The sequence below is a fragment of the Periophthalmus magnuspinnatus genome, chromosome 15 (genome assembly GCF_009829125.3).
Source record: "Periophthalmus magnuspinnatus isolate fPerMag1 chromosome 15, fPerMag1.2.pri, whole genome shotgun sequence".
Classification (NCBI taxonomy): domain Eukaryota; kingdom Metazoa; phylum Chordata; class Actinopteri; order Gobiiformes; family Gobiidae; genus Periophthalmus; species Periophthalmus magnuspinnatus.
This window is the reverse complement of record NC_047140.1, coordinates 14,721,064-14,865,242: the sequence shown is the minus strand read 5'-3', so window position 1 is coordinate 14,865,242 and position 144,179 is coordinate 14,721,064. Positions and strand designations below refer to the sequence as shown.

The 144,179-nt window shown below is 39.8% G+C and overlaps 1 protein-coding gene across 1 annotated transcript; it reads right to left on the bottom strand.

The window, feature by feature from the left end:
• Positions 1-45,119: 45,119 nt before the first annotated feature.
• On the bottom strand, positions 45,120-142,746 carry vwc2 (von Willebrand factor C domain containing 2). Its single transcript, XM_033979916.2, has 3 exons — positions 142,183-142,746; positions 117,834-117,963; positions 45,120-45,271 (listed from the first exon to the last, which is right to left on the bottom strand). Exons 1-3 carry the CDS (start codon positions 142,744-142,746, stop codon positions 45,120-45,122), a joined length of 846 nt encoding a protein of 281 aa, XP_033835807.2.
• Between the last annotated feature and the right edge of the window lie 1,433 nt (positions 142,747-144,179).

Genomic DNA, 144,179 nt, shown 5'->3' with positions numbered 1-144,179 from the left:
TTTCAGACTGGAAGCTGTTAGGGTAGGGGACAGGCAGGCAATTTCCAAAAATAACGGCAGAGGCACCTGGACACAGAACAAAGCGAGTGTAGTACAAACCCGCTGAAAAAAAGTTAACTTGTCTTGTGGAGTCAAAAACATCTACTAACTAAAGTAGTACAAAAGATGAACTGGAGAGGACTGGATGGGAAACTAGGCATCCAGGTGTGCCAGCTGTCAGATCAGGTGAGCCGACGCCCATGTGGGAGGAAAAACAGACAACATGGAATAAGAGAGCGGGAGACAACAGGGAAAAAAAACAGAAGGGAGGATTCTGACAGCCCCTTTAAACATACAGTACTTACGCAATTTTAACTATTGATGACTAGAATCTGTATTCTATGGTGGAGTTTGCTGTTTAACTGTCAGATTGCAGATTTGCTGACCTGGTTTAGGGTTAATAATTGTAGTTATGTAATTACAGTGCTTATCCACATGAAACAAAAACTGGCACAAACATCTTCTCCGTCAGTATAAACAAACAAAAGTCAAATTATCTTTTTCACAACAGCTTCAGAAAGTGGTGCCATTACTCAACGCCAAAGAAGTGATTGTTGACCTAAGACTTAAGATTAATATGCCAAGTCTGTGGGGCCAATCTCAAACAAATAATGATAAAGTTCAACACAGGGACGCCCTTCAAAGAACTCGTCAGAGCCCACCTGGACCAACGCTAAGGGGGGGACACTATTAAGTTTATTTTTGCTGATTTAGTTTGCTTAGTTACTTTATTAATTCCTGTATAGTTATTATTTGCCTTACTGTTACTTTGCCTAAGTTGCAGTTTTAGTTTTAGTGTAGTACCTCCCTCTTGTATTTAATTGCACTTGTTCTTGTCTCTGGTTGGGTTAGTTTTGATTTTCTCATCTTCTGCATCCATCTGCACCGTTGTTAAGTTTCCTTTTTGGAAGTATTCAATTTAAACTCATTTCTACACCGTTGTCCCTGCCTTTCTATTTGGTCCACTACACCCAGCAATATTCATTTTAACAGTGTATGAGTTCTTCTCGCACATAGACTATATTACACATTTGAGTTCTATATCTTCTGAAAGAGTCCCACTTTGATCCCACCACTACAATCCCCAATGCATTATACAGCCTCTGATATGAACACTGTCAAATCATCACACTACGAGCAGAAGCTGTGAAGTCTGAATAATTAAACAAGTCTGGAGCAAGCAGACAGCAGACTAATATAACCTCCAGTTCACTAACTAGCACTGCCAAGATGCTAATGATGCTACACTACTAAAATATCCTCCAAAATGCAAAATCAAGAGTTCCCAGCGCCAGAAATAGATTAATTGAAGAGAAGGTAAAAAGGGAATATGCAATGATGTCTAAGGGGGGGGTTTAAAGGTCCTATATTACAACACAAAGTGGATTCTTGTGAGGTATAAGTCATGTTATAATGTTGTGTAATGTAGGTAGTCCATTACGTGGGCCCATCTTTGAGGCTAGCAGAAAGAAGAACAATACACAAAGAAGTTTAAAATGTTTTATTAAAGTGTTTCTGTATCAGCTAATTGTAATTGAATTGTTGGAAATTTCAGCTTACCATTACTTCATGTTGTCTGCCTTAGGTGTTTCAGCCAAATGTATCCCCAGAGAGCCGGAGCACCTTAAGAAGGCACCGGGGTAGACAACTATGTGCTAACAAGGAGGGGTGTCAAATATTTTAGCTTTTTGGTGTATTTAATTTATGGTCACGGTTAAAACAGATAAATTAAACCTACAGCTCCATTTTAACAACCAACTTGATTGAATACATTTTTATACTGTTTGGTTAGAGCTAACTTTTAACATTATTGGATGTGGGTAAACTTACCTGTAATACAGAGTGGGCTCAACCAATTAGAGAGGTGCTCTATAAAGGGAGCAAACCTCAGTCTGCGAAAGTGGAGGGTGCTGTGTGTATAGGAGGTACTGTCATGCTTATTTAGTTATTAATGATGTTTTTTATTTATTTAATCAATGTATTTAATTTAGTATTTATTTATTATTTAATTTATTTATTATTTTATTAATAATTTATTATTTTTACTTTTTCTGTTGTATATATTTTTGGTGTCAGAATAAATGCACTTGGGTCTGCTCTGTTCCTCACTGAACTGCTAAGGTTGCTATCCGAGCGATTACATGTTGTTACGTCATCAAAAACATACCCACACACATATACTTGAGTAACCATTTATTATTAGTCTGTCTACATCTCTAAAGCTTAAAATTCTCTGTTCCACCTTGTGATGTCATGTAGTGGCAGTTTTCAAGTTAACGTTAACCTAACCCTAACTACCTTTTACTTAGAGACTGGCATTTGTAGGGCTAAAATCATCCAAATGATTCTAGTGAAGGTGTATGGAGTTTAAAAACACAATAGAGCACTTTCTGTATTACCACATGACATCACAAGGTGGAAGAGAATGTTCTTTTTTGAGAGAACTCAGCCTAAATATGCAGGATTTGTGCGTTAAACGAAACAAAACACAGCTCCAGGTCTGTTTGTGATGAGGAAACGACATTATAACAGATCAGGAAATAGTATATAGGCTGTTTAATATAGAGGTCAAAATGGAGGACAGTATCAATAAATCATATGCTTCACTGAGCTTGAGTATAGTGAACGGACTATTGGTACAGCTCTAATAAAAGGAAGCAGACATTTTAATTACATGCAAATTTTGAATATATAAAGTTTGAAGATGGTTTAATATTATGCAGCTTGACTGGAATTCATCCATTATGGTCTTAAAGTTTTCCAAATGTAATTACACCTCGCTCTTGTTTACTCTTAAATTACCTTAATCTTTCGTTTTTCTTTTTTCAAACTCTTATACACATTTCTGCAACAAATTTCCCCGACTATACAGACAGAAAACAAAAACAAGACAAAATCATTTCACTAATTACAGACCGCAGTCAACTGTGAAATGTCACTTTTCTAAACGCATCATTTAGAACATTTATTTTAAACTTTACAAATCAGATGTTTTATATTTTTAAGATTATGTCTATCCTTTGTTAATGTAACCTTTAGTATGTGTATTTTAAAGGACGGTATTATGCTAAATCGACCTTTTGGAGATTTCTACCAAGTTATAACGATGTTCCCTCATCAAAACATGCCCGTAGCGGTTTTAGAAGTCATCCATGCATATTTGAGTATTTTAGCCATCTCTCCCGGGCCCTTTTTTGAACCCTCCTTATGGTTAGCAGCAAAATAATGTCCAGTCTAGTCTACTTAATACCCCATAGAAGTAAAACGCCCTAATCACACAGCTATATTGCAGAAGTTATGAGTCTGTTTAAGGGAAAATACTTAATTTAACCATCGTTTAGTTATTTAAAAGTACATTACTGGCAAGAGGGCACATTGAGACAAGGAAGTCAGCCTTATACTACTACTACTACTACTACTACTACTACTACTACTACTACTACTACTACTACTACTACTACTACTACTACTACTACTACTACTTGAAGTTAATCGGTGTGATGCTGTGCTCCTTCTCTCTCCCTATCTCCAGTTATGGGGACCCAGCTCCTCTCATAGTTATGATTACCAGGACATTACATCTTTAGTGACAGACAAACCAATATGACTCACATCCATGCATAACAAATGGGTCATTGTGTTTGTAGCATCATTCACATCTAAGGTCATTTATATACACCAACTGTCTATATAGATTTGCTTGGTCACGCTTGCTAACACACATGGGCAGAGCTAACAACAAGTATCACGCATCTATTGAGAGTATTATAAACTGCATATAGTCACAGAGCTATCCACAAAGACATGTCACAAGGACTCAGCTGGACGTGCCCTTGGTTCAGCGGTGCAATAGAAATTCACATTATCCATCATCTCAATCAACCGCTCAAGATGTTAAAGGTACTATTGGTAGCCTGGGTTAGCAGAGTTTTAACCTTATACAGGACGCAAACAGGTTTAGGTTAGGTTTAAACCAATTTCGCATTGAAACTGGCAACCCAAATAAGAGTCATGTGAGACTCATTCTGCTTTCTGATTGGATAATAATTATATCCATATACCATCATGTCCAGTGTTTTTTGTAAATAAGAACAAATAGGTCATGCTTATGGATTTTAAAACCAAACTCTTACATACACTTCCTTCAAAATGCCATCTAAACACTGTAGAGTCCATTTTTCCTCTATCAGTACATTTTTCAGTTCTTTTAAAAAGTCCAAAAGTTGAGTCTTCATCCCACAGAATAAAATGAAGCTGTCAGTTGTATATATTTTACAGAGATGAGACTTATAAAAGGTCTGGATCGATATGTCTGCTGTACTGTCATACACGGCCCACCTCTGAACTCTCCTCCTGTCTCTGGTCCGGCTCTGATGCAGTTTCAGGGACAAATCCAGGCCTTGACATGTCTCTGTGGTCTCATATAGTCCACATATACACAGACTATATAAACCAGAGGAAACAGGATGGACCAAAGCTTTCATTACAGGTTTAATGTATATTTTATAGTAGTGCAAATATGTAAAGTGTGTTATGACGCTGACTGGTAACTGCCTTTGAACTTCGTCTAAATTAATACAATATACTCTGAAAGGGGTGGCCTCTACACAGATCTGACCTGTAACTGCATTCTTGTCTCCATGGAGATAGATAAAATACATCTCATACTGTGTAACAATCCAGGCAAAACAACTGTATCTCAATGGAGACAAGAAAAAGCTACACAGTGCAAACAGTGAAACAATAGTCAAAACAGTTATCTGTGTAATCCCTCAGGTGTCCGGGAAGGTTCCATAGCAAAAGAAATTTAATTTGCTCAACTGCACAAAAGTTTTAGAGTGAAGATGTTTCTGGTGGGATATAAAGCAGGGACTCAACAGTCTCCAGTCAGAACTGAAGAAGCCACTTGAATGAGCGGCAAAACGTCTTCACTCTAAAACTTTTGTTCAGTTGATAGAATACAATGTCTTTTGCAATCAAACCAGTTAAGATTATTTTGCAAGTTTTAGCCTGGGATACATTGCATCAACTTTAAACGATTTTGGCATAAACTTGAAAAAGAAAGTTAATGTTGATGTAACTCCTCTTCTTTAAAGCAGCTCTGCTTGTGAACAAGTCTCTCCATGGACCAGCACCAAAGTACATCTCGAAATATAGTGCCATATGAACCATCTCACACTCTGAGGACTTCAGGGACCGGCCTCCTGCTGGTGCCCAGAGTCAGGGCTAAACATGAGGAGTCAGAGTTTCAGTTTTATGCGACTAAAACCTGGAACAGTCCTGAAGATGTGAGACAGGCCTCTAGTTTGACAATGTTTAGAAGCAGGCTCAAAACAATTTAGCTTTAAGTTATTATTCTGCACTCTTCTTTTTTAATGTTCATTTTATGATTATTATTTATGTTTTGATTTGTTTGTATTTTGATTTTAATGTCTTTCTTATTCTGAATTGTGCTATACAAATAAACTTGCCTTGCCATCTTCTGTTTATGTCTTTGTGTTACTTTCACAAAAGCTGCTGGTCGCCTGCAGACACAAGTCCCACTGCACCAGGCCCCATAGCTCAACATGGACACTGCAAAAGAGTAGCCTACATGAAATAGAATATTCAATGTATTTTTGTAGATCCCAAAAATACAACACTATTCACCATGCATGGCTTCACAAACTTGTTTATTTAACCAACAGAAAATTAGAAAATCAAACAGTGGATAAGTCAATGGTCAATAATAGACAAGCAGATTAATCAATGTTCACAGGAAACAGTCAAATGGATAATGATCTCCTTCTAGCCAAGAAAAACCATAGACTGTATCTATAAATGGACACAGCTAACCTGCTACGTCACGTTCCAAATAGAAAGTGAATATGGGTGTGCTTCCGGCTCCTTTGACTCTGGCTCCAATTCACTGTCGCCCTTCTCTCCATAACTGCTGCTGTCAGACTCATCATTTCAGTCTTAAAATTTCAGTCGGATTGATCTGCTCTACATGATCCTGATATTTTTATTTTGCTATTTTGCCTGTAAATCAAGATATTGATTAATAACAGAAAAATCAGGTTTGCGTGACAGCGTTCAAGCAAAACGAACATTCAGGGTCAGAATTTCAACTATGGAACGTGGGTCCAAATTCGCTCCTGTAGCCGTGAGCCTTGATCAGCTTCAATGTGAATGGAAACACTTTTGCATATCGCTAATATTTTCATACTTTACTTTTTAGATTTGCACAGATTTAAAATATATTTTTTTCTGACAGAAGTGACGCCGGGTGGACCACCAAAGCACAATCAATACAATCTCATTCAATCTGTAACATAGCAGCAAATGACTTATGGTGGGTTTCATATTACATTACAACGTTCTATAGGAAATCATACTATAAATTATTGTAAAATACCAGATTTTTTGGTCTAGTCACTAATAGAAATGATCAGGTTCAACATTTGGGAATTTACTTTTTAGATATTTCTTATTAAATTACAGTATTAATTATCCAATTCTATTTGTATTCTTGTTATGTGATTGATCAAATGTTTTATAATTAGATGCAGACAGGTGCTCGAGGGCTCATGGGAGTTTACCCAACCAGTCCACATGTGTTTTGTGGACCTGAAGAAGGCATTCGACCATGTCCCTCGTGGTGTCCTTTGGGGGGTGCTCTGGGAGTATGGGGTCCGGTGCCCTTTGCTAAGGGCTGTCCGGTCCCTGTATGACCAGAGCAGGAGCTGTGTTCACATTGCCGGCAGTAACTCAGACCTGCCCCTGTTGGACTGAGCCAGGGCTGCCCTTTGTCACTTGTTCTGTTCATTGTATTTATGGACAGAATTTCTAGATGCAGTCAGGGGCTGGAGGGGGTTCAGTTTGGGACCCACAGGATTTCAGCTCTGCTGTTTGCAGATGATGTTGTCCTGATGGCTTCATCGAGCCAGGACCTGCAGCAGGCACTGGGGCGGTTTACAGCCAAGTGTGAAGCGGCTGGGATGAGAATCAGCTCTTCCAAATCCGAGGCCATGGTTCTCGAGCGGAAAAAGGTGGCAGATGATTGACAGACGGATCGTTGCAGCGTCTGCAGTGATGCGGTCGCTGTATCGGTCCGTTGTGGTGAAGAAGGAGCTGTGTCGAAAGGCAAAGCTCTCGATTTACCGGTCAATCTACGTTCCTACGCTCACCTATGGTCATGAGCTCTGGGTAATGACCGAAAGGATCACGGATACAAGCGGCTGAAATGTGCTTCCTCTGCAGGGTGGATGGGCGCCCCTTTAGAGATAACGTGAGGAGCCACATCGAGAGGAGCCAGCTGAGGTGGCTTGGGCATCTGTTCAAGATGCCTCCTGGATGCCTCCCTAGGGAGGTGTTTTGGGCATGTCCCAGAAAGAAGCCCCAGGACACGCTGGAGGGACTATGTATCTCGGCTGGCCTGGGAACGTCTCACCAGAGGAGCTGGAGGACGTGTCTGGGGTGACGGAAGTCTGGGTGCCCCTGTTTAGACTGCTGCCCCCACGACCCGGCCCTGGATAAGCAGAAGAAAATGGATAGATGGACGGATGCAGACAGCACAGTGGTTGGATTTTACTTTTGCAACATAAGGGAATGCAAAATGGATAAATTAACAAGAAATAAATTGGGTATTTTTCCATCTATCAGTACAGTTAAATTAATGAAGTGCATATGACAGGTTTGCTGGGACCTGTACCTGTAGTAAATATGTCTGCAGTTTGAACCTTCATTCAACAGAATAAATATTTAACTTATTTGTATCAGTCTAATTATCTGATCTATTGTGCAGTTTAGACAAATTTAGCCCCGTTATGGTTGCCAGGAAACAGTTATAGAGTTAACTCTGTTACACATCTGTTGCCAATATCCAACCACAATTGTAAACTTTGAAAAAACAGATTTTTAAAAGAAAATATTAAATATAATTATGTTAATCAAATCAATAGTCAAACCTGTTATATGGATTTAAAATGATTTGATATAATTTAATACATATTTTAAAAATACACTGAATTACATATTGTGAATATTGGGAAATGGCCAAAACTACTCAAATCAAAACTGTAAGTCTTACTTAAAAAGTCACATTCACAGGACAGAAATAAACCTTTCCTGACAAGACCATACTGTGCACATATATGTCCACTATATCAAATCCATGCCTCTTAATTAGAGCAGACCCCATGTACAGTATGTCTTATGAAGTGATGAAAATGCACGTTAAAAATAACCCTCCCCTGGTCCTTTGCCCCCAGCCTTTTGTTCGTCCTGTTGTGAAAGACGAGGATTGATTTCTGCCCGCTGAGCACTGGGATACAGGGGGGCTTCTGACCAATGGATCATCAGGAGAGAACAGAGAGACAGCGGGGATTATTGTTTGGAACAATTTGTTACAGTATACTTTTCTTTATATTAATGCAGACTTAATGGTGCAGTGGCAGAGCAGTTAGCGTCTTCACCTCACAATCAGAAAGTGGTTGCATATTCACTAAAACACATTTTATTTTTAATTTTTTGCAACTTAACAGTGTACATGGGATTTAATAGCACTGTCTACTGTGTACCAAACTGGGTACATTTGCAGCTTTGTGTTTGAAAAGAGTCAAAACCTGATTGTATGTTGTCTACAATGGCCACTGCATTTTCAAATACTACATAAGAATAACATCTCCATGGAGACAAGCAGCTATAGGAGACCCTCCACCAGAACATAGTCCAACTTTAAGTGGACTTCCTTTTGTAATCAAAGTACAATTACCCTTCTGTAGGGTATTAGTTGGTCTTTTGTTGTTTTAAAAATATTTGCCTAAAACAGCATATTAAAGTGTGTAATTAGTTTTACTTTCGTTTTTGACCCCATTCAGAGCGCTATCATAGCACAATCAGCGTGCATGCATCCCACTAATGAAACTACTACACATAGCACCAGGTTTGTGGAGTTGTAGTGTATTGTTTTTGTATCCTGTATTTGTATATTCATGAAAACTGGCCGTGCAGGAACATTGGTTAGATATACTTGTAAGGAGGATTCAGTAGGGCCCAGGAGAGATCGCTAGATTATTAAATGTATGGATGATATATAGAACCACTTAAGGCATGTTCATGATGAGAGGACAACATTATAACATGATAGAAAGCATTTACTGTATTTCGTTTCAGTCATCTCCGCTCACAGTCTAGTCCTCCCCTCACTGTTCTTATGTCGTGAGGACCTGTGTACTTGCCTCTGTACCTGCCTGTTTAAAACGCAGTGTGGGACTGCTCCTCGCTCTCTCTTTCTCATCTCCCTGATCTACTCTTATCTCTGTTTTCTGCAAGAGAATAAACTCCACAAGACGAGTGACTGAAGACCTCTCACACAGTCTCACACACACTACAAATATTTACACACATTTTATCTCTTCTTTTCAAAATGTGGAACTTTGCAGTGTACAGACATAAAAACAAATACACCGTGAATTCCCTCAAAGGTTCTATATTACGCAGAATTTACTCATGTAAGTTTTTATCCATGTTAGAATACTGTAACCTCGTCAAAAACACACCCGGAGTTGTGTTTTGTTTCGTTCACACATGTTTCCTGCTGCATTATTTTTAAGCTTTTGATTTTATTTTTTTATATTTTAGTTTTACCTTTTGTTGAGTTAAAATTCTCACAGAAAGTCTCCAATATCCGTTGGTGCACCGAGGAGTGAAACAATAGCTGCTACTTCAAAGTAAGCCAAATCCATGGATCTAGTGAAGGTGTATGGACTTTGTATTACCGCATGACATCACAAGGTGGAACAGAGTGTTTTCAGTTTGAGGGGAAAGCCTAAATCTGCATGAGGATGACAAAAAAAACATTATAACATCGATCACAAATAGAATAATATAGGCTCTTTAACTACCATAGCTATTGTGTGTTCCTCCTGTTTCTGAATTCAGTGCTTGATTTGTGGAGTGCAGATTTGTAGTAGACGACAAGACAGTGTAGTTCTGAATACAAATAAAACATGGCTCTTTGTCACAGAGATGTACAGCCCTGTCTCTGCAGTGCCACCTTTTATGCTCACTTGTATTTTTTATATTTATAATCAAACACAAAAGACATAAGCCTGAGGATCTGACAGGAATTCAGCACATCACAAAGAACGCGTGTTTCCTCTTTCACCAAATGTAGCGCATACCATGTGTCACTGCTACTGCTGACAATGCACCTGTGCTATCGTTATATATGTGGCATCTTACCTGATATGCGGTGCTCTACCTGATTTTTACTGTGTTATTAACAGGAAAAACAGAACTACTCATTTTTGCAGTGGTCCAAAGTTATTCCTCACTTATCGTATACATTCTGAGCATTCTAATTATTCACCAATATGAGTTTATAAGCACTTTTCACAACTTTCAGAGACCAAAGTGGAGTTTTGCAGTGACAGTAAAGCTGCAACAACTAGCATGCTAATGTGCTCTTACTGATCATTGGACAACAACGCTTTATAATCAGATGCAAACTGTACACATTTTGATCTCAAGAGCTGCTTATACAACATATTTGTACTGGGGAAAGACACATTTTGTAGGTATGTAGTCTGTGCATGGCTTTAACTCTTTCAGTCCTTCTCAGTTAATCATTATATCAACAGCAACAATGTTTCATTTATAGCAACAAAACATGCTTATTATTATGACAATCCTTCAGTATTGACTTATCTCATGGGTTCCCAATGTCGTGGTCAAGACACACTACAGGGTGATATTTTATGCATGAAAATAGTTAATTTTCACATTGTTTTTATTTTACTTGGAACCAAAATGATTGTAATCAGTGTCCTTTAACACACAAAATTTGACTCTTGTTAGATGTAAGCCATGTTATAATGTTGTTACCTCATTAAAAACATATCCGGAGTTGTGTTTTGTTTCATTCATACATCTTTGAGTTAACCTTTATTATTATTCTGCCTATACAAAAACGCTCTATTCCACCTTCTGATGTCATGTAGTGGCAGTTTTCAAGAAGGACCTTTTGTTCAGCACAGATTGGCAATTCCAGGGCTGAAATCATCCAAATGATGCTAGTGAAGGTGGATGCACTTCCTGTATTACCATATGACATCACAAGGTGGAACAGAGGGTTTTCTGTTTGAGAGAAGAACACAGCCTAAATATGCAGAGCGTGTGAATGAAACAAAACACAACTCCAGGTAGGTTTGTGATGAGGAAACAACATTACGACATAAATCAGAAAATAGCGTAATGTTGGCCCTTTAAATATTTTGTTGGCAAGGATCTTATATAAATATCCCGACTTAAACCACATGTAGCCTGATTGTACCTATAGTTTAAGAACAGAATCTACTGAGGCTCTAGTTTGTATAACTTCTCCCAGACAGAGAGGTCGTTTATTGAAAAGAGCCTGCAGCAACAACATCTGCCAGACTCAAAACACAAGAAAACCCATTTGCATGAAAGAGAAAAAGTGAGTCGAGGATGCACTGTGGCAACACTTCAGAGTGAAAAGAAAACATACAGTTGATATACAGTAGTTTATACTTTGTTTTTAATCATTATGTCAGTAATAAGTAAACATATGTTTTACTAAATAATGCAATTCTCCCCTGATGTTCTCACCACAAGACCTTATACAAACTGTCTAATTCTTCCAGATTTATGGACTAAAGTACTAAACCAAGACTACTAAACCAGGACTAAACCAAGACTAAACCAGGACTAAACCAAGACTAAACCAGGACCAAACCAAGACTAAACCAGGACTATACCAGGACTAAACTAGGACTAAACCAGCACTAAACCAAGTCTAAATCAGGGCCAAATCAAGTTCAAACCAGGACTACTAAACCAGGATTAAACGAAGATTAAACAAGGACAAAACCAAGACTAAAGCAGGATTAGGACATAACTAAACAAAGACTAAACCAGGACTAAACCAAGACTAAAGCAAAACTAAACCAGGGCTAAAGCAAGACTAAAGCAAGACTAAACCAGGGCTAAATAAAGCAAGACTAAAGCAAGACTAAAGCAAGACTAAACCAAAACTAAATCGAGACTAAATCAAGACAAACCAAGACTAAACCAAGACTAAACCAATACTAAACCAGAACTAAACCAGGACTCTCAATCGGGCCTTATCAGTGATGCAGTTATTTAAGCCACTAGAGCCCTTCTTCCATGTTGATTCAAAAAGCAGTTCACTTAAATTTCCCAATTATCACATTGTTGAAAACTCTTGAATGTAATTTGTCTTACCTTTTAACCCAGAAAAACAAAATAAAATCACTGCTATGGTGTATTTTGCTTAAATTCAACAATGTGCCAGTGAATTTAAATGTTTTGAAAATGTTGATTGAATAAAAACAATATTCAAACTGCAAACTCTGACTGAGAGATGACTTTTGTAACAATATTTTGTATAAAGTAAAAGGAAGCCAGAAAAATAAGTTTTATACTTACTTTATAGCGTATTAAAAATTAACCTCAACTAACCTCCTACACCACCAGGCCAAGTTACAGCTCAGACCTGTGGAGAGGCGATGCTGCTCACAGTAAGAATGCATATTTTTCAAGACAGTAAAAATACCTAAATGCTAAATATGTTTAATGCCATACTGTGGAACATTGCAATCATTCTAAGGCAAATATCCCACCAGAAATGCTACAACGTGTACCTTTAAAGCAGTTTTAATATTAATTTGCCATAAATAGTAAAACACTTTTGCAGAAGTGAATAGTACTTTTCCTTGAGTAACTTTTAAAATAAATTGTACTTGTCAGAGTACTATTCCAGCAGCATACTTTTACTTCTACTTTAGTCACATTTTAATAAAGTAACAGTACTCTTACTTGAGTAAAAGTTTTGGTTCCTCTTCCTGCTATGAGTAAGTCTACAACTGACATGTTGACTAAATGAAATGATTTCAGCATTTGTGTTTCCTGCACTTCTCCTTCGGATGTGATCAAATTTGTCTAATTTCTGTGTCCATCCTTTGAAAATACCACCTTTTGTGCATTATTTAATGTTTTTTTCCTTCAAATTATAAAATTAGATGTTATGTCCTGACAGTTACTCTCCAAGTTACTCTTACTTGAGTTATACTTTTCCCAAATACTTTTTTTCTACTTTGTACCGTTACTTGAGTACAATTTTTGGCTACTCTGCACATTTCCAGCATTCTTTGCTATATTAAGGCACTATGTAATTATACATTTCTTATCCATGTGAACAGCTTTAATGGTAAAACGCTGTTCTCAATCTCCATATAAAGAGCCATAGGCATCCACTCTAAGTTTCTCGTGTCACTCTCGTTTAGCTCAGTGAAGTCATGATTCTGCTGTACATTTTTCATGAGAGAGAGAGAGAGAGGAGGGGGCTATGGTTATTATGGGATATTCTCTCACTCTCTTGTCCCCACGGCAGGGCAGAGCAGCGGCCATCTTGGAGTGGTAGTGTTTAATGTTAACTTTGCCCAGGGGAGAGTCAGCAGAACACCAGTCACTGAGCTGTGGATCAAAATGACATATAAGAGACAGAAAAGATGGAGGAAGGAAAAGTAGAACTGCTCCTTCTAAGAAACAAAACAATATTTTTTTTATGATAACATTTTATGATATGTTTAACTCTAAGGTTAGTTTATTCCCTGCAGTGTTGCGCCTCAGACATGCTCTTTTTTTCCTGGACATGTCCTCCTTTTGGGACCCAAAAAAGGAATTTCTAAATTACCCTGAAATGTCTGGGATTTTAAATCCCTACCCGTCGACAGCTTTGTGTGTGGCGCTTCTCTCAGCTTTAGTGACATCTTTCCTCATCAGATCAGATACAACCAGCGGCACTTCTCCGTTCTCCTGCAGTGTGGATTTAAACTCCGCCTCCCCCCTCCTCGCTCCTGTGCCCTCACATGTCTGACACAGTGAGGGGACAGACCATTTCTTTTAATCAGAAAATACACTTAAAATGAACCTACCTCTATTAGGAGAGAACCCCAGACCCCCTGATACACATATTACCACACATTCACTATAATCATGATTAAACTGCAACAGAAATCACCAGTTACAAAACCCAGACATTGTTTTTTTTTGCCCCCAATCGAGGGGTCCTCCTTTTTGATAACCCTTATCTGGTCATCCTACTCAGTACCCATTTCTTGTTAGCTTATTGTGCATGCTTTTGTTGAAGGACAAATCCATAAAAATGTCACCAACCATAAAGAGGGGGTATTACACGAGGTATTAACTGCTAACACATTACATATTTGCATCGCCATATTGCCTTTTATTGTTTTGAAAATGCTATATTTCCCCCCCCAAAAAAACATCAAATTAAAACGTTTAATAAGAAATTCCAGTTTCTTTTTTGATGCTCTGAGTCCCCGGGTTTACTCACACCCCACCTTCAGAGCGCTAGATAGATAGATGGATGGATGAATGGATAGATAGATAGCTAGATAGATAGGAAAAACAGACACTAGACCCAAGAAAATGTACTCTACTACAGACCTACTGTAATATCAGAGCATAAAGATACTGCATGTAAGGTACTGCATCAGCGTGCATCCTACTAATGAAATTATGGCACATCACGTCAGGTTTGTGAAGTTGTAACCTTGAGCTTTTGACAGAATCGCACTGTAAGGAGGGTTCGAATAGGGCCTGGGAGAGATTGGTACTTTACTCAAACATGCATGGATGACATCTAAAAACTGTTCAGGCATGTTTTTGAAGAGGGACCATGTTTTGGATTGATTGGGAGAAGAGTGTCCAGAAGAAACACACTTAGACACAGGGAGAACATACAAACGCTGCTCAGAAAGGTCTAATCAGAATCAAACCCAAAGCCTTGAGCTGTGAGGTGAGAAAGCCACAACACCTACTAGTACCTACACCTACTACTTCAGCTATAACTACTTCTAAAAATAATTGAACACAGCTGGTTGAAGTGACAGCACTACTCCGATTTTCAATTACAAATAACTCATTTTGTGAAGACATTGTGTTGTAATGGACTTTCTCTGCTTTAGTCTGAAATCTACTGATCCCCGGAGACATGCGTTTCCATTATTAAAGCAGCCCTCTCTGCCCACCTCTGCTTCTCTGTCGCACTGAAATTACCTGCTTTTGAGACCTAAATCTGTGCAGAGGGAGCAGAGCAAAAGGCCAGGTTTAGACAGGACAGAAAAACAACAGTGCCCACCCGGTTTGCATTAGGAAAGAGGAGATGGAAAAATAAACAAGAACGAATACAAGAAATTGAACCAGGGAACAAAACATTGATCAGAGATTTGGGAAACTTTTGCAGCGCAAGGTGGAATGTCACGGTTTGCAGTTTAATCCCAACATTGTTTTTGTGTATTTAGGTGAAATACATCCATTTTGTTTGTATGAATGTGTCAGGACATGCACAGCCACACTTCTCTAACGCTAAAGGCAAACACTGTGTGCACAACAATATACAGGAACAGCTCATGATTTAGCAAGAAAACATGGGGTCAAAAAACATTGGTGCATCTCTTTTTGAGCAACTAGAGAGATAAGAGGTTTAATATCTATGTTTTATTGTAAATCAGACAATAACCTGTTAATGTAATATTGTAAAGAGGGCTACCAGAGTGAAGAATTCCTACTTCTATGTAAAGGCAAAGTAACACAAGTTTATTGGTATAGAACAATTCATACACAAAGTAATTCAGAGTGCTTTACAGAATAAGAAAGATTAAAATCACAATACAAATCAATATAACTACAATAACAAATCAAAATATTAGTCAATCGTCATAAAATTAACATTAAAAGAGAAGAGTGCAGTCACAGTTAAACAGAACCATTTTGATAGCAAATAAATTGTTGGTGCACATGAACATTGAACATTTTGCACAAATCAACCTACTTTCTATCATATTTTAAAAGTGAAACTTGTCAAATTCTCAATTTGAATAAATGGAATTCCTGCTTAACCTGAAGAGCCTCCACAAAGAAAGTACTGTTTAGCATTTAGAGGCAAAAATGGGCAGAATAAGCTTAAAATTAAGGAATAATATAAAACTATGTTTTTAAACCTTTTTTGAGACATGGCACAATTTGTTGGTTAAAAAGATTTTCACAGCACATCACTCACTGAAATATTACCAAATAATTGTGCAAATATATTTCCATTGCTCCCGTATCTGGTTCTTTCTATTTGGTAATGACGATTTTTTTTTCTTTAGCAACTTTTTCAGAAGTTTGCTCAGGACACTCCAAAATAATAAATGATTAAATTAAATGTGATTTGACTTAACTGAAACGTGGATACAATGTTGTCCAAGGTACAGAGGGCCGGCCCTAACTTTCAGGGGGCCCTAAGCTGAATTTGTCTCTGGGGCCCCCGGTAGCGGATGCCTCCTGACTCAGCTATTGGTGATTCACATTATGACTCTGCTCTCATCACCTTGACTGAGTGTATTTGTATTTATATAATAAATATCAGATTGAAAACATCCAGAATGTACAACTAGAAACTACTATAGTCACAAGAACAGCAGACCAACATATAAGGGGCTTCAACATTTTTTAAATTCTAGACATTATTTCTTCATTTTTGGTGGATTTTAATGTGTTCCAGTAGCGACACTGGGCTTAAATGTACATTATAAGGTTTCCTTGCACCAGTGTAAACACATAGCTGCCCTCACCTCTGCCCGCCTCAAAACCAAATGTAGACAGCAATAAATATTTTGCTACTATAGATATAAAACAAATGTAACTGGTTTAGAGGGATACTTAAGCTGCTGTAAACACACAAGCACACAACACACAAGTGTCCAATAAAACTTGATATATTATATTATTTTCAGTATAAATCTTGGAGGCCCTCTGGTGGCCTCAGGGCCCTAAGCAGCTGCTTAGTCTGCTTATAGACTGGGCCGGCCCTGAAGGTACACCTTACAATACCTCAAGGCACACTAGAGTTCCCTGGCGCACTGGTTGAAAATCAATGATATAAAAGAAACAAAACAGACAGACACTCAGACATACACTCTAAGGAGGTTCTGGGTTCCATCCTCTTGTTATTCCTTATGAATAAAGTATTAACTAAACCTAAATAAATAAATAGAAAGGGAACATTTTTCTTTGCTAACATCAGTGGGCAGTGGGAGGGTAGTGTAGCTCAGATTACTCAGTGCTAGTCTAGTAACAATCCCCTAGCATGTTAGCTTAAACTGTGTATGTATTAGCATTCATTGTCCTTATGGCTATCTTATACAATATACCTTTGTGAAGCTACACCCACACATTATAAACAGGAACTAACTCACTCTCCACGACCATTAGTATGTATCAAGCTTTCAATGATGAATCACCATAGGCCTACACAGTATTAAAAAGCACATAGAAAGGACAGAATGGATGTGGCATTCACAAACAAGTACTTAGTATGCAGCGAGGTGGTAAAAAAAAGTGCTTCCTTTATGATAACCTCTCCCATCTCCTCTGACAGCGCATATGCAGATGGGCAGTACTAAAGCCTGCTGCTCAAATGTATTGCTCAGTATATCGTCTGTACGCAGGTCACGTTGCCCATAGCGACACTGTTTGTTTGTTTGTTGTCGTTTTAAACAGGGGAAGTGAGTCATAGCGTAATGCATTAAAACTGATAGAGGGTAACAGATTCATTCTAGAGACGTTTACTGGTTCAAGAAACAAATCTGAATATCGATCTATAACAGGGTGGTCAGAGTTATTGAAAGTCAGATACTAATCAATGCTCAAATTAATATCGATACTAGATACTAATTTGAAAAGTATTGATACTAAAAAAGTCACATTCACAGGACAGAGATGAACCTTTCCTGAATATTTGTAGAATGTTTTTGCGCTGTATCAGTATATGTGTATAAGACATATTTGCATACAAGTGCTGCTTATACAGAATATGTGTACTGGGACAAGACCAATTTTGTTCAGATACATGGGAAAAAAAAAATAAAAAATTGAGTACAGGGCCTTTAAGTGAGGATAGAGGATAAGTTCATTCTAGCAAAGTTTACTGGTTCAAGGAATGGTTCTGAATATCAATCTTTAGTATATAAATAGGTAATGAGATCATTAAAGGTGCAATTTGTACTGCCTTAAAGACTGAACAGCAGAACTAGTTCATTTTAAATTGCAAGTGGTACAAGCTTAGTCCCCACTCTCCTAATGCATTTCTAGCGTCCTAATTTTTCACAGTGGAATTTTGCCGTGACAAAAACGCTATCAACAACTAGCATGCTAAGAGCGCACCACTCTCACTTCCTGAATGGTTTATAATCCACTATATTTCTATTTATTTAGTACCCATGGGTTTCAGGCTGGCAAAAAATATAACGGTTGCCATGGTGATAAATCAAAATATATATTTGAATTGGAAAAAGTCTTCAAAAGGAATCGGAAACCAATGGAATACACAAGTTCTGTTTGGTCATGTATTCACCAAGTAGCTTTCATGAGTTGTCAAAAGTATCAAAAGACAGACTAATCGATGGTAAAAACTTGTACTGAAACTAGATACTCATTTATGCATCATTACTGAAAATAAAATCACATAACTGGATAAAATCTGATCTTGCGTGAACAGTTTCATTGCGTTTTATCAGAACTAGTGTGAGACAACATGACAAACTAAACAAATACTATTACTATGCGTTGAAAATTACAATAATGTCTAAAAAAAAAAAACGTTTGAATGTTCGAGTTTGAAATTTTAGTATCGTGACACAAGCACAACTCACAGGTGTGTACTTGAACCGCAGCATGAGTGTCTTGCTCGGTAGTCCTCAGCAGTCCTCGGGTCACATCGCTGTTAGCTGTTGTTTTTGTTACGGTTTGTTGCTTTGAATGTGAAGAGCTTAAAAACGGCTGTCCTCCACTGACTCCGGAAAAGAGGGGCAAAGCTCACCTGCTTTAGCCCCAGCGAGGAGTGATGGATGGGGCTAGATTAAACCAGCTACGGCCTCTCCATGGCTGTCACTGAGAAATAAGGCTTTGGGCGTCTTCCAGGGGTTCTGTAGTTGGGTCTTAATATGTAGCGACAGTAGTTTTACGTCAGTTTAGCTTGTAGAAAGTCCAGGTAACTTATTATGGGTGTCTTGTTGCTATGGCTGGGTTTCAGATGCACTGCACAACCTTCTATAGTCCAATAATATTTAATACAGGGGGCAGGTAAAATTGGTATTATTAACGGTGCTGCACCTGAGTTTTACAGTCTTATCAATGTGAAAAACAGAGCTACTCCATTTTAAAAAGTTTGCGGCGAGCCAAAGATATTCATCACTTAAGTTATGTGTTCAGAGTATCCTAATTTGCTCTTGGCGCAACATTCGGAGGCGAGAGGAGAGGTTTGCCATCATGGTAATGCAAAAGCAAAAACAACAACTAGCATGCTAACCACACACTTCTTGAATACATCTGTACTGGGGCAAGACACATAGAAATAAAATGAGCACAGGGCCTTTAAAATGTACTTTGAAAAACACCAATAAGATATAAAATTCCCATACACACAGCTTCTATAAGCAACATGAAAGGGCATCTGAGTTAAACCAGAAAAGTCCCATAGTGCACCTTTCATGTAATCGCACCAATGTCATAAAGACTGCACACACAATATAAGACAAGATTTTTTTTTAACACAAGATTTTTTCTGACCTTGGAAAGTTAAAACCTAAAATAACAAAGATGTGCTATTTTTAAGCAGTTGTCACCAATGACGTCCTAACGACTTGTATTGCAAACGTGGATTCCACTTCATGTTATTTGACAGGTGTAAAGTGTATCGAATCGAATGCCTTAAAGCAGCGCCGCATCTCGCCCCATTGGCCCGTCTTCTGATAAAGAGCCTGGGTCCATTTGGCACATGTCAAAGCCTCTGTGTGGTGCCTTCGCTGTCTGTCCGAACTGTCAGCGTCGTCCCAAAACTAAATCACCACGAAAACAACATCAACTCTGCAGGATCACGAGAAATGCCACAGTATCTGATATTACTGCGCAAAAGTCACCTCCAAAAAACTGGACTGAGCAGTTCTGCAAAAGATAAGATAAAAGAAACACTGAAAAAGAACACAGCATGGAGTTTAGTAACACATTTGTAAAGGCAAGTCATTTATTAGGAATATTTGTGAAAAGTAACATGCAGCTCCTAGGGTCAAAATGAGACCACTGTGTGATGTCTGCCTCTAACTATGAAGTGTTTTTATCAACCGCAGACCACTTTTCGCACACCTGTCTGGTTAAGTGGTTCGAATGGGAGCTAAAGTTGAAACATTGGTGCCGTTTTCCTTTGGTGTGAATCATGTTCTAGCCAAACCAGCTCAAATTAAATGAACCAAGAGAAACGAAAGAGAAACTGTATTCACCCATTGGCCGGAGGAAAGTCCCTATACCTGATCGGTCCTCAAAATGTCACCTAGAGATCTACATAACCACCAGATCTACATGACCACTTGGTATGACCTTCATTAGTATTTACTGTCATTAATATGTGGTCCATAAGCATCTCCATAGAGGCAATTTGGTGGCCTACGAGAAAAAGTAAAAAATGTACATCGAGTTCGAATAGGGCCTTGGAGAGCTCGCTAAAATACTGAAACATGCATGGATGACATCTAAAATCTCTTCAGACATATTTCTGATGAGGGAACAATGCTATAACATGGTAGAAAGCTCGAGAAAGTCCATTTTGCATAATACCCCCACTACAGCGTTTTCATATGACTCAAAAACTGCAGAGTAAAACAGTTTTCCCTGTGTTAGTCTCCATTCTCGGTACAATATCACGTCTTTACATCCCTGCAGCTCCAGATAATGACCCGGGATTTTGTTTTTGTGAGAACGTTTATCACCGGCTCTGAACCCAGGCGGAGGAGACATCAGAGAAGATGAATATTTAACGCCACATTTCGGATCGCTTATGGCCTTCGTTGTCTGTATAGCTCCAGATCTTTGAAACAGGTCCAGTTTGAATGAAAGCCGTCTGCTATCTGCTCCCTGCGTTAATATGTGCACCTTATCAGCAGCGCGCTTCATTAGCCAATTCACTGCAGCCTTTTGCATTGAGCTCTGGCCTCAAACCTCGCTCAGAGAATTCAAATCGACAAAAAGCTTTTCACTAGTGAGACCCCATCAGTCCGAAATTCCAGGCACGCAGATCTGAAATTTCATTCAACAGATGCTAAAATAGTTATACAAATTGCAGTTTTTAAAATTCTTTCTAGAAGAACTAAAGAGGAGGTGGGGAGGTTAAGGAGGCTGGTTATTCTGCTGCTGCTGTCTTTTGCTACTCTACCACGAAAAATTGAGAAGGTTGTTTTGATAATTAATAAAGATCGTCTATGTAAATTGTTATTGTAAATATTCATTGTTATTTTAATGCGTGTTATGTGCTGACGCCCCTTTGCCCGATTATCTTGCGTGCATTTTATATTTATGCCTTTTTTGGGACTGATCGGAATATAAATACGGCACCACACCACGGCTCTGACTGCTGCTCGGTACAGGCTACACCTTACCCGTTAGCTGAGGTTAGCCTTGTTGCGTTTGACCCGGTGGGATTGGCTGTCCTGTTTTCGCCTTTTGTTTGATAAGGTTAGTTTGGGGATGGTTTTGGTTTTAGGTTAGTGTTGTCGGCACCAGCTTTTACGACCTTGTACGGGGTTTGACCTGGTGCCACATCCTTTTGTTCTGCTTGGCCGGCTCATCGTTTTCTGTTGTTACTTTGTTTTGAACACGTAGCGGGTTTTGGGGATTTTCAAGTAAATTAAAATGAACTTAAAATAAACTATTTAACATTTTGTAACCCGTTTGACTCCTGTGTCCTCTTTAATAAGTTTGATCCAACAACAATGCGCTACACACTTAATTAGGGAAACTTCATTCTGTCTTGCATCCCATATTTCACTCACTTCTGTATATCCACTTAATGTTCCTTTCTCGCTTGTAAATATTGATATTGGCAAAAAAATTTGTTAAATGTTAATTCATTTAGGAATATTTGGTCTTGACTTTTTGTAATTTAATTTTGCATGTACATAATTAAAGTCTTCAGTTTCCAGTTTGCTAAATAAGGAAATCCAGGCGTGTTTGAGTCAGCCTTGTCCAGTATTTGAGCTGTGCGTGAGTGCTCAAAAAATATCTACATCTATCCCCTGGCCTTGTACTTAAAAATTGGCTCCAGATCATACGCTTGGTGCAAAAATATCCCATTAAAATACAAACCTGCTGCTTGCTACTAGTGATGGAAATAATGAAGCTTCATGAACCAAAATGAAGCATCAAAATACTGTCATCTACTGGTGACTGGACGATTATAACAATAACAAGGACAAAACGTTTTATGCTCACATACACACAGTATTTCTTGATTTTTTTTTTTTTTTACACAAAGTGACTTGTTACTGCACTACGGCTCATTTCGAGGTTTCATTTGGCATGCCCTCTTTAGCTCGAGCCACGCTTCAAAGCTTTACTTCATTTTGCCCATCACTACTTTCGACAGTGAATCGTCACTATGAAGAGGAGCTGTGTATATTATACTTTTGGCTTGAACATTCAGGAAGAAGTGTAACGTAATGTGATGTATTCATGAACAAAATGTAATATCATTATTGAAGCTAATTGCTGAATTAAAAAGAGCATTGTTACAGTATCGTGGCCCTTGATGTGTCTATACTTAGACTTATGGATCGCTTTCCAAATATGTTGCATTTATACTCAACCTTCCTCCTCCTCTTCATCACGGTTGGACACGCCTCCGCTTCAAACTCCTCTGCTCTCGGCTCTAATGTCACCGGACAGCCACTAAATGCCCTAAAAGGATTTACGGATTTCTATTTTCGCCTTTTAAATGGTTTTCTGAATGTGATATAGCCACATGTAGCTTTCTCGTGCAGTTACAGGGCCCCTTGATCAAAACGCGGTGGCCCCTCTTTCGTTTCTCTCCTCTCTCTCTCCTCTCGGTAAATTGTGCTTTATGGATCTGGAATATATTTGAAGCACATTTTCAATCTCACCTCAGACTCAGATGAAGGTGACAGGAGCACAGGTCTGATCTGTCAAAGAACAAGATGGTAGTGTTAGAGAATACAGACAAGGAGCAAGACTACAGGAGACACACGGAGGTTTCATATAGTGGAGGTAGTAGTATGATCAAAGTACTGACTTACAATATGTATCATTTAAAGATGCACAATGTAACTTTTCTCTGCATGGACTGGAATGTTCCAACATTTCCTGACCAGCCATGATCCAACCACAGCTGCTAATTTGTATCATGTGCCTTTTCAAATGCAGAAAACATCTCTTATCATTCAGAATAAATTATATCACTTCTTTTGCCAGAGATAATCAAGAGTTTGGTGTAGAAATGTTCTCTGTTTTTCAGTCCTTTGTGTTGGTTTTTTTGCCTCTTTTTTACTCGCCATGTTTGTTTTGATTCAAATGGACCATGCTTTTCTCTGATTGGTTAATCCGACTGTCAATCACGACCAACTCAAATAATACAGGTTTATTTTATGTTATTACAGGTGTTTTTGTTTTTTGTTTTTTGCTCAAAAAAACAAAAGTAAATCCCTTTTCATTTTTAACTCAAACTTTTCAACAACAAACATTATCACCAACTAACGAGCTCCCACTTTATTTCATTGGGTTTCTGAAACATTTTGTCAGATTAAAGTAAATTGAAGTTTAAAGACATCTTTGAACTGAAAATGATTGCCTTAAAACTAATTTCATTTTTCGAAAAGTCTATGTGGTAAAAATGAATGGAAATGTGACTTCCTCTATCTGATCCAATGTGAGGTCTGAGGATTGTTGAGCTCTATACGATTCAACTTCATTTTCACAGGGCTATAGCCTCTGGCCCGAGTGTGCAATGACGCGCCACCACTTTTAACACAATTTAGGGTGCACAAAATATCTGCATCTGTTTCACTATCTTCGATTTTGCATTGCTCTGCCAAATCCCACAATTAACCTAGTCAGGTCTAATCCAGGACTAAACCAGAACTAACCCAGTATTCAACCAGGTCTAGAAACAAGAGAAAATGGGCCGTCGTCTGGATTAAAACATTTGGAAAGCTTGATCTGGCACGGGGGACGCATATAGTATATGTCTGCTCTATAGTAAAGTGTCTACAAAAGTGTATACATCATCAAATATATCGTCAAATGCAACAGTTTTACCCAAGACTATTATTGTCGTGTTATTTTTCTGACTAGCACAAAAACCCCAGCTTTGTTCACTACATTTCAGGGCAGGGGACTTCTGGGCAGAGAGTGTGTATTGATTGAACCTGCTAAAAGCCACTGTTCCTAGTTCATTTTTAGTTTGTGTTTGAGCGACAGGTGAATGGACAGGTGCCTTTGGGTGACAGGTGAAAAGACAGATTTTGTCTTTTGGGAGGTTTGACATGAGGTGAAGGAAAGAATAAAAGGAGCATGACAGGGAAAAGGCTCAGACCGGATTGGAACATGGACCAGTGACACCAGACTAAAACAGCTGATGGGATTATGTCACTGCAGATTAAAGCAGTTAATATAGCAGCAAATGAGCCATGGAAATTATACTTCTCAAAACTAAGTCAACAGTCTTAAAATAATATGTCAGGGGCATGCCAACAAATTCTGAGGTTTCTTCCATGTTGCATTCAAACTCTTTGGAATGAACTTTGTTTTGTAAATGTCATAATGAAATTTAAAGTGGGACTAAACTCTAACACTAAACTCCCCCCATAACTATATTTCAAAAAGAGCTGCTAAAATGGGCAGTACCTGGAAAACTAAAGGGGAGAGTGAGGGGGAGGAGGGAGGAGATCTGGAGGTATAAGGAACAGTGAGATTGGTCTAACAGGTCTCCACACTTCAACCTCCAACCCTGCAGTCAGGTGTTTTGCAATCAGAAAGGCCTGGCTGTAATCAGAACAGTGCTGTGTGATGTCATGTAGTACTTAAAATTGCAGTGGCCACTGGAGGCAGCTCGGTTTTTGATATTTTTTGAACAAAAAGCGGCAAATTTACCTAGTTCAGACTAAAATTGCCCCAAAGGTTGGATAAGTGACAATTTGATCCAGAATACATTAATACTTTAAAAAGATGTAAGTCTGGTCACCGGTGAATTGCCCTGTTTTCAAATGACCGTGATTGACAGGTGGATTAGCTAATCGGGGACACACTTGGTCCAGCCATATAAAAAAAAAAGGATAAAAATGTCACAGGGGTCTGAAAACCATTGCATATTTCTACAGAATCAATGAGCGAAGCAGTAAACTCTGTTCATCTGAGGTGAGATAAATTTGATTTTATGTGTAAATGATCGATGTGACCAATGAGCTCCATGGTTTCACACGGCACAGAAAAACTGATCTGATTGCATGATTTGACTGGGCTTGAGGCGCAACAGAGGACGTGGTGCGCAGACTGATATCAATCTGTATAAAAAATACAGAGAGATATCAGTTTGGATTTGCCAGGGAAGTAGACAATATTATTATAACATCATATATACAGTTTAGTAGCAAAGAACAAATAACTTAAACAAAATTAATGTGTTTAGTTTTATGTTGAAATAACTTAACGATACAAAATGTGATTAGGTTTCCAAATGTTAACTATAAATTTGACATTTATAGTTCAGTTAGCGCATTTCCAAATGTGCATATTGTAAACAATACAGGGACATTTTTGTACATGTTACACTATTGAGGTCACTACGTGGGCAAGGAACAACACCTGGCATGAAAAGATGCAAAATCAGCATGTGATTACGTTGCTCAAAACTCAAAATGTATAAGCTGGGTCAAGCACTTGGTTGTCTCCAGGGGGATGGTTTTGTTGTGCCAGGAATGTTCTCTAGTATAGCATTAAACTTATCTATGTATGCATTTTATTGTGGGAAAAAAAATTAACTTAAACAAATGCATTCTTATTATGAGTGGGGTCCCTCTATCCACAGATCTGACCTGTAAGTCCGCTTTGTATTGTCACCTGCTTGTATTCATGGAGATAAGTTTAATGCCACTGTGGAACATTCTGGACACAGCAACAGCATCTGCATGGAGACAAAGAAGTAGCGAAATGAGAGCCGTCACTCCAGCAATTATTTTATTTGTTTTATTTATTGAATTTATTTATATTATTTCAGGGACAGTACATATTAATTCATTCATTATTAAGAAGGATATTTTTCATCTGTAGCGCTGTGACGGATGTTAATAACGCCGGCCTAACACCAAAAAAGGATCATTAATTTTGCACCTACCAAAAGTAATATCTAACACTAGCTTTAACTTTCCGGTTCCTCTTCCCAAACTTCCTCTGCATTAATATGAGAGGACAGAAGCGGCTGATTGCTATAAAAGTATAATGAGTTTCATCAGCTCATAATATCCACACTCTTATTTCACTGCATTGTCCAGAGATTGGTCTAATGTGTGAGGCTCCGGGGCAGAAGGACCAGCACATGTGTCCGATCACTGTGTATGTGAACCCAGGAAGGAGGAGCCATTCTGGGTGTGTCTCTGGGCATGTCTGCTCCTTTTGTCTCAGGATTATGCACTAGGGGATTATGCAAGATTGACTTTTTGGAGCTTTCTACCATGTAATAATGTTATTCCCTCATCAAAAACATGCTTGAAGAGGTTTTAGATGTCATCCATGCATGTCTGAGTCATTTTGCGATTTCTCCTGAGCCATATTCAAACCCTTCTCTTGATTAGATTCTGTCCAAAGCTCAGCCCACTATAAATATACAAAAGCATGATACAAAACAATACACTACAACTTCACAAGCCTGACGCGATGTGCAGTAGTTTCCTTAGAGAGTTGCATGCTGATTGTAATGTGATCGGACTCTGAAGGGGGAGTGGCTTAGCACGGAAAGCAAAGGGAAGGGGGACTCTAAAGCGTCAAAAACAGGATTAAAACTCATTGAACATTTAATATGTTTTTGGGGGGAATATAGCTTTTTCAAAAGAAGATCTAAATGTGTGGCAACAATTAATACCCCATGGAAGTATAATACTCCCTCTTTAATCATCCTACTATTACTGTTTTCTATATTGGTGAAAGATATTTGAACAAAGGACTGGTAAGAACTCCAAGCAACATGACAAAGTGGTTAACGCCCTCATTTAACAGCAAGAAGTCCTGTGTTTGACTTGTATAATAGTCCCATTTCAATATCTTTGAAGTTAATTAGAAGAGAAAAATCACTGTGCTATATCCTTGTTGGAACTCCATTCTATATAGTAATATTTGCATGGAGTAATCCCAGAAATTCTATTTTGGCTTCAAATATTTGCCGATATATCCAACATATTAAGTTGGTATATTTCAGTCCACCTAGGTAGTAAATTTTGCAGTGGTCCAAACTTATTCCCCACGTTCCAAACCCATTCCCAGCATCCAAATTATTTATGAGTAAGGATTAAATAACGAGGAGCACAAATCTTAGCTTTACACAGTTTGGATGCACTGAAGCGGAGTCTAGGACACCACAGCGTGCGACAGAATGACCTCTAACAGGACATCTACATCGTTAACAGCAATTTGAACAACAACACTCACCCAACCCTCCCCACTTCCTGCCTTTGTCCTTTTCCATTAACCCGTTTTGTGTGAGACACAGATATGTAAAGTATCCTCCAGAGTAACAGATACACATGACAGACAGCACTACTGACAGAAGCTCAGCCTCAGAACATGGCCCCACTGTTAAGATGATTGTAAAATGAGAGAATAAAGAAAACAGACATAGACCTGATTTATCTCCAGATGAAATCAGCTTTTCCATTGGGTTCAGTTTACAAAGACGCTGTCAGAAGTCTGTTATTATTTAATAATCCTACAACAGTTATAATGTCTCAGAACTGAAATATCTATTATGCTTGTCTAGATCTGAATGAGCATGTTCTAAACAGACAACAGGGGCTCAGCAACAGGGATTATATTTAGTCAAAGCCACCTTTACTGTCTTTAAAAAAACAACTATTTATTTATTTATTTATTTATTTATTTATTTATTTATTTATTTGGAGCCACAAAGTGACCACCAAATACATACGCGCCTTCCTGGGGTCCATTAAAAAGTATAAAATCACGATATAACAGGAAATTTCCAAGCAATTAAATAACAAATACAATTCATGCATATCCATAACAACATTAAAATCATTGCAATGACCCTCCATACAACTCATTCATACATTTTTAAAAGAACGTCTGCTCTTTATTTGTCGTGTACTCACAGACAGCTGATTTCACGCTAATGAGGATCTAAGTAATACTTTTTTCCTCATACAGAAGAGTTTGAAAAAGGAGCAATTAAATCACCAGAGCTGACCTGCCGACTGACACACTTGTGACAATATCCACTGTGCACCAATTTATCTAAAAAGATTTATCTATTTTTTTAATGTCAGTATGTAGCACAGAAGATGTGTTTAATTTATCCTGTACCTTTAACCACAATAGGATGGTGTGCGTCTCATTCACATTTGTCCTAAAACAACGGCTAATGGCTACTCTGGCAGCTCTTTTCTGAAAAAGCTGCAGTTTCTTCAAGTGTCCCTGAGCAGTACTGGACCAAATGACTGAGCAGCAGTCCAGGTGAAGATCAGAGACGAGACAACTGTTCTCATGAACAAAGGTGGACAATATGGTGCACATGTCCAGGGCAAAGCAATACCTGTGCTCTCCATCCTGGACACAATATGACTGATCTGATCAGTCCATGAGAGCTGACTGTGTAACTTGAGACACTTTGTCACCTGCTCTATCAGAGTTGTATCAATAATCACATTTAGGTCACAAAGTCCATCCATTTAACATATATTTAGTGCAAAAATAATAAATTTGGTTTTGGAAATATTTAGAGACAATTTATTCAACTTTACCAAATTGACAATTACACTGAGCTGTTTTCATAGGGTCAGAATCAAATTGGTGGAGATGCGCAGAGCAAAGCAAATCATCTGTATACAGCACAACATCTGCATAAATAACATCATCAGAGAAATCATTTACAAAACTGAAAATAAAAGTGAACCCAAACAGCTGCCCTAAGGAATACTGCATGATAAAGGTCTCAGAAAGACAACCATTAAATAATACCTGTGAGGTAACTTCTTATTAATGAGAGAGTTGTGAAAACCCATATCATTTAAGCTTCGAGAACAGGATGTCATGGTCAGTTACATCAACTGTAGCTGTAAAGTCTAGAAGTACAGCGCCGACATTTTTTTGTTATCATTCATATATGTTAGCCACTGGTCCACCATGTGCATTAAGGCAGTGTCAGTGGAATGGACTGACCTGTAAACACGCTGCAAATTTATAATAATTAATTTTGACATGAAATTGTAACATTTGATTAAGAAGTAACTTAAAAAACAGGGAGTAATTGATCTATAATTAGAGGAGAGTAACCAGTAAACCATGACTTTTCATCTTTTAATAAAGGTACAGCTTTAAACGTTCCCATATCTCAGGAAAAATCTGTTAAAGATATGATATATATAGGTTTGGTCAGAATATGTGCAACAATTTTGAAGATTTTGTCATCAAGATGATCAATACTGGGCGTTATCATCAGGGAGAGAGGGGAGCGAATTCTAAACATCACAGTATCAAAATCAGAATCAGATTTTCAACTTTCCTTATGAAGACATTATTAAAATGATTGGCAACATCATATAGTTTACTGATAATGCCCCCATCAGTCTCCACATATGTATTTGAACTCTTTGGCTTTTTGCACTTCAGTTCATGTATCACTTTCCACAATGACTTGCCATCATTTACCGAGATTCTTTTGTCCATAGTATGTTTTCTTTTTTCTTGGTATTTACTTTTGTCACTTTATTCCTCAACCTGCAACGTGCTCTATCTGTGTCACCTTTGGATATGAAAGCCTCTTCTTTGGCATTGTCCGTTTCCCTCATGAGAGTCTTTAGCTCCTCGTGTAACCATGGAGCACTGATGCTTTTTATAGACCTTTTTTTTCCCCAAGTGGAGCATGTTTGTAGACTACTTTTCCTAAGATGCCCAGAAAAATGTTCACAGAAGCATTTAAATGATCCTCCCACCGTTTTGTTCTCCTTGTTATAGCTATAAAATTATGATCACTATCGGTCTTCCTCAGAGTGGTCATGTGATGTAGACAAACTAAACCTTAGTCTGGGAAACGAATTTATCCAAAAAAATCAGGGACATTTGTCTATACATGCTGATTTATATGCACGTCCCAATGAAATTCTTAAGGCTTGTGTCCCAACTTGTCTGAAATTGCATGTATTAGCCATAGCAATCAACACTTTTCTTCAAAACCAATCTATATTAAGGTCGCCGAGAAGAAAGATGTCTTAATTTTGATCTGAAACCATGTCTACATTTTCACATATTTTTCGTAAATAGTCTACACTGGCGCTGGGAGGCTCTATAGCAGCCGCCAACCAAAATTGGCTTATTAAATGGAAGATTAATCTGTAACCATATAATTTCGACATCTCTGCACATTAATACATATTTTTGAGTTACAGCAATATTTTCCTTTATATAAAATGCAACTCCCACACCGTTTTGATTCCTGTCCCTTCTCTATAATTTGTGCCCATCGACGTTTAGCTGTGAGTTCTCAAAACTGCTGTGTGATAAGGTTAAAACATGAATATTGTCTGAGGAACAAATTCATTTTCTGAGAGTACATATGTCTAAATATAAATAACATCTGAATGAAAGCTGCTAAATTCATATACTCTGTCCATTTACAAGCCAAATAATGAGTTTTCATACCTTAAACTGGCTCCTTCTTCTTTCCCTCTGGCCGCCGTCAGCTTGCACAGCAGTTCCCTCCTCCTCTCCTGCACCACATCTGAAAAGTCCCCATTGATATAAATGTTTGTGCCCTTTAATTTTTTGGTAGAAGAAAGAATACGCTGACAGTCTTTAAATTCCACAAACTTCACAACTATTTTTCTGAGCTTTTCTGGGCCTTTTCTGTCTCTGTTTGGTGAAAAGTTAATCCTTATTTACCTTATACATCCTGAACATCCTAATTGTTCACCGTGATGAGTTTAGAAGTGACATGCTGACAACAACTAGCATGCTAACCACACGCTTCCTGATGCTCAGACAATAAAACACTGTATAATTAGATGCAGACAGTAAACGGCAGACGTATTTTGACCTCATGGAAATTTTACTCAAATACATAGGAAAACTGACTACAGAGCCTTTAACTACGGGGTTACGAGTTAGGGTTAAGTTATTAATTAAATTATTTTTAAGTTTGAATCGTTTTCTTAACTATTTGTTCATAATAAATTAAGTTTTTGTTCGTTAAGGCGACTATTGAGTTAAAAGTGTATTCTGACTGGTGTGGCTAACTTTGAAAAGAAAGAAAAATATGACACACTCAGCTTAAAGTGGGGGTATTTTTACCTCTATGGAGTATTAACTGCTCATACATGTTCACTTTTATTGTTTTGAAAATGCAAAATTTGCCGAAAACACTGTGTTACATGTCAAAAGTCAATCCTTTTTCAGCAGCACTACACATCACATTACAATCAGCATTAATTAAAACTAAAGCACATCACATCTACATCAGGTTTGTAAAGCTGTAGTGTATTGTTTTCTGTCATGTTTTTGTATATTTATAAGGAAATGTGTGGGAGCATGGGTGGCGTAGGCTTATGGGCCAAGCATTGGACAGAATCTTATGGCTAACCATTAGAAGGGTTCAAACAGGGCTCCGGAGAGATTGCTAAATACTCAAACAGGCATGGATGACATTTAAAACCTCTTCAGGCATGTTTTTAATGAGGGAACAATGTTATAACATGGTAGAAAGCTGCAAAAAGTCACACAATACTGCCTCTTTAGACTACAACTTGAAACACAACTCATGTCCGGTGAAACCACACAGAGGACTCAAATGATCATTGCTCACCTTTATGTAGGAGCACTGTTTTCCCCGTATGAGCCACGGTGCCACCCGGAGCGCCCCCTGCAGTCTGCACATGTACCTGCATTTCCCATGGTCCGTCTGTGCTCTGCGTGAGGTGCTTTAACGTTGCCCAGACGACGCTCCAGCTTCAAACAACACATTTCTGTTTTTTTTTCCTCCTCTTCTTTTTGTGGAGAGTCGGGCTGTTGCACAAGGTGACAGGAATAGAAAGAGGATCAGCTAATGGAGCAAACACGAGCACAGAGAGAAGAGATGATGGAGTTCACTCATTATAAACTCTATTTCAGAAGTAGGGCTGGGCCATATCGACAAAAATGAATATTTCAATATTTTTCTCAGCCGATTTTGACAGTGCATCATGAATGTGCTAAATGTGCCTAAGTGTTTTGGTTGAGGTTCAAGCATCACACAAAAAGTGAATGTTGCATAAAATGGTTCATTTTATGCAAAATTCACTTTTTGTACACACAAGTCCAGAAATATCATTTTATACATTTGTTTGTGAGATTACACTAGATGTTTTAGTCAATTTTTCTGGTTGTTTATTATCATTTTAATTATAAAAGCTATACTTGATATTTAAATTTTGTATATCTCCAAAACAAAATAGCATTTCACAACTTATCAACTACTGTAATACACTTAGGCTGTATGAGGAAGTGAAATAAGTGAGTGTGACTTCACCCATAGCGCTCCAGTCAAATGAAGCTCATCCAGGGACGACTTTGGAGCTGCTCCATATTTGGAAATCCGACTGTAAGTATCATAGAAACCAATGAGCCAATCCAATCCTCGTCTAGCAGCGAGCGGGTGTTAGTAATACTGTCAATCAAACTTGTTGTTAATACTAGTGGGAGCAACCTCGGGGGACAGCAGTCACCAGTTATTAATGTTCATATCTTGATTTATGGCCAAAATTGTGAAATAAAAACCCCAGGATCATGCAGAGAGTGTTAAAACAAACATTCTAAGACCAAAATGACGAGTCTGGCAGCGACAGTTACAGGAGGAGGGGCAATGCTATTTTCGTCGATGGAGTCCAATCACTTCCACGCTCACTTCCTGTTTGGATCATGGCGACACTTAGCGGGTTAGCTGTGTCCATTTATACATACAGTTTATGGTAATACGTTTTCTAAATTATTCAACTTGTTTTTTCATCGTGCTTCTATAAATATAATTAATTGAAAGAACAGTATGTAACTTTCTGAAGGTGGCACGTCATCTGCATAATTCCATGGAAATAGATTTATTATTTAGGTCTCAGTGTACGATATAAATAATTGTTTGACTAGTCGCCAACTAAAATAATTGTTCTGCAGCTCTAGTGCAAAAATGTGAGTCCAAACTATGTGATGGACACGTGCACACTCTTTCATCGCCTGGGTGCGGTACAATATCTCTATCTCTAATGCAGCTCAGAATGGTGAGTTTATGTCAGTGTAATGTGAAAGAAAAAAGGGAGAATGAGAGAGAGGAGGAGAGAAAGAGAGAGAAAAGAGGAGAGGGAGCGGGGACGTGGAGAGGAGAGACAGAGAGAGCAAGAGAGATTAGAGAAGAGAGTACAACACGGTAAGAGAAACAGGGGGAGTTGAAAGGAGCGAGGGGAGTTAGAGAGAGAAGAGGCAAAAGAGAGAGAGAGTAGAGGAACGAGAGGGGAAAGAGAGAGAAAAGATGAGAGGAGGCGGGGACATGGAGAGGAAAGACAGACGGTGAGAGAGAGATTAGAGAAGAGAGAGTAGAACAAGGTAGGAGAGAGAGCGGGAGTTGAGAGGAGTGAGGGGAGAGAAAGAGACAGAGAGAAAGAGAGAGAAGAGGCAAAAGAGAGAGAGCGTAGAGGAAGGAGAGGGGAGAGAGAGAGAAAAGAGGAGAGGGGGCATGGAGAGGAGAGACAGAGAGAGCGAGAGAAATTAGAGAAGAGAAAGTAGAGCAAGGTAGGAGAGAGGGGGAGAGTTGAGATTAGTGAGGGGAGAGAGAGAGAAAGAGAGAGAAGAGGCAAAAGAGAGAGAGAGAGTCGAGGAAGGAGAGGGGAGAGAGAGAGAAAAGAGGAGAGGGAGCGTGGAGAGGAGAGACAGAGAGAGCGAGAGAGATTAGAGAAGAGAGAGTAGAACAAGGTAGGAGAGAGGAGGAATTGAGAGGAGTGAGGAGAGAGAGACAGAGAGAAAGAGAGAGAAGAGTCAAAAGAGAGAAAGAGTAGAGGAAGAAGAGGAGAGAGGGAGAGAAAGAGGAGAGGAGATGAAAGAGAGTTGAGAGGAAAGAGACAATAGTGAGGGACAAAGAAATGAGGAGAAAGAGAGGGAGCGAGAGCGAGGGGAGAAAGTACAAGGAAGCAGAGCAAAAGAAAGAAAGAAGAGAAGAGAGAGTGGAGAGGAAAAGTAGGGAAGAAAGGTAAACAGGAGTAAAAGAGAGACAAAATGGAGAGAATGAAAGAGGAGTGATGGGGAGAGAGAGAAATAAGGAGAGAGAAAGAGTAGAGGAGATAGAGAGGGAGAGAAAAGAGGAGAGAAAAAAGAGAGGAAAGAGCAGAGGAGATAGAGTCTAAGGAGGCAGAAGAAAAGAAAGAAAGGAGAAAGGGAAACAGGAATAAGAGAGACAAAAGGAGAGTGTGAAAGAGGTAAATGGAGAGAGAGAGAAGAGAAAGCAGAGCTGCTAATGGACAGAAAAGGCACATAGAGTGATAAAGGTCCATTCATACATGTTCTGTACAGCTGGCTCTTTACAAAGGAGTAAGGTGGGTCTGGAAACACATCCTCAGTGCATCATGTGGAACTTTATAGGCCTGTCACTATAATTACTACTTTTCTTAGTACTAGTAGGGAACTTTTTCTTATTTTTCTGTACTGAAATAAGATTGGAGCTATAGGGAGATAAATAAATAACTGACTCTTAACTAATGTGTTTCATAGTGCTATTTAATTACTGAAGTTCATGTTTTTTAACCATATTGTACATATATAGTTTAGATTTTTTGGGGGTATAATCCAGCTCTAGGGTCATTGTGTCAGTGGCATATCTTAGCTTCAGCATTTGTTATTGTGACAGGTCCATGTGGAAGTACAGTAAAAACAGGACCACAAAGAGCCGTTAAACAGATGACACTGATTCTTCATTAGCTGCAGCAGTGATGTGACAGAGTAAGTGCGTTTAAACACTTAGAACCAGATCTCATTTTATCAGAAAAAGAAACCAATCTATATATCTGTTTTGTTTTTTTCTTTTAGTTTTTTTGTTTTGCATGTTTACACTGGTGTATGTCAAACCAACACAGAAGTCAGCACAGAAGTAGAGAAGGCAACAGGACTGACAACTTGCATATATTTGGTGATAACTGTGCAACGTTTTATTTAGACCAGTGATTCTCAAGCTTTTCACACCAAGTACCATCTAATTTAATATCTGGCTTTGCAAGTACCAGCCGATCTAAACCTGGACTATGGGCCCTAAATGAGGGCTAAATGAGGGCTAAATGAGGGCTAAATGAGGGCTTAACCAGGTCATAAATGAGAATAAACCATGGATAAGTATGTTCTAAATCAAGGGTCGGCAAACTTTTTGGCTTTGGGTGCCACTTTGAAAAGTTCATACCTCTGAGTGTGCCTCCACTCACCGTACTCACATGACACTGAACTCTTTTTTTTGCTCATTTATTATAAATGGCCACATTTCAGTTTTTATATTGTACTTTCAGTGCAGCTCATTAATTCATAATGTTACTCTAAATGTTATATGGTATCAAATTTCAAGTAAATTCCTGCGTTCTGGTTCTTTTTGGTGCCATTTGGCTGTTACTTAATATTTTCAGCAGCATCATTTATTCCTAATGATCCAGACTTTATTTCAAGAAACTGTCAAAAACAGATCATCTGTAAATGACGTAGAGAAGATAGATTTGATATAATATTATTATTTATATTGTATTATGTATGCATTTATTACTTTATTCCGTTAGTAGTTTATACCTCATATTATCAGATGAATGTTGAGGTGAACCATCTGCCTCACCTCTTTCAACATGGGCCTGTATGTATTTTGTAAGAGCCCAACGTCTCTGTGATCTCTGCTGGCGGCACGACAAAGCATTATAACTATACAGCACATTTAGGACATTTTGCACATGCAGGTCATCGTAAAAGAACAAAGTGAAAAATGTGACAGGTGGTCTGTAAATGGCAGTGTGCAAACACACGAGGCGCACCACTCCTCCGTGCATCACTCCTCCCCACTTCAGTGCTCCAACCTCCAATACTACGCACACAAAACTGGAAAAAAAACCAAAGCTGCGGTGGGCAGCGGGCAGGAAGAGGGTGAATGAGTGTGGACAGGGTGGCTACAGAAGCTGTCAATCACCTCTGCTCTGAGTTGCAGTCATAAGTCACAGCACTTATGACGTGTCAATGAGCACAGCAGGACATCTGATTTTTTTCTGACAATTTTGCTGCACATGCCTCTCAAAATTCCCTCGTGAGCCCTCCCTCCCTCACGTGTGCCTAGGTTTGCCAACCCTTGTGCGACATGATGATTCACCTAAAGAATGACAAAAAACAGAATAAGGTCCTAAATAAAGCAAATACTCAAACTGCAGAGGGTCCTGTGCACCACCAGAGGCAGTACCAAAGTGGTACACGTAACACAGTTTGAGAAACACTGATTTAGATTTAGCATCATTTCAAAGGGTAGACATCCCCCATTTCAGTTTGAACAAATTAATCAAATGTTAGCCTTGAACGTATTACAATAGCTTCTGTCATATAAATAAATATAAAAAGAGCCAGTCTTTTGAATGGCTCTTTGAAATGAGCAGATCCCAAAAATGTGGATATCATGAAAGAGCTGAAAGTCCCATCACGAGCTGCATGGTTGTGCTTTGATTGACTCGTGCTTATTTAATGCCTCAAATACAGGCCTGGGAGCTCAGAAAACTTTAGTTTGCACCTATTGATACTTTGCAGCTGTCATCAACTTTCCCTGGGGGGTGAAGCAAACTAGAGGCACTGCTCTGTCTGAAGCTCTGTTACTCATGTTAGACTTTTAACACAATCAATGACCATAAAGAAATGACTTAGTGGGAACTACAACAGGAGAGCTAATTTTGCGCTGGTAAACAACTCTCTCACATAACATTGCAGTCACCAGCTAGAAAGCCATTAGCCAACAGCTTTTTTCAGTCATTCTCATCTTTTTGTTGAAAATCAAACCCCTAAAAAGAACCATGAACATTTGCATTTATCACAGGCTCCTGGGAATGTGTTGTTTAAATCCATTTTGCTTTTTTTTCTTGAGACAATCTAAAAACTCCAGGCTGTATTTGCTAATGTGTGGATTGTGTCACCATGGCTACAGTTTTTTTTGTTTCTTTTTTTCTCTGTCCAGGTGCAGCCATTTGCGATTCCTCTTCTTTGGCCTACTCATGTACACTTCCATTTATGCTGACGTGTTACTTCTCGCTCGCCTTAAGCAGCTGAGGATTTTGCACAGATGACAGAAAAGTTATTTTATTACCACCTGATCTGAAACTTCAAACCACCACAGGCTCAAGAGTCACATCCAAAATATCTTGGGAATCTATGTATGTGTTATTATTTTGACACCAAACCTGAATCATTGGGTGGATTTTTAGAAACTGTATGTAACCTGCGCTCTTATTGTTATGAAAAAGGAACAATCACAACTCAACCTGAGTTTTCAGAGCCTTAACCCGCAGAGAGAGAACACATCCAAGTTTTTCTCATTCTCAGATATGGACAGGCCTCATGTGAAAGCTCAGAACCTCCAGAATTCTGTCACTGAGCGGCATAGGCTGCACTAGCACTGATTAACAATTGGCTGCAGGTGCTGGAGGTTAGGAAGAGTTTGTTTGTTCAGAACTGTTAATTGACACGGCAACATTCCCTATTTTTATGTCTGAAACCAATGGACAGGCTGTGTTCATGTACAATTTGATGATGTCTTAGTTTCAGGTGGAGGGCAAGAGCCTTTATGACTCTATGTTTTATAGATTAAAATGGAGTATTTTACTTCTGTGGGGTATTAACTGCTAACGCATAACATATTTAGATCACCATGTTGTTACCTTTTATTGTTTTGAAAATGCTATATACCCTGTACACAACATATTATCATATTTAATAAGTTTCAGTTTTGTTTTTGATGCTCTCAATCTCCCTTCCTGCCTTTGCTCTCCGTGCTAAATCACTCCCCGTTCAGAGCACTATCAGTGTGCATCCTCGTAATGAAGCTACTGCACGTTGCATCAGGTTTATCAGGTTGCTGTGCACATTTTGTATCATGTTTTTGTATATTTATGGAGAATTGTTATGTGGGAGTGTGGATGACGTAGGGCTGAGCATTGCACACGATCTTACTGCTAGCCATAAGGAGGGTTGAAATAGGGTGAGAAAAAAAATGCATGGATGACATCTAAAACCTCTTCATGCATGTTTTTGAAGAGGGAACAATGTTATAACATGGTAGAAAGCTCAAAAAATGGATTTTGCATAATACCTCCTCTTTAAAATAAAAATGTTAAACCTACAAACTTGCCATTTTAATCTGATAGCCTAACGTCCTTTCAACTAAAAACAAACATGTCAAGTTTAATGCCCTACTCTGGAACATTCGAAGGCAAAGCTAAAGCATTTCATTGGAGACAACCAGTTGGCAGACCCTCCACTAGTAAAGTTGCATGTAGTGTATCTTTAGTCGATTATGAGCTCAGTTTTTGCTCTTTTTTTTTTTTTTTCGAGAATTTAGTTCAAAAATCTGTGCTTTCCAAAACTGCACGTCTCAGTCTAGGACACAATAATGCTGACTTACTTAGCTAGCATTATTGCGCTCATTGAGATAGAAAAAGACTGAAAATTGAACTGACAAATGATTAAATATTTAGCATTAGCATAAGCACTTCTCATTGTGCAACTTTACAAAGAAAATTGCAGAGAAAAGTGCTTTTTGTCCACGTTTCGCAGATTCACCAGTCTAATAATGGCACGCGTCACATCATTTATTCCAAAGTATGAAAAATTGAAAATATTGAAGCTAGCATTATCATCTATTTTGAGGAAAACTGCGCACAAACCAGGTATTTTTAATGGGACAAAATAACTGTTTACAGAATTTATTTGAAATGTGATCACAGCAGATACAAAAGCACTTAAAATGAGACACGAGGAACATCAGAAACAGAAAGGAACTGTCAGACTTTTCAAAGCCAGTTTGAGGCCAGCAGCAGAGCCACAGTTAAACAGTGTGGAGGAGGAGGCTGCACTCTGGAGGTAAAGGTTATAGAAGAAGGCCAAGGATATGCACAGATGGGTTTACTTTAAGTGCATATTTTTGTTTTCTGTTTTCTTCTAATTCTGACTTGGTTTGGTTGGTTTGTACCTGTGGTAAATATGTATCATAGTTTTACATCAGTGAAGTGGCAGCGCAAAAATTAAAGAAGTAGCAATGAGTTCTGAAACACATAAACAGAGGAAATTCCATCCAAAATGCAGGGACAATTTTCACACAAAATTGTTACTATACTGTTGTTATCTATGCCTATTTGTCTAATCATAAATATTGTGACATTTTTAAATGTTTTGGCCCTTGGTAACATTGTGGTTGCTAGGTAAATGTTCTGAAATCACCTTTACGTCTGTCATATCTGTTCAGCAATTAAAAGCAAAAACTTCTTAAAAAAACAAAACTAAAACACAAAAAACAAGCCATATTTGTAGTAAAATGTTAAATATAATTAAGATATAACTATATTTTGGTGAAATAAGTTGTCTAACCTGTCATATATCTCGCTAGTCAGTCACAATCTGTAACTTTGTCTTTGTCTTTCAACCAATCAGTTTATTCACATTAATACTCTCTCTTAAACCCTCCCACTGTTTCATCATCCCCTCCTCTTCTTCATCACCACCAGTGTCTAAAGATTGAATATATCATTGCTTGTGTCCCTTTCTTATTCTACAGGGTCTCTCCAAGTCGAATTATTTTAAAAAAAGGTTTGTTATTGTGATTGTGTTATTGAACGCTATAGCTCCGATGCATACTTCCTCTTCAGTACTGACCAGGACACATAACACACTGGACCTTGACCTCCAGAGGCAGCAGAGTTCTGTACATTCTGTTTATGAAGCACTGGGTGAGTCACAAACAAAGGCTTGGACCAACTCTCTATTCAAGTGGAACGCTGTAACGTTTACCAGCAAATAAATGCTCAAATGGAACGTTATTGATTGCATATGTGACAAAAGGAATTGTTGTGGAAGGATTGAGGTTTGTGGATTTATCCTTGCCTTTTTTGTGACAGGAACAACACTTGTAAGTTGGGCTCATTTAACAATTTATGTGGTAAAGGGGAATATAAAAAGCAAGTCTAACCAAAAGATGTAATGATAGTAATTGTCAGCTACCAAATAGGTACTTTGAATCAACACCTGATAATGAAAATAATATTGTGTATATACCTGCACATGCCTTGTCTGACCAGCCAAATACTGTCTCCCTGATTTCAAATGACCGTGATTGACAGGTAGATTAACCAATCAGAGAAACACATGGACCGTTCAGATAAAAACAAACATGGTGGCTTATAAAAAAAAAAAAGGACAGTAACATTTTTTTCCTTTTAAACAGAATCAACAAGTGAAGCACCAAACTGTTATGTCAGTTAAAAGAATTGTTCAGAATTTTCAAGAGGAGATCTTTTCCACATTTGAGAGACACACGATACACATGATAGTGGCTGTGATTGGACCACTGTTTGTCTCTCTATGGTCTTATTTCTGACCCCTTTCAAACAGACAGAACGAGGGACTGGCTGGTTGGGCAGAACATGCGGTCTAACGGGGATGAGTGGTGAAAAACAGAAAGTGTCACCAATATGCTCCAACTCCACAATAATAAATATGTGATCACAAAAATGTAATCTTCAAATTTAGTCTTTGTTCAACTCAACTCATTTTTAGCAGGGAATAACTTTATCACGGTGTATTCTAAAGAGTGAACCTCAAAATCTAAATAATAAGAATAAATAAATAACTACACTATTTACTGCCTTAATAAAGACTTGACTCACAATGGAGAAAAAAAAAAAAGGTTTAAGAATGATCCAGGCTTAGTAACAACTTAATTGATTACTTGCTCATTACTTACTTGATTAAGGGGTTTGTCAAGTTTAGGGTATTAATTAGTTATCACTAAGCTTGAATAATTAATAATTAAAAAAAATAACTATAAGTCATGCTTCATTAAGGCTAATTAAAATGTAGTTATTATAAAATGTTACTCTAATTTCAAATTGGTCCAAACCTCATCTGTGACACCAGCCCCGGTACATTACAGTGAGTTGTTTATTAAAATACAGAGGCTATAAAAATATCTGGTCACTATTCATCATGAATCACTGCTGTATCTGTATGAGTCATTTATTCAATAATTTACACATAGATAAATAGAATATTCTGTAGAGGATTATAAATCTCCATAAAATCATTTTGTTCCTGAACAGTTTTTGAGGACAGGAGCTCGGAGTTCCCAAAGGGTCCTAGAGATGACGTTTCCCAGGACAATTTTAAAAAGTACTCGGAAAATAAAACGAAAAACAAAACACATCCAAATTGGCACACAATTTTTACATGGTACAGTCCAGGTTATTGCCCCATATTTCAATATCTTAAAAATATGTGGTTACATGTGATTGAACAGTCTGATACTGCATGAACGGTTTGATTGTAGAAACAGGAGACTTACACAATTTAGATAAACAAATACAAACAGAAATGTGACAACGAGTGATCTAATAATAAGACCCAAATCTCACAGTACACTTTGTTAACCCAATTGTACAATATTTATTGCAATATTACGGGGAGGCCAGTTTTATTTAAAGGTTATTGTTTTGCCTGGAATGTTGCACAATATGGCATTAAGTGTATCCATCTCAATGGAGCAGATCATATCATCAGGCAAGTTTCACATATTATGCAGCCTGAGCTTTTAACCATATTATATTGTTGACCCTAAAGTATCTTGAGCTGTATTTTGTTTTGTTCAGTTGTTTCATTAATCAATTCATCCAAAATTGTCTCCTCTGAGCACTTAAAAATGGTTTGTTAAAATTTTGATTGTGATTTACCTGTGATTGTTGCATTACAGGCGCTCAGTAAATGTTTTTATATTAAGGTTGATGCCATACTGTGGAGTATTCCAGAAAATGCATCAACATCTCCATGGAGACATGCAAGTGGCAACACCCTTCAACAGAAAAGTTACATTATGCACCATTAATGTCTAATAATTGTCATTTCTTTCTGTTGGCCCCTCTGTTCTAGTTTACAAGGTCAGCGTTCAGTACATTTAACAGTCCACTCTATTATTGTGAGAATGACATTATTATATTATGATACCATGACTCATGTTACATCTCTAGAGACAGGTGGTGATTAGAGTGAGAATAATCATGTTGGTGCCTTTATCAAAACCAAACATTTTAAAATTCTGTATTCACAAACTTCACCAAGTCTATAGAAGCTAAAGTAAAACCACATCACGGTGAAAAACAGTCATAAAACTCACAGTGTACCTATTTCAACTATCAGAACATAACAGTATTCCCTGTCAATTGGCTTGGTTTTTAGGGGGCAGATTGAGAACAAATACACAAAATCAAGTTTTGAATGCAATTGGGACATCAATCAATCGATGGGACAGCACCAGTTCGTGAGGATAGTAAAGCAATGCACTTACATAACGAAAACTATAATTGTGCAACAGGAGCAGGTTCACTGTCTTAAAAAGAGACCGGAATCAGAACCGGACAACCGCCTAAAGCCCATAGTAGCAGGAACACACTCAAATAACAGGACGATATAACTCTGATCAAGTCAAAGCTCACTCAACAGTGTACAGGTTATTCTGGTAATGGAAGTAAAAAATAAAAACTCAAAAAATTAAAATAATATGTGTGTGTGTTGACAGCAAATAAATGCTTTATGTTTTCCAGTTAAAATAAAGATTGTGCGCTAATTGGGAATTTTCTAGTTACAATATATACTTTTAAATTAGTTTTGGTCAACATAAAACAAGTAGATGGAAAAATATTACACTCATTAGCTCTCATACATTTTCACCCGCTTAATTTACATTTCAAAAGTCTATGGGAATAATGAAAGTTTGCTTCCAGAACCAGAAGTATGGGGACACTGTTGAGCTCCATCTCCCCCCGATTCACATCTGGTTCTTGATTGTGACGCTGGTATTTGTAGTCCGTGTTGTAATCCAATTTGTAGTCCTATCTCTCCTGTATTTATGGGTAGAGCTGTGTTGCCATGGTTCCAGAGTTGAGATTTTTGGCCTCTTCACCTGTCCATTCTGCTCTAACAGGTTTCGGTTGCACCTGCCACGTGTATCCTGGCACCGACAAAGTTAATCTTGGCAGGCGTACATGTGTGGCCTTGTAAGTTACGCCAGATTTTCATGCCAGTCAAACAGTTTTTCAGTCTGGTTCACTGATTATGTTGCTCTGCGTTGTATGTAGCTGAAGGTTTTCAATGCCGCTGTGCCAAAATTGGTAACTTTCTTGGGTCGTCCTTCTGCCCATTAAGTCTTTATTGGCCAACAGTTTATAGCCTTTTAGATGGTGCTCCTGTTCACTAAGTATGTTGTATTAACCTTCAAAGTATTGGCAAGTTTTTTTGGTGCCAATCTCTGTAGCTGGCTGCTGTCCTATACTTTGTGGCTGGTTTTCTGTGCCATCGACCCACAATTTGTCACTCTTTAGACCGTATTCATCTTCACTAAGTATGTTGTATTAACCGTCAAAATATTGGCAAGCTATTTGGTACCAATCTCTGTAGCTGGCTTCTGCCCTGCACTCAGTTGCACGTTTTCAGTGCAACTGAGCAAAAAGTGAATACTTTTTTGGGTAGTCCTTCTAAACAAAAAGTCTTCACTGCACTGGGCCACAGTGTGTAGTGTTTTAGATGGTGCCCCTGTCCATTAACTATGTTGCATTTACTGCCAAATCTTGCCAGGTTATTTGGTACCAATCTCTGTAGTTGGCTCCAGACTTGTACGTAGTTGCATGTTTTCGGCGCAACTGTGCCAAAATCTAACTTTTTTTAGGTGATTTTCCTGCCCAATAAGTCTTCACTCCATTAGCCCACAGTTTATAGCTTTTTAGATGATACTCCTGTCCATTAAATATATTAAATGAACCTTCAAAGTTTCTGCACGTTTTTTTGGTACCAATCTCTGTAGCTGGCTTCTGTCCCATTCTTTGTGGCAGGTTTTCCATTTCATTGGCTCACAATGTGTAGCTTTTTCTTGTCCACTAAGTATGTTGTATTCATTGTATTGGCAACATTGGTAACTTTCTTGGGTGGTCCTCCTCCTTGAGAAGTCTCAGCACATTTTGGTACCAGGATTGTAGTATAGCTCATATGTTGTAAGTTGTTCACCCTAAATGTCCTCATTTTTTGGCTGATTCTCCTGCCCAATAGGTCTTCACTGCATTAGCCCACAGTTTGTAGCTTTTTATATGGTGCTCCTGTTTGCGAAATGTTGAATTACACCTTCAAAGTACTGGCAAGTTTTTTTTAGGTATCAATCTCTGCAGGTTGGTTCTGCCCCGCAAGTAGTATCAGGTTTTCGGTGCCACTGTGCCAAAATGGTTAACGTTTTTGGGTGGTCCTCCTGCCCAATAAGTCTTCACCACATTAGCCCACAGTTTGTAGCTTTTAAAATGTTGCTCCTGTCCACTCCGTATGTTGTATTAACCCTCAAAGGACTGGTGAGTATTGGCAAGTTTTTTTTTGTACTGATCTCTGTAGCTCGCTTCTGCTCTCTAAGTAGTTGCAGGTTTTCGGTGCCACTGTGCCAAAAATAGTAACTTTTTAGGTTGTCCTCCTGTACCCATTAAGTCTTCATCATACTTTGTGGCAGGTTTCCCATTGCATTGGCCCACAATTTCTTACTTTTTAGACCTTGCTCTTGTCCACTAAATATGTTGTATTAACCATCAAAGTCTTTGCAAGTTATTTGGTACCAGTTCTTGTTGCTGGCTCCTGCCCTGTGCATTGTGGCTGTTTTTCCATGCCATTGGTCCACAGTCTTAGCTGCGTTGGCACTCGTTCTTGCTACATGTGGCCTGGCGTTCGATCTGCCATGTGCCCTCCTCGTATGTGCAGTAGCAGATGGTACAGTCATCGATTTTGACCTCCCGACCGGCTGGGATCACAGCGGTGTCGGCGTAGCAGTTTGGACCTAAAAACACACAAAAATACAGGTTATAAAGGACAAGAACGCAACAGGACATAGGTAAACTTAATGGTACATTGTACTCATTTTCTGTTTTGTAAAATGAGTTGATGTCCCTCCCTACAAATTAAAAGCTAAATCTTTCAAGACACTCCACACTCAGTGGTGGTACGCTGTTCAAGCCACAGCTGCCCTGGGGTAGACTGACAGAAGCTGGATGACAATCTGCACCATCAGCCTCTCCGATCACAACCGACACTCATGCACACACCATTTTCGTGGTAGGCAAGGTGGGTGAAGCGTCTTGCCTACAACAGATCTCAAAGTTGTGAAACAGGTTTATAAGCTTATCATGATGAATACTTGGTATTCTACGATGTGTTAGAAAAAATAGGGATACGTTTGGACCACTCTAGATGTTTTAAATTGTCAGGGCAATCTGTCTGAATAGTCAAGGTTTGAACACCCATCTCCAGATCTTGAGCTAGGCTTGGTCAGATCTACTTCAGCTGGAGGATTTTCCCATGTCCCATTCCTATGTATTCAGTTGATGGGCTTTTCATTCTGTTAGTCGTTCCATCAAGGTTAATCAATAAAACAAATGGTAATTTTAAGTTACCAATGTCACTATGGCCGTTGTGATTGCTTTTGTCACCACTCAAATCAATTTGAAAGTACAACCAGCAGAAAATCAATGCACAACATTCTCCTGTGATTGTCCACTTCAAAACATGTGATTCAACTGTGTCAGTTTGTATTCTCACAACCTTTTGGAAAATAGAAAATTTTCCACAAGGTTTTTTTTAACCCTAGTCCTTGTATTGTATTAATGTTTTATTGACAATTTAAAATGTTTACAAAATTACATTTCACAAATAACCATAACCACAGTTTTGGTTAACTCACCCTTAAACTGAAACTGGCCTATACTTTTTAGAGGTGCAATGTAACTTCCCTGGTGTAGGGTTCGTCATCTCCATGGAGATGTTATAGCTTTGCCTGTAATGTGTCCCATTATGGCAATAAACATTTCTATCTTGCATTTATTACATTTTATGCTTTGAAAAGCGAGTATTCCTGTGTTCAATCTCACTTCGCCTCAGATCGGATTTGTAATTTGGTCTGGTGATGTCTCGATGGAGAGATACCATTTAAATGCTATACTGTGGCACATTCCAGGTCAAGCAATAACATCTGCATGGATACAAGCAGGAGTCAAACCCTCCGTCAGAAAAGTTACACAGTGCAACTTTAATCAGTTAATAGGTTAAGTATTATTTTTACCTTTCTATCATGTTATAACATTGTTCTCTCATAAAAACATGCCTGAAGAGGTTTTATATGTCACTCATGCATGTTTGAGTAATCTAGCAATCTCTCACAAGGCCTATTCGAACCCTCCTTATGGTTAGATGTAAGATTCTGTCCAATGCTCAGCCCACAAGTGTACGTCAGCCATGACCTCACAAGACCATTAATATACAAAAGCAGGATACAAAAGTGTATACAACAACTTCACAAGCCCATTGCAATGTGCAGTAGTTTCATTAGCAGGATAGATGCAGATTGTGTTGTGATAGCACTCTAAAAGGAGAGTGACGCGAAAAGCAAAGAGAAGAGGGACTCAGAGTGGCAAAAAATGAAAGTGAATCTTGTTTATACATTGTTTTGGACAAATATAGCATTTTCAATAAAAGGTAACAAGGTAATCTAAATATGTTAAGTGTTAGCAGTTAATACAGCACAGAAGTAAACTCTTCAATATGCAAAAACATGAAACGCCAAAGCAAAATGTGAATGTAAATTTTTAGTACCTAAGAAGGCTAAGACAGTGTTATATTATTGTAACCATGATAGACTGTCGCCGTTTGTGAGACCTGTTAAGGCAGGAAATCCAGTGTTTTTGAGGTCACCATTTTGTTTGTCCCTTTCTTTTCTCCTGAACAAAAGCTGTGTAAAATCCATGACACGCCGCTCGCAGTCGTCTGCTCACAGAATAACCCCAATTTCTGACTTCCCCAAAAACCACAAGCTGAGCGCGAACAAAAATGAACCCAGGACCCGAACAAAACATCATCAGAAATCTCAAAGAAGAACAGCCCATTTTTTTCAACTTTTTGACAGCCCATCCTGTTTTAAATGACCGAAGTAATAAACATATAGGGAAGTTATTGGACATTCCTGTTCAAATGTTAATGTAATCAGAGGGACTGGGTGGGAGGAGGTGGCATTTACATTGCATCTCGTAGCCTTTGGAGTGTATTGGAAAAGCATACCTTATGGATGCTCTGGGCTTATATGACAAGGTTATTTACACTGGGGTTACTCAGTACCAACATGCAATTGCTGGGTTTCAGATGACATTACAACGTTCTACGCCAATTATATTTAATACAGAAGGGAGCAGCTATTGTGAAATGCAGATTTTTGTGGTAATACAGTTTGAGTTGTTTTAATGCCAGGTGAACACAACATACAGTGTGCAATGGTGGTTTTCAGATTCTACAATGTGATGGTGTCGTACTCCCAGATGAGGGCAAGAGCCAGTTTTCTCCTTACATTGTACTTTGCCATGAAATATCTAAAAGGTAAATTGACAAATTATTAAACTGATCATTTCTATCAATGTCGAGACTCATTAACTCGCTGTATTACAACAAAAAAGTGCACTTTAACAATTTCAATTTTACCTGCCCCCATCTGTATTAAATATTAGTCTATAGAATGTTGTGATGTGATCTGAAATAGAGTTATACTGAGGAATGTATTGGTTTTCAGATCATAGAATGTGACGACGTTGACCAGATGGCGCATGAGCGAGGGCCTATATAACTCTATGGGAGATTCACTGTTTTATTGAAAGAAAAATCTAAACTTATGATCCTCAGACGTTGAACCTTGACAAAACTCTGCTTTGCCACACCATGTTTTGCAGATAACATTAGAGAACGGTGGATTTTTTTCTTTATTTGTGCCAAAATGACTAGAGAATGCTCCAAAATCCTATGTGCATCACCGATAAATAAAATAAAATAATAAGGATTCCTCAGACATGCACAAATCAGTCTAAATACAACTTTGAGAGGGTAAATGAGACGGGAAAACAATTATATCATGGTTTAAAGCTCTAAAAAAGTCAGTCTCCTTTTGGTCTGTCATGATAAAAATGGTTTACAATGATTATCTTGCATTACTGTGGTTGTATCATTGGCATAAAGTAATTTCAATTATTGTTTATCGCAGTACATCTCCCTACTTCAAAATGTTTTATCGTGACAGACCTAATCTCCTTTAATGTATTACTACTGATACTGGATCTGCAGAAGACACAGTTTGCAGGTGAAAGTACTGTTAGCATTACTGAACAAAACAACTTGATTTGAATGTCATGTTACAACCTGTGTTTTATTGTCACTTCTATTATAGTAATGACCTTTATAAGCCTCGTAAAGCACTGCACTGAAGTTGTTATTCACTCACTCTACACTCAATGGAGGTAAACACATATTTAAAAAACCTCTACCTGATTTTTATCCATGTATTTGAGCAAAACATGCCTTGCCCCAGTACAGACATAATGCCTAAGCTGCTCTTGAGGTCAAAATTAGTCCGTTGTGCATTGTCTACATCGAATTATAAGGTTATCCCTTGTCTGATAATCAAGATGGGCGCTAGTTGCTATTAGATGTGATGACAAAACTCCGCTCTGGTTTCTGAAAGTTGCAAAAAGTGCTTATGAACTCATCGCGGAGAATAATTAGGATACTCAGAAAGCATAAGGTAAGTGAGGAATAACTTTGTACCACTGCAAACCGTTTAAAATGAACTAGCTCTGTTTTTCTGTTTTTAAGGCAGTAAAAACCAGATACAACAGCTCTAATTTTTAAAGAATCTATATTTTTGCATGAGACTTGATCCTTTAACATCACTAAAAAGCCATAATGCATTCTCGTTCTATAAATGTTTTCGAAACACAATAAACATTACTTAGTTAAAAGTGGAGCAATGGAAATAAAAATGTGTGAGGGCATCCATAAATAAGCAAAACCATATTGAATTATTTATATAGTAATTATATTGCCAATTACCATACATATGAATGATTTAATGTTTACACTCACAGCTTTGATTGACCATATTAAAACTACACTCGCCCGACATTTAAACAAACATAGATTTCTACAATTGTGAAACATATGAAACATAAACGTCGCAGTCCCATTGTTGCAGGTTTTAGTAAAGCCCCAGCATCTGTTTTCCTATATAATGTATGGAAATTCGTGGATGGGGTTTGTGATTTTATCTGGCATTGCCATTGGAACATATTTACATACAGTTTCTCTCTATAAAACATAAGCAGACCAGATGTGTGTAGAGCTGATAAGGCTATACTGACCCAGGCATGTTGTTGTGTTTTTAGAGGCATAAATGAATGAAAACAGCTGTTATAAATACTATATGTGTGATTTCAGGTCTGGGTTAATCGTCTTATTTGCTTGACCAGCTAAGATGATATGTGCAGCCTGCATCCTGGTCTTATCTGTAATTTCAAAAGGGCATGATTGGCAGGTAGATTAAGGAATCAGAAAATACAGGGTTCGTCTATATCAAAACAAACATGGCTGCTTCGTAGAAAAAAAAAAAAAAAAAAGCATGAAAAACATAGTGGACTTTTGCAGAATCCATGAACGTAAATAACATGTATTCTCAGTGTGAGTGGGTAGTGGGTTCACCTCTCCACAGATCCAGGCTGTAATACCCTGGTGGCATCAGCTGCTTGTCCACAAGGAGATGGGTTTAACGTGTGTGGATCGTCTCCATGGATAAATAGGTGGTGCATCCCTCATCACAGCACAAAACACTTTAAACTATATCTTAGTCCTTTCATACAGTACAGCGATTCAGTAATGTTCCCAAGTCTAAAAAGTCTGTTATCCATTCCTAAGGCAGTTTTATTTAATTATCCTCCACTAGGTTCACAAAAGTGCTGCATTTCCATAGCCGTTTCTGAATATTACTTCTCAAAATGAACTTAACAATATAATCCACTGAGTAATTTATGATCCAAATACTCTGTTTCAATTAATTAGCCCACAGTCTCAAGAAAAATTCCAAACTAATGAATCTGCAAAAAAGCTGCAGTAAGACTCGAGGGACAGAGACAACTTTTAAATTGTCCAAACAGGCTGCTCGTTGTGCTCACTGTAATCCACGCCGTGTTGGATTTCTCCAACTGAGTGGCCACATTTCCATAGTGCCTCCATCGCTGAGCCCCTCTCAAGTGCAGTCAGTCACATCAGAAAAGCCCTCTCTCTCCTCTCCAGACACAAAATGGCCTCCGTGTCTGATTGTTTCCCAAAATAGAGCATTGTGATGGGAAAAAGAGGTGCAGATATGAAAATAATGGAGATACAACAGATTCAAAGCAGAAATGTCATTGCCTACAGTAGGAGATGCTGGCAGCCATCTTAGAAGTATATGATGTAGTTTAAGACATGTTAAGATGGAGGATGTGTTTATCTATTTACCAGTTTATCAAAGTAAAAATGTAATTGGCTGTAGGTGCTGGGGTTTGGATAGAGACGATTCAGATCAGAAAGAGGCATTTTTAGGTTTAAACCAACTGGATTTCAGCATGAAACTGGCTACCTATATGAGACTTTCTGATTTCTATAACAATCTTGAGAGCCAAAACACCAAATTATAATATAAATTTGGCCATCGCAACCAATATATTTGTAATTAAGAAGAAATCAGCATTGGCATTGTTGTCCTGGATCCTGTTTTTCAGTACTACAGTGATCCCCAGACTTATTTTTCCTCATAGTACCACTGTTATTGTCAGTTTATTTTAGTATTATCGTGTTTGAATTATCACCTCACAAATCTTCCAACAAAAAAACAAGGATATTATGCATATACACTTTATTTTGGAGCTTTCTACCATGTTATAACGTTCTTCCCTCGTCCAAAAACATGCCTGAAGCGGTGTAATATGTCACTCATGCATGTTTCAGTAATATTTCAATCCCTTCCAGGCCCTAATCGAACCTTCCTTACAGTTAGCACAACACACTGAAGTGTAATACCCCCTCTTTAAAAATAAATAAATAATAATAAATAATTTTCTCTTTCCTTTAAAATCTGAAACCATTCCAAGTACCCCCGGCTGAGAGACATTATAGACCGTCTATACAAAATTGAAGTAATATTTTTCTGCACTTGGTTTTTGGTGAATCTGGTGCATTGGCCGTGACCACAGAGCTCTCCAGTTAAGAGCTCTTATGATCTGTGCAGAGGCTCGTTTCTGTGAAGAGATAAGAGAGGTGCATCATGGGAATACTGCCATCACCACATTACAACTATTAGGACATTTTCTGAGTGGAATTGGGGGCTATTTTATTCATTATCCTATTTATTCTTTTGGTGGAAAATACAGTTTTCTCACTAGTTAAATTAAAAGAGAGACAGAACAAGTGTATTCTGATCCATCTAACAAATTAATATTAATACTACATACACTTTTAGACACTGTATTGTACCACAGGGGAAATAAGTTGGACACAGTAGCGCACAGATTAATTACATTTATTATTATACTGTGCCAAGTGCCTATGGCAGGTTGAACAATTCATTTGACTAAAACACACTTAAGATCATTATATTTACAATTTACAATTCTTTTACCAACTTTGGACATGCTTTAGGTTTAAAACTGTACTTCCTGGTTACGATATCACACTAGAAAATTCCATAACTGTCTATATCAAACAAAAAAACACCCCTAATGTACATAGAGAAATAAAATGGTAAGAAAAAATAATGTTTCTTGTGTGTAAATTGTGTTTAACTTTTGGACAGAACTCTCCAAGTGCGATGTCATCAATATGAAACACTCTAAAATTGGTAGTTTTCATACTCTTAAGCATTGAAACGTCTCTACTATGAAGGTTTTTACTGTGGCATCATCCTCTTTGCTACACTCCAGCTTGAACTGATCTAAAAATTAAATAAATGTGCAGATAAACTAAAATCTAAACCATCAAAAGCTGACAAAACATATTAAAAAGGTGCAATTTTGGGTTACATTTAAAGTTTTGCAAGAGAATCAATTCCTCAGTCGGGATCGATATGGGGATGTTTAGCACTTACTGATCAGCCCATGACATTATTTGACATTTGTGCCTTTTTCTCCTTTATCCACCAACTTTTGTCCATTTTAAAGCCAGTCTGCATTCAAACCCTCTCTCTCTCTATGATATACTTTCTCCATTCAAAGTAATTGCTCGATGGCCCCAGAGACATGGCACAGTGCACTATACTTCCACTACCCGCTTCATATTGGCACCAGCTCCACAATGCTAACACTGGAATAAAACCTCTCCTCCTTTAGCGTAATAACAAACATAAATATGCTTTTTTCACCACTTGTGTTAGCATGGATGCACAAGGCGTTATGGGATGCCTTTGTCTTACTTGTGAGTGGCTAGTGACTCTACCAAAACGCTCCATAAATCATCTATTATCTCCTTAACCGCTCTGCAAAACATAAACAAGGAGACAATTGCTTCCACACCATCAGGTGCGCATAACAATGGCTATTTCGCTTAGGCTAACAAGGTCTTGAGCTGTGCGGCTGTATAATTAAGATACTGATAAATGGGGTGTGTTGGAGCCACCGCTACGAGCAGGCGCCTTTGCTAGCCAGGATCGGCACGCTAGCACATCAATCACCATGAACAGTTTGCCTGGCTCTGTCAAAATGTCACCCTGCACAAATTTATAAGTCGGCACGTTGCACACTCTATGGGAATAACAACTCATCGCCAGGCCCTGTGTTCCTGTCTCAGCCTATTCATCACCATTAGCGCCAGTTAGAGCCAGTTAGCGCCAGTTAGCGACACGGTGTCCAGACAGAAAAGGCACATGTGTCAAAGTCAGGATGCTTTATGTCCTGCTGTGACATTTCAGTTTCAGAGATTGTTGTTAGTAGAAGCTTAAATGTATATGAAGAAATGCAGTCATCAGTACAATTACAATTTTAGGGCGGGACTTAACAATATTGCATGTAGGATACTTCTCATAAATATATACAAGTAGCTCATTTTAAACGGATTACAGTGGCCAAAAGTTATTCCTCACTTACCTAATGCTTTCCTAAGTATTCACTGGGATGAGTTTAGAGAGAGTGGAGTTTTGCCGTCACGATAAAGCTAAAAATGACTATCATACTAACCATGCACTTATTGCATCTGTAGAGAGGCAACCCCACTCAGAAAGAATGCATGTACACAAGCAGAAAAGTTTCCGTAGTGCATCTTTAACCTTTATAACCAGGGTGCACCTGGTCTAGGGACTGAACCTGGGACCACCTTGCTGTGAGGCCAGAGTATTAACCACTACAGCACTGTGCTTAAACTGTAGTCCTCACACACTGTCGAATAACAATTTAGAGCAATTCATCTCCATCAGCTGTATTAAAAACAGACTGAACCAAATGAAACAAAAAGTTAAAACTACCAAAATATGAACTGACAATGTTACAATGAACGATGTTCCCAATCCATCACCATTAGCAGCATTTAGCCACACGTCGTAGTTGTGAAATCTGCACTTTACACTACATATATATATACTTCTTGTTTACTTTGTTGTTCCTGTTCTTGCAGATAGTTTTGTCTTTAGGGACCAAGTATGGTACAATGATGAAAAGTATGGGTGGAAATGAACCTTTAGCTATAATCCAGTGTGTTTGCATTCATGCTGTATCATGTCTGTTCATCAGCATGCATTGTCCCAATTAAATAAATTAATAAAAAAATAAAAATCTGTAGAAATGGAAAAGCCCATTTAGGTAACAGATATTGTATTTGAACTGGAAGAAATGTGTCTGTATAATATTTGTTCTTATATTGAGCAGAATGATTTCGAAAATAATACCTCCATATTAATATCTCAAAATAAGTATTATACTCATAAAAACATGATCCTCTTTGGAGAGAGAGGGTCAATGAATAAAAGTCAAATAAAATAATTTGAAAATAATACCACATAATATATTCTGAATAAAAAATGACCCATATTATCAGTTTCAATATGATTAATGTAATGTGATGTTTACTATGAACAAAATGTACAACGTATGTATGAAAACTCCAGATGTGTGTTGTAGTTTACTAAATACAGGAAAATAACAATGTCTTTAAAGCTACAGTATGTAACTTTCTGGAGTTGGCATGTCGCATGAATGATATGAATAATGAATACAAAGTTAAAACCATACGTCGGAACATTCTCCATGGAGATAGATATGTTTTATGCCATATTGTGGAAGATTATAGACAAAGGAATAACATTTCCATGTAAACATACAAGAAGAGGCCAAATAAGAGTCATGTTTGTGGAGATGCAAGCCCACGCACAGTACGGACGCATGTTTTTGTAAGTTTTTCCGTGCAATATATTTTAAAGAACATGCTTTTATTTTTGTCTACTTCTAGGCTAGAAAGTTACAAGAAATACATAGCACTACATGGAGTCTAGTAATGCAAATGACTAAATAATAATATGCAATAATATATTTAAAAAAAAGTCTTCCAGAGACTGACTGAAAGTGATCCAGAGTCGGTTCATTCATTGTGTGAGAGTGCAGCTTTCTCACCACTGTCAGTGACACTGCTCGCTCGCCCATTTTCTATGAACCTCCGGCTTCATTAATATAATATGCATCTCTCTCTGTCTCTGCACCGGTATGCCTTTTGGTCTTGCCTTGGTTTGACACCAAATACTGGAGGATTCTAGGGATTTTGAATATGTTTTTAATGATCTTGGCTATTTTACATATTAAGCAGTTGAAAAGACAAATAATGAAAAGACTGCAGCTAAAACAAAGCAGTGGTAAATGCAAAAAAAGTCATTTTCAAATATTTTAAACTAGATAAGAAAATCAAGAAAGTCCATTTTTTTGTTTCCCTGCACATTTTGGGAGGATTTTGTAAAATTCATTGCATTAATGTTAAGTAAAGTAAATGTTTCTTTAAAGTTACTTTTGGTTTTCCTAGAGGTTATTACAGAAAGTTTTTAAACATTGTGTGAACAGGCCCATAACTTCATTAATTGCTTTGCATTGTGCTATTTTCTGAACTATGATATAATGTTGTTTCTTCATCAAAAACATACGTGGAGTTGTGTTTTGTTTCAGTGACACAACTCCGCATATTTAGGCATATTTATTTGAGTTCGTCTCTTAAACAGAAAATTGCTTGACATGGCTTACATGGCTTAAACCCCTTAAGAGTCCACTCTGTGTAATAAAGGATCTTAAAAATCTAGACGTTCTCTTAGATGAGCATTCTCCTTTTAGAACTATAACATTTAGACGACCCAATTTAATGATTTATGACTGCCGTATGTATATATGTTAATTAAAAACATAAATCTTAACAACATGAGGTCAATACATAACAAAATCAAATTTTTACATTTTCAAGTAATTTTAAATACTATTAGAGTTATCTGTGAAAATGTGTATCTGCACTCACCATGTGCTCTGATGTTTGGATGAATCATGACTGAAAAAGGCACAACCTCTATTTTAGATCTGTTTGTTGAACTACAGACAGACAGATAATTACAACTGTTCTATTTTAGTTCATCGAATATAGTCAAGAGTGATGAATTTACCTGGGAAAGGGGGAAAAAGTGTGATATTTTGAAGCACACGATGCAACTTAAAAGAGTCTGCTGCCTGCTTATCTTCATGGAGATACTTTACAAATAGGGAATAAATAAATAAAACTGAAGAAGAAATAAAACAAAAAACAATCCAGACAGAATCCAGAGAGGCATATCGTAAAGCAGAACTAAGTAACATTCAGTAAGTAACAGTCGCCATCATTGTTAAATATGTTTTTCGGGATGTTTAAAGTGTCCATTGTCTCCCTCTGCTGTCTCTGGGTGGAAAAGCAGCCTTGCAATATGGCCGACTCGCTGTAGAGAGCTTTTCTGCTGAACCCTCCCTCTTTTTTATATTTAGCAACATTTATTTTATTCATTCTTTTACTTTATTATTAGTTTTTATGTAATTACATCATCTTATTTAAAAGGTCCCATATTACACCATTCTCAGATCTGTTATAATATTGTTTTCCTCATCACAAACATACCCAGAGTTGTGCTTTTTTTCATTCACACATGTTTAACACACAAATCTTGCATATTTAGATATTATTCCCTCACAAAGAAAACACATTGTCCCACCTTGTGATGTCATGTGGTAATACAGGAAGTGCTCCACTGTGTTTTAAAACTCCACACACCTTCACTAGAATCATTTAGATAACTTCAGCCTTGGACTTGCCAATCTCTACTGAACAAAAGAACACATTTTGAGCTTTGGAGATGCAGACAGACTATTAATAAAGGGTTACTCAAAAACATGTGTGAATGAAACAAAACACAACTCTACTCCAGGTATATTTTTTCGATGAGGACACTACATAACATTATGACATTACTTACAGCTCACAAGAATCCATTTTGTGTAATATAGGACCTTTAAATAAAAAAGAAAAAAGAGAAATAAAGCGCTTTTGAGTGCATTCTCATAAGGGAGCGGCAGGGGGCACTCTATCGTTACTTAATTCTGCTTAAAATTACGCCTAATACTTAGTCAATTAAGCGTATAAGGTAAATAAGTTAATGTAAATGCAGGGTATGGTAAAGGTTATTGTTATTTGGATAAGAACTGATAAAGGACTTGATAAAGAGCTGACGACACATAATCCGACCACTGCATACGAGTCACCGTGTATACGTCGAGAGATAATTACAGTACAGTATTTCATTACATGGTTCCTTATTGGCCTCAGTCTGGGAAACACATTTTAATTTTAGTCAATTTAATTAATTCAAACCAAGATAAATATACAAATCCACATTCACTGCAGGCAAGTGAAAGTATTAGAATTTCAGTCACATTTGCGCTTTCTTTTATGAATACTAAATCCTATAAAAATATTGGGCATGTCTAATTATTCAAAACATGCATTAATCAAAAGTGCGGGGCCCGAGGTATCCGACAAATTAACAGCTGGTTTGGGCAAATTTATTTCACCGTCACTTTTCATTCTAACATTCCTTTCAGTGGAATTATACATTTATTTATCAGTTTATTTATCCGTAAATATTTGCTATATCTCAAAAAGAAGAGAAACATGGGGAAGATTGCAGACTGACCGTATGAAATTTAATACATGAATGAATTTAGACTTTTGTGTTCGTTTTAAAGAGGGGGTATTATGCAAAATCTACTTTTTTGGTGCTTTCTACCATGTTCAAATGTTCTCTCATCAAAAAAATGCCTGAAGAGGTTTTGGATGTCACCCATGCATGCATCTTGTGAGCTTTTCCGGGCCCTATTTGAACCCTCCTCATCATCGTTATTATACATAAAATCGGGTTTTGATTGATTCATGTATATTTGAGTAACTCTGTATTGACTCTTGTGAGCTTTAAGCCTTGTTATAGTGTTGTTACCTCCTCAAAAACAGACCCAGTGTTGTGTTTTGTTTCATTCGCACATGTTTGAGTGACCCTTTATTATTAGTCTGTCTACATTTCTAAAGCTCAAAATGTTCTGTTTCACCTTGTGATGTCATGAAGTTAACAGCTCCTTTTACCTTTAGTTCAGTAGTGATTGGTAATTCCAGGGCTGAAATTATCCAAATGACTCTAGAGAAGGTGCATGGAGTTTAAAAACACAGTGGAGCACTTCTTGTATCACCACATGATGACATCACAAGATGGAACAGTGTTTTCTGTTTGAGAGAAGAACTCAGCCAAAATATGCAGGGTCTGTGTGTTTAACATGTGTGAATGAAACAAAACACAACTCCAGGTATGTTTATGAGGCAGCAACATTATAACTGAGACCAGAGAATAGAGTCATACGGCCCTTTAATACAGATGGGAACAGCTAAAATGAATATTGTTTAATTCAGATTTGTCTTATAATAAATGGGGATCTTGGGTCTAGTCACTTCTTATGAAAATGCAATGTAATAAGTAGGGAAAACTGTCTTTTGCCCTCACATTCTATTTGAAAAACACAATTTGTCCTGCATTTGAGACTTGAGAGCTCTGAAAATGTCTATTTTCACCTCTTATCTCCGCCCACTGCTCTGTACTTATTTTTTTTTAAATCAGCAAAAGAGAATCAGTTTTGTAGTTTTGAACAGCAAGTTAATGTATCCCTTTCTATTCTTAAATCGTTTTAGAGCTATATTGCAGATTACAACCAACAAAATATTGATCTAAATGTGTTTAACTCTGAATAACAGAACTGAAGAATGTCCTGTCTCCTTTAATATGGAGAGTGCAGAGACACTTTGACAGGGCTCAGGGCTTTAATGATCAGATCTGAATCCAGACTGGGTCAGACAGCCTTCACCCATTTCACACCATCCAAAATGAATGTCATCGGTGAAGTCTGAAAACTAAGACCAAGTTTTAGGATAGAAAAGGATAGGAAAAAAAAAAAGGTGAAAAATTACAATACAGCACGCGTCCAACAAACACATGACACAAGACTGAAACAAAATATAACTCCATTAGGTGTAGCTGGTGTTGACAAAAAGAAAGGTCTCCATATATATTTACATCCCAAAATAAATTATAATCAGATCAGTGTCATAGATCAGGTATGAGCTAAAACGTAGACACCTTCTTCAAATAATACATATCTTCAAATACTGCAGAAATGAAAAAATCCGACACAAAAACATAGGTTGTATACTTGATATTCTATTTTCGTCCACACATTTTTAATACCATTTTGGAGACAATGTACAGGACTCTTGGTTGGCTTGAGAACGCATTTGGGTCCCGCTGGAGGAAGTGTCTGGGGTGAGGGAAGTCTGGGAGTCTCTGCTTAAACTGCTGCCCCTGTGACCTGGTCCCAGATAAGCAGAAGAAAATGGATGGATGGATGTAGACAATACAACAACTCCCACATCTACTCCAGGTTTGGTTTTGATAAGGAAACAGCCCTGACATGGTCAATATACTTTCAAAAAAAAGATACTCAAAATTACATAAAACCACAGAGCCTTCCCCTTTCTCTGTTTCCAACGCAAAATGATTAACATGCTCCATCAGTCTGTGAGTAATGTGAAATGTACAATGCCAATATCTGATCCAGAACACTCCAGTCTGTTACAAATCTGCAGCCAGCTCTGGGGAAGCTCGCCAGGACCCGCCATGCAGACAAATGGAGGGGGTACGAGTGCGGGCATTTGGATCGGCCCTCCTGAGTACAATAGGGCAATGTGAGCACGGGCATTTGGATCGGCCCTCCTGCTTACAATGGAGTAGTATGAGTGCGGGCATTTGGATCGGCCCTTCGAAATACAATAGAGTAGAGTACACATGGGCATTTGGAACGGCCCTCCTCGAGTCAATGGTGTGACATGAGTCCGGGCATCCCTATTCCTCTGTAGAATAGGGATATTTGAGCGTGTAGCATTGGATAAGCCCTCCTTGGTACAATAGAGTAGTAGGAGCACAGGCATTTGGATTGACCTTTCTGTTTACAATAGGGCAATATGAAGAATGCCATTTGAATCGGCTCTGCTTTGATCATGGACATTTGGACCGACCGTCTTCGATACAATAGGGCAATAAGATACCGGCATTTGGATTGTCCCTTTGTACAATAGTGTAGTATGAGGACGGGCATTTGGACCAACCCTTCTTTATACAATAGGGTTATGCGAGCGCGGGCATTTGGATCGGCTCTCCTCTTCATATGAGGCTGGCAGCTGACGGAGTTGTGTAAGAGGTAGCAATAGCATTAGCACCTGTGGCGCTTGGCTCCGTGGTAACATTTGAAAGCATAATGGACCCAGAAACCAGGACGTTGCCTGATTACCGCACTGTATTTATGAAAAAAACCTGAACAATGCCATTAACGGGAAAGGAGAGAAAGGCAAAGACAGAAATCACTCTCAGTAATGTGTTTTTTCGAGTGCATTTCCAGTGATTTATGGAGATCTTTTAGCTTTTACACTGTAAAAAATATTTCAAGATGAGTTTAAATGAATTGAAATGTTAAAATGTTTCTCTTAATTTATTTTTTCACTATTTGATATCGATTTACTTTATGAACATAGACTTTTGAATTTATATATATACATAAAGAGGGGATATTAAACAAAGTCAATTTTTATTTTAAGCCAGCTATTACGTTATGTCACTTTACCCTCATCAAAAACATGCTTGAAGAGGTTTTATATGTCATCCATGCATGTTTGAGTAATCTAGCGATCTCTCCTGGACATTAATCAAACCCTTCTTATGGTCAACTGTAAGATTCTCTACAATGCTCCGCACACAAGCCAAAAAAACGAATGCAATGTGCAGTAGTTTCATTAGCAGGATGCATGCTGATTGTGTTGCGATTAGCGCTCTGAAGGGAGGGTGACTTAGCGCAGAGAGCAAAGGGAGGGAAGACTCAGAATGTCCAAAGTTATAAAACATGTCAATACCCTGTTTTTCATGAATATAGCGTTTTCAAAACAATAAAAGGTAACATGGTGATCTAAATATGTATGTGTTAGAAGTTAATATCTCTTAGAAGTAAAAAACCTCTTAACATCTCAAATAGGTCTGATGTTTAAATGCATTACTTGCTAGCTCGCCAACTGTTTTTGCTTTGCTTGGAAACCTCCGCAGTATGGAATTAAACTTGTCAAACTCTCCACCTGGTTACAAGTTACAAGTCAGATCTGTGGAGAGGCATTAATTGAAGATTCAAGTCATTTTGAGTGAGGCTTGATTTGTTCCAGTGTAATGTCTGTGACTGTTGACCCGGTGATAACATTCAAAAGCATAATGCCCCCAAGAAAGAAGTGTAAGTGTAATGCCATACTGTGAAACATTCCAGTTAACACAATAAAATAGTGCCCCTTTAAAAATATCTTTAAATCAGTCAAATATCACACATTACATAAGCAATGAATCTCTAGCCAAAACTACTCAAAGCCAGATTTTACAATTTTGCATATTTAACAAAGATTAGATTTTAATTTTAATTTTTTTTTCAGTGTAGCATCTGTGGCGTTTGTCTCGATGGTAACATTCAAACGCATAATGCCCCAAAAACCAGGACGCCGATTATGAATAAAACCTGAACAATGCCATTAACAGGATGGGCGAGAAAGGCAAAGACAGAAATCGCTCTTGATAATGCATTTTTTGAGTACATCTGCATTATAAATGTGAGGTAAAAATGACCTCAGCTAAGAAGGAAAATCTGATCGTGGTAAGTGGTGAATTGGTGATATATTATGAATAATTACTTACAAAAGCAGCGCACTCGAAAGAGTGCTTTATGTGAGGACTCAAATGGAAAAGTGCTATAGAGTCTCTCCATTGTTACCGTCATCTGAAACATCTATGGAGATGGAGGTTTAACTTTGAGTGGAAATTATGGACCTCAAGACCTAAGTACAGAGAGCAGATTTTAAGCCATTATTCATGGACTGGACCAGGGTCTAAACCAGGACTAAACCAGGACTAAACCAGGACTAAACCAGGACTAAACCAAGACTAAACCAGGACTAAACCAGGACTAAACCAGCACTAAACCAGGACTAAACCAGAACTAAACCAGGACTAAACCAGGTCTAAACCAGGTCTAAACCAGGACTAAACCAGAACTCAACCATGGTCAGAAAAAAAACTGAAGCAGGACTAGGGTCTGAACCAGGACTAAACCAAGATGACAACCAGGACTAAACCAGAACTAAACCAGAACTAAACCAGGACTAAACCAGGACTAAACCAGAGTCTGAACCAAGACTGAAGCAGGACTAGGGTCTGAACCAGGACTAAACCAAGGTGACAACCAGGACTAAACCACAACTAAACCAGGACTAAACCAGAACTAAACCAGGACTAAACCAGACTGCAGCAGGACTAAAGTAGCACTGACCCAGAACTGACCCAGCACTAAAACAGGACTAACTCAGGGAAGGAATGAAGCAGGGCTGATCCAGGATTAAGCCAGGACTGAAGCGTGACTGAACTAGGACTAAACCCGGGTCTAAACCAGGAGTAAATCAGGACTATTTTTTTTGTCTTACTAAAATTCTGATATTAGAAAGTCTTAGTGTGAATTTGTTCATGTTCATTAACCCTTGTTTACATGGTAACAAGTTACTCATTAAAATATTTGATTTTGAAAATTAAATATCACATCACGACATTATGACACCCATATTTAAAGATGCAGTATGTCACTTTTCATGTAGGGGGGGTCTCTTTGTCCAAAATATTCCACAGTCTTTTCATTTATTCAATTACATTATAAGTATTTTTATAGCAATATCGACTCAGTTTTCTGCTGGTCTCCAGGGGATATAGATAAGTTAAATGCCACACTGAGGAATATTTCAGGCAAAGCAATGTGCACATTTAATTCAACTTGTGATTTTTATTTTATTTTTTCTAGACAAATATATCCACAGTTTCCACAATAAGAATAAATGTGTTTTTATTATCTCCGTGGAGGTGTGTTTTGCATATGTCATGTGCAGATGCTGAGTGAATGTCAAAGAGTCCTTCACAGACTCTCCTCACTGCTCGCACCAGATGACGCCTTTAAAAACATTATTATTTTCTTAACCACCTCCAGATATGATAAACAGGTTTACTTAACTGTTTTAACACATTCAGTATTGGTGTAACTTCGACAGTGGTCTCCCCTGAGAGCTGGTCACATCCTACTGGAAAGAATTACCATATTATAAATCAATACTCAGGCCAATATTAAGGTCTGGAGTTGAAAGGTATTGTCATGTTTTCCAATGGGATTTATGTTAGTAAAGGCGCGTATATGTCGATTTTGTGGTGGGAGTCCAACACCAGCTTTTCTGCATGGATATGTTTTGCAATTTACAATGTTTCACAATATGACTTTAACCTTAGCTATCTTTGATCCGATTACAAGTTGTTGGTTTTTTGTTTAATTGCTTAAAAGTATATCTTGAAAAACATACACACTTGCTTGGCATCACATCTACACAGAGGTTGTATCATCCCTCTGTCGTCCAGGTCTGATCCATAGTAAAAGCCAAAGTTAAATTTGTCAACTGGACAAAACGCTGCAGGACTGAAGACGTTTCGCTGCTCATCCAAACTGCTTCTTTTTGACAGACATAACTTTCACTTTTACTATCTACATGGAGATATGTCTATGTAACAGAGGTGGGACCAAGTCATTGTTTTGCAAGTCTCAAGTTAGTCTCAAGTCTTTTGCCTCAAGTCCCAAGTCAAAGACTGGCAAGGCCAAGTCGAGTCCCAAGTCAATGGCTCACAAGTCCAAGTTGAGCCCTCTGCTTTGAACTTCAAGTCCTTTCAAGTCTTTAAACTGAAACACCAAATACAGCTCATATTTTTGCAATGGATTCATGTCCTGGTCTATGGTCCTTCTTCAAAATGTCTTAGACGCAAATAGAGAAGCCAGAGGGACATGCTCCAGTTTACTTCTTTAAAATTAAGCAAAGATGAGTACTTTATAAACACATTTATATTATTCATATTTTGTTTTGAGGAGAAGCATCAAGTCATCTCAAGTCACAGGGCTCAAATATAAGTCAACTCCCGAGGCACTGACCCTCAAGTCCAAGTCGAGTCCCAAATCTTAGTCCATTTTATCAGTTAAGTCATCAAAATAGTGACTCAGAAAATGTTCAACACTCTGGTACAGAGGTAATTCCATACCTACAGAAACCATAATGTTAACCACCCGCTTGTTTCCATAGAGATGTTATTGAGTTGCATGAAATGTTCCACAATATGACCTTCAATGTATCTATCTGCATAGTCATCAGAACTGTGGAGAGGCAAGCATGTTTTTCAAAGTATTTTTTTAGCAATAAAAACACTTCTGGGCCTACTTGAATAAATGTACGACAGATTCCAGGGGTGGTCCGTGCTGCAGCTGGTCACCCCCTAAAAACACCACTTTGCCAACTAAATTATGACAAAACGAAATAAAACTGCTCTCCATTTCAAAGCCCGCTGTGTAAGCCCTGTGGTAGGTGTGTGTCGCTGTGTGTGTGTGTCGTCTGCAGATGTAGTAAGAGTGGGCGGGTATTTATCACATTGTGGGGGAATAAAATCTGTGCACACACTTACATCATGGGGACCTGCCTCGCTTATGGGGACAAAAAAAGGATTTGCATCACTGGGACCTGTTTATTAGATCAACAACATGATCCTAAACTTGACCTTAAAGTAGATTATGGTTAGGATTTAAGTTAAAAGCGCAGTTTCTGATTTTTGTTGTTTTAAAATGTGAAAAACAGAACTATTTCATTTAAAAGAGTTGGCTGTGGTCCAAAGTTATTCCGTATTTACCTTATGCATTCCAGACATCCTAATTATTCACTGCAAGGAGTTATAAGTGCTTTTCATAACTCAGAGACCAGATCGAAGTTTTGTTTTGACGGTAAAACTAACAACAACAACTAGCATGCTAACAAGGCAATAAAGCACTTTAAAATGAGTTACAGACAGCACGCAGCGGACATATTGTGACCTCAAGGGATGCTTATACAATATATCTGTACTGGGGCAAGTCAAATGCATGGAAAAGTATTTAGACAATGGTTAAGGTTATGATCAGTCTCCAGGAAATTAATGTAAATCAATGTAATGCCACTAAGAAGCATGGAAAACCAAAAGATGTGTGTGTATTTGTGTGCGCGTGCGTGTTGTGTGCAGTTGTTGACTGTCCTTCAGACTCTACTGCTCTTGTCACAGAGGACACATTTATTCAGCCACCTCCAGATCTACTAAACCTGTTTCTTTAACCATCGTAGCTCCTCACAGTGGGTTTACACTGACTGCTGGGTGGGTTCAGTCTGTACTTAAAGAAGGTTACCTGAATTACAGTGTACTGCGGTCCATATTTGACCGAAGCAACGTGGTTTCATGTTGCTTCACGTGATAACACCCGTCTAATAGAGTTTTCAAGACAAAAATCAGATACTAAAACTAGTATCAAAAGTAGACACCCATTTGAGGAGATGTGCGTCTGGTCACCTGTGAATCTCCCTGTTTTCAAAGGGTGTTATTGACAGGGGGATTAGCCAGGTGGACTGGGGACAGGCACGGTCCGTCCTTATTGGAAAAAATAAAGGAAAAAAAATATCACAGAGGACTGAAAAACATCCCGAATTTCTGCAGACTCATTGGGTAAATCACTAAACTCTCTTAATCTAAAGTAAATGTGAGGTTAATTATAGGTGACCAGTGAGCTCCTTAGTTTCAAATGTGTCACTGAGAAAACGGATCTGACTGACCACGTTTGACCGGGTTTGAGACTTTGACGGGCTTGAGGAGGGACAGATCATTCTGGATTCTGGCAAGGGATTAATACTAAAAAAGTCACATTCACAGGACAGAAATGAAGCTTTCCTGAATAGCTTTAGAACGATCTTGAGCTGAATCAGACAAGTATAAGACCACATAGACTATTGTTTAAATAAAGAGTTGTTTTTTATTATCACTGTGGTATCGGAATCAGTATTGAGTAACGCGTCTATTCCTTAGTATTGAAATTTTAGTAACGTGAAAACATTAACATCTAATGACCTGAAAACCACACCAGAACGCTGCAGTGTCTGGGAAAACTGCCTCTTTGTGGAAGTGTGTATTCTGAATCCCAGGCAATAAAAGATACGATTGTGATTCTTTTAATAGCCGATTAGTCACGATTATTATAGTTAATTATTGCATTGTTCGTAGTTATATTTCTAAAGACAGGAAGAAGGTGATAAGAATGTTTAGCCAGTATTCCTCTTTCCCTGTGCAGATAAAGATTTACACATGTGGCATGAGGCGTGGCATGATCAGTATTCTAACCATGCTCTGTTTCGCATGCGGTTAATCTTTGGGTTGACCACAATTAACTCCACAATCTCCTCTGGGCAATTTAGATTCAACAATTAACCTAATAACGCATGTCATGGGAGTACAGGCTTTCAAGAACTCACTGAGTGTGTGTGAAGTGCAGAAAAGTCAACCAGGAAGACTGTCAGCCAATCAGACGCTGCTGCCTTTGGCTATCAACCAAGAGGGGTGGAAAGTGCACATTTGCATGGATAAAAATATACTAAATTACAAAGAGAGGTATACAGCTGTAGTTTCGACACTCGACAAAATATATGTTTAGTCGATCGAGTTGAATAAAAAGGGGGTGCAGCAAAAGCTCTCAAAACTATTACGTTTCTCTGTGAATCTGACCCAAAGTGCAGTCACGACATTACACCTGCGCGAGAGTTCATGCAAAAACAACTATTTATGCAGAAAAAGTACTAAGAAACAATGTATTTATACAGGGTGGCCCAAAAGTCACTAACTCTTTTGTTTCCAAATATTTTTCTTTTGTTTTTCAGAGCATTTAGAACTACCCTGCCGACATAAACATGAGCAAATATAGCACTGAGGAACGAATCGTCATTGTAGAGTGGTACTTTGAGTCACATGGGTCAAATTCAGAAATTCAGAAGCAGTGTTACAGTCGATATTTTAATACCAGAGATGCCCCAAGTGTAAATACCATTAAAGGAATAATAAGTGGTTTTCAAAGACAGAGTGCAGAATGTGATCTCCCCAGACCTGACTAGTCCTGATTTCTTCCTGTGGGGCGAGTTTAAAGAAAAGGTGTTTGTGAATAAACATCAGGCAATAAATGACTTAAAACATAATGTCACGGATCAAATAAGAGCCATAAGCCCGGAAATGCTTTCAGATGTTATGTAAAGTGTGTTGGATCGGGCTATTCAGTGCAAAACCGAAAATGGTGGACATTTAATTTTTTTAATTATTTTTTTTATGTGGTCATTTTTGCTTCCTCTAGTTTAAATATTGATAAGATCAAGTGTAAGTGAACAATTATAACCGTATATATTGCCAAAAATCTCAGAAGGTTTAGTTTACCTACTGCTAAAATTTGGTGAGTATCACTTAAGAATTATAGGAGCTACTGAAGATTTAAAAGTGTCAGTGACCTTTGACAGATTAAACTTGTGAATCATGAGTTCAATCGGCCTTTTCACATATAAACACCAAAAAAAAAATTAAAAAAAAATTGCAAAATCTTAGTCAATGAAACTAACCAAAATAGAAAAAAAAAAAGTCAAAATTTAATTATTTGTTTAAAAAATGACATACTGTGGCTTTAAAATCCCCAAAAATCTGCGTTTTCCCTTCTGTGTTTTGAAAAATCCAACATCTCCTCAGTCAGTACATATGAACAAGACATTTTTTCACAACATTTTTAAAAAGTGGTGGCACGAGAATAACATGGCAATTTTGCGAACCCAATCCCTGACGAATAACGATCAGGTGCAACATATGTGGATTTTCAGTTTGGATATTTCAATCTCCCATAGAGTTTTACAGCCCCTGCTCTCAAATCTGAAATGATAGAACCTTTTAACGTCGTGCAGGAAACCCAATCTCCAATTCTGCATTATAACATCTGCATTAGCCCAATCATCTTTTATTCAATAAGGATTTAGAAAAACTCCACCAAAGCAGTGACCCAGCGACGCGCTAATTGTCAAGACATGATTTGACCAACGATTTCATTTGATCACTTTAACCTTTCACTGTTATAATCATGATTCAACCAATACTGCATGGCCTTTGGATAATATGACAAACAGCTTTCATTGGAGACAGGCATAAAGACAGGAATTAGACCTAGTTTGGATAATTTTGCCCCAATTTCCAGTCAGAATAGTGTAGTTTTGGGGAAATTTTCGCCCAACAATGGGTCTAATAGCTCATTATTACAGATAATTTCAGTTTTAAATGGAACACGAAAGAGAGAGGGTATTTTTTCTTTAGAGTTTAATGACTTATTTCTACCAATTAGTCTGAAGCTCTATGGGCCTTTTTAGGGGTAATTAAGATGGCTGACAGTGCTGGCAACAATGGTGTAATAAAAAGTACAGAAAGTTAATTGAGAAAGAAATATTAACTTAAAAAATACATAGTCAGTTTTTTAACTTAAAAGGCCCGCCGCTGTTTTCCCCCATGTATTTGAGTAAAACTTGTATTGCCCCCAGTACAGTTATTGTGTAAGCAGCTCTTGAGGTCAAAATAACTGTGTACTGTCTGCGTCTAAAGCGTCCAATAATCAGGAAGTGTGTGTTAGCATGCCAACTGGTGTTAGCATCTCTGAAAGTAGTGAAAAACTCTGAATAATTAGGATGTTTGAAATGTATAAGTACCACTCCAAACTGTTTAAAATGAACTAGTAAAACAGTGAAAATCAGATAAATATGCCTTTAAATATGCATCTACATATTTTAATAATCTTCAAATTGATTTGTTTTGCTTTGAATCAACGTAAGATAATTAAATGGAAAAAAGGTGACATTTCTATCTTTGTTTGGCTCTGGCAAGTAACCAGAGCTTGTCAGGGCTTGATAAGATGATATTAAGGGGGCACATGGTAATTCAATGATATAATTAGCATCTCTTATCAGATTTGGGAGAGAAATATTAATTACTTTGGCTTTGAAGAGGCACTGTGCAGCTTTTGTGGTGGGAGGTCTACTGTGCACCTGCTTGTCTCTATGGAGATGCTGATGTTTTGTCTGGTATGGTCCTGAACGTATGTATGAAAAAGAGCAAAGCGGATAAACTGTGGAACATTCCTAGCAAAGGGGTAACATCTCCATGGACATGAGCAGGTGGCGGACGATCTTTGACCAGAAAAGTTCCATAATGTGCTTTTAAAATAGAAGGAGACAGAGGCTCAAAAAGAAACACTGACTCAATAGTAAAATAAGACCTACAGACCTTACTCCACCTGCCAACTTTTGCCTCTAAATTCAACTAAAACACAATTTGAGAAACATTTTGCGGCTAAAATATGATAAAAAGTAGGTGTATTTGCGTAAAATGTTCAATGTTCAAGACACGTGAGATACAAATCAACACCGATTCTTTGGAGGCTTTAAAAATGTCAAAAAACAACGACAAAACAAGATCAGGAACCCTATGTAACCCTATGTAACTCCCAGAATAACAGTGAATAGAGTAACACCGCCATGGGCATTTTGTAAAGTGTCTGGCCCAAAGACGCGACAACTGTGCAGTGATTGAACTACCATCTCTAGGGAGTGGGCCACATTATCCCCCTTGAGGCTCGAGTGTGGTTTTTGTCCTTTAGCAAAGATCAGCTCTTTGGGTTTTCACTGCTCACACTGATCCCACAGACTTGTACCAGATCAGGGCTGAGGTTTGGGACTTACATTACCCACAGAGGCTATTCCCACAAGCCCCTAAACTCGTATAATCGCATTCATAGAGAGCAAAGCTAACTAGAACATTTCAAATATATTTAAGTAGTATTGTATGTGCAGGGAGAGTCTTATCCTGGCTCAAAATCTGGATTAAAAAAAATTACAAAAAATCTGCCTTCTCTGAGCAAGCTCTGGTTTACAACACTACATTCCTCCCTTTTTTTTTTAACCTCTTGAACAATGGCCACACTTCCACAAACCTGCAAGAGATTTTGACTGTTCTCCTCCTCCTCCTCCTCCTCCTCCTCCTCCTCCCCCACTTCCACCTCTTCGGTTTTCGTGCCAATGAGTTTTTCAGGCCAAGAGCAAAGACTTTGGACCAAAAGCAAAGTCCTCACACAGAAACAAGCCCAGAGCGCTCAACAGACCGGGACAGTGAACGCATCACGGTTCAACCAGAGTCCAGGAGGTAAAGACGGGGAAATCTAGATATTAATATTGAATTGTTTAGCATGAGATTTCCTAATTACAACGTTGAATTTCTGACTAATTTAAAGCCACAGTGTGTAACTTATATATATATATATATATATATATATATATATATATATATATATATATATATATATATATATATATACTTTGAGGAAGCCTCTTCTTGGAAATGTTGCTCCTTTGGTTATAATATTCTACAGTATGGCATTAAACACCTCTAATTCAATGGAGAATGTTCTGCAGTATGGTTTTAATTTTGTTTCCATGAAATCATTTAGGTGACATGTTATACCTCCAGTAAAAGTTATATACTGTACCAAAAACAGAATTAAGCAGAATTAAGAGCTCTCAAAGTATATGAAGTGATGTTTCTGCACCTTTGTGGTTCATTTGACAGTTTTTGAAGATAAGATGTACTCTTTCCTTAAATGTATTTTGCAACTGCACAGCACAAAAAACAAAAAAAAAAAATCCAAAACATTAAAGTGGAAAAATAAAATGGTAAGCTGGAAATAAAGAATGACTAGATCTAAACTAACATATACCTAACCATAATAAAAATGAAATTAAGATGAAGATGAATTTAATAAGCCCTGTGGTAAACTTTGCAGACTAGAGAAAACATTTGTTTTACCCTGTCCTCTGGGGTGGCCCTAGCCTTCAGGGGCCAACACTGTCATCACCTCAAACAGCTTTAAAAAACACTGACAGAGCTAAAGGCTCACTACAGCAATATTCACAAGTATAACTGTATAAAAACATATAAGGGAGAAGGGTGTGGGGGGAAAACTTCAATTCTAGACATTCTCTGGTGCATTTTAATGTGTTAGCTAAAGTGGACTTATATGTATCAATTATTTATGCTATAAAATGCTGAATTGGATAGAGCAGCCATAAGATGTACTTAAGCAAGGGTACACTTACTTCAAAATTAAGTAAGTGTACCCTTGAAGAAGTACAAAGTAGTGATCCATCAGTCATTTGAAGTGAGTGTAATCGAATGGACTGAATATTAAATAATGCATAAAATCTGGTAAATTCAAAGAACAGACCAGAAAAAAACTTTGACTTTAGGAACATGTTATTTTGATGTGTATTGTCAGGCTTTGGTTGCAGAGTTGAGTTACATGACATAAATTTGCATACAAAACTGGCTGAGATTTCACGTAAATGTGCATATTAATGAGCATTTAGAACACATTCAGGAGTCGTTCACAGGCCGTTCATTCGTCCGACAGATGTAACGAAGAGAGATTTCTGCCATAATCAATGTTGTTAATCTGAGACAGGAGCAGTGACGCTTTAGCTGCACTTATAGCATCTCACAGTTTAGATCACAAAAGGATCAGCCACAACCAAAAACAGACAGTTTAATAAACGGACTGACCTGCTGTCCTCGTCTTGCTCTGATATATGTCCTGTGTGCAGAATTATAATTGTCCAACTTCACTGTTTTATCTCTGCATGTTCAATGATGTGAAGTAGTGACATATTTTTCGAGACTTCTCTGAAAAGTCCCTCTTTCCCCAAAACCTCTGGTGATCTCGGGCCCTAAACAGCTACTTAGTCCACTTATATGGGCTGTCCTCCCCAATAAAACTGAAAATACAAAAATAGAACACTGACATTTAGACACATTTATTGTAGTAAAGCCAAACACAGAACAAAATACACTTATTATTCCCAGTATTCAGAAGTGGGTAGTATTCAGTTACATTTACTCAGTTACATAACTTTATAAAGACATTATACTTATGAGAGTACTTTTCTAGTAACATACTTTTACTCCTGCTTGAGTTTTTTTTATTTTTTTATTGAAGTAACAGTACTCTCACTTGAGTAAAAGTTTTGCTCCTTCAGATATGATTTAGTTTTTCAAATGTTTGTGTTTACCCTTTGAAAATACCAGATTTTTTTGCATTATTTAATGGTTAGTCCTTTCAATTACATTCACTTCAATTTATAAATCAAACGTTGCGTCCTGACAGTTACTCTTTAAGTTACTTTTACTTGAGTAGCAGTTTTTTTCTTCTTTTTTTTGTGACTCTTGAGTAATTTCTTGGACCATCACTTTGTACTTCTACTTGATTCTACCTTTGAATATGTTTGTCTACTCTACCCACATCTCCCACTATTCCCCATTGAACATTTAAAGGACAAAGAGGGACGAGTCTGTGCTGAAAGAGAAAAACACAGACTTTTGAAGACTTCATTTGAGCCTTGAATGTCTACAGTTTACCAATTGGATTTTTAGACCAGTTTATACGCTCACACTGTATTCCACTCACTTCATGCCTTTATGGGCCTAATGTTTGTCACTGATGCTAAATCCAATTGCATCAAATGGAAAAAACAAAACAAACTCTTCAAGGCCACTTTCCTAATCGCATCTGTAAAAAGTATCTATATAACCTGTGATAAAAGGATACAGGGAAATTAGTTCATTTAAGAGTGAAACTAAAAAGTATCATTGGTAATCATTTAAATGTACTCAATGATCGGGGTGTTTCTGGCGCAATCATTTCTTTATTTGTTTTTCATGCAATTATTTATGATGAAGTTGCTTTGGCTGGATTGTTCCACAGTATGGCATTAATCTAATCCATTAATTTCATTCTGTTTATCCAGGGCCGGGTGTCGAGGCAGCAGTTTAACCCTTTAAGGACTGAGCTTGTCTAGACTTTTACTCTTTTTTTAGCCATAAAAATCATGTTTAAGTAAGTATCAGCATGTACTTTTGCCTTTTTTCTCTCTTTCTACACACACTTGCTCCAGGTTTTCTGCGGAGATCCCGAGGCGTTCCTAGAGATATAGTCCCTCCAGTGTGTACTAGGTCTTCCTCAAGGCCTAGGTGAAAGATGGAGGCATCAAATCTATGTTTCACCTTTTCAAATAGTGTTTATTGAGCTAAGAAAAGTGTATGAAAAACATGCATTCTTATTGTGGCTAAAGTGCATTCTAGTTGATGGTAATTAAGTGATGTGTCGATGCCCGGATAGCAAGCAGGTATACATTTGCAGTACTTAGCATAAGATATAGTGTTTGCTAATGCTTTGATATTCATGGTTATTTGGTGTCATTTTAAAGAGGAGGTATTACACTTCTATTAACACATAACATATTTAGATCAACATGTTACCTTTTACTGTTTTGAAAATGCTATATTCACCCCCAAAACAACATATTAACATGTTTAATTTCTGTTATTGATGCTCTGAGTCCCCTCTCCCTTTGCTCTCCACGCTAAGTCACACTCCCTTCAGAGCGCTACCACATTAAAATCGTCGTCTATTCCGCTAAAGCTCCAAAAAGTCAATTTTACAGTTGACAGTTGACCTTTCAAAAGATATATTGTTCTAAACTGCTAAATGCCAACGTTGCGAATTTTTCATCACTCAAATTCATGGATAGTCAACTTTATTTTTTTAACTATCTATTTACTTCAAATTATTACTCCAAGTTGACTGTGGCTAGTCCCAGAGTCACAGTATAAAGTTCTCATCATATCAAACATAAAGGGTCTATGCAGCGCTCCTGCCCCTCGTCAAAGATGTGAAACGAGAACGAGTCCTGGAACTTTCTGCTCATAAACTCCGTGGCCTTGGAGCGTTTGTGGAGCTGTAAACATCGGCGGCCATCTTGAACTCTTCCTCTTCACAGCTCCACACAGAAGGGACCACGTTTACTTCTGCGTTTGAGAAGGTGGAGAGAATCTGTCGTCTGCTCCGTTCACTCAGAGCCACAAGCAAAAGTCTTTCAACCGCGAGAAAAATATGACGTCTAATTTACAGAAGTCTGCGATCCAAACGGAGCGGAGGAGAGCAGGAAGAGGAGGAGACGGAGAGGAGAAGAGGACTGGAAAGGAACAGAGAAGGAGAAGAGGAGCAGAGGAAGAGGAGGAGGAGTAGAGAGGAGCACGAGGAGAGGAGGAGGAGGGAAAGAGGAGGAGCAGAGTAAAGGAGAAGAGGAGGAAAGGACAGGAAGAGAACTAAAGAAGAAAAGGAAATGAATAGAGAAGGAGGAAGAGGAGAGGAGGAGCAGAGGAAGGGCGAAGAGGAATAGGAGGAGAGGAGGAGAAGTAAAGAAGAACAGGAAATGAAGAGAAAAGGAGAGTAAGAGGAGGGGGAGAAGAGACGAGGAGAGGAAGAGGAGGGGGAGAAGAGAAGGGGAGAGGAAGAGGAGGGGTAGAAGAGAGGAGGATGAGGATAGAAAGAGGAGGAGCAGAGGAGAGGAGGAGGAGAGAATGAGGAGGAGCAAAGGAAAGGAGAGGAGGAAAAGGCAGGAAGAGAACTAAAGAAGAAAAGAAAATTACTAGAGAAGGAGAGGAAGAGAAGTGGAGGAGCAGAGGAAAGGGGGAGAGGAAGAGCAGGGGGAGAAGAGATTAGGATGAGGGGAGGAGGAGGAGAGAAAGAGGAGGCACAGAGGAGAAGGAGGAGGGGAGCAGGAGGAGATGGGGAGGAGCAGAAGAGAGGAGGAAGAGGGAAGCAAGAGGAGTAGCAGAATTGAGGAGGAAGAGAGGAGAAAAGGTGGAGTAGAGAAGGATAGGAAAAGAGGAGAGGAACAGATGAGGAAAAACAGAGAGGAGGAGGAGCACACGAGAGGGGAGGAGGAGGAGGAGAGGAACAGAGGAGAAGAGCAACGGATCAGAAGAGAGGCACTGATGCATGGCTCAATGGCACAACAACACAATGTTTTAATACTGGTAAAATGTGTGTTATCTGTTACAATGTTCTGAATAAACTGCACTGTTCCACCGGGCATGTCCCACGGGCCTTAGGGCAGACCCTGGACACACTGGAGGGACTATGTCTCTCAGCTGGCCTGGGAACGCCTCTGGATCCCTCCGGAAGAGCAGGAGGAAGTGTGTGTGGAGAGGGAAGTGGTGGAGTCCCTGTTTAGATCGCTGTCTCCACACCCCAGCCCCAGATAAGGCCGAGGAAAATGGATGGATGTTTAACAAGAAAACAATTACAAAAATAAGCTCTATTAAAATGTGAAATATTAAAAGTTTGAAGGGAAAATTAGAAGGAACAAAATTGAGACACGTTTCACTAATGTCGAATTGAGATGAATATGTGGAGCGGAGCCATTAATTATATTGTAATTTCCATCATGCAGAGGATAAACAGCTTAATCAATACTGATGTCACTGTATCAGGGCATAATTCTTCATTAGAGCCCGAGGGAGATGTAGGATTTTTGGGACAGTGTTTTAACAGCGCACAGCCTAATGTGAACTAAACTATTGGTCTAGGCGCAGATATAAATGAAGGGTTTATATGGATCAACGTGAAGAGCCAGTCAGATACCAGGAAAACACCGGAATTTCTTCTTAATATTGTGAGGATGAGAAAAAATGATTGGAAAAGTTCAAGATTTGATTCCAGGGCCAAATGCTTCTGAAGGATTTAAAGATGCACTATGTCATTTTTTTGGAGGGAGATCTCCCACCTGCTTGCCTCCATGGAGATGCATTTACTTTTTTTTTTTTTTTTCTGGTTTTGCAGTCTGCTTTTCTCCATGGCGTGGAAAAGTGAAGTATGAATGAAGTAAAGCTATACTGTGGAATAATCCAGGTAAAGCAATGACATCCTCGATACGTTAATATGTGAAATGCAGAGGGAAACAATTGTGAAAAGTAAAGTTGTTTATTTTTTGGTTTAAATTTGTGGTTAATTGGTTTGGTGGAAAAAAAAAAAAAAAAGGTTTAGGTAAATGACTTCCACCCAGAATATATATATTTGTTCATTTACTAAGGTCCTATATTAAGCAAATTTATGAGCTATAAGCCATGTTATAATGTTGTTACCAGTTTTTTTTTTTCATTCACACATGTTTGAGTAACTCTGGATTATTAGTCTGTCTACATCTCCAAAGCTCAAATCCATAGTTTTCAAGTTAAAAGCTACTTTTTACCTTTTGTTCAGTAGAGATTGACACTTCCAGGGTTTGAAATCCTCTCAATAATTAAAGTGAAGCTGTATGGAGTTTAAAAACACAATGGAGTACTTGCTATATTATCAAATCACATCACAAGGTGGAACAGCGTGTTTTCAGTTTGGGAGACTAAATATGCTCAGACTAAATATGCAGGGTGTGTGTTAAACTTGTGTGAATGAAACTTTTTTTTTTTTTTTTTTTTTTTTAAAGCAGCGCTGTGATAGTACTCACTAAATGTCTGCGATAGTACTCACTAAATGTCTGCGATAGTACTCACTAAATGTCTGCGATAGTACTCACTAAATGTCTGCGATAGTACTCACTAAATGTCTGCGATAGTACTCACTAAATGTCTGTGATAGTACTCACTAAATGTGTTTGGTGCTGCTGGCCTGGGTGCAGTTGTTGTGTCCTTGTGAAACACACATCATCTGCGTCCTGCGTCTGAACATGTAACTTTCACAGTGTGTAGAGTGATGGAATACTGTAATAGCGAGTGAAAACACACATACACCAGATTAACAGTCAATGTGGACATGATGTGGCACAAGGACACAACGGCAACTGCTGGATTTCAGAGTGTGAAGGCTGATAAAATTTCTCTATGAAAAAGTAGGTTTGCCATCTGTTAGAAAAGAACAGCACTGTAAGAAATGTACTTATAAGGGTCTACTTGATAGATTGGATATCTCAGCTGCTTGTTAATCATTGATACCAGAACATTTAAAACCAGATCACATGACTGTTTAAGTTTAAGGACTAGCTGCGCCAGAACTGAGATGGAAAAATGGGCTTTTGACTGTTTTGCTTCACAAAAATGGAATATACAGTATTTCAAGGACAAGAAAGATCTGATATTTGGTGCCACAACTGCAACTTAATATTCTGTTAATTCACTTTTATACTGAAACCTTCACCTGTTTTGTCTGTATTATTGATTGTCTGTTTTCTATTTTCGGTTTCGAAGCTACTCTGCCCTCACTCCAGCGAGGGGTGAAATGGGCAAAAAAGAACTCGGCAATTTGAATTAACTTAATATCAGTGACAGTCTCCTCCTGCATCTGACTGCGCAGGTGAGTCTGGATCTGTCTGCACAAGCTTTTTCTCCTCCACCACCGACATCTACAGTCCTCATGGTGTATTTAGCCACAGGTGAATGAAAAGACCACCACGTATAGAGGAAGCGAGCGTGTGCGCATGTATTCAATAGGCTCTGTCCCTTGAAGCGTGTTGCCATAGATATAAGTTCTTTGATAAGCTGATGGGCTCTCACGTGGCTCATGGTGCATGTTTTGGGATGAATGATGTGCGATGTATGTGAACAAGGCCGACCCAAAAAACAGAATTCACTAACGACGAAAACGACCTCAGTGTTCTCATGTATAAATAAAAGTAAATAAAATGTAATATTGTAAAAAGTGTAGTACAATACAGGTTCAACATGTGTGTATTTGTGTACCTTTTGGATATTTCACGGCAAAGTACAATATACTCAATCGGGAAAACTGTCTCTTTCCCCATCTGTGAGTTTGACATAATCACATGCTTGAATCTAAAATCAACCATTTTGCTTTGGTTGGAGCGAGATGTCAGAGACTAGTTGGAAAATTGGTTTATTTACCAACTGCTAAATGTGGTTCTTTATTCTTTCTAGCAACCAATGTCCCTGGTTTGGTCTGTCCTCACAGTCTGAGCGGCTCTCGTTCATCTGGGTAAAAAGTGTGTAATTTCAGAGGCAAGGCTAAAGACATGGTCGTGTCTAAATCAGTACAACACGCTGAGAAGATGTCTGCTTTTCCACGAGGGACATGCTCATTCTGCTCTGTGGATCTATAATCACACTTAAATATATGGGCTTCATTTAAATGGACTAGACTAAAGTATAATTGCACGATGCATTTCAGAGACACTTTAGCTTCCAGTTGCTTCTGTAAAGTCAAAAGAGCAAACCAGGCCATTTCACAGGTGTTTTAAAAGCATACTCTTTTCTGAAATTAGATGGTTTACATTGGTCCAGAGTTATTCTTCACTTACCTTATGCAATCAGAGCAACCCATTTTCACCACAATGACTTTATACGCACTTTTGCCACCATCAGCCACATCAATAAAATCAATAACATGTCCAGCTTCTTATCATCTAAAAACATGGTGAAATTCAAAGGTATACTGTCAAAACCAGACTTGGAGAGACTTATCCCTGCAGTTGTCTCTAGTAGATTAGACGACCGTAACAGCCTGCTCACTGGCCTCTCCAAACGAGCGTTATTTGGAAAAGTCTTCCTGAAGATGTGAGACAGGCCTATACTTTAACAATGTTTAAATCCACGTTCTGTTTAGCTGTGCATATGACTGAATGTTTTTTTATTCTGCACGCTTCTCTTTTAATGTTAATTTCTTGATGATTATTTCTGTTTTGATTTGTTGTATTGTGATTTGAATGTCTTTCTTATCCTGTAAACAACATTGAATTACTTTGTGTACGAATTGTGCTATACAAATAAACTTTCCTTGCCTTGCCATGGTAATAATAACAACAACTAGTAGGCCATCAGTGCACCAGCGTCACTTCCTGATTTGCAATTAGATGCAGACAGCACACAGAGCTTTTACAATATAGCTGCAGTATATATGTACTGAGGTAACGCCAATTTTACTTTATGCATGAACAAAATGGGTACAGCCCTTCACATTGCACTGTAATCCACCTGCCACACACTCAGAGTATCTCAGAGTCTGACCCACAGAAGAAGTGGGTGAAGAAAAGTGTTTGTGTTTGAGCAGACAACACAATTTGAGCATCACAACATTGTAGAATCCCTAAACTGAACTGGAGACAGCTCAGAAGTCTATGGTGGAATTTACTGTTTAACTGTCAGATTACAGATTTGTTGACCTGGTTTATGGTTAATACTTGTGTAATTACTGGACGTATCCGCATGAAACAAAAACTGGCTGTCAGTATAAATAAACAAGTGGATTTTTACGCGGTAGCTTCAGAAAGTGGTGCCATTATTCAATCTGAAAGACGTCATTGTTGTCAGCTGAAAGGACTTTAAGACGTAAGATTTATACGGCAAATGTGTGGACGCATTCTCAAACAAATAATGATAAAGTTCTATGTTTGTGGATTTTTACTTTGGATATTTCTTTCCAAAACAGTAAATCTTCCATAGAGTTACACAGGCCCTCTACAAGATTAACTCACAAATATTAAACCTGATGATTTCTATTAGTGACTAGACCCATTAACTTATTATATTTCAACAAAAAATGCATTTTCACAAGAACATTTTAACTGCCCGCATCTTAAATATTATAGGATGTTGTGTTGTCTTCTGAAACCCAGCAATTTTGCACAACACAGGCTCCGTAAAGCGAACGTAACAAGTCATGCAATTTCACAAATAAACAACACTCTTTTTTCTATGACGTCTAATTTCATATTATCACTTCAAACACCACATCTTAAAACCCGGTGACTCATCTCTGTTTTAATCCTCTCTGTCTCTGTCTCTGCTCCCTGCTCTCCGACGTGTCCCGTGGAGCCCGTTTTGAAGTGAATTTGGCGTCAGTTCAGCCTGTTTATCACACACGCCGCAGATTAGCGCTGACCCCCGCCTCGGACACTTGAAGAGCCAAAGCACTTGTTTCCTTGCGCGTTGCCAAGGCAATACCCTCGGAGAGCAGGAGGACAAGGAGGCAAGGAGATGAGGAAGGGAGGGAGAGGAGATAGACAAGGAGAGGGTGAGGGAGGAAGGAGAACAAGAAGAGAAAGAGGGAAGGAAGGTGGGAGAGAGGGAGTAGGAAAAGGAGAGAGGGATGAAAGAGGGAGGAGAACAGGGAGAGAGGGAGGGGGAAAGGAGCCAGAACGGTAGAGAGGGAGAGATGTGGGGTAGAGAGGGAGGAAACGAAAAGGGGGAGTGAAGAAGGAAGGCAGAAGAGAAGGTATATAGTTTTGAGAGATGGAGGGACAAAGAGCGAGAGAGAGAGAAAGAGTAAGTGAGGGAGGGAGGAGAGAAGGAGGAGAGAGGAAAACACAAGGGGAGGGAGCAAGGGAGGGAGGGGAATGATGGAGAGAGGAGTGTGAAAGAGAGGTAGCGGAGAAGGGAGGGAGAAAGAGAGCAGGGTTGGGTGGGAGGGGGAGAGGGAGAGGGAGGAGTGGACGTCCAAGGCTGCGGCTGTGGTTCATGTTGTTGAATTGATTTTTGCACAGCATTCTTCAAAAGCAGGTGCAAGAAAACAAGAAAGCACAGACTTATGACCAACATATTTTTTAGCTTGTATTTTTCACAGGGATTAGTGGAGGAGTGGAGGAGGATTTCAAGGATGTAAGAAGTGAAGAGGGCCAGATAGTGAGTGGTTCTCAAGCAGCGGTGGAGGCATCATTAGGTGCATTGTAGTGCCCCATAACACACTGTGTGAATGAGTCTGGTGACGTCATGCACTTAAAACAACACTTAATCCCTAAATATGACATTGGTTTTTTTGTGTTTTATTTTAAGAGGGTGAGGAGTTACTAAACAAGATGCTTCTCCACCAACTCCAACTAGTGCACACTGTTATTGTGTCATTGGGCAAGACACTTCACCCACCTTGGCTGTACAAATATGAGTGTGTACGTGGTGGTTGTCCTTGAGCTCACAAAGCACTTTCTGGACAAGAACTGCATGTATTCAATTCAGCACATACTATGAAAGCTACAAACTTATATTCTAACGCAGAAGGTCGGTGAAGTGTGTTGCTCAAGGACACAACTGCATGCAACAAATATTTAGAAAAGATATATTGCACTTTTATTTGCTGTAGAGTGATAAACTATAACCCCGGGCACTGCCTAATCCGAATGTTTCAGACCACACAGTAACTACAGAGCAGTTGGGGGCACAAATGTCTGAAGTAACGGCGTCTTGAATGAACCTGGCTAACACCGTACTGACATGTCTAGCACTTCGAATTGAGTCCGACACATTATCAACCTGGCTCTCGTTGAAAGTGAGAGAAAAGGCAAATACTTCAATCTGATTGGTCCAAGCGTCAATGTAGAGAATAAAGATCAAGATCATGCATGAATCACAACTTGTGTAAATGACAGGGAAAATAATTATAACATCAGCTCTTATAATAAGTCGCCTTTAAACTATTCCTCAGTTTTCTATACAAGTTACTGAGCTACTGAGAGAAGGGCTGCCAGATTAAATGTAATCAGAATTTGAATGGACGCAAATCACAAAAACTGACAATTTCTACAGTGTCGTAATCTCCTCCACAAACAACAAAATCTCCTGCCTTATTCTGCATAAAATCTACTAACCCTGTAGTTTATCTGTACAAACATGTTCTGAAATGTGCCTCTTGTATCAGTTTGTCAGATCATATTTCAGTGTTTTGTCCATTCTTTGTCATTTTCTTCATCAGAAAAAAATGCAGTTAGATATTTTTCCCAAATTGTGCAGCCCTGTCTGACAATAAACTTTAACTCATCATAATTCACCAAACCCAACCATCAAGAAACTACCGACACCTTCACTCCGTATCGATCGGCTGCTCCTCCATCATTAACGCCTGATTAAACTTTAGTCTCAAACTTCCTGCAGGCCGTGTGACGGACGTTTAATTGCGATGCGTTCAGGTGCTTTAAGATAATGGGAAATAAAGCGGTCTAGCCTGCACCTGCATCCACAGCTGCTCTTTGATATTCATGAACAACTGTCTGGGCCCGGCTCCTTGCTCCGCTCTGCTTTCATCCACTCTCCTCTGGGGCCTCCTACGACACTCTCACCAAAAACACAGAGCTCAGACTGGCTTCAATCAAAAGGGCCAGATAAGAACCTTGGGAAGCCTGATGATCATATCACACATTTAAATACTGATTAGTGATTGTTTCAATATGGAAACTATGGCAGCGGGAGGAAATAGTTATGTTTTTGCTTTTATCTTAGCTTATCCTTTACAGTTGCTTTGTCTCAACATTTAAAGTCATTTACTCACACTGTGCAGAGGTGTGTAGTACAATTACTGTTCAAAGTAGTTTCCCCGCACCATGCTTCAGTAAAATACACTATATATTCTTGCCTCCATTGAGATTTTATTGCTAACCAGGACCATTTCATTTACCCATCATGCATTTATTCAGCAGGTGTTTGTAGTCTAAGAATAGAACTTGAAGTCATTCTGAACAGGGTCGCATCTCTACAGATTTGATTTGTGACTCGGTCCTGTCCACATGAAGACGGATCATTTTAATGCCAAATTGTGGAACATTTGGCAAAGCAATATCTCCACGGGGAAGCCAAATGGGTTCCTTTAGAAATGTCCTATGTGACTTTTTTACTGGAGAGTTCACTATTTACTTGTCTTGATGGAGAAGTTAATTCTTTGACTGTAGTTTTTTAGGTTGCCATAGAGATTGTTAGGTTTAATGCCATACTGTGTGTGTTTAGAGCTTTACACATTGCACCGTTAACTTTACCCTGCACTGTAAACCCCAGTAAGTTAAATTAAACAAAATGTTGTAAATTGAGTTGAGTTAATCTTGTATAATCTTACAGATGAAGAAAAAGTTGTATGTTCAATAAACTCACCAGATTAACATTTTTTTTATTTTTAAATACATTTTTATTTATACTTATTTAAAGTAATATTTTTAACCTTGTGCAACCTAAATGTTATTACTTTTATAATTAATATTTAATTCTGTTACTAATGAAAACACCTGACCCAGTAATGAAAATATGAACATTTATTTAAAATTCTGAGCATTCACACGTGCACAAAAGTGTCTGGGGATGAAGACAGAAGACCAAGTGAGCAGTTGAACACAGTTCACCATCTTGATGCAAAATACCAAATGGTTCAATTATGTGACCGACTGCTTAATAAGAAAGATGACAGAAAGAAAAGACAAAAATAATGTAACTAATAATGTTACCTTCTTATAATCTGAAATGAATGCATACTTACGTTACAGCTTTTTAAAATGTTTGTCATCCTTTTTCAAGCACAAGGAAAGTACCAAGGACAGTGTGCACTTCAAATTGGCATTTTGTTCCTCCCTCTGAGGAGAAAAAGTTTAAACGTGTGTGTGTATTCTACACAACTTTTCTGGTGGAGGGCCCACCTTGTGCTTTTATCCACTGAGATGCTTTGTCTAAAAAGTTCCACTTTAAGATCTATGGCACTGAACTCATCTCTAGTAGAGGCAAACAGGACACACCGACAGGTCCACTCACAGGTACAGTCTGCAGAGGTGATCCACCTCAGGCTAAGAACTTATGTTTTGAGCTGTATGTATGTGTGTGTGTGTGTATGTGTGTATGTGTGTATGTATGTATGTATGTACGTACGTATGTATGGATGAGCATTAAGATCATCCATAAATGAACAAATGCACCATTTTCAAACTATACTGTGGAACATTCTAGGCAAAGGTAGAGGGCTACATTAATTATATTTAAATACTCTAAAATAAAATGCAGTAATATACAAATACAGAAATCAGTTAATTACACAAAAAGTAACTACGACAACATAGGACAAAGTGAAAAGAGGGAAACAAACATCCCCTTGTTAAATATAAGACTCACAAACTATTTGAATACAACATTTACTGAACGATTCAAACTTATGCATTATTACATGAATAACATAATAAAAAACATTTTAGCATGTACTTTTTGTCAGCTAAAACTAGTGGAATATGTAGCGTAATGTAACATTCTAGCATATTTATTTATAGCATGTTTATTTATGTTTGACTAAAATTCTAAACATTTTCATTGTAGGACCAATTAAAATTGCGTATGCTATAATTAAAGTGAGACCACTTAAGCACATTTGAGCAAAACAGATGATTATAGCAGAGCAAGTAAAACGTTTGTAAATGTTACCGGTGATGGAGCTTCACCAACAGGAACAGGCTGACTTCTGTCAGCATTAACGCACCACAAGTAGCCTTAAAGTAGCCTTTTGTGTAATCTCTTTGCCACAAAATCAGGTAGAACATTGAAAAGGCATCATCCACTTTACCTTGATTTGAACAATGTATTTTAATTTCAGAATCTAACATATTACACTGGCAGAAATAAAAAGCACCAATTTTCAGTATAACCTGAAACAAATAAAAAGATGAGATCTTTTCATTTCTACCATCAAAAACGTGATCTTTTGGCATAATATTACAAATATTATACTAACAGATCAAGTATTTATATACTTATTAACAGGTCCAATTTAAATTACATTGACAGCAGAACCCCAACAGATACAATACACATTCATAATTTACTTTAGTACATCTAAAACCCAGCATAAGTCTGTTTACCTCTATCAGAGATGTTTGGAATGAAAGCAGTCGGCTTCACGTGGCTTTATGCTTTGGGTCTTTATTAAAATCACAGCCCCATGCAGTACATTCACAGCTCCACGCTGTTCTCAGGCTCAAGATCTAACTGTCTCTGACCTCAGCTCTCGCTGTAAACCCTGAACCAGACACCAGCGCAGAGCGGCAGCCTCCCGCTACCCAAGCAGCAGCACAGAGCTGACCTGCTCCGGGACACGACGGGGAAGTGCTCATATTGAGAGCCGCTGAAAAGTGCGCCCTCATACAGAGATAAGTAACGTGATTTGACCGTGGAATGGATTTGACTTGCAAATGTGAAGCTGCCGTGTCGGATATATGGGGGCTCAATGACACCTTAAGTGAATAAAAAAAAGTATAACTTACCAAATTATGGAAGAAATGATGCACAGCACTGCCACACTTAATACAAAAGGGGTGCAGGTGCCTTATCTGTGAGGTCCGCAACATTATTTGGCATGAAAACTGGACTTAAACGTTAGAAACGCACCCGAGATAAAGCAAACGAAGTCCATTCCGCACCCACGAGGTACGTCCAATGAAGTCCATTCAGCTGCATTTTTTTCCAGTAAACTTGCCAACAGAAAGTGTTTTTACCTTGTTTCATCCACAAAACAAAAAGAACCAACTAAAACAATATTATTACAAGGACATTTGCACCAAATACACTCCAAAGAAAAGCAAAACTAGATACGTTGGTGACACAGTCGCAATTTAATAATTTGGTGACAAACTTTTATACAAACACCTGCTCCTGTTTTTAATGTTTCATATGGACTTGTTTGTTTTACTCTGTTTGTATTGTATTTTACACAGGGCACCCGTGAAAAAGAGAGCCCAATTGCTCTCATTGGGTTCCCTTGTATGTATGTATTTATAAATAAATAAATAAGGCATGACAGTCCTCACCACTTTGGGCAGCCATCTTGAACTGTGTCAAGTGAGCAGAAAACCTGATGATGTCATGAACTCAAGTTCTTGTGGTAAATTCATACATATTACCCGGTTGGAACTAAATTCTAGTTATGGATGTTTATAAGTCACACTGGTGGTTTTGAGATTCTGTGTGATGATGTCGTCCTCCCAGATGGGGGCAAGAGACAGTTTTCACTATTTATTACATTGTATTTTGCCATGAACAAAAGGCAAATGCACAAACGTTGAACCCGATCATGGATTCAAGATCTCACTATATTATAACAAAAAGCTGCATTTTAATAATATCCATTTTAACTGCCCCCCTCTGTACTGGATGTTCTTGGCCAGTAGAACATTGTGGTGTCATCTGAAACCCAGGAACTGTTTATATTTTCAGAACTATTTTTGAAATTATAACTGGGATGTTTCATAAGGTTTTGAGTTAGTACAGTGTTCGGGTTTACAGAGAAATACTGTCTGGTGCATTACAACATAATTAGTGGTTAATTATGCCTCATGTCGCCGTGGTAATGTGCCATTGGAGACATTAAACATTGAAATTCCAGCCAAGCCCCGTCCACACACAGGCCACATACTTGGACAGGAGGGCTGGAGGATTCACTGTTCCCAAAAGAGAAAAAAACAAACAACTGCGTGCGCCAACCTGGTTCAGAGGAGACACACTCATCTCCTGGCACTACTTCAAACTTGTTAACTCTGTGAGAATGTAAATATGTCTGCAGTAATGAGGGACGGAGGGAGGGGTGAGAGGGGGAGAGGGAGGAGGGAGCGAGAGAAGGAGAGTCAGGAAAGAGGGAGGGATGGTGAGGTTGTGAGAGAGGAAGCAAAGGGGGGAGGCAGGGAGCAAGAGAGAAGGGAGAGAAGAGAGAGACAGGAAGCAAGAGGGGGATAGAGGGAGGAAGGGACAGGGGAATGAGAGTGGGAGAAGAGAAAGAGAGGGAGAGATGCACCAAGGGGAGGAAGGAGCAAGAGAAGGAGGGAGGAGAGAGGGAGTAGGAGAGGAAGCAGAGAGGGGGTATGGAGGAAACGAGAGTGAGAGCAAGAAAGAGAGGGGTAAAAGAGGGAGAGAGAAGGTGAGAATGAGGGAGGGAGTAGAGAGGGTGGGAGAGAGGGAGCGAAGTAGTGAACAAGGGAGCGAAGGAGAGAGAGAGAGGGAAGGACAGAGAGAGAGGGAAAGGCGGGAGAGAAGCGGTGAGAGAGAAGGGAGAGAAGAGAGGGTTGTGAGAAAAAGGAGAGAAGGAGCAAGAGAGGGAGAGAGGAGAGAGGGAGTGAGAGAGGAAGCAAGTGGAGAGGCTGTAGGGAGGAAACAAGAGTGAGAGCAAGAAAGAGAGGGGTAAAAGAGGGAGAGAGAGAGAAGGCAAGAATGAGGGAGGGAGTAGAGAGGGTGGGAGAGAGGGAGCGAAGCAGTGAATACAGGAGTAAAGGGGAAAGAGAGGGAGGGACAGAGAGCGGGGGTGAGTGAGGGAGAGAAGGAGAATACAAGCAATGAAGGGAGAGAGGGAGCAAAAGAGAAGGGAGGGAAGAGAGATGCAGGAAGAGGAGGATGGAGGGAGTAAGGGATACGGGAATGAGAGTGGGAAAAGAGAAAGAGAGGGAAAGAAAGAGGAAGGGACAGATGGAGCAAGCGAGGGAGGAAAGAGAGGAAGAAAGGAAGGAAGGGATATAAGGAGGAGAGAAGGAGAGAGAGGGGCCAAGGGGAGAAAGGATCAAGAGAAGGAGGGAGGGTTGTGAGAAAAGGGCGAGAAGAAGCAAGAGAAGGAGGGAGGAAAGAGGGAGTGAGAGAGGAAGCAAGCGGAGAGGCTGTAGGGAGGAAACAAGAGTGAGAGCAAGAAAGAGAGGAGTAAAAGAGGGAGAGAGAGAAGGCGAGAATGAGAGAGGGAGTAGAGAGGGTGGGAGTGAAGTAGTGAACAAGGGAGTGAAGGAGAGAGAGAGGGAGAGACTGAAAGAAGGGGTGAGTGGGGGAGAGAAGGAGAATATGAGAGACGATGGGAGACAGGGAGTAAGAGAAGGAGGGAGAGAGGGAGGAAGAGAGCAAGCGAGAGTTCCCATCTGACTTTTAACAGACAATCAGTTTTTCAGAGCGGCCCAGAGCAAAACCAGCCTAGCCTCCAGAAGAGCCTCATACATGGGGGGAAATTGGGTCAGGCGCTGGCACAAAGCAGTGCATCTACATGAGAATGAGAGAGGTATTGGGTTTGTCAAAGTCTATAGTGGAAATACTCTGAGAATCGTGGGCCAGGACAGCACAAAATAGTAACACATTAAAGGAAGAAAAGTCAACTCATTCATAAAAATAAGGATAGGAAGTATTTTTTAGAACGTATTACGTTGAATCTCAATGGAAAACTTGCATCTGGTGCTTTTTTGTGGGGAGTTTGCATGTTCTGCGTGTGTCTGGATGAGTTTCCTTCAAGTGCAGTGGTTTTCTTCATTTTTCTTCATTAAAGAGAGTGTACTGAAAAAGCAGGATTTTTACAAACATTGAACCACTACACACGTCTTGAACCAATTAGAAGACATTTTATTTATTGCAATATGACACTTTGGGATGAGAACTGATTGGATTCACTTCTCAGTCTGAAAATGCTGGTCAAAAGCTGTGCTCGTGGTCAAAATATCCATGCATATGAATACTAGAGATGTACCAAAGGGTGTGTGAGAGCTTGGAAGTAACTAGACAGACCTACGTTCTCTTCTCATGGTTTGAAAATCAGGCACCCCAGCTCTAATTTACTTCAGATCAGTTATGAACTCAGAGAATGATCATCGAGTGTTGGAGGAGTGAAGGTCACATTTTCCTTTTTAAAAATAAAAACATCTGTCTTGAATAAATGCGAGATAACTTTAATAAGGAACATTCAAGGCACCGCAATGACATCTCCACAGAGACAAGAGCAACTTCTCTTATAAAATCCACCAAATGTCATTAAGATGTTCAATTTTAATATTTAAAATTAAGTAGCATAGTCAGCAAATGCTTTCCCAACAACCAGAGGCTAACTACTGTGTTCCAAATAAGAAGTGAGCATTGATGCGCTTACGGCTCTATCGACTCTGTCTCCAATTCACTTTCATTGAAAAAATGTCGCCTCTCTCCGTAACAGCTGCTGTCAGGCTCGTCACAGGTCTTAAAATGTTCGTATTAACCGACTCTACATGTTTTTATTCTGCTGTTGTGTCTGCAAATCATGATATAAACATTAATAACAGACAAATCAGTGCCTTCTTTCCACAGGGTCACTCCCACTAGCATTAGCAACATGTTTGATCAGAATCAGAATCCTTTTATTGCCATCGTTTGTGAACACAGTTCACAAACTAGGAACTTATTTTGGTGATAAAGTGCAACATAAAACATAAAACACACTGAATAAATACAAATACAAATAAGGGCATGCACGAAGTAAAAAAAAATATGCTTAAAAATCAAATCAAATACTTAAAAGGTAGAAAATATATACAACAGCAGCATCAGAACAACAGTGCAAACATGACTTATTAAAGTGGCCGGTGTTATAAAGTGTCCAGTTTTGTTCAAATATTATAAAGTGTTCATGAGACAAACGGCAGAGGGGAAGAAACTGTTCTTATGACGAGAGGTTCTGGTCCCAATGGACCGTAGCCTCCTGTCAGAGGGAAGTGGCTCGAATAGTCCATGTCCAGGGTGAGAAGTGTCAGCTGCTATACGGCCTGCTCGCCCCCGAGTCCTGGAGACGTACAGGTCCTGTATAGATGGAAGGCTGCAGCCAATCACCTTCTCAGCAGAGCGCACAATGTGCTGCAGTCTCTGTCTGTCCCTGGCAGTGGCCCCAGCGAACCACACAGTGATGGAGGAGGTGAGGATGGACTCAATGATGGAAGTGTAAAACTGCACCATCATCTGGACCGGCAGCTGAGGAAACGCAAGCTGCCGGTCCAGATGATGGTGCAGGTGGAACATCCTGTGATGGGCTTTCTTGATGAGGGAGCTGATGGTTGGCTCCCACTTGAGATCCTGGGTGATGCAGGTGCCCAGGAAGCGGAAAGAGTCCACAGTGGTGATGGGGGAGTCCGTCAGGGTGAGGGGAGGCAGGGGGGTTGTGACTTTCCTGAAGTCCACAATCATCTCCACTGTCTTCTGGGCGTTAAGATCCAGGTTGTTGCTGCTGCACCAGGACACCAGCCGGTCCACCTCCCTCCTGTAGGCAGACTCATCGCCGTACAAGATGAGTCCAATGAGGGTGGTGTCATCCGCAAAAAACAGTTTTAACCAGTTTGACGGAGTCATGGCTGGAGGTGCAGCAGTTGGTGTACAGGGAGAAGAGCAGGGGAGAAAGTACACAGCCCTGTGGAGATCCTGTGCTGATAGTCCGAGTGTCCGAGACATTCTTCCCCAGCCGTACGCGCTGCGAGGGGGGAGGTGAAGGACTTGAGGTGGTGCAGGACCAGGCGCTCAAATGACTTCATGACTACGGACGTCAGCGCCACAGGTCTGTAGTCATTAAGTCCAGTGATCCTGGGCTTCTTGGGGACGGGCACGATGGTGGACAGCTTGAAGCAGGCTGGGACGTGACATGACTCCAGGGAGGTGTTAAAAATGTCCGTGAAGACAGGAGCCAGTTCCTCAGCACAGTGTCTACGGGTGGAAGGAGAGACACCATCTGGGCCCGCGGCCTTACGGGGATTCTGCTTCCTGAAAAGCTTAGTCACGTCCTGCTCCAAAACTGTGAGGGCAGTGGGGGAGGAGGGGGGGTCCGAGGTGGGTTTGCATGTCCATGATGGTGGGGGAGGAGGGGGAGGGGTGTGAAACTTCAAACCTCGCATAAAAGCTGTTTAACTTTTCTGCTAGTTGTTTGTTGTCCACGGCGGGAGGGGCTTTGGGCCTGTAGTTGGTGATTTGCCTAAGCCCTCTCCAGACAGAAGCAGAGTCGTTGGTGGAGAAATGCTGCTCTAGACGTGTATTGTACTTTGCTTTAGCCTTTTCCACCTCTTTGCTAAAAGCATACTTGCAACGCCTGTAGCCTTCACGATCTTCTGCCCTGAAAGCCATCTCCTTTTCCCTCCTCAGATGTCTCAGTCTGGGTGTGAACCAGGGTTTGTCGTTGTTAAAAGTCACCCTGGTGCATGATGGAACGATGCTGTCCTCACAGAACTGAATGTATGTCGTTACAGTGTCTGTGTACTCATCCAAACTGTCTGTGGCCTTGAACACATCCCAGTCTGTAGTGTCCAAACACGTGCGAAGCTCCTCCACAGCCTCACTGGTCCACTTCTTAGAAGTCCTCACAGCAGGTTTGGAGAGTTTCAGCCGTTGTTTGTAAGCAGGGATGAGGTGAACCATGACGTTATCAGAGAATCCCAGAGCAGCATGGGGCACGGCTCTGTAGGCTCCACTGACCGTTGTGTAACAATGATCCAGCATCTTCTGCTCTCTCGTCAGGCATTTAATAAACTGTTTGTACTTGGGCAGTTCCTGGCTCAGATTTCCTTTATTAAAATCCACCAAGACGATTAGTAAAGAGTCCGGGAAGGTTCGCTCCACATTCAGAATCTGCTCCACGAGCACGCGCTGGGCCTCGTGCGTGTCCGCGCACGGAGGGATGTAAAGAATGAATGAAGTGAACTCACGTGGAGAGTAGAAAGGCCTACAGTTAATGAACAGATATTCCACGGCGGGAGAGCAGTGTTGGGAGATCACAGTCACATCCGTACACCAGGCGTTGTTGATGTAGAAACAGACACCTCCACCTTTCGCCTTTCCCCCGGAGAGTCCCTGTTGTCTGTCCGCGCGGAGGAGCTGGAATCCCTCCAGATGGAGCGCGCAGTCCGGGATATGCTCATTGAGCCATGTCTCCGTGAAGCATAAGTAAGAAAGTAAGAAAAGTCCTTGTTTCTCCTCATCAGCAGCGCCAGTTCGTCCGTCTTGTTGCTGAGTGAGCGAACGTTAGAGAGGAAAATCCCAGGTAAGGGACACACCAAGGCTCCTGCCCACTTTCCTCGTCTTCGGCGTCTCACTCTTTTGGTCAAAGAGTGAACAAAATCTACTGCAGGTACTAAAAAGACTGGCAGTAGATCAACAGGAGTGGTAGTTCTGATGGATAAGAGCTCTTCACGGATGTAAGAGCACGCAAACACAGGACAAACACACAAAAACAAAAAACACACAGCACACCAAATCACCAGGGCGACCATACGTGGCACCATCTTGGCAGAATTGACAGCGATGCTAAGCGCATGCACCGCTGGTTTAGCAAGGAGCGGGCGCTTAGCATCGCTGTCAATTCTGCCAAGATGGCGCTTCGTGAAGAGGCAGAATTCCAAGTATGGATTTGACTGGAGCTGAACACTACGGGTGGCGTCACATTCTCTTAATCCACTTCTTTATAAGTCTATGGGTGGAACAGAAGGCAATAATTGATACATTTAGGTGTTAAAAATTCATAGGAATCCATATAAAAAATGTAAGTATCATCTCATATGTATATGTATACATAAATAACCTTACAATGAATCATGCATTCTTTTTCTTCCATACATGATTCGATGTGTGGGATGTGCGCTCTGTCTGTGCGCTCTGTCTGTGCGAGGGTCCACACAGAGGTCTGAGTGTAGCAGATAACACAATGGACATGTTTGCATTGGTAAATCCCATAAGACTTCATGTGCGGGGCTTTATATTTTCACTCATGTACAGATTGTCATGCAAAGGAGCAAGAGCAAGTTAAAGAGGTGCTCCAATATTAACCAACAACGGCCATTTTGGATCTGTGGTTCGCAATAATAATAACAATACAAATTTAAGATTTTAATAATAATATTTCAAAACAATGAAGTTGTGTTTTACAAAGGTGCACTATATAATCTTTCTGTCAGTTTCACTACGTCAAGTTACAAGTCAGATCTGTGGAGTGCTAACCATGCTTACAGTAAAAATGTAAGCAATGTTGGAGGAATAATCCAGCCATAATTATACAAATACTAAATAAACATGTTTAATGCCATACAGTGGAAGATTACAGGAAAACCGATAACATAGAGACACAAGACAATACGTGGCTGGCCCTCCAACAGAAGTTACATAGTGCACCTTTAATTCATCCATCCATTAGTCTGTCTCTCTTTCTGAAGCTCAAAACATTCTGCACAAATTATGATGTCTTTAGGTGGTAATCCATATTTGCTCATTTCTACCTTCAAAATGGGCTGTATCACAACTTTGAAGATGGTAACTACTTTTTTTTAGCCTTATTTGAAACTGCTTTACTCCTGTGGGCAACAATCGAAAGCAAATCCTTGTGCCCTGCAGAATTAGTTGGAAAAGCCAGAGTAATTCATACTAAAGAACGCTCAAAGCAGTTTTACCTGATTTTTACTGTCTTAAAAAACATGAAAAAACAGATTCATTTACAGTGCTCCACAGGTATTCCTCAATTACATTTCTGAACATTCTAATTATTCACTGTGATGAATTTATAAGCATTTTTCACAACTTTAAAAGACCAGAGCGGAGTTTAGCTGTCACAATAACTACCTAACAACAACTACCATGCTGATAACACTATTTCCTGTTTTTCCTGCCAGTGAAAGTACTTTATAATTAGATGCTAACAGCACACAGTGGTCTCATTTTGACCCTAAGAGCTACTTTTACATATTTGTACTTGGACAAAGACACATTTTACTTACTATAACATGAAAGCATTGAGTTAGGCTCCTTTAATTGCCAGGAGCAGAGAGTGGACTGGATCTATGTTACAGTGGTGAAAATCGGCTCAATAAAACGTTTTTTGTGGTATTCCCCAAAATGCAGTGTAAAGCCGTATCCTCCATCACTCAAGTCATGTAATATTTATGTGCATTGATCCAAAACAGACGAGGCACCACAGAGGAAACATGCAATTGGAAATCTGACAAAAGCAGATCTATAGTCATTCAGGCCATAGAAAAACTGTACAATCCAGACTGCTCCGAGTTATGGTGTAAGGCCAAATCATTCACTTTAGTTGGCATTTTTTATTAAAAGATTTATTAAAAATTTAATTATTTGACTGCACAGCTTTTGTCAATTTACTCCTAGTCATCTGAGGTACACTATAGCCACAAACAAACACAAAAGTTGCAAGGGCATTTGGTTTTCAAATTGGATGCCCTACTTTTATTCATTTGCGTAATTTGTAAATTAGACGATGCCGGGAGACAAAGTGACATTGGGACCAGGGTTCATATAAGGTCTAACTTTACAGGAAAGCAGAGAATAAGTGAGTAAGTGAGCTCAGAAATGCCAAAATACAACACAACTGACCATATTTAAACACTATAAAGTCAATTTTATATGTCCATTCATGACTCAAGCCACCACAGCACCTGCCGCTTAAGCCCTTTCACGCTTCTATAGGATGCCCTCCCATGCTGAGCCTCAACGCAATGTACCAAAAAAGAAATTAAAGTGATTACCCTGCTCTGCTATACTTCTCCCCAAAAGTTAATGTGTAAGTATCTGCGTTAAAGTGTGACGAAAGTAACACATTTCTAGATAGTGGCCCAAATAAATTACAAAACAATCTCCAAAAATACCCTCATCACTGTTTGTTCAAGTTAAGATGAGCTTCATTCAGCCGTATTTACGCTGCAAATCACAGAATGGTCCCAGAACAAGCGTTAGTAATAGGCTTCTCCTGCACAGAGCTCAAAAGCATCAACACGGACACATGTGGACTGTGCAATCAACCCAGGGAAAACTCTCCTTCAGAAACAGACTGACCAAAACTATAAACAGTGTATTTAACCGAACGCACGCTCTTATCAGAACAAAACAAACATATGCACGCTTCATGTCGCTGCCTGTACAATTATAAAACTAACCACTGCACGTACAATAGATGAATGTACCCACACTCATCTGGCTTACGTCATTTTAGCGATTTTTAAACTCCAAACACACGTGACATTCCTGCTGTTGTCTTCTGTTTTTACTCCTGTCACAAAGTTGAAAAATAATGACGTTTTTCCTTAAAAGAATCAGCATAGTTCTTCTTGGAAACAGCAACTAGACCACTATGACAGCACCGCCTAACCCTGCTTATGATTGGTCACATGAACAGCGTGTCTCTTTTTTAGCCAATCATTGTCTTTAATTCTTCGTCTTGTGGTTGTTTACTTCTCACAACAGAGAAAAAAACAAGCAGCAACTCTGAATGAGACAAGAGCGGTGCCTGATCAGTCACTGCTGAGGTGACTTGGAGGAGACGAGAGATGCATGGCTAAAATCTATTAAGTTACTGGATCAAAGAAAACAGTGAGCAGAACCCACCCCAACAGTGGCCGGATCCTATTTCGGCTTGTTACAGCGCAAATATTATACGATGACTAAAATAGACAATGTGTGTGAAGTGTTTAGACAAAAGACACATGACAAGATTTGAACTATTGATCCTTTATTTTTATTCTTATTGCACAAATTTTATTCTTATTTAAATGACTTTTTATTCTTATTCTTAAATTCTATCCTGTGGTTGTGGCATCTTGTAACTAAGAGAATTTCCCTTCGGGGATCAATAAAAGTGATTCTGATTCTTTCTGATTCTGATTTTAACTCTAGCACGGTCATTTTTCATATAAACAAATATAAAAAAGCATGATACAAAAAAATACACTACAACTTCACAAATCTGATGCAATGCAGTAGTTTCATTAGTTGGATGCACAGTGATTGTGTTGTGATAGTGTTTTGAAGGGGAAGTGACATGGAGAGCAAAAAATGGGGGGACTATGTAACTTTTGTGGGAAAGGGTCTTCCACTCACTTCTCCAAGATGTTATTGCTTTGCCTGGAAAGTTCCACAATATGACAGTAAATTTATGTATCTCCATGAGGGCAGGCAACAGGCCAAGTTGCAGGTAAGATCTATGTTTACACCTAAACACTAAGGTAGATACATATAATGTCATTACAACATGTAACATGTAAACAAGACCCAAGCCTGTCTTTCCACATTTACACCCACCATATTCTGTGGTTGTGCTGGGAAGATTCTTGAGTGATTTGGAAAAAAAACATGGTGGATTTCCGTGACAGTGTTGTGGATTGCATAAGTCGTATCACTGGAGGCAGAGCTGTCTAAACTGTCCTTAAATCCATGTGCTCAGTGGGCTGCAGAGGACTGTCCCTTTAAGAGCTTATCTGCCAGAGTTAGCATACGATTAGCACACATTACCAAACAGAGAGCGTATGTCCCACTGTAATACCAGGGATCATATGTTGGACATATGTTCAGAATTATATCACATGTAATAATACAGGTATTTATTGTAGAAGTAATGAATCTAAAATGAAAAAGCTCAGCAAACCAACAAATACATGAATGTTCCACAGTATGGCAGTAAACATCACCATGGATACAAGCAAGAGACAGGCCAAGTTACAGACCATTTCTGTAGAGAGGCAAACCTGTAAAAAGGCATGTTTTTCAGACACAATAGAATAAAAGCAAGATATGCAAGTTTAATGCCATACTGCGGAAGAGCCAAATTAATCTTGCACAGCAGCATGGAATGTCGCAATATTTGTGGGTTCACAAACTCATGAGAATCCATCTTGCTGTAAGGTTCACATTTGCTCAGCAGTGGGCAGACCAATCAGAGAGCAGCACTGAGGTTTGTGCGGAGGTCAAAGGCCAAGCTCCCAAACAAAGCAAAACAAACACGGCAACACCAACAGATGTACTTCAGTCTATTTTAACAAAGGAAAGTGTTATGGGCTGCCTGGGATCCAGAATACACACTTCAATACTTTACAAAGATGTAAGTCTGGTCACTGGTGAATCTGCCCATGTTCAAATGGACATGATTGACAGGCGGATTAGCCAATCAGGGATGTGCATCTGTACTGGAAAAACTACATGAAAAACATATCACAGCACTAAACTCTGTTAACCTGAGATGAGACCAATTTGATTTTATTCATAAATTATAGGTGACCAATGAGCTCCTTTGTTTCACATGTGTCACTATAAAATAATAATAATCTGACTGCACAATCACGTTTGACCGGGCTTGAGAGGCAACGAAGGGCATGGGGACAACTGAAATCAGTCTGTATGAAAAAATAGAGAGATATATCATTCTGGATTTGTGGCTGGGCAAGAGTTCCGTGCTTTTCTCCCAACTGGATGTAACAAAAGTTTGATTTCTTGGTTTGTTCCGCTGTTGTGACTTTTCAACCAATCATATTCATCATGACATTCCGCCTTTTCCTGATTGCTTTCAGCGAGAGCCATTCCAGACTGATAAATGCGTACAGCTCAGTTCAGAGTGCTACACACGTCAAACTGGCATGAGTCACAGTTAGGGACAAATAGATAGCAAACTGGATTCTCCACCAGAAAAGTTACATAGTGCACCTTTAATAAACATACTATTAGGGTTATGGTTAAAAGTAGTTTTGCAAATAAATGTTAAGCTTATATGACAATGGAAATATTTAATCATTTGCAACAACAATGTGTACACACTGGTATATACTGATAAAGAGTGGAGGAAGGTAAAGAAGTACAAGTAGTAAAGTACTTATAGGTATCTGTACTTTACTTAAGTCAATTTTACAGTGGGCATTTTTTAACTTTTATTCACTACATTTGAGAGCAGGTATATGAACTTCCTATTTCACTACATTTTTGAACTGGCCTAAAAAGTAAAAAGTACCTTTCATATAATCTGAGGCGTTATTTTTACCGTGTTTGTGGTAACATCCTGACTAAAGTTTTTGAGTTCAAGCTTTGACTTTGAGCAAACAAAAAAATACACAAAAATTACGGAATTGATTCATATTGCTACTGCTGACCAACATATGTCTATTTTTTAATCAATATCACTACATTTAACAGTTTAACAAATTAACCCACAACCTCTTTGCTTATCGGCCGGGAATTTAGTTATAAAATCCAGTGAATTACGAGCAGGAGAATACAAAGATGTCCATTCCAGCCCATGCTTCGAGCCAGAGGACAGTGTTAGCAACCGTCGTCGGTGCGTTAAGGAGGCAGTGGGAGGAGATTAATTGATTAAGAGTCAATTAGAGCCCTGTGATAAACGATTATAGCTGTAATTCAAATGCCAGCCCTGTGGAGACGAGCCCGCGGAGGTTCATTTAGCTGCTCCAGTGTGTTACCAGGGACAAAGACATGGGAATATACTCTCCTCAAAGGTTATATATTCTGCCAAATTGGCTTTTTGTGGCGTTTAATCATGGTATAATGTTGCGCTCTCATACCTGGACTTTTTTCCAATATTTGAGTGATGCACTATAGTCAGTCTGTGTCCTTCCTAAGCCCTCAAAATGGACTGTTTCACCCGCTGATGTTAGTCAGTGCCCTTCTTCACCAGGACATGCTACTTTGTTTTTTAGTTTGTTTTAACCCTTTAAGGACTGTGCACACTATAGACCAGTGTAGCTCGCCTAGATTTTTATTCTTTTTTAGCCATAAAAATCACGCTAAAGGGAGTATCGGAATGTACTGCATTTTTTCACACAACATTTTTATAAACCCATCTAACAAATTAAGTGACATCATGCAGGGGAAGACATGGTTGTGGGTTGCATGCATGTCTACAGCCGAATGTTCAGCTGTTACCATGGAAACACAATGCACACACAAGCAAACAATGCCAAAAAACGCTAAATGGTTTTAAACAACACATTTTCAGGAGCCTGCGGTCAGTGTGAACATTCATGGTCTCATTTAGGTGTTTGATGTTCAACAAAAAAAGATGAGAATGGTTGAAAACACTATTGGCTAATGCTAGATAGGGTAAGACTGTATTGTTATTTGAGAGGGACTTGTTTAACAGCACAAATCAGCTCACCTAAGTCAGTTTTTTATGGTCCGATTGTGTTAAAGTACAGCTCAGATTAAAGTCCAACTTGAGTAACAGAGCTTCAGACAGAGCAGTGCCTCTAGCGACATCAGCTGGAAAGTACCAGTTAACATTACGGTTGCTAGGTTATGGAATTACCTTTACGTATGTCACATCTGCCGCCCTTGCCCAATCAGGAAGCAAAATGATAAACTTCACCAAAATGTTAAAAATGGAAAGAAAGGTGAGATTTCAAGGCACTTTTAAAAGGCACCTTCAGTGAACTTCTGTGATCATTACAGTGCTCCTACAGCTCTCACCCTGCACCGCACTGATGTGGCGTCCCAAATATGTGATGGATGGATTCGTGTTCAGGAGACTGTGACATTCTACCACTTTTAAACCAGGTCCACCGCCAAGAAACTGCTCCTGACTGAAGAGGAGCCAGAACAGCGCACATCAGCAGTACTTCACCGCTGCAGAGTTTTAAAACTTTAAAACGGGAAACTGAAACAATCATAATAATATTTCATCGTGTTAATTACAGTTAAGTTACAGTTAATACAAAAACGAGATGATGATGTTACTTTGTACTGTTCTGAAAATAGTATATTCGCTGAAAACAACATATTAAAATGAATAATTTGTTTCAGTTTTGTTTGCTGTATTGGCTCTCCACGCTAAATCACTCCTCCTTCAAGGCACTATCAGAACACAATCAGCGTCCATTCCACTAATTAAACTACCGCACATTGCACCAGGATTGTGAAGCTGTAATGTATTGTTTTTATCATGCTTTTGCACACATTTGCTGGGCGTATGGGTGACATAGCTTTGAACAGAATCGTACTGCTAACCATGAAGAGGGTTCAAAAATTGCCCAGGAGAGATTCCAAGTATCAAAATACATATAAAATTATATATAGTACAGTGTCAAGTTAAGTCAAAATGTATTTATAAAGCACATATAATATAAAAAAAAATACAAAAGAATGCAGATGTCCCCCTCAGCCAGTGCAAATAATTTTTTTTTTTTTTTTTTTTTACCAAAGATTTAAACATATTTAAAGATTGGATCATTCCAGAGTCTGGGACCAGTTACAGAAAAAGCCCAGTCTTCTCTAGCTGTTAGTTGGGACCTTGGAACATCCAAAATCATCTGGTCTGCTGATCTCAAAGTTCTACTGGGACCATGGACAAAGAGAAGCTCAGAGAAACAGGGAGGGGCCAACCCGTGGAGATATTTAAAAACTATCACCGGAATCTTAAAATCAATCCTGAAGCTGACAGGGAGCTCATAAGTACAATGTGTAGCTTTTATGTTGTGGTCTGCCGTCTGCTTGTCTCTATGGAGATTTTACCTGCAAATCTGCACAATACAAGAACTTGCATTTATTTTGGTCTTTAAAAATGCGCACTCTCTCTGTGAGTGGGTACACGTCTCCACAGATCTGACCGGTAACTTTACCTGGTGGCATCTGTGGCTTGTCTACATGAAGACTGAAACAGTTCAATTCAATGTAATGACATCTCCATGGAGACAGGCAGTACTTACTTCGTTCTCCAATTTACTTTTCTTAATCAGTGATACGCGTAGGATTCGCGGAAGAGCTGCGTGGACATTTTGCTGTGCTTTGTTGTGATAATGTTTGCGAAGACGTACCATAAAGAGGCAAATGAGAATTGGCTCCTAATACCTTATAGGGAATCGCTATTTTCCAACCTGGGAGCTAACGGATTTGTTTCTTTTATTTAGTTGTTTCAGATCAATACTGCAATTTATCATGCAATTATTATATTTTTATGTGTTGTGGACCGCTCCCCCTCTTCTCTCCTCCTCAGCTCCTCCAGCCCCCCCTCCTCTCTTCACACAGCCACATGTGCATCTCCACATGTGAGTCTAATATTATCCTCTTTGTAAACACGTCCTGTTTCACGCTCACACAAACCACCGGGGGCACTATTATTTCTCACACCAGATTTTTCTTAACACCAGCTGCCTGTTCTTCCAAGACCCTAACCCTGTGAAGCCCTGGTCTCTCACACAGCCCTGTTCACACTTCATTAACACAACTGGCTCCTGTCTGTGAGATAGGCTCATACACAGTGTTTTCAAATGCAGTATTTGACTTTGATACACTATGTCCTGATTTAGTCCTGGTCCAGCCCTAGTTACAAAAGACATATTGGGGTTGTGTTTGCTATATCGTTATAATCTATGACACCTGTGGATCATTATGTTATAATTTGCCACATTTTAAATCACAATATTAGAAACAGGTCTTCTGTCTTTCGCGTTAGAAACCTGCTGTGCCAAAAAAGCTTATGGATGGTTACGCATTAAACAAGCTAGTAGTGGATTGATTATTTATTTAATTATTTATTTAGTTTAAGTTTTTATTTATTTATTTATTTTTTATTTTTTTTCATTTGTCTACGCAATGCTGCCGAATCCCACCTGTATCACTGATTAAGAGAATAAAACTGAAAACCAAAGTACGTACAAAGCAGTGGGCGTGTACCGATGACGACGAAAACGGTTGTAGATTGGAGCAATGACATCTTGAATCCAGGAGAATAAAAATTACTCAAACACGCACAAATGACTCTAAATACAACTTCTCTCAAGCTCTAAAAAGGCCAATAATAATAGGTCCACTTCAAGTACTGGTCTTGATCCAATCTCTGTAAATCTTGGCTTTGTGGTGGCCAGTCCAGTCTTTTTAATGCATTATAAATGTAGTGTACTACATTAGCATGATGATTAGTAAATTAAAGCTAGACGAGAACAAACAACATATATCTGACAAACAAAACAAACTTTTTCTATGTCAATACTACAAAACACCAGCAGAAGGCACTAACTGAACTTGGGTCTGAGCTAAAAACAACCGCTAACACTAAAGTTGATTAGCTCTATAGCGCAGATTCATGATCAAATTGTGATCTCATCCCTGCGGCAATCTGCTATTTTGGTCTTACTGGCATATCGTGATTCACCATTTCATTTAATTCAGCTCTATGCAATAAGACACACACTTTTTCCCACCCACTTCTCCTATCGGTTAGCCTCTTTAAAGCTACTACCTATAAGTGTATTTGCTTTTTTTTTTCACCAGTAGATGTTCCCCATCCCCTCACCTGGCATTTGTTCGGACTCACTAGTGCTCTCTGGTCTTCTCTAGTGGTGATCTGTGAGAATACAACAGGGGTGGGTCAGCTAATCTAATTACAGACGGTAGCTTTAAGGCTCAGCGTGAGTGATAGCTGGATTTAACCAAACATAATGAAGCGTGAACCCTCAGAAGAAGCGGATTACTTAGCTTCCTTATTTACCTTAATTAGACAATACAACGTGTACATGAATTATGATAAAACAAAACTCATGATCTGGCTCTAGGAAAAAGTGCGATACAGCTATTTTTTTTTTTTTTTTTTTGGCCGTATCACCCTCCCCTTCTGAAAATCCCCCCCTTTAGGCCTTGTTTAGACCTGGTTTTGACTTCCGCAGGTGCTTGTGGATTATCTTTGCCCTCACTCCCCTCCTCATGTCTCAGCGAGCCTGGTCTGAGGGAACACTTGGTCAGAGTGTGTTTCTCCAGACTCTCAATTGTGGGAGCCATGTAGGATTTGCATTTGCATTTCATTTCACGCTACGCTAACTCCCGCCGCAATGATAAACAACAGGTTAGCAATTAGCCACACCGGAGACACCTTATTAAATAATAGCAGGATATATTAACCTCAGTACAGGGACAGAGGCAGGGGCCGGGAATAGCTTCACTGATCTGCATTTAGCCTTTAATATGTAAACTAACTGCTACTTGTTTTCATTCAAAGTGGAAGGGTGTCATTTTGTTAATTGCATGCTCGCTACACCACAATATTGTGCAACATAATTATATAGAAATGTATGTTTGCTAAACAGATGCAGTTATGAATTTAAATTATGTAAACAATGAAAGTGACTGCTGATGTTTAATACAAAATTATCTGCGTAGGAGGAGCAACAAGGGATCATTGTACTGTTTGGAAAAGTTGATGGAAGGGCATCTGATGTGAAAAAAAAAATCTTTGTTAAATGTGAGAAATGCAGGAGACAAAATAAAGACTCTTCCACATAAATACAGATAATATTTATGCTTACAAAATGTTACAAATACATATATATATATTCAAAGATGTATTTTGCCTGAGGATGAGCCTGGAGCAATACAATGGTGGTGGTGTATTATTAACAAAAATATTCTTCATAATGTAAAATCATTTGTATTTTAACCAATTCTTTCCTATGTTATGCTGATAGGGTGTCTTTATAAAAATTAACGTAACCTAAATAACCTTATAGTAACTTTATATAGTCCAGCTGTGCAGTGCAGATTTGAGTTAGTGATACTTCTGACATTATGTAAACTTTAATGTAAAACTTTAACTTAATGCAGCCTCCAAGTCAATGTCAGGATTTACTGACAAAGAATCCTCTATGGACTTTTTGCCACTACAAATTAAATATTTTGTTATGTTTATTTTTCAATTCGTGGACACAATCCATTGGTGGAAGAAGTACTCAATTCCGTTACTTAAGTAAAAGTACAGATACCAGAGCAAAAAAAAAAAAAAAAAACTCAAGTAAAAGTAAAAGTATCAAGTGAAAAATTTGCTTAAATACAGTCATTAAAGTAAAAGTATTTCACACAGACTTTGAGATCTCATAAAGATTCAAATGTATTGATTTTGATCCAGATTGCAGAAACAAGTGTATTGATCTTTTTTTTTTTTCCTATCTGTTTTCTTCTATATTTTTGTTTGGTCAGACTATGAATATGATAAAAAATAAACCCCTCAGCCCTTTCAGCAGGTTTCAGAATATCATAAGATTACTCACACGTACATGGATGAGATCTAAAACCACTCCAGGCATGTTTTTGATGAGGGGACGCTCCAAAAGTATCTGTACATAACTCTTCTTTAACATTCATTCCAGTAAGAGTACTATAACACTGTCAAATATATTTCTCATTACTGAAAACTACTGAGCGAAGTACAATTTAGCTACTCAAGTAAATGCAGTTAATGTACCCACCTCTGCCTGAAGCCAATACTCAATGCAACAAACCTGGATCGTATCTTCTATCCAAGACAATGCAGCATTTCACTGTAGACCTCCCACTACACTGGAGGTTCAAAATGGCCACTGAGCTGACAGCTAATCCTATGTGAGTGTACTCCTCCGACAGCGGTGATGGATGCACTTGTTTTGCATGACATTTACAGGCCTCATTTATCTCCTCAACAACTGTCTAATTCATTTATTCATACAAGCATTCATACATGTCACATCCAGAGAGATATCTTTAACCACAGACAGAGAGTACACGTACTACTACTGCAGCTACTGGAATCACTACTACTACTACCACTACCACTACTACTACTACTACTACTACTAATGATGGGACAAATACAGGTTTTCTTATCACCTTACTACTACCGCAGCAATACTAGCACTACTACTACTACAAACAATGTTACAATTCCTGCTGTAAGTCCATGTTCTACTACTACAACTACTGCCGCTTCTACTATGTAATACTACTACAGTCCAAGTCTACTATTAGTACTACTACTACTGTTGCTACTGCTACTGCTACTACTAGTACAATTAGTCCTACTACTACAACTACTGCTGCTTCTACTATGTATTACTACTATACTACTACAGTCCAGGTCTACAACAACTATTACTACTACTTCTACTACTGTTACTACTACTACAATTAGTCCCACTACTACAACTACTCCTGCGTCTACTATGTAATACTACTACAGTCCAAGTCTACAACTACCACCATCACTACTACTACGACTACTACTACTACTACTGCTATTACTGCTACTACTAGTACAAGTCCTACTACAACTACTGCTGCTCCTACTATGTAATACTACTACAATTCAACTCTGCTACTACAACTACTGCTACAAACAATGTTACAACTTCAACTACTAGTCCTACTACTACAACTAGTCCTATTATTGCAACTACTACTGATACTTTGTAATAAACATAATACTCCTGTTGTCTAAGTCTGTGTGGTAAGTTTCCACCCTTATGATTGACAGACCATCTCTCAGTGACATCTCTTCTCTCAGTTTATCTGATCTGAGCATCTGTGCTGTTCATTTTCCCTCTCTCCTTTAGTCTGCAGCAGAATCAAAGTCCGTCAGATCTGTAGATGAGACACATTGATTTTCAGTTCCCTCAGACACTACGTGTACTACACCTTTAAAATACCAGTGTCACTTTGTATATTTTGATCCAGTACCAAGTAATTCAAGGGCAAGTATCATGATATCAATCTGATACCGATACCAGTGAGTTTTGTGTTAAAATTCATGGAAAAGAATTTTACCTTTGAGTAGAGAAGCTGCCTTTATCACTCCATCCCAGTTTGAACTGATCTAACATTTAAATATCATGTACTATGATCTAAAAAACGGGTATTACATTTACATTTACTTTTATGGGGTATTAACTGCTAACACATAACATATTTAGATACAGAAAAAGTTATATTTACCTAAAACAACGTATTCACATGCTTAATAAGTTTCAGTCACCCCCCCCCCCCCCCCTTCAGAGCGCTGTCACATTACAATCAGTGTGCGTACCATTAATGAAACTACTGCACATCGCATCCAGTTTGTGAAGTTGTAGTATATTGTTTGGCATCATGCTTTTGTATATTTATGACAAATGGCCGTGCAGTAGCAGTACTGTGTTGCTAACCCTAAGGAAGCTTCAAATAGGGCCAGGAGCGATCACTAGATTCCCCAGTCACACATGGATGATGCATAAAACATCTTGAGGCTTAACATTAACATGTAAGAAAACCCCAAAAAGTCGATTTTGCATAATAAATCATACATATTGATATTTTATGCATGACAATAATCCTATACCTTGTTAGTTGTGAAATATTGATCTTTTTTATCCCATCACTGCATGGGTTTGGACGTCCTGTTACAGAAATACAGCTGCTAATCTGTGCCAACAAAGTCACGACCACCCTCCATCGCACTGTAACCTGGACATATGCATCGATGTGTGAAATGTCTTGCCCAAGGACACGACAACCATATGCTCAGGTTGGAACTAGGCCAAAAAAAATCCACTGATGTAACCATGCCTGAACTGACAATAAGACACCTGTATTTGGAAGATATTATATGAATAACATATTAGAGGTTGACTGTATTGCCCTAGGACAGACTGACTCATGTACTTTGATTACCAGACAATTTACTAGGGCTGAAGACCAAAACTTGCATTACTCGACTTATTTAATTTAAAGTTAAAGATTTTATATGGAACAACAGCAGATAAAAGCATGTATTGTGTGAGTTGGCTGATGATTTGGGAGTTAATCTACCCTTTTTACACATAAATACTCTGTTTCCTAAGATATTTCTGTTTAAATAGTTGATTTGCATGAATCCCTGAGCAGTTGTAGTTTTTTGAATGCAGACAGTACAGTTTTGATCCGTTTTGCCACAGCCCCTTTAAGTAAACAAATGGATTGACATGCCTTTAGTCGACCTACAGCTAACTACAGCCCCGCTATTTACTTACAAAGAGTGTTTGATTAGACAGGTCTGTTTAAGGTCCCTATAAGAACCTTAAAGAGACTTGATTCAAACTCCCTGTTCCTCCTGCTGCTGTTTGTTGTTTGTTTACTTGTCGTACAGATGTTGTTTGGTGCTGCACAGATGTGGAACCTCCCAGGACCCACAGCCATCAGAGCTCCTCCCTCTCTCCTCATTAAGAAGATCAGACACCCACATGTCAATAGGAAAGCGTTAAAGAAGGGGGATTAGGCAAAATCTAGTTTCTTCAGCTTTCTAACATGCTGTAATGTTGCTCCCAAAGCAATAAAAGGAAACCTGGTCATCGAAACATGTTGCGTTAATACCCAATAGATGTAAAATACCCCCTTCTGTAAAGAGTTTAAAACTAGATCCAAAACTTACTAGATTTTGTGCTCTTAGTAATGTTAAGAAGCATGTGTAACTATCTTCAGAGTGAGAGAAGGAGCTTGGGTACAGGCACAGTTAAACTTCAAACATGATGTGAAACTGACTTGAAATCCTAAAACATTCAAACATTTTCCTCATTTCTTTATGTTTCTATATTTAGAGTAGAGCTACGCTGTCGCACCTGGGGACCCATCTCCAGATCTTGCGCTAGTCTTAGTGAGGATTACCTTAGCTGAAGGATTCTACACTCGGAAAAGCTTGGGCAACCTGGGAGTCAAACCTGGAACTTTCTTGCTGTGAGGTGAGAGAGTTACCCATTCAGCCACTGGGTCGCTAAGTCTAAAATCTACTTAATTTGGATTTCATCACTGCTGTTGGACATGTAGCACCACTTTTTATAGGGAAAGGAGTGGGTGAGCAATATGTTTCAGTTTTTCCTTCTTTGGTGCCATTTTGAGGACTTCTGACTACTACTATTCAAAAGATGTGTAATAGTTGGCAATAGTTGTAATGTTTCATAACTCTTATTGTAACATGTGTAAAAGTTATCATCGTGACACAATGCACACATTAGCAAACAGAGCGTGATATGATGTAAGATTGTCTGAAAAAATACAAAATGGATTTAAACAACACAGCAAATGCTAGCTAACTTGTAACTGTAATTTTATGTGAGAGAGACTTGTTTAACAGCACAAATCAGATGCTCCAGTTCCAACCAAGTTAGAGCTTTCTGGTCAGATTGTGATAAAATACAGCTCAGATTTAAGTCTTAAAAGAGAGAGAAACAATACAACAATAACTTATTTTTTAACACTCAAAGGGCTCAGTGATTGTTTATCTCATCCACAGAACGAGAGAACAAAAGATGAGTCCAAAAGAATGGCTTGTCTGGGGGTTTGAGCTGTAGGTGACTGTCTGTCTTGGTTGAATGCTTCTGTACTTGTCCACGATGAGCAGAGAGGTGCTGTTTCCAACAAGAAGGCTGGTGGCAAAAAGCTCAGTCAGATCACTATTGACTTTGACTGGATCCTTGAAAACAGTCCAGTTCACAGACTCCTCACAGTTGGGCGTGGTCAGGGAGCTCAGGTATCGGTAAAACTTGGTGCGGTCCACTCCAGGCAGGAGGTCGTCCAGGGAAATGCCATGAGTCAGAGTGACGTTGTTGTCTTTGTAAGGAAACAAGGTCGGGTGAGTCTTCAAGGACACAGGTTCATCCGCTTCAATGAGGACTCCAAAAGCTGCTACTCCATTTGAGTTTGTGAAAGCGGTTGGTAAATCATTGACAAACTCCTTCATACTCACAATGTGGAGCTGCACAGTCCAGCATTTTCCATCCACGTTGTGTTCAGAGCCCGAGACAGATGCACCCCTGTCCCAGTGGAGGAGAAATTTCAGGCTTTTGTACTCTTCCGGCAGCCCCCCTCTAGACACGCTCACTTCACTGGCCAAGGTCATTTTCACCGCGTTGTTCTTGTTCGTGATTAAAGTCAGGGCAGACTGGCTGTCCAAGTTGATGAAACTGAAGGGTTCAAGATTTCTGTCACGCATGTCCTTCACAGAAACGATGTCGACGGGAGACTGACGATTCCCACCGCACATCCATGTAGCCTTATTGCAGGCTGGGTCGTGGTTAGGGATGGGACGATATACGATAATATCGTTAATCGCGATAAATAAGGTCCGCAATTAATCGTTCGTGGCATTTTTTAATAATCGCGATCATTGCGCACGATTATAATCGCCTTTACGGCATCACACAGCCTCATGTTTCCAGTTCCAATACAACGTTTATATGTTAGTTCTGGTGTTTGCCCACTCTGACATAGCAATGACACTTGTAGCTTCTGTGCTTATGGCTGTTTGAACTATATTCTGTCAGATATCAACAATAAACAAAGTCTGATCCGTAACTCTCCACAGGAACGTACCAGTGCGCGCCTCACCCGTGCGCACAGATGAGACGCTAATGTGTGCACATCTTAGATTTTTACCTACAATAATGCAAACTGCAGAATAAAACAACACCTTTTAAACAATAGACAAATTAAGTCTAATTCATACAGCTGAACACAAATGTGCCAGAGCGCATGGTCCGAATGCGCACTGTGTGCACAGGAGCAAAGCTAACGATTATACACGGTATATTTTACGTACAATTAAGTCAATAGCAGAATAAACCACGCTTACCGATCGAGAACAGCATCCAATCCATCAAAAAATAAGGTCCTTTACTCCTGAGTCCACTGTGGGATCTTTAATCTTTGCCATGAACCGCTCTAGGTCAGAGATGCCTCTAGTTTAACTTGTACAAACATCCACAGTGTCCTCGATCACGTCCTCCCTTTGGTTTGTCTTTTTCGTCGTGTTTAAAACGCAAAACAACAGTGCGTAAAATGTGCCATTATGCACACATTTCTGCATCCACTCGTTTCCCAATTCACCAAAGTGCCTTAATTTAAAAAAAATTAAGTCTTCGTCGACGGGCACTTGCGTCACTTCCGGCGCAACAAGGACCGGTCCATTTCTCCAGCATGGCATTGAGGAGTACACATTTTCTTCCGGGTACGTCTGTTTACGGAAAACCATGGCATGTGATACGTCATCCTATCCCGCTGCTCATTGGCTGTGTGCGGGCTCAGTAACCCACAACCCCCACCTTATTGGCCAACATTGGTGTCAATCACAAGCTAATACGTGTGTTTAGCACTGGGGAACGAAGTTGGCGCTGTCAGAAGTTTATTATGCCTGAAATCGACTAAAGAAAGGCAAAGAAGTGACGGAGCAGATTTCATATTTGGAGTACTTTCCTGCAGCAGATTGGACATAATTTCTTGACTGGAATATATTCTCTGGACCTTTACGGAACAAATGAGACCAACTTTGTGTAAATATGTTGATGTTTGACAGAACCAGAGCGCTCAATGGTAAGTGAAGTCCAGATTCACACTTTGTGACTTTTCTATAAAAACGTCTTTCCTGTCAGCACTGTGGTGATTGCAGGTGAAAATGGTTTGCATATCCAGAAAGACGAGCGCCGCAGCTTTCATTTGATGTGTAGATTGTTTGTGCGGGTGACGCAGAAGTGTATGTACATTGCTGTAAAGTTGTAAAGTAGGCCCGGGCCGTCGAAACGTTAACAGGTTAATAATTATCGCGATAATATCGTTAATCGCGATTATTTTGGCCACGATAATCGTGAGTCTAAAATTTAATATCGTCCCATCCCTAGTCGTGGTAACACCAGTCAACACCTTGGGTCACTGGCACCAGGAACACAAAAGCAATCCCGATCCAAATCATATTGTATTTCTTCCAACAACATTAAGAAAAAAAAAAAAAGTTCAGCTGTAACCAATATCAGCTGCATTCCAGTTGTCTTCGGCAGTGGCGGAGTTTAAATCTAAATATTATTTTAAATATTCAGATTTTTTTTTAAAGAGATATAAATAAGGAAGTAGAGAGAGACTGTCACCATGGTAACCTGTAGTAAAGTTTTTTTTATTATGTATTTATTATTATTATTATTATAGAAAAGTCATTACTGCAATGTTAAGATACAGAGCACAACATAACACATAGAATGTCAGGGGAAAGAATACATAGAAAAAAAACCAAAAACGTTTAAAATGTTCCACTGTTACATTGCACAAAAATGTTTCAAGACAAGCGGCCTTCAAATGTTAATACCTGTAGTAAAGTATGCCCAGCTCCAGCGGACATGTTGTGAGTGAATAATTCTACTCAGAATTGAATACTTTATCTAATGCCCATGTTCTACCAAACTAATGTGAACAAATATATATATTAAAAAAAAAAGTTTTAGGTAATAAACTCTTCTTTCATAGTAATAGGCATGAAGTAAACAGAATAATTATAAAAGTCCATATGTTGTATTAATGCACAAACGTTTTAATTCTGCATAAAACTGAACAAGTGACTTATTTTTAGGGTGCATATTCATTTTCATAATTCAGAGAAAAAAATCACGACTGAGACAGGTAGAGTTCCCTGCATTATTAGAAGCACAAATACACCATTATCCAGGTGTGTTCCCTTTGGTGTGGGATCATGCGGCAGCAAAACCCATTGCTAACACTAGCAGAAGTGACGCTGGGGAAAGAAAGCACTAATAGTCTGTTGTTAAAGTCGATATCTTGATTTAAGGATGGAATGACATCAGCTACAAAGTATCAACAGTGATGAGTAGTGATGTCATCTAAAACCCAGTAATACCACCTCCTCCAAGTCCTTCCCAAATCCACAGTGACTGGTCTAATTCTTTGTAAAAGTGTTGAGTGTTCAGAGCGTTGCAGATCTACCAGTCCGCCCCATGTTGTCTGCCTCCTCTGTGAGTTTCTGCTGAGGTAGTTTTCAGTGTGACGCTGTCCTTCTGAATCAGGGTCCAAGACACAAGAGGAGGGAACGTAATGGGACGCAATGTCGACTTCCATCCAAACAAACTGATTATGATGAGCGCTGATCTGTGCAAGTGAGTCTACTGTAGAGACCCAGCTCAACCCACACAACAAAAGGAGAGGAGAGCACTCAAATATGCACATTAGATACTTCAAGCCACTGTACCTGATTTTTACTGCGTTAAAAATGTGAAAAACAGACTTATTTCATTTTAGACAGTTTGCAGTGGTCCAAAGTTATTCCTTACTTAGGATTCAGAGCATCCTAATTTTTCACCGCAGTGAGTTATATAAGGGCTTTTCACAACTTTCACAGACAAGAGAGACATTTTCCATCATGATAATGCAAACAACAACAACATGCTAACCACAAACTTCCTGGTTATTGGACCATAAAACACTTTGTAATTAGATGCAGACAGTACACATTTTGACCTCAAGAGTATGTCTGTACTGGGAAAAGACAAGTTTTGCTCAAATCCAAAGGAAAAAATGGGTACACGGCCTTTCATAACAACTAGCATGCTAACAGTGCACCAGGTCTACTTCCTGGTTCACAGAGAATAAAAATGCTTTATAAATATTGCTTCCACACAGCGGTCTCACCCTAAGAGCTGCTTTTACAATACAGTATAATTGTACTGAGGAAATATACATTTTACTCAAAGAATAGGAAACAGGAAAAGAATTGATTACACATATAATTCTGGTGTTAATAAATCCCTTGCTAATCTCAGCACACAACAGGGAAGCTTTGCAACTCAATATATAAAAATCCTGTCTGACAATTAAAAATAACTTGGAATTAATTAAATTGATTTTTTCTCCCCAATTTGCTGAAAAGTCAAATGTAACATATCAAATTAGCAGCATATTTTGACCAAACAAATCTATGAAAGGTTTTGTATTCTTTCTTGGTATGAGCTTGCGATTGAACGTCTAAATCTAAAACAGCCATAAAAATACAGGCAAAACAATGGAAAAAATAGGGTTGTCAAAAGAGTTGTAAATCAGATGTGAATCGATACTAAACTAGTGTCGAAACCAGATACTTATTTGAGCAGGTATCAGTAATAAAAAGTCACATTCACAGGACAGAAATTAACCTTTTCTGAATACTTTATCACCTGAATAACTGAATCACCTCATACAGAATACAGAATATTTTTGAATGAATGCCATGTTTAACAATTAGCATCTTAAAATCTTAATTGGTTTAACATTAGGCTAACTGAAAATTCTCTAAAATGTGACGATACAATCTTTAGCCCTATAGACATTCTTTTTAGCATTATTTTTCTGTGTATATGAAATAAATATTGTTAAATCCCCCCACATTAGTTGCTGAAATGATCCTGAAATGATTCCAGAAACAGCATAAGCAGGGAGTGACTGCAAAGTGATAAATGGCATCTGGGTTAATTAAACTAAATCCAATTATTACAAATGTGAAAAACTGAGGCTGTGAGCACTGCACTGCACCAACATTTTGGTTTGTTTGGAAGCCTATCTGATCCTCAAACTCCTGCTGAGACGCCCTTAAGCAAAACACTCTTTCTGTTTACAAAAAAACAAACAAAAATTAATCGGTCATTCAAATGATTACATATTGATCAATACTACAGCTATTCTCCTTTGAACAAATGCTGATAATGGGGAAAATGACAAAAATAGGAAAAAAAAGTTGGACATTTCCTGATTCTATTCAATTCCATGTATTTTTGTATAGTCCAAAATCACAACAGTATCACTATGGCAACAATCCTAATCTGCACTAATGAGTTTATCGCCTGATCGCATTGGAGCATCAACACATGCATAAATATGGAATATAGGATGAACTGCCAAAGGACAAAACAACAGTATGAACACGTGAGAGATGGAATAATTAATCTTTGTGGGTGAACACTCTAACCCAGGGGTGTCCAAACTTTTCTCATTAAGGGCCACATATAAAAACACAGACAAAGCTGAGGGCCGACTGAGGGCCATAGACTGGTCGCCAATACAGTGAATACTTCAAATACAGTGAATACTTCAAATCTGTGTTATTATTACAAGTTAGACTTTTAAGACCATTAAGGCAAGGGAAGTTTATTTGTATAGCACAATTCGTACACAAGGTAATTCAAAGTGCTTTACAGAATAAGAAAGACATTAAAATCACACAAATCAAAACATAAATAATCACAAACAATCATCAGAAAATTACCATTAAAAGGGAAGAGTGCAGAATAAAAACCTTTCAGTCGTATGCACAGATAAACAGAACTGTTTTGAGTCTGGATTGATCTCACATCTTCAGGAAGACTGTTCCAGGTTTTAGCTGCATAAAACTTAAACGCTGATTCCCCATGTTTAAGACATTTTAAGATCATCATACCTTTTAATTTACCCTGTCGAGGGCCACATAAAATGATGTGGAGGGCCACATTTGGCCCACGGGCCTTGAGTTTGACACATGTGCACTAGACCTTTATTCACGCCTACATCCTCAATAGAACACATTAAATATTTGATATGGGCTTGTTAAAGTAGATTTTCAGAAATGTACAGTAAAAAGTACTGTTTAAAGTAATATGGGCCAATTCACCTGGAAGCTTGAGGGCCAAGAAAAATTGGTCTGAGGGATGCAGTTGGCCCCCGGACCACAGTTTGGGCACACCTGCTCTAACCACTATGGCACTGTTGGACTTGTCCCATGATGGTGAAGCTAACAACAACTAGCATAATAAAACACATTTCCTGATAAGTGGACAATAAATTGCCAAATTTTGCTCAAATACATGGGAAAAATTGGGTACAGTGCAAGTTAATCACTACTCAAATGTTATCTTCTCGAGTGTATCTAAAGCTCATTTCCTTAAGGTGTGGTGTAAACTTTTTTTATTTGCAAATGAAAAGAAGAGGAGGCAGGCCCAGCTTGACATGTTGTTTGCTCATTATACAGTTCATGTAGTGTAATTCATATCCAGATTTTGAACTACAGGTTGGATTTGTCCTCTAGGATTAGCTTACTCTGCATGTTTTCAAGTCTTACAAGAATATTTCAAATCCACCCAGAGAAAGCCTGAACTGACAATGAAAAAAAAAGCCCTCAAACACACACCAAAGTACCACTAAAGAAAAGATTTGGCTTTCTGAGTACCACCAGGTCTAAGCCAGGTCTATAACAGGACTATTCCAGGTCTAATCTAGGGCTAAACCAGGTCTAAAAGTGGACTACATACTTTCCACCGCAGCTCTAAACAAGACATTATCCAAAGGAGGACAAAAAATGAATAAAATTAACTCTAAATTAGACAAACCCGCAAACTGAAGAGCTGTCCAAGCACCACCTGAAGTAGCTCACATAAAATCAGTGCTACGTGTACCACAGTTTGAGAAACACTACCCAACAACATAATGGAGTAAAGTCATGTTTTACATACATTTCAATTAAAGCAAAACAGTATAGCATGAATATATAAAAATGCCCAATCGTATTAACCATTAAGACCTTACTTACTGTGTGTCCGTAATAATAATGCAACAATTTTAGCACATTTTGGTCTAATTAAATTGTTTTTTGTAAATGCTTGATCAAAAAGTATATTACATGTCTTAAACTGATCAGATTATGCCTGTGTTTTCCATAGACTGTATATATAAATGGACATAGCTAACCTGCTAGCCGCCACATCGAAATAAGAAGTGAGCATGGGCGCACTTCCTGTTCCATCAACTCTGGTTCCAATTCACTTTCTATTGAAAAACTATCATCACTCTCTCTGTAACTGCTCCTTTCAGGCTCGTCATTTTGGATTTAAAATATTGGTATTAATCTACGCTACCTGACCCCGGTATTTTTATTTTGCCATTTTGTTTGTAATTCAAGATATGAACATTAATAACAGACCAATGAGGTGCTTTGTTTCCCCGAGGTCGCTCCTACTAGTGTTAGCAGCAGGTTTGATTGACAGGTTTGCTAAGCGCCAAATTCGCCCGTATAACTTTTAGCCACGTTGAGCTTCATTTAGCTGAAGTTCACTTTTATTATACAGTCTTTTCCCTTGCAGACACTTATTATAACATCTCTCCCAATTTCAGATATTTTTTGTCTAATGCAAGTTCACAGGTCAGATCTGTGGAGAGGCAGGTCTGCTCACAGTAAGATAAGACGAGACGAGATAGATTAGTTTCAATGCCATACCATGGGACATTAAATCAATATATATGCATGTAGTTACCACCGGTTCCTGTATGTAATTATCCAAGAAATACCTCTGAAATATAGATATAATTTTTGACATACCAACTGTTTCTATGCCAACCTCAAGGTCATGTTCAAGTGCTGGCCAAATGTCTGAAGCAGCAGGAGACAAGGAGAAATCCAGACTGAGTTCATTTGTCTAAGTGCTCCATAAAAGTCAAATCCACCCAGAAATCTGCAACACGAGGGGCTTAGGATGGGCTTTAAAATGCCCACTGCTACGAGCTGCTGAAGGGAGACAGTTATGAGAAATCAATTGGTGTTTTGGGATACAATCATTTTGAAATCATTGACTAATAGCTCGGGGTAAATTAACACAAACGATTTTGTTAACATCGCCCTGTATTTTAATCAAAAAGCGAACATCTCCATTTGGGAATCCTTCGTGGTTCAATCCCAGATTTGACCAGTGCAGATGTTGTGTTTTTGGGCAAGGCACTTCAGCCAGCTCGTATGACTGTGGTGTGTATGTGAGCTAAATGTAAATATGGCAAGGAACAAAAAGCATTGTTTGTTATGATGACAAGTATATACTAAACTATAAGACTGTACGGATCATTTTAAATTAGGTTTAATCCTTATGTTGGCATGATTTGGTCCGGTTCTAGTCCTGGTTTAGTCCTGGTGTAGTCCAGATTTAGTTCTAAGTATAGTCCCTGTTTAAATCCAACTTTAATGTGCTCTATTCTGTGTGCAGCAGTGAATACAGTCAGTTTTTGACTTTAATATGGATTTATCACTGCTTTATTCTTTGTCTATTTTGGACTATAACGTTTTGAGAATAATTCAATTCAATTTTATTTATATAACAGATTTAAAAACAACTTCAGCGGATCAAGTTGCTTCACATAAAAGTCAGCAAAAAAGAAATATAATACATAGGCAAAGAACAATAAAACACCAAGATATTCTGTGTCTGCCTGTCAGATCTCTTTAGTCTTTAACACAGATAGAGGGAGGCTGTTCCATAGTCTGGGCACTGCCACAGAAAAGGCTCAGTCACCTCTGGTCTTGAGCCTGGCTTTGGGCACAGACAACAGGAGGTAGTCAACTGACCTCAGGCCTCTGGGTGAAGTATAGAGCTGCAGTAACTCCCTCAAATAGAGAGGATCTAAAGACTGCAGACATTTAAACACAATAAAAATAATGGTAATGTTTGATTTGGGTGGAGGTTCACCTGCTCAGGGACGGCAGTGTCGAAACTGTCAAAAGTAGATTGTAAAATTAAGGAATTTGTACATGGTCCTTGACAAAAAGAGGATAAAGAAGAAAAAAAAGAAAGAAAAAAAGTTAATATGTAAAGAAATCAAAGCACATTTATGTAAATTTGTTGAAAGAGTTGTTACAAAATCAATCCAAATACATGATACATGTTGGGAATGATTTTGGTTTAATAAAATGCTTAGAATTTCAGGAATCCTGTCTTTGACTTTGAGACACTTTTGGATTGGGAATCAAAAGGAGCCTCACAATGCAAAACAACAATACGCAGCTCACAAAAGTCTTAAATCATCAACCACGGAAATATTTGGCTTTCCAAGTACCACCAGGACTACACCAAGACTCAATCTGGATTTAAACTGAATTAAATACTGAATAAACTAAGTGTAAACCCAGAACAAACCCAAAACAAACCCAGTCGTATTTGCAGGACTACTCTATAAACAGCTTTATCTCTATATGAATATTTGATTTCAGGCCATTTACGAGTCCATGTACTACAGTTTTGTTTTTAATGAGCTTAACTATATGCCGACGATGCAATAATCATACACTGAAAAGAAAAGCAATTATATAATACTATTTTCTTCCAAAGAGAATCTGAACAGAACTTGAAGCCTCCTTCCTCCTTCCAAAAGAAAACAATTTTAGTGAATGAGTCAGAAGCAGAGTTTGATACCAAAATGCCATGTTCGGCAGCTTGGCAAGAAATGTATTTATCTCCAAGGAACCATGCAGGTGATGCCAAGAGGCCAAGTTACAGGTCAGTTCTGTGTAAGAGGCAAGCCCACTCACACTAGAATCCATGTATTTCTAGGTATTTTTGAGCAATAAGAAAAACCTGTAAAACTGATACACTGTATGTTTAAACAATACCAGTCAAAAGTTTGGACACATGCTCTCATTCAATGTTTTTATTTTATTTTATTTTTTTATTTTAATGTATTTATTTGTACTACTTTCTACATTTTGGATACACACAAACATTAAATATTTGAATATAAAATAAAAAAAATTCTGTATATCTTCCTTCATATATTTGATGTCTTCTATACGTTTCTAAAATATAGAAAGTAGTAAATATAAAGAAACAAAACACTGAATGAGAGGGTTTGTCCAAACTTTTGACTAGTAGTGTAGTTAAGTTTACTGTAATACTACATTCCCATGGAGACGGCACTAGTGATATTACATAGTACAATTTTAATATTTTCTCATGCACCAAATTAAACGTGTTCAGCGGTGCCATAAATCTGAGAAGCTACCTTTATCTTCATCTTTCAAACTACCAAATAATCCCATTTTGATTTTTACACTGTATTTCTGGTGTCAGTTGCTGGTTCAATGCCGTTTTTATCTGCTCCTGCACCTTGATGGAAACGCATTTCTCCATTTGAATGTCAACCCAGCACATAGGTGATTAAAAAGCCATTATCCAGTCCTGAGACCTGCAGCAGTGGAAGTGTATGGGGGAGGCGGGGGGAAAGGAGTGGGCGGAAGGGAAGGGGGGCTACGGAGAAGAGAGGGGGAGGGGATGTTACGTCCTATTGGTCTGTAATGTTCAATGCAGATAAGATCAGGTAAAATGTCTAGAATGTGTGTTATGTTTTGGTAGAACTTGGATAAATATTGTTGGATCTATAAAAATGATCAGGTTACACATTTGTGTGTATATTTTAGGGTATTAAATGTTTTGGTGGTAGTTTTTGGGGTACATTTGGGTACATATATGTGGGTTTTCGGTATTACCTGTTTTGCAGATAGGACAGCACTGGTCGGGCTCGTACTCGGGGTCCACACACTCGGTTTGAGGACAAGCAGAGACAGAACACAGCACCTCCCCACTGGGCTCACAGCGACACTTCTCACAAGGAGACACCTGCACAGAAAATAAACTGTCATGAACAAACTGTTTATAGTGAAATAAAGTTTGTTCAACTCAGTATTTTGTCAGTGCCATCTAGTTGTCTCCATAGAGATAGATAATGCAAATTTTGTGTTTGTTTTTTTAAAACACAAGATAAAAGATGCCACCTTTTTTATTTATTTTTTTAAAAGAGCATATATGTTTTTCAAATAAGAAGTCATTAAAAATGTCTTCAATGGAAATGCTATAGTGTGCAACATTTTGGACAATAGCAATTACATCTACATGGAGACAAGCAGGAGGCTGTGCCTCCTTCTGAAAACTTGCACAGTGTACGTTTAAGTGAACATTTTAAAATGTTTTAATGAACAATCAAATCAAAAATCATAATATATTAATATGAGGGAAAGAAATCTGACTTTTTCCTTCCATCTATGCATCAATAGAACTGGGACAATTTAAGGACCCACACCACACCATACAATCTGGGAATCAAACCACAAACCTCTCAATATGAAGCTAACCATCCATCTATTTTCTTCCACTTATCCAGGGCCGAGTTGTAGACACAGAAGTCAAACCAGGGATCCCCAGACTCCTCACCCCAGACACGCGAGCTCCTCCAGTGGGACCCCAAGGCATTCCCAGGCCAGAGACATAGTCCCTCTAGCGTGTCTAGGATCTTCTCCAGGCCTCTTCCCATTGGGACATGCCTGGAACACCTACTCGGGGAAGCGTCCAGGAGGCAGATGCCTGAACCACCTCAGCTGGCTCCTCTCAACGTGGAGGAGCAGCAGCTCTACTCTAAGCTCTTCATGTGTGACTGAGCTCCTCACCCAGTCTCTAAGGGAGCATTCAGCCACCCAGCAGAGGAAACTCATGTCGGCCACTTGTATCTGTGATCTTGTCCTTTTGTTCAATACCCAGAGCTCATGACCATAGATGAAGGTAGGAACATAGATTGACCGGTAAATCGGGAGCTTTGCCTTTGGACGTTGCTGCTTCTTCACCACAACAGTCCAATACAGCGACCGCATCACTGCAGATGCTGCACAAATCCATCTGTCAATCTCACGCTCTACTCTCCCAACCAGCCACTAAATTACTGAAAATACCTTGAAGTTTTGCCACTTTTACAACCCACTGATGGCACATTTCGATTTTAAACAGCTCTGACAGTTATGAACTCAAAATGTCTTTGTAAATCTTTCATTCTTGCCACAAAATTATATTACCCCTGAAGAGCTGCAGAGATACAGTAATTAACTGCAATTAACAAAACTACACAAGAACTAGAGCTACAAGATTAATCGCAGTCAAATCGAACTCTGCATAAAAACTGTTAACCCTATAGTTTATCTGTACAAACATGTTCTGAAATGTGATACTCCTGGATGCTTTTTAAATGTGAACTTTAAATATTTAAACATAAATCATATATCTAATCACAATGACAATGCTTCTCAGAAAATTGCAATTATATATTTTCCCCAAATCATTCAGCCTTAATAATAACAGTTTTAAACACGTCTAATGTCTTTGGATAAGGAGGGCTAGTTAATTATCAGTTTCTTAATGTTAGAAAATAAACACATTCACGTTGAACAGAAGAACACCTGTACTGACATTGTACACAGGCATTTTGTCATTTTTATATTTCATAAACAGCCTTTAGTTTTCATTATGATGTGTTTTATAGTTTCAAACAAAGGGAGAGATAAAGACAAAATGGCTGTCATTCCCTCACTTTGATCTGAGTCAAAGAGGAGAAAATGGACAGATTAGATTACATCACCTCTACATGGAAAATATGGATCTGCACATAGGACTGTGGACTGTGATGATAACAAACTTTGAAGTTGGATTGTCAAAAGTATCGAAACTCAGATATTAATCGATGCCCATGGACCACAATGGAACCTACCTGGACGACTGAGGGATTACACAGATATAAGACCACATGGTAATATAAAAGAAAGTACTAATGCTGAAAATTACATTCTATCATCTAAAGAAAAAGCGTTTTTTATTATCATCATGGTATTGGAATTGGTACTGAGTATTGAGTCTATTCCTTGTAACGAAATCAAGTTTGAAATTTTTGTATCATGACAACACAACTTTGAAGTGCGATGTATGGCTACAGACTTGATTCATAAATCAGATGTATTTACTTATTTGACAGGTCAAGAATATTTCACTGGATTAACTGCATTTCTGCTTGTTTACATGTACATCTTGTTATTTCTAGCTCATCTACCATTGAGGTAATATTGGGTATATGTAAAAATCAGATAATTAGAATAATTAGAATAAATCAGATAACCTAGGTAAATGGGCACATTATTATATAGCACTTTTCCACTTTCAAGGCACTGAATGCTCTTTACACTACGGAACCACTCACCCATTCACACACACATTCATATAACAGTGTGCACAGACACTGGGAGCGCGGTGGGCTAAGTGTCCTGCCCAAGAACATATAGCATTCATTTGTGGGAGCTGGAATCACACTGCTAACCTGTGGGTCAGTGGATCTGACTGTGCAGCCAATGATGTTTATGTCAAGAGTGGGATTCGAACCACCAACATTGTGATAAGTGAACAAAACACCAACTGAGCTACTGTCGTTATCTTGTGTGTATTTAAAGCACAAGAGAAATCTCCATCCATCCATCCATCCATCCATTTTCTTCCGCTTATCCGGGGCCGGGTTGCGGGGCAGCAGTCTAAGCAGGGACTCCCAAACTTCCCTCACCCCAGACACGTCCTCCAGCTCCTCCAGTGGGACCCCAAGGCGTTCCCAGGCCAGCCGAGAGACATAGTCCCTCCAGCGTGTCCTGGGTCTGCCCCGGGGCCTCCTCCCGGTGGGACATGCCCAGAACATCTCCCTAGGGAGGCGCCCAGGCAAGAAAAATCTGATCACCCAAACATCATGTGCCAGTTAAGCAATGGATTTATAGAGTAACTGTTGTATATTGTAAAGTTGTTTTGTGTGTGTGTTGTCTCTCCTTCCCAAGACTACAGATGGAAATTAGCTATGAGCTACAATCTGGTACAAACATATCTGCCACTGTCCTTAATGTAATTGTACACTGTCCTAATAAACCAATAAATGAAATGAAAATTAAATTTGTACAAAAAATAAAGTAGACACTGTGGATCATGGGATCCTCTTACAGAGACTAGAGGACGGGGTGGGTATCTCTGGTACGGCACTAAACTGGTTCAAGTCCTATCTAGAAAACAGGGAGTACTTTGTTGAAATTGGAAAATGCGTCTCAGATAAAATGTCCCTGACCTGTGAGGTGCCGTAGTCATAGTCTTTGGTCCACAGAAACATAGAAAAAGTGTCAGCAGTCAGCTCCAGTCTCTCTTTCAAGCCTTCAAATCAGGCTAGAAATCTAGGGGTAATAATGGACTCAGACTTGAACTTGAAAAACCACATCAAATCAATAACATCTGCAGCTTTTTACCATCTAAAAACATTGCAAAAATCTAAAATATACTGTCAAAGCCAGATTTGGAGAGACTTCCATGCATTTGTCTCCAGTAGGTTAGACTACTGTAATGTCCTGCTCACTGGCCTCTCCAAACGAGCGTTAAGACGCTGCAGTACATCCAGAACGCTGCTGCTTGAGTCCTGACTAGAACCAGGAAGTACGAGCACATGAGTCCTGTGCTCAGGTCTCTGCACTGGCTCCTGTGGCTCAGAGAATAGACCTCTGTGCGTACGTAAACATAGCCATGAACTGATGTCCTCTGTTATTTATTAGAATCTAAAAACAATGAGAAAGTCTTACAAGTTGGCTCAAGACTAGGCCTGTCATGGCAATTACAATATCACTTTATCTTTCAATATATGTTAAATGGAAGCATTTTTTGGAGGTCAACATTTATCATGCATACTGTTTCATAATACCAGAAGGGAACTTTTTGATATTTTTCTGTAATGAAAAAAGATATTAAGAAATTATACAAACTAAAGTGTTTCATTATGCTATTTCATTACTACTTGTTTTTTAACCATATTTTTAATTTTGAATAGTTTTTGGGGATAATCCAGCTCTAGGGTGACTGTGTCAGTGGCATGTACTGTATTTGTTTTATATTATTGTTTATCATCTATATTTTTGTCAGCAATTATCGAACTTGAAATTGTTTTCATCATGACAGGCCTAATCTAGATCCTATTAAAATGCATCTAAAGAAGATGAAACTGAAATACAATGAATAGATTTTACTCATATTCCAATTTTGCGGTGTACTTATATATATATTTTCAATAACATAGACCAGGTTTATTTGGTCCTGGTTTAGTCCTTGTTTAATTCTGCGTTACATCTTGTTTAATTCTGAGATAGTCCCGGTTCAGACCCAGTTTGTACTCATCTAGTCCTTTGCTGCTAGTTCAGTGCTGGACTGGTAATTTGGCATTGCAATGCTGGTAAATAAAGAATAGGGGGAAGATCCAGGACATTCTGGAGGGACTATATCCCTCAGCTGGCCTGGGAACGTCTTGGGGTCCCACCGGAGGAAGTACCTGGGGTGAGGGAAGTCTAGGATCCCTGCTGTTGCCCCCACGACCGACCCTGGATAAGCAGAAGAAAATGGATGGATGAAGGTTGGTAAAGCCTTTTGTATTTTCAAAATTATAGAATCCAGCCATTATAATGTTACATCATTATGGAAACAGCTCTGATGTTGGGGATATGTGTTAAATGTGGTGGTGCATTGCAGTGAGCTCTCAAGACTATGTTGACATATACATTGCTACTAGTAAAAATAACATAGTAATACTGGTTTCCTACAAATCACCAATATTGAAACTGACAGGAGCGTTAAAAGGAACAAATTGAACCTGTGATAAAATGCCACAAACATCAACAGTTTAAAATGTGAAATGCATGAGAGGAGAGGAGCACAAATGTGCACTTTGATATTCTGCGTCTGAGCTAAACTTCACTAAACAGCCGCAAGCGCTAACATCTGTGGAGGCTCTGCAGAGGCAGGAAAAACACACCGTTATTCAAATATGTAGCGATCAGGACTGCTTTTATTTATGTTTCATTTTACAAGCAGTGCAGAGGTGGAGAGAGAGAATTAAAGGGCCTGCACCTGATTTCAAAACGTGAGTGAGGAACATGTTTTAGTTTCTATTTTGTTACTTAAGTAAAAGTGCAGATACAGAGGTAAAAAATTACTAGAGTAAAGTATCACATGAAAAATCTACTCAAGTTGTCGTAACGGTGCGGATAGGACCAAAAGATGCAGACCAGAGCAGTTTTAACAGTGTTTATTTACAGCGGTGAAAATGCAGTCTTTAAACAGGTCACAAGAGCAGGTACAGGAACCGGGGAGCGGGAGACGGGTCAGGCGGGTGCGGTGCAGGTAGAGGCGGGCAGGACAGGACCAGGACGGGGATAGAAGCAGGTGCGGTACCAGGGCAGGCGGATCAGACGAAGACCAGAGCGGGGAGCGGGTGACAAACCAGAGACCAGGACCGGACAGGAGACGAGACGAGCAGGAGACGAGACGAGCAGGAGACGAGACGAGCAGGAGACGAGACGAGCAGGAGACGAGACGAGCTGGAGACGAGACGAGCAGGAGACGAGACGAGCAGGAGACAAGACGAGCTGGAAGCGATACCGGGACTGGAACGTGGCGGCAGGAGCTGGGCGAGTAGAGGCAGGAATCTGGAGGGTGCATAAATCCAAATGAGCATTTGCAGGAAAGTACCATATAACAAAGCTTAGCAAGAAACATTCACGTTTTACACGCGGACGGTCTGGCACCGAGTGTAGACTGCCAAGCCTTCTTGTACTCAGCAGCAGGTGGTGGTGATTAGGCTGATGCACCCCAGGTGTGCACGGGAGGAGTCAGGCACTCCACCCAGCTCCAGACACACAGGTAGGGGAGGGGGAGAGAGCACGGGAGGACAGGGAAAACTGACATCATGACAGTACCCCCCCCCTAAGGTCCACCTCCTGGTGGACCCCCAGGCTTGTCAGGATGAGCGCGGTGGAAGTCTCTCACCATGTCGGGGTCCAGAATGCGTGCCCTGGGCACCCAGGATCGCTCCTCCGGACCGTAACCCTCCCAATCGACGAGGTACTGGAGGCCCCTACCACGGCGACGAACGTCAATCAGGCGGCGGACGGTGAACGCCGGGTGGCCGTCAATGACTCGGGCGGGCGGTGGGGGATCGGCCGGAGGGCACAGGTCGCTGGTCCGGACTGGTTTAACCTGGGAGACGTGAAAGGTCGGATGAATCCGGAGAGACGGGGGTAACTGGAGGCGCACCGCCGATGGATTTATGATCCTCATGATCTTAAACGGTCCCAGGAATCGGGGGGACAGCTTACGGGAGTCCGTCTTCAGCGGGACCGTCTTGGCGGAGAGCCAAACCATCTGGCCAGGTTGGTATACGGGCGCCGGGACACGGTGGCGATCGGCCGTCGCCTTAGTGCGCGCTCCAGCCCGAAGAAGGGCCGCCCTGGCCTTCTTCCAGATCCGGCGACAGCGCTGGAGATGGCGCTGAACAGACGGGACGGCGAGGTCCCTCTCCTCCGTGGGAAAGAGAGGGGGTTGATATCCCAGCGATGCCTCGAAGGGAGACATACCAGTGGCGGAACTCACGAGGGAGTTGTGAGCGTACTCTATCCAGGGCAGGTGAGTACTCCAGGTCGCGGGGTTGGCGGAGGCTGTGCACCGTAGGGCCGACTCCAGGTCTTGGTTGGCCCGCTCCGTCTGCCCATTAGATTGTGGATGGAACCCGGACGTGAGGCTAACCGTGGCCCCCAAACTGTTGCAGAAAGACCGCCATACCTGAGAGGTGAATTGGGTCCCTCTGTCGGACACGATGTCCACCGGGATGCCGTGGAGTCGGAAGACATGACTGGTCAGCTGGTCGGCAGTTTCTTTGGCTGTGGGGAGCTTAGGCAGGGCAACGAAATGGGCGGCCTTGGAGAAGCGGTCCACAATGGTGAGAACCACCGTGTTCCCCTGGGAAGGGGGAAGGCCCGTCACGAAGTCCAAGGCGATGTGGGACCAAGGGCGACGAGGAACTGGGAGAGGATGCAAGAGACCAGAAGGGGGTGAGTGGGAGGCCTTGGCCCGAGCACATACCTGGCAGGCGGCGACATAAGCCCGGGTGTCTGTGTCCATCGTGGGCCACCAGAAGCGTCTCCTGAGGAGGGAGAGAGAGCGACCGGCACCAGGATGGCAGGCGAAACGGGAGGCATGGACCCACTGGAGCACCTGAGACCGGACAGAATCGGGAACAAACAGTTTATCTGGAGGGCCGTTACCTGGGTCGGGGTCGTTGGTCTGGGCCTCTCGGACGGTGTCCTCGATATCCCAATGGACCGCGGCCACCACACACGAGGAGGGGATAATTGTTTCTGCGGTGACCGGGCTATCCTCCAGGGCGAACTGGCGGGAGAGGGCATCTGGTTTGACGTTCCGAGATCCGGGGCGGTAGGTGAGGAGAAAGTTGAAGCGGCTGAAGAAGAGGGACCAACGAGCTTGACGGGGATTGAGGCGCCTGGCGGACTGGATGTACTCCAAGTTTTTATGGTCGGTCCAGACGATGAATGGTTGCTCCGCCCCTTCGAGCCAGTGGCGCCACTCCTCCAAGGCCAGCTTTACGGCAAGGAGCTCCCGATCCCCCACGTCATAATTGACCTCGGCCGAGGACAATCGCCGGGAAAAGAAGGCGCAGGGACAGAGGCGGTTGTGGGGGTCGAACCTCTGCGAAAGCACGGCCCCCACTCCCGAGTCGGAGGCGTCGACCTCCACGATGAATTGCCGTGAAGGGTCGGGCTGGTGCAGGATGGGAGCGGAGGTAAATAGTCTCTTAAGCTTCTCGAAGGCTGTCTGCGCCTCAGGAGACCAGGCAAACTGCAAAGCAGGAGAGGTGAGTTTAGTTAAGGGCGAGATAACCCTACTAAAATCCCGGATGAAACGTCTATAAAAATTGGCAAAGCCGATAAATCTCTGGAGCTGTCTCCGGCTGGTAGGAACGGGCCACTCAGTGACAGCCTGGATCTTTTCAGGATCAGCTCTTACTTGGCCCCGCCCCACAATGAAGCCCAAAAAGCTGACCTCCTCTGCGTGAAACTCGCATTTCTCAGCTTTCACGAACAGTTTATTCTCGAGGAGGCGCTGGAGAACCTGGCGAACGTGCTGGTGATGCTCCTGGGGGGACCGCGAGAAAATCAAGATGTCATCCAAGTAAACAAAGACGAATCGGTTAAGGAAATCACGGAGCACATCGTTGATGAGGGCTTGGAATACGGCAGGGGCGTTGGTGAGACCGAAGGGCATAACCAAGTATTCGAAATGTCCCAGGGGTGTCTTGAAGGCCGTCTTCCATTCGTCTCCCTCCCTGATGCGCACCAGGTGGTACGCATTCCGCAAATCCAACTTGGAGAAGATGGTCGCACCGTGGAGGGGCGTAAATGCCGAGTCCAGTAAGGGAAGCGGGTATTTATTCTTTACAGTTATATTGTTCAGACCCCGGTAATCAATGCAAGGCCGCAGGGATTTGTCCTTCTTAGCCACAAAGAAGAACCCCGCTCCCACGGGTGAAGTGGACGGGCGGATGATTCCGGCAGCCAGGGACCCACGGATATAGTCCTCCATTGACTCGCGTTCAGGTTTAGACAGGTTATATAGCCTGCTAGATGGTAGTGGGGCACCCGGCAGGAGGTCAATGGCGCAGTCATATGGGCGGTGGGGCGGTAAAGAGAGGGCCTTGCTCTTGCTAAAAACCTCCCCCAGGTCGTGATATTCAGCAGGCACCGAGGACAGATTGGGGGTGTCTGGGGACGGATCAGCGACAGGAACGGACCTCCCGGCCGGAGGGAGGGCGGACCGAAGGCACTTGGCGTGGCAATCGGGACTCCAGCCCGAAACTCCGCCCCTGGCCCAATCGAAAACAGGGTTGTGGGCGCGTAGCCAGGGGTAACCAAGGACCAGAGGAGAAGCGGAGGAGGACAGGACATGAAACTGACGGTTCTCTTGGTGGTTGCCGGACAGAATCACGGTGACAGGTTCTGTGATGTGAGTGATGTGCCCCAGAAAACGTCCATTGAGCCCCTGGGCATTTAAGGGGCGTTCGAGGGGCTCCAGGTAGACCCCGAGCTGCTCCGCGACTTGGGCATCAATAAAGTCCCTCTCAGCCCCGGAGTCGATAAGGGCGGAAACGCATAAGGTCTCTGTGCGAACGCACAGGGTGGCGCTGAGCCGCAGTCTATTAGAAGAGTCCAGGATGTGTTGCTCGCCCACCAGTACTCCCAGCGCTACTGGTGGGCCCCCCCTTTTGGCCGAACTGGGCAAGTGACCACATAATGTCCGCGCTCACCGCAGTAGAGGCAAGCCCCGGCCAGACGACGCCTCCGTTGACGCTCCTCGGCCGACACAAGGGTCCTGTTGAGTTGCACGGGCTCATCCGGCGGGGGCGGGGCAGCGCGTGGCTCCGGCGGGGCCGGTGACCGGCGTCTCTCTCGGCGACGAGCCCGTAGGCGGTTGTCTATACGGTGAGTGAGGGAGATGAGGGTCCGCAGGTCGGGGGGTTCGTCCCGGGAAACCAATTCATCTTTCAAAGTCTCGTTCAGGCCCCGCACAAACACAGCCCGCAGCGCGCTGTCCGTCCAGTCCAGCTCCGCCGCATGTGTCCAGAATTCAATGGAATAATCCGCTACCGTCCTGGAGCCCTGGCTGAGAGTCAATAACCGGGAGGCAGCATTGTCCTGGTAGTGCGGGTGGTCAAACACCAGCTTAAACGTGGACACAAATTCATTAAAATCCAGGCTATCCACAGACGTCTTCATTAGGCGCGCCTCTGCCCACTGGAGAGCTCTGCCCCGGAGTAATCCACATATATATCGGATCTTGGTGGCCCCCGAGCTGAAACGAGAAGGGCATTGCTGGAACATGAACTCGCACTGGAACAGGAATCCGCGACAGAGGTGAGGTTGTCCAGCATACGGCTCCGGATCCGTGCCTCTCGGCTCCGGGAGGCATGGTGGCGCTCCAGCTGCAGCAGGCGGGGTGACGAGGAGCGCGGCCACCTGGTGGTTAAGCTGTGCCACCTGCTGGGACAATGTCTGATTTAGCTCCAATAGAGTTCGAATGGATTGTTCGTGCTGACCCAGCACCGCCTCGGGGTGAGAGTGCGTGAGGCGGCGCGTCTGGTCCGGATCTGAGCCTGCTTGGTCCATAGTGGCCAGACCGTTCTGTCGTAACGGTGCGGATAGGACCAAAAGATGCAGACCAGAGCAGTTTTAACAGTGTTTATTTACAGCGGTGAAAATGCAGTCTTTAAACAGGTCACAAGAGCAGGTACAGGAACCGGGGAGCGGGAGACGGGTCAGGCGGGTGCGGTGCAGGTAGAGGCGGGCAGGACAGGACCAGGACGGGGATAGAAGCAGGTGCGGTACCAGGGCAGGCGGATCAGACGAAGACCAGAGCGGGGAGCGGGTGACAAACCAGAGACCAGGACCGGACAGGAGACGAGACGAGCAGGAGACGAGACGAGCAGGAGACGAGACGAGCAGGAGACGAGACGAGCAGGAGACGAGACGAGCTGGAGACGAGACGAGCAGGAGACGAGACGAGCAGGAGACAAGACGAGCTGGAAGCGATACCGGGACTGGAACGTGGCGGCAGGAGCTGGGCGAGTAGAGGCAGGAATCTGGAGGGTGCATAAATCCAAATGAGCATTTGCAGGAAAGTACCATATAACAAAGCTTAGCAAGAAACATTCACGTTTTACACGCGGACGGTCTGGCACCGAGTGTAGACTGCCAAGCCTTCTTGTACTCAGCAGCAGGTGGTGGTGATTAGGCTGATGCACCCCAGGTGTGCACGGGAGGAGTCAGGCACTCCACCCAGCTCCAGACACACAGGTAGGGGAGGGGGAGAGAGCACGGGAGGACAGGGAAAACTGACATCATGACACAAGTAAAAGTATGTAAGAACCCAATAAAATGTATTTAAAGAGTAAAAAGTAAAAGTATTTCACACAAGTGTTGTTAATTTGTTAAAGTGTTAAATGTAATGATAAAATGAAAAAATTATACATATTTTGGCCAGCAGTTGCAATACAAATCAGTTTCTTAATTTCTCTCATGAATTTTGTGTATTTATTTTTGTTTGCTCAAAGCCAAAGCTTGAACACGAAATCTTTAATCAGAATGTTACCATGAACGTGGTAAAAAATAACCCCTAAAATCATATTAAAATTACTTTTCAGCTCAGTTCAAATATGTAGTAGAGTAGAAAATACAGATATCTGCTCTCAAATGTAGTGAAATGAAAGTAACAAAGTATCCACTGTAAAATGTACTTAAGTACAGAGCCCTAAAAATTCTTCGGGATCTGCTTTACCTTCCATCACTGTTGGTTTGAACTTTTAGCCCCGCCCCATTGTGATATTTGCACCATGACACAGAAACTACTGTCTGGAATAGAGCCATGCAGTCGGTTCATTATAGTTCTCCAATCCAGGCCAGTCACGATTTTTATTATATCAACTCATCGTTCATTATGTGAAAACTGTATGTATAAAACAATATATTTCTGGGCTCAGTGTTTATCATGTGAACATTTTCTTTGTAATAATGGCAGATTTTGGTTATTTTCATTGTAATACAATAAGATTTGAGCAGTAGACGGTTGAATAAGTAATTTGTTAACTTCATTCTGTCATTTATTTGTGGCAGCTCAAGCCTTTAAATGATTATGAATGGTGTACTGGGATTATCCTGCTTTATTGTTATGGTGTCAGTGACTTAAAGTAGTTTCAGTAATACCATTTATCATAATATTGCTCTTTACCAATATATCATGCTTCAAAATGTGTTATTTTGACAGGCATACACCAATCTCTGCCTACGACGTGCTTGTTTTGTCACTTGAAAATGCACCATGACAGAGAAGCAAGTGTCTGCGATAGTGTCAGGCAGTCTCCCATGATTCTTAGTAACAATGTGCCTGACTGGACGAAAAAAAAGGTGACCCTGTTTTACCACATGACATCACAAGGTGGAGTGTTTTCTGTTTGAGAGAAGAACTCAGCCTAAATATGCACAGTTTGTGTGTTAAACATGTGTGAATGAAACAAAACAGCACCAGGTACGTTTGTGATGAGGAAAAAATATTATAACAGATCAGAAAACAGAATAATATGGACCCGTTACAGAATAGACTCTTGTGATATCTTCAGTAAGTACGTAAGAGCAGTAGGAGTGATTAAAGGCTCTGAAGAGTGGATTTAGTATTTAAGCCAGTACACATTTTACCATTGACAGTTGTGTTTAGGATAAGACTTAAACTCTTTATACAGTCATTAGCTACAGTTTCAAACCTCAACAGACTCTTTAGAGATTACATTGTCAGCTCACTTTTCCGCTTCGTGGCCCAGGCAGCCAGAGGATATTGACTGACAATTCACTTCAAACTGTTCCCAAATCCTCCAAACATATCACAATCACCATGACTACGGGCTCACAGAAATCTCACTGAGACTTAATTAATTTGTCTATCTGCTTCTCCGTTGGAACGTGGTAAAAAAAAAAAAAAACTCCTGACTGTCCCGACTTTCGAGCGAGGAGAGCGGAACAATGCAGCGAGTGATTCTTTGGTTTTATTATGAGTCGATGGTAAACAGCAGCAAAGCCAATCTGAGCTTATGAGCCAATCAATACACGGAAATGAAAGGGAGATGACTCCTATTTTCAGGGAGAGTGAAGAGTTTAAAAATGACTTGATAATAAACACTGTAGAAATATAGTTGTAAAGTTGCCTCCAGCTCAGATATACAAACAGAGTAAGCAAAAATACTTAAAAGTATAGTATGCAACTTTCTGGGAGGTGGCCTGTCACCTGCACGATTCCATGGAAATATAAAGTTAAAACCACACTTCGGAACATTCTTCATGGAGACTGATACATTTTATGCCATACTGTGGAATATTACAGCCAAATGGGGGCCCTCCTCCAGGAAAATAACAGTCATGTTTGTGGAGATTCAAGCCCGCTCACAGGAAGGACTCATGTTTTTCTGTCATTTTCAATGCAATCAACACAACCTAAATTAGATTGGATATTAGATTATAATTTAGAAGATAATGTAATTGGGAGGACAGAACATTAGATATTGCACAAAATGGTGTGGTCTATCCCAGGACACACACACAAATGAAAAAACTAAATCATGTTTGAAGGAGAAGTGCAACAAACACAAATGTTCAGATCATTTCATACTGTCAACATAAAGCCTTTGTCACTTGTAGACGTGTGTACACACAGTGGGAAGAGGAACCAAAACTTTTACTCAAGTAAGAGTACTGTTACACTGTACAATATATTACAGTGTTTTGTCATTCCAAGGCAATTCAAAGTGTTTCTTATTGGTCACCACTACAAAGATTGGAGATGGATAATTTTAATGAAAGGGCGTCCATGAAAAAGAGAGCCCACGTCCTTTCATTGGGTTCCCTGTATAAATAAAGATAAATAAATAAAATAAAACAGGGGGTATTACACTTCCATGGGGTATTACCTGCTAACACATGGCATATTTAGATTACCATGTTTTTAAAAAGCTATATGTCCCCAAAAAATGTATGTACAGTGTGCATCCAGCTAACGAAACTACTGCACATTAGAGTAGTGTAGTATTTGTTTTGTAACATGCTTTTGTATATTTATGGAAAGTGTCATGCAGGAGCTGAGCATTGGACTGAATCGTACTTCTAACTGTAAGGACTGCTCAAATAGTGCCTGTGAGAGATCGCTAGATTATTTAAACATGCATGGATGGCATATAAAACCATTTCAGGCATGTTTTTGATGTGTTATAACAAAAGCTGATTTTGCGTAATACCTTTCTTTACTCCCATGATTTGTCTTTTCTCTAAATCGTATATCTTCATTTAATGTTTACAATGTAGGGCAATTAGGCCATGCTTTTTTTCTTTTTTTTTGCTTGACCACTTTGACTTCGCCAACCATAAAATTCTCTTATTTCTTGGAGCTACTGCAAGAGGAAGGGCATCTGGCTTCTAATCTACCACTGCAACTCGTTCACTATCGCAACTTGTGATGGAAATGGCGACCAACCGACATTTCAAAAAGTGGAAGAAAGTATATATAGACCATGAAAAATGTCAAAGAATGCCGAAAACGACACATTATCAGAAAACCCAGAGGAGAGATGTCACAATACACCAGACACATTTAAACTCCCCCTCTCCTGTCAGAACGCTGGCTTAGCTCCCAACGCGCTCTGCAGTGGGCGGAGATCAATTTCACTCCACAGAGAAAGTGCATTAGTGAGGACACAAACATGGCGTCTACGTCTGTTCAGTCGTACCCCTCCCTTTAACGAGAGGTCAAAGGTTAATTCTAGCCGTGCTGCTATAGATTGGCCAGACCCACGCCTCCGCAGACCACTCCACCTCGTACAATTCAGCAATCAAAATTCACAGGTAATCTACAACACGAGAGACCAGGGTGAGACATAATGTGCCACTCAATGGTATTTTCAACAGTAAAGTAAAGGTACAGTATGTAAAGAAAGTTAAAACTATACTGTGGAACATTCTACATGGAGATAGATGTTTTGCGCCATAATGTGGAACAAATATTTCAGTTTCAATTCAGTTTAATTTATTTTTGTAAAGCCCAAAATCACAACAACAGTTTCCTCTTGGGGCTGAACATGAGAATTGATTTAACCAACAGAACGTTAGAAAATCAATAATGAAAGAGAAACAGACGAGCAAATTAATCAACAGAAAACAAACAAATGGAGAATCGTCCCAGAACATCCTTTGTCCTTAGACCCTCCAAGGAAAAACTAAAAAAAAAAAACACATTGGGAAAAAGAGAAACCTGGAGGACAACCACAGTGAAGGAGAGATCCACTCCCACGGACAGGCTGCACATGTGTCCAGGACTATTTCTATGGAAACAAGCAGGAGGAGGCCAAACAGGAGTCAGGTTTGTGGAGAAGCAAGCGCAAAACCTTCTATTCAACAAATTCTCATACGCAAATTTTAGGGATGCAATGATAATGTCAGAATCACTGTAAGTTTGTCTGCTGAGCATTTATACACTTTGGAACACACATTAAAAAAATAGTTTTTTTTGTGAAAATGAAGGTGTAGAAAGCTGCAGTGGGGAGCTGGGGACAAAAATACACCATACCTCAACTGACTAGATTGTTGACCACTTACATTTCAAATTTGAGGTCAATACCTATAAAAATGAGAGTTTTACAATCATTTTATCATGAGTAAGTCCAGGCCTCTCCAAACCTATCCGAATGAAGACATTTGGAGAGCATTTGGAAAAAGTGCAATAACTTTTGAATGTTTCAACCCACAGACATCAACAAGGCTCTACTGAAAACTCACACTGAGAGGAATCTGTATCTGCACACCCAGCTGCTCTATTACTGTACATTTATATATCATATCAAAACACAATATAAAATGTATATTTGTATATAAAATACAGTCTAAACAAGTGCTATGGGTCAAAATAAATATATATTTACAAACCACACACTGCAAACAGTGAACAAACACACACACACTTCAAAATGTAAACAAACACACACTGGAAACTAAGAACACACTGTACATGATTGTACAGTGAGACAATCATTCTGCAACAGTGGCTCAGTGGTTAGAACCCGAAGGTTGGAGGATCGAGTCCCACTCGGAACAATTTCTGTCATTGTGTCCTTCACACTTCACCCAAGTGGTGTGTGCGTGATGATTGGTGGTGGTCGGGGGGCGCAGACTGGCATTAGCTAATGCTAATAATTACACATAATACACATTTGACCCACAATTAAGTCAATAGCAAAATAAACCACACTTACAGATCAGGAACAGCATCCAGTCCATCAAAACATAAGGTCCCTCTACTCCTGAGTCCACCATGAGATCTTCACGAACCGCTCTGGGTCCAGATGTCTCTAGTTTAACTTGTACAAACATCCACAGTGTCCTCGGTCGCGCACTTCCTTTGTTTTGTCCGTTTCGTCATGTTTAAAACGCAAAACTGCTGCGTAAAATTACGCAATACACGCGTAATTTTACGCGCGGATCTTTATATCCAGTCTCGCCTTTTTACACGACGGCCCGCGCGGGCCGTAGGAACGCTAAGCGGTTAAGTTGTCGGCGCTCAAGTGACAGAAATGTAACCGAGAGAATCCGGTCATTTTTCAAAATAAAAGATTTTTCAAAATAAACGATTGTTCAGACTCAGATAATAAATACAACGGAAATAATTAATTATTTCTTGGACGGCCGGTGGCCCGGTACCAATTGATCCACGGACCGGTGCCAGTCCACGTACCGGTCCACGGCCCGGTGGTTGGGGACCACTGCTCAATATTATATTGAATATCGTTGCATCCCTCAGAAATTTGACTTATTACTATGTATAATCTGTGGAAACACTAAGGTTCTTCACACAATTCACATTTCACTGTGATTGGTTAAGGCCATCCACCGCTTTGACCTCAAGAGCTGCTTATACAATATATCTGCACTGGGGGGATACGCATTTTGCTCAAATACATGGGGGGAAAAAAAATCAGGTACAGAGTCTTTTAAATATAAAAGTCAGCATACAATCATGTCTCTAGATCACAATTCAATTCCTGGATCATTTATTTAAAGAAGACATATTGTGTCTGCTATATAGTTATAATCTATGACACCTGTGGATCATTATGTTATAATTTGCACATTTTAAATCACAATATTCATCTAAAACTACTCAATAACAGAAATAAGTCACTGTAAACGTCACCAAACAACAAGGATCCATGCAGCTGTTGACCCCTCTTATGGATAGCTGCACGTCACGCTAGCAAGCCAGGAATTTGTTTTCATTCGTACCAAAATGACCGTGACTGATGTGACGCTGACAAACCCAATGTGTACCACCTATTAAGAGTACAGAGCAGTGTGTGTATGCCAGTGGCGGTGAAAACGGGCGTTAATCGACAATATGGAGACTTGAAAATAAGTTATTAAACATTGCACAAACATGCACAGGTCACTCCAAATACTTCTAGAGGGTAAATGGTGAGGAGAAACAGCTATAACATAGTTAAAAGCTTGAAAAGTCGACTTTGCATAATAGGTCAACTTTAAGCTCGGTTACGGCACAAACACTACACTCACTCGTATATCACGCTTTAAAATTCTGTTCAACATTTCCAGAACAATTTGCTGTCATTTCATTTTAGTTCTAGTTGCATTGCTGATTACCTGCGCGCCGCCTCCGCATGCTCCTTGAATGAAAAAGAATGAACAGCAGCTGAAGCGCTGTGTTCACAATAGCCTGAGAACTTAGCAATCAAGCTGCTATCCTGCCTGTTGCACACTTTCAAAGCCTCCTCCATAGAACAAAACATGCAGCCGTGCGGAGGAGAGAGAGAGAGTTAGCCAGGACTAAAAGCAATTTGTAAGACGGTGAGTTAGCGACTGAGAAGCCTATATTAGCTTTAGCCTCCTGCTGGGGATTTCTCTCTGATATAAAAGGGGGAATTAGACAGGACTAAATGCAGGGGCAGAGGAGACGAAATGCACGGATCAGAGCGGAATCGTCTAAAAGAGCAGATGAAATGAGACAAATGGAGACATGTTTCTAATACTGAACATGAAACTGAGGTGAGAAGGTGTCTAAGGTCACGACAACAAACAGAAGCCAGTTTCAGTCAGGTGCCACGATGAGCAGATTAATTCCAAAAGAGCAAAATTTCAAAACTGATGAGGTCAGATCAGTGTGAGTAGATGATAGTATATACACCTGCTCCTTGAGGACCAGCAGAGAGGATATAGTCCCTTGAACCTGGCTCACAGCAGACTGACATGTGCAGCACTCTGAGTTGAGTTCTACATTACTCCATCTGGGACGACTCTGGGTGAAAGTGATTGGAAGCTATCAGGACGTTTAAACGAATACTCTAAGCTGATTGGTCGACGTGTCACAACAGCAAAACAAGCCTCAAACACAAATGCATAAAGTGATTCCCACTGCACATTTTTTTCAAAAACAAAATAGCCTGTATTTTTGCTAAATTAGTCTTAAGTACGTCAGTCGGCGTCACCATGTTTGTTTTGGTTTACTTGGGCGCTTCCCCTTTGGCTTCTGCACAAACCACACTGCTGCGCTGTGATTGGTTTAATGTTTGGCCGGGCCCAATCGCACCAGTGGGAGTCTGACAAAATGGATTCTCTGGAGTTTGTAAACCCACAAATATCGCAGGAATCCATCTAGCTATGCAAAGTTAATAGCCTCTCTATACTGTGGTAGTATTCAGTAACAGGAGTTTCAGTACATTTGATGCCAAACACATCATTAGAACAATATAGCAAAGATAAACCTGTTATCTGAGTAAAGAGCAATTGTTTCAAAATATATGCTTCTAGTGAGAACATTTTGTACTTTTGTTCCTTAGAGTTGCATTGTTTATTTTAAGTTCAGTCTGAAAGATAAAAAACGCTCCCAAAGTGCATAAACATCCTCTTTATCTTGATCTGAAAAGCGTTTGACCAAAGACAACAGCAGCCTGTCTCCCTGTGAGCTCATTACAAATGCAGCTCTCACCAGTTGTGCTCCAGTCACGTTCAGCAGAGAAACCCCCAGGAACAAATCATTGACTATTGAACATGCAGGACTTACATCTGTGCTGTCTCTGAGCCTATGGCACGACTGTAGTCCTCCAGGTGAGACCAGGTATTATCAGAGCTCAAGAAGGGACCTTGGTCACTTCTGCTCTGTGGTCACCTCTGCTCTGTGGTCACCTCTGCTCTGTGGTCACCTCTGCTCTGCTCTGTGGTCATTTCTGCTCTGTGGTCACTTCTGCTCTGTGGTCATTTCTGCTCTGTGGTCACTTCTGCTCTGTGGTCACCTCTGCTCTGCTCTGTGGTCCCTTCTGCTCTGTGGTCACCTCTGCTCTGCTCTGTGGTCACCTCTGCTCTGCTCTGTGGTCACCTCTGCTCTGCTCTGTGGTCACCTCTGCTCTGTGGTCACCTCTGCTCTGTGGTCACTTCTGCTCTGTGATCACCTCTGCTCTGTGGTCCCTTCTGCTCTGTGGTCACCTCTGCTCTGCTCTGTGGTCCCTTCTGCTCTGTGGTCACCTCTGCTCTCCTCTGTGGTCACCTCTGCTCTGCTCTGTGGTCACCTCTGCTCTGTGGTCACCTCTGCTCTGTGGTCACTTCTGCTCTGTGATCACCTCTGCTCTGTGGTCACCTCTGCTCTGTGATCACCTCTGCTCTGTGGTCACCTCTGCTCTGTGGTCACCTCTGCTCTGCGGTCACTTCTGCTCTGCGGTCACCTCTGCTCTGTGGTCACCTCTGCTCTGCTCTGTGGTCACCTCTGCTCTGTGGTCACCTCTGCTCTGTGGTCACCTCTGCTCTGCTCTGTGGTCACCTCTGCTCTGGACAAGTTTAACCACAATCACACCAATGCAGAGGACACATCTCCAAAACACCATTCATAATTTAAAAGAGCAGCTACTTTATCTATTTGAGTTGGGTTGGGCAATACAGTGATACAGATCGAATCATCTTATCTTCTCTTTTGGTAAATCACCATGTTGTGATTCTGCTTTTCTGTTTAATGCAGCTCTATGGTCAAAAACAGACACTTGGCCCCGCCCACTCCTTCTATTGGTCAGCCTCTGTCTCTGAGTGAGTGACAGGTCGATATAACCAATCACAGCAAAGAGTCAACATCACTTTAAGATAGTATCCTTTACACTTGTCTTTAAAAGATAAGAAAACTTGAATCGTACTAAAATCAAAATGGTGCCCTGACTCTAAGAATATTGTGAGATGTATTTTCAGGCATAGCGCCCACTCCGATGAAGGATAGATTTGCCTAATGCCATAACGTGGAATATTCTAGGCATAACAGCAACATTTGCAGTACATGAATTGAGTGTAAATCAGTGCTTCTGCGATAATAACCAGGTTTTTGGAGAGAAAGAGAGGGAGAAAGAGAGAAAGAGAGCTGAGTGCTGACCTGGTCCATTATAAATCTGCCTACTACATGTTTGTTCAGAGAGAGAGGGATGAGGGATGGAGAGAACACAAGGAGAGAAAGTTTGAGGGAGGGAAGGAAAGGAGAGAGAAAGACAGAGATGAAAAGAAGAGATAGTGTGAAAGAGATAGAGGTAGGGAGAAGAAGAAAGTGGGGTTTGGGTGACAGAGGAGAAAGGAGGAGAAAGACAGTGGATGAAAGAGTTTGACAGGTAAGGAAAGGAAGAAATAGAGGAAAAGAAGAGGTGGAGGAGAGAGGTGGGCAAGTAAATTAGAGGGGGGAGGGTAGAGGAGTGGGGGCAAGAGAAAGAGAGGGAGTGAGAGAAAAAGGGAAAGAAGAGAGAGAGAAGGGAGAGAGTATGAAAGCGTGGGAGAAAAAAAAGAGCTAGAGCGATAGGAGGACAAGAGGGAATAGAGGACAGAGAGAGAAAAGGAGGAGAAAGAGAGAGGGGGGGAGAAAGAGTTAGAGAATGAAAAGAGATGAATGGAGTAAAGAGGGAGTGAGAGAGGATGAAAGGAAGAGAGAGAGTATGAGCAAGAGAAGAAAGAAAGAGATAGGAGAAAAAGAGGGAAGCAAGCAAACAAGTGTGATAGAGAGAGAAAAAGAGAAGAGGGACAAAAAGGGAGCAAGGGGTGAGAGTACAGAGAGAATAGACAGAGAGAGAGATAGGAAAGAGTGAGAGAGATGGGGGAATGAGGGAGAGCGAGTAAGACTTAGAGGAGGGAGGGTAAGAGGGGTGGGGTTGAGAGAAACAGAGGGAGTGAGAGAAAGAAAGGGAAAGAAGAGGGAGAGAAAGGGAGGCAGGAAAGCACGGAAGACAGGAAGAAAAAGGTGGAAATGGGAGAAGGAAAGAGAAAAGGGGGGGAGGGGGAGAGCGAGGGGAAGGGAGAGGAGAGAGAAAAGAGAGTTGCAGCAAACAAGGAAGTTGGTTAGTAAGAGAGAGGAGAGAGAGAGAGGAAGGGAGAAAGACAGCAGGGAGAGGGAGTGAGGAAAAAAAGAGGATGAGAGGTAGCTAACTATCCTCTCTGCGTGGGTTGCTGGTCAGCACTTCTGTCTGTGAGAGGATGTGTCAGAAATGAGGGAACTCTTAATGGACTCACGGAGGAGGAGGCACTGTGCTTTTGACACGCTAATGCTAAAACCTGCAGGAGGGCTTTAATATTCTGGAACATTCACAACAGGGGCGAGTCCTGGAGAGTCCTGAGGTGGCAGAAATAACAAGGTGCTGCGTACTGTATATTTACTGTGTCGACATTTATCACGTACAACATACAGGAAGGACTCTTACATAAAAGGGTCCATCCATCCACTGAGTATCATGACATTAAAGGTCCTATATTACGCAAAACTGACTCTTGAGCTTTAAACAATGTCATAATGCTGTTACCTCATCAAAAACCTACCTGATGTTGTGCTTTGTTTCATTCACACGTTTGAGTAACCCTTTATTATCAGCCAGTCTGCGCCTCTGTATCTCCAAAGCTCAAAATGCTTTGTTCCATCTTGTGACGGAGTGGTACTTTTTAAGTTAAAAGCTACCTTTCAACTTTTGTTCAGTAGAGATTTGCAAACCCAGGGCTGGAATCATCCACACAAGTGTTTCCTGTTGAAGAGAAGAACTCAGCCTTAAATATGCAGGTTTTATGTGTTAAACATGTGTGAATGAAACAAAACACAACTCCAGGTCTGTTTTTGATGAGGAAACTTTATAATATTGATTGGAACACAGCTTTTTAAGTAAAGATTAAGTAAAGATCGGATTCTAAACTTTGGGCTGTGAGCAATACCTATTCATATATTAAAACATTTTCTGAATTTGAACTTTCTGTGTTGGAGTAACCTGTCAGACAGCCCCAGGGCAGCTCTGGCTACAAAAATGGCTTACTATATGGATAAGGAGTGCAAACTTTTAAAGCAATTTTGACTAAATGACTAAAAGTGATGCAAACAGATACTATACTCATAAGTTTGACTGCAAGTAATAATGTGTTTGATTAAAGCTGCACTCTGTAACTTTTCTGGTGGGGGTCTGCCGTCTACTTGCTTTGCCTGAGCTTTTCCACAATATGCCATTAATGTTCTCTTTAATAAATTTCTCTTTGCACCTTTGCATTCTTGACATCTCTGCAGAGACAAACAGAAAAGTCACATAACGAACCTTTAAAAGTTCACAAATTCTCCAGTAAAAACAACCCCGTTCATAATTCCTCTTCCACATTCCTCTCCTTGCTAGTCCAGTTTACACTGTTCACAGTATTTCCACCAGGAGGCAGCGTCAGTCCCCACAAAAAAAAAAAAATGAAATGGTTTGGTGGCATCTGGCAGCTTCAGTTTTCATCAAAAATAAAACCAAGCAATCTCCTGCTGCCTAAGATTGACTATTGTGATCCCCTCAAAGAGCCTCATCCAATTTGAATCTTATTTCATTTCTAAAGAGGGAAAGATCAACCGTCCACGCAGTCAGCAGAAAAAAACATCACAATTTCATCCAGACATCACGGTTTCCATTTGCAACAAAAAACACTTGTCTTAGAGCGATAATGACGACGAAGATTAGCCAAAACGAACGTGGGTAAGAGGGAGTTTGGGTTCTTAGAGATGCTAACTGTAATTCGAACATTTTGGCAAACAGAACAGTGTATTTTTCTGAGCTAAATAGACACATTGGTTGGAGAAGGCTTCTTGGGCTGTCTAAGTGGTGTCTGCTGGATGGAGAGAGAGTATTACTTTTGCCATAATGAGGCTGTGCCGGAGCAGTGGGGTTCCAGGGACTCTAATGGCCAATAGCAGAGATACTAGAGACGCTCCGTTAACAGGAAGAGAGCGATGACGATGTTTGGAGGGTTTAAATCAGACGGAGATAGACAGGCTTTCTGCTACAGTGGGTCTAAAAATGATCACATGAAAGACCGTATGACGTCTAGAGCTGCACAAATATCACAAAATCTCCGGATCTGGATCAATTTTTGAGTTAATAATAATTCCTGTGATATTGGTTTGTTCGGAAACTCGAAAAAATCCATCTCGACAAGACTCTCGCTTTGGTTCAGACCAATCAGAGAGCAGTATTGTGGTTTGGGCGGAGCTAAAGGTGAAACGTCCAAACAAACCAAAACAAACATCATCATGTCTGTGATTTGGTCTCAACTGGATGTGGAATGTGGAGTTTGATTTCTCAGCGTGTTTCGTTGTTGTGACGCTTCGACCAATCACATTTAAGTATCCGTCATAACGTTCTGCCTTTTCCAGATCGCTTTCAGTGAGAGCCGCTCCAGATTTATGAACGTGTAGAGCGCAACACATATCAGTTGAAGTCTTTCATCATGTTTCTATTAATTGGATTTTAATTTCAGCTAGACATCCCACTGTCATTCGTATTCTCTTGATCAAATAAATCCTGATCCATAAAAAGAGGATATTTTGTTCTTTGCATAGTACTATTTTTCTATTAGCTTTTGTGATTTGATAATTGCACCAACTCAAACGATTGAGATAAATTGTGCAGCCCAACCAGAAAATTAACAGAAAGGACAGTAGACAAATCCCAAGTCTTTCAATTGACATTTTTCATTTTGTCTGTTCTTCACTTTCTCACTCTCTAATCCAGAACAAACCCAGGGAGCTAAGCCTGTACTCTCGAACATAGCCTTAAAGGTCCTATTACGCAAAATTGCCTCTTGTGAGCTTGAAGTCTTGTTAGAATGCTGTTACCTCATCAAAAACACACCTGGAGTTGTGTTTTGTTTCTTTCACACGTTTGAGTAATGCTGCATTATTAGGCTGTCTACAACTCCAAAGCTCAAAAGGCTTTGTTCCATCTTATGTCATGAAGCAGTCAACAGGAGAAATTGGCAATTCCGGGGCTGAAATTATCTGGAGTTATTGTAGTGAAGGTGAATGGAGTTTAAAAACACAGTGGGGTACTTCCTGTATTACCACATAGCATCACAAGGTGGAACAGTGTTTTCTTGGAAGAACAATTCAGTCTAAAAGTGTTAACACAACTCTGGGTATGTTTTAGCTGAGGAAACATTATACCATGGATCAGAAAATAGCGTAATACAGGCCCTTTAATAAAACACCAGAGTGCACTGTTAGCCGTACATAACCACTCCAGTATAAAATATTCACCCGGTTTAGACTCACCTTGAACTCCTCCAGTGAAGCGTAAACTTTTCCTCGGAATTCGCAGTAGTTTTTTTTCTCCTTGCACTGCGGACAGCACTGGCTCGTGTCCACTTTGATACAGCGGGGATGAACTCTCGGACAATCCGGTTTGGAGCACATCGGACCTTCATCTGTGCAGAGACAGGGACAAGTCGACGGTCCTGGTGTGAATTCCTCTCCGATCGCAAAAACAAAACCATTCTCATCCATGCAACCTTTCCCGCGATAATCCGGGTATGCGTATTCGTCGATAGCTTCCATTGACGTAGTAACATCGCTGGTTGGGCCTTCGTCGATTTGGTTTATCGTATCTTGTTCGCTCCAAAGTTCTTGCGATTTACCACCGCTTTTTGTCCTGTTTCGATTCGCCGCAGTCCGATTTGTGCTTTGTTGTGTATTCATTTCAGTTTTTGCCACCGGTTGTCCGCTGGCTAACCCTACCGCTTGCTGCTTATCTTGCCCGAGTTTGTCCACCTTGGCCTGGGTAAGGGCCTTCTCCAAGCGCTCCCGACTGGCTGGTATTGTCACGATAGGGTTGCACATGAGAACGGCCAAAATGAATAAGGTTTGTATTGTCATTTCAAGCGGGTAAGGCATCGCTGACCCGGAAAACCCGCCCCCCACGTCCCCCTGCTGGTGCGAGGAGGGACTGCAGTGCCGGGGCTTCACATAACAGGCTTTAGTGTGTTCTCAATGTGAGCCAGTCCATCTGCAAAAGAGAGAAAAAAACAGGGTTAGAATTCTTCAAATTAGGGCTGAAAATATGTTATTTTACTTCTCTGTTGTTTTCTATTTTTCCAGTGAACGTCTATTACAATACCAAGAAAATGGCTCAATATGAAATACCAATTTTGACACACAATGATAAATGCTCTTTTTACACTACAGACACATTTCAACACAAAATAAAAGTAGTTTCTTTAATATCACCCTACAGTCTACATGTCCTATATGTGATTTGTGTTTTGATACTTGTTCAAATGTGTAGTAACTAGTTTTGATAATCTGGCACTTTGGCATTTCATGTTTTAAAGATTAAAAACTCACATTACTTCCCATCAGACACTGCACTGATCTGGATTTGGTGTTAGCGTACTATCCACTGCAACACTTGAAATGAACCATGGGAAAGAAGTAAAGCATTAAAAGTGAAACTAAACACTAAATTTAGGGTTAGGGTTAAAAAAGGTTAAATTTTTTGCTACTAAACGCTGAATATGATGATGTTTTAATAGCATTATCTACTGTTCTACCTTCCTTTTTGGCAATTGTTGTGTAAAATGGGAAAATTTGCTGTTTTAAAACTTAGTGTGAGCTGTCTCCAGTGATCACTGTAATTTAAAGTACTACGTGACATCACACAGAACTCCCCCAATTACAGCCAGGTGCTTCTGATTATAAGCTCTATTTGCAAAGTGATTGTGGCTTGAGTTTAGGTGTTTAGTCCCACTTTAAACCCAGCCCTGACATGCCAATATAAGTTTGCAGTTGTAATAAAGACAAAATGATATATATACTTAAAAAGTATATATTTGAATCAACAAACAGGAGAAAATGTAAACAGGGATTTCTGAGGCTCAGAGAAAAACACTTTGTAAACAGCATTAGTGTAACAAGCCTGAATGAAGTTAATTACAACTTCAGGTATGTTTTTGATGAAGGAACACTGCTATAACATGGTTAAAAGCTCCATTATGTGCATTCATAACAAACAAATCAGTATTGCAATTTGAATGGTCACAATTAAAATATCACTGACTCTGCAATTATTTAGACACTGTAATGCCATCTGCCTCCACTGCATATCTAGTCTCCATATTCTGTATAAAAGCTTAACCCTGCAGTTTAGTCCTACACAAACATGTTCTAAACTGCATGAACATTTTGTAATGATTTCACTTGTCTCTTTATTAGCAATACTCCTGAATATGTTCAAAATGTGTCCTTTGAAGTGAAGTGAATTAAAAAATAAAAAC

Excerpts from the sequence above, each read along its gene's own strand:
- vwc2 (XM_033979916.2), bottom strand. The coding sequence starts at position 142,746 with ATGTGCAACCCTATCGTGACAATACCAGCCAGTCGGGAGCGCTTGGAG. Across the intron at positions 117,964-142,182 it reads CTTCACTGGAGGAGTTCAAG|GTGTCTCCTTGTGAGAAGTG; the intron begins GTGAGTCTAAAC and ends TTTTCTGTGCAG. Across the intron at positions 45,272-117,833 it reads CTGTCCTATCTGCAAAACAG|GTCCAAACTGCTACGCCGAC; the intron begins GTAATACCGAAA and ends GTGTGTTTTTAG.